Source organism: Macrosteles quadrilineatus, unplaced genomic scaffold (assembly GCF_028750875.1).
Source record: "Macrosteles quadrilineatus isolate MER2022 unplaced genomic scaffold, UCM_ALF_1.0 Scaffold_1__1_contigs__length_201487025, whole genome shotgun sequence".
Taxonomy (NCBI): Eukaryota; Metazoa; Arthropoda; class Insecta; order Hemiptera; family Cicadellidae; genus Macrosteles; species Macrosteles quadrilineatus.
Window position 1 is genome coordinate 28,625,227 of NW_026542594.1, and position 144,179 is coordinate 28,769,405.

Consider the following 144,179-nt stretch of genomic DNA (forward strand, 5'->3'; position numbering starts at 1 on the left):
AACGGTGGAATTATTCAATATGTAAATATTTGTGGTTTGGTTGTTAGAAGAATCAATTGTTTGGTTTTTGACGAACGTGTCTAGCACACGGTGGTTATGGCTTCGACCACCGAATCCACCAAACATTCCAAGAGGTATCGGTATGGGAATGGGAATGGGAATGGGGAGCCCACCCCACCGACTCTTTTTGTGTTGACCCATAAAGCCATTGTTTCCTCCATAAGACGATGACCCAAAGAATCCAGGATTATTACTGTATCCAAAGTTATTAGGACTGTAATGAGGATTTCCTCCAAATCCCGAATAGCCTCCGTATTGTGACTGTCCACCAAAGGGACTTCCTCCGTAAGGATTTGAGTGTCCAAAAGGTGATCCTCCGTACGGATTCCCACCGAATCCTCCTGAGTGAGACTGTCCTGATTGCCAATTATTATAACCGCTATTTGGATACGAACCATAAGCTCCAGATCCTAATCCTTGGTTCGAATATCCACCAAAAGAGCCGCCAGCATTAGGATATCCAGGGTAGCTTTGCTGCCCTGGATAGTTTTGCTGCCCCGGATAGTTTTGCTGACCTGGGTAGTTTGATTGACTCGGATAGCCTTGTTGCCCAGGATAGTTCTGCTGCCCCGGATAGTTTTGCTGACCTGGGTAGTTTGATTGACTCGGATAGCTTTGCTGTCCAGGATAGTTCTGCTGAGCCGGGTAGCCAGGCCGTTGTCCATTGTTAGGATTGGTGGCGGAGTAGACGGGTGGTGCGTTGACAGGACGTCCAGGGTATGCTGGAGGTGACTCAAACCCTCCATGTGAGCCAGTGTTGCCACCAAGGCCGGGGTAGGCAGGAGGAGGGCCGTTAGGAGCACTAGCTGGGGCTGACGCTTTACCAGGATACGCCGGAGCAATAGGAACATTAGAACTAGGTGATTTATGTTGCACTTCAGAGTTAACTTTATCAAAACCCAGGGGCTTCGGGTTACCTTGATTCACCTTATCAAAGCCGATGGGACCGTTTGTCTGTGGCACTGTTTGTTTCGGAGGTTTACTGTCGAACGGACTGCCACGGTAGTGTGTGTTAGTTATAGCAGGAGATCCATGTGATGTTCCGTGTGATGAGCCTGCTCTCTCAGCTGCCAAAAACGAGTCCACCTTCTGGGGAGTGACAGGAGGTGGAGGCTGCTTGTGTTTGAAGTTGGTCGAACCACCTCTTCGATTATTTCCTGTTTTTCTTCTAGTCGAAAACGTCTTTCGTCCTACTACTACACAACTGGTCAACACTATCGCGATCAGCAACGCGCGCACGCATGTTCCAACTCGCATCACTAGGAACTGTTTTGATACGCGACGAGAGACACAACTGTTAACAACACAGTAGACAGGCACAAACTAAACGATCGTGATCAGAACTGGATCTCCCCTCCCTACGGGCAACTCAATGGACCGTTCAACGTAATTGACCCTGAATGAATCAGTTCTAGAAACCGCCTACGTCACGCCACTTCACTTTCCTTGTTACAAAACTCTCACTTTACACAATGCGTCAGTGACCGGTAGTAGCGTTATATCAGTCTGTTTATGACTTAGCACTGTTGTGGTTTGATACAAATAATGAATATACGTCCGCTGAACGTTTAACAAAAATGATGCAATTTGTAAACAATGTTATTTATAGGAACCAGGCTGGGATAGTAAAATTTATCAGCTGGTTTCAGTAAGGATAGTTGATAAGCTAGAAATATCACATGTTAAGTATGAGTACGAAAGTATTCAAAAGGTTAAATCTACTCTGAGGTTAAATTAATGAAATTTATCCATACACCCTTGAAAAATCCATAAAAAACCTTATTGCTATATGATTTAGGGAAAACAAACCTTTACCGCTCATACTGGAGGCAAGTTGAAGATGACGGGTTCTAATACATTTTAAGTAGATGGTTGATATTCCCATACATCCAAAGCTTTGTGTTGTTGGTTACACCAAATTTGGACCGTTACCTTATATAAAAAAAATGCATGGATTAAAAAACAATATCAAAAATAGTTGTAACGCATTGTTTGTTGTTATACTAAGTTGAAACATTATAACCAGCTATTGATAGAGGTAAGGAATTGAAATTAGTATTTTAGTGTCTTCTGTTTAAATTCCAACAAAAATCAATTCTGGACCCACATGCTGTTTGCCAATGGACTATCAATTAAAGATGCTATCCAACAATTTTACGTAGCAATATCAGTATATGAACAGTTCCCTTAAAAAATGCGGGAAAATTTCTAAAATAGGTACAGGTATTCCTAATAGGTATAACATATGCAGTAGAATGCATATAAAAATGCGTTTCCACTATTCTATTGCCATATCAAATAATTTTTATGGACATCCCTGCTTAGGGTTAGTTTTTAGGGAATTTCCCATCCATAAGTAATAAGCTATCACCGTAGGTCTCATGGTAATCTATGGACATGGGAGTTATTCGTTTTGATGTCGCCAGAGGCCAAAAGCACATCCATTCTCATACATATTTTGGGGGTTACAAAATTGGGAAAATCCAATTTTTACCCTTAAAACTTCCTATAAACCCCCGTTTCCATAGTCTAACAATGATGGTTTGCGAACTCGTTCGAATAAGTTTTATAAAAGGTTTACTCGTTTGTACCTAATTCCATCAAAATCTGATGATCTTTACATTAGTGATTGTGCTACTCACACACACCAGCTATTTTTTATATTAGTAAACATGAATCCGAATTGATATTATTTTTGTCCTCTGGAGTCATAAACAAAAGTAATTTGGTCCTGGGTCTAGATCTTACCTTGAGAACTACGGTAATTTCCCTACATGGAATCGAATAAGCATAACATTTCATAGTCATAGTTGTCTTATAGTATATTAACATTCAATTAAATCCAATTATTTAAGACAGTGACGCACCACTTGGTGAGTATTTAAAGCTTAAGAATGAAAGGTGAGCGTGGAATAGTGCGATATGATCAGTACCTTTGTTAGTGACTAAGTTCGGACATTTCTTAGCCACGTTATTGGAGCTCAAGGGTTCAATTTAGAACCAACAAAACAATTCTAAATTTTTAAGGATAATTTAAACTAATAATCCCGATTAGGGTATGGTACGGGGATACCTGTCATAGGTTTTAATTAAATGGAAACAGTTTGTCACATTTTCTGGAATGTTTACAAGCAAATTAAATTAGTTATATCACACAACAGTGCAGGAAACAATTTGAAATGGATTTTTTTGAAATTGTTGCTTATTCATGTGGTTTGAAAAAGCACTTATTTTTTCATGATTTATTAGCAGATATAGTCAAATCAGTATTATGATTTCTTTTGCTCTCCGCATATAATGACCCTGGATATAATGTGACACACAGGTCCAATTGTCCTCACCCTCCGTCATAATCGGTATGACCGTGTCCACCGACAGCAGTCCTATTAACAGTAGCTATTTACAATTTATGACCTAGTCAAGATTGTAAACAGCAATTTTTTTTTTTTTAGGGAGAGGAGGGAAAATGCTTTTACGCACACAGGTAGCCAGCCTGTAGTGTGAGACTCCTGAAAATTGTCAGACTACTCACTAAAAAACCCCCTCTACTCTGTTGGACACAGACCTGGAATTGTTTGTCACATTACTTCAAGTCAGGCCAACATGTGACCTAAGCCCTCAGGGCTCGCACCGTTTCTGGCATTTCGATTCTTAATTACCTACAACCGCATCCCGGTCAAGGTCGATCTTCTTGGCGCGGAGAATACCCTGGATATAATGTGAGACACAGGTCCAATTGTCCTCACCCTCCGTCATAATCGGTATGACCGTGTCCACCGACAGCAGTCCTATTAACTGTTGAGCATCCAGGCGGGGCGTTTCCCAGCGCTGGCAGTGGAAAAATGTATGTTCCACGTCATCGAGAATGCCTGGGCAGTATATGCAGTTGGGTGACACGGCTTTGCCCATCCTGAACAGGTACGACCGGTCCAGAGTCCCCGTGTCTCCTGTTCCCAGCCCTCCCGCCACAGCTGGTAGGTGCGGGTGCGTTCCTCTGTTCGTGCCTCGTCCTCCCCACGGACGAAATTGCCTTTCTCTCCGCCGCCAAAAGTTTGACGGGGATGACTCCAGCAATCACCAGGACGGCGGGCTCGGACACTGTTCGGTAGGCAGATGCTACCCTCAGTGCTGCCTGACGCTGCACTCGGGCGAGCCGCATCTTGTATGCCTCCTTATTTAGTGCGTCTGCCCACACCTCCGCACCGTACAAGAGTACGGACTGGACCGAAGACATTAACAGCCTTCTACGACTGGACCGAGGCCCTCCAACATTGACCATCAACCGGCTAAGAGAAGAAACCACCCTAGCGGCCTTGTCCGCTGTACGGAAGATCTGATCCCGCCAGCTAAGCTTGCTGTCTACCATGACCCCAAGATACTTGGCAGAACGAACAGTTTGAACCTCGACGGCTCCCACCCTCAACGGCACGATGGTGTCAATCCGTTTTTTGTCAAAATCACGATCTCGGTTTTGCTCAGAGCAAGCGAGAGACCGTGGTCTGCCATCCATGCGTTTATGGTACGCATCACTCGGTTTAGCTTTAGCTGAGCCAGCTCAACGCTAAGTGCAGCTATCAAAGCTGCAACGTCGTCTGCGTACCCAACCAAGACTGTTTCCTCAGGCATTTCAGACCTCAGAAGGCTGTCATAAGCGACGTTCCAGAGGTCTGGGCCGAGTATGGAACCTTGGGCAGCACCAGAAGTGACACTCATCGTCCGCGGGCCCTCCGCAGTGTCATACGTTAGGAGGCGAAACCGGAGATAATCCTCTATGATGCGCATGAGGTATGCCGGCACGTGGAAGGTGTTCTCCAGAGCATCCAGCATATCGCACCACCTCGCCGAATTAAATGCATTTCGCACATCGAGCGTTACGAGCAGCACAACCCTGCGAGAGTAGTGGGTAAAATCCTCAGCTCTCATCACGGCTTGCTTTACCTCCTCAATCGCATCAATCGTTGATCGCCCCATCCTGAATCCATACTGACGAGGGGAGAGGTCCCCCGCAGCGACAACGGCTGAATTTAGCCGGGAACGGATCAATTTCTCGAGGACTTTGCCAGCCGTATCCAACATACACAGAGGTCTGTAAGAGGATGGCAGATCTGGGTCTCCCTTGCCCTTCCCAACAAGCACAAGCCTAGCTGTCTTCCAGCACAAGGGGAAAACCCCTTCAACCAGGCAGGCGTTATACATGCTCAAAAGGATCAAGGGGTTGGTAGTCAAAACCTTCTTGAGGACTTCACCGGGCACCCCATCGGGACCAGGAGCCTTGTTGTTCTTCAGGGATATGACGGCCGCCACCAGCTCTTCAGGGCTGAAAAGTGGGACGTCGTCCACCCTTCCATAATCCCGCAGTGGGCGCAACGCGTGAGCCGGGAAAAGGGACTCGACTATCCTCTCCATAGTGACCCTGTCCATGACGGAAGGTGGAGAGCGGGTTCCAAGTTTCTTGGTTACAAGTTTGTAACCCAGGCCCCACGGGTTGGAATCAACATCGTCCCTTAATTTATCCCAGCAACTGCGTTTACTCCGATTGATGGCTCGACGAAGATACCTCCTAGCCACCCTATAAGCATCCGACTTACGCCGTCTGTCTAGGGGTTCTCTAGCCCTGGTAGCAAGTCTTCTGGCCCTCAATGCCGCTCGACGCAATTCCGCAATCTCGGCAGTCCACCAGTACACAGGACGCTTATTGCACCGGTATCTCCTGCGAGGCATAGACTCATCGCAGGCCGAGACAATCAGTTTCACCGTGGATGCAACTAACGCCTCTGCGTGAGGCACGCCAGTTGCAGGATGAACCACCGGCGTTCTTCGTAGGATGGCTCCATTGAATTTTGCCACGTCCAGTTTTTTAATGTTCCATCGAACGGGCACTTGACGAAACGCTGCCACTTGTCTCGGGTGACCATCCAGGACGTCAAAAATTATGTACTGGTGGTCACTGGCCGTGTAATCCTCCAGGACTCTCCAGGCTCTGATCCTTGGCAAAAGAGACTCAGATGCAAGGGTAATATCTGGGATCGTTCCCCGCATCCCAGGGCGCCGGAAAGTTGGCGTGTTGCCCTCGTTGGCGACAACGAGTCCGGCTCTGGCAGCAAAGTCCAGAATGTACTTGCCCCGGGAATTTGTGAGGGTCATTCCCCACTCGACAGCCCTAGCATTAAAATCCCCACCCACGACGACGTGTCCTGTGGTATTGCGCACGCTCTCTTCCAGGCGGTCTATCTTCTCACGAAAGTCACGGATGGCCTCATTGGGAGTGAGGTAGACACTAAAGTAAGTGACATCCCGGCACCGAACCCAAACGAAACCTCGGCCCTTCGCGTGACCCCGTACTTGTACTGTAGCTGCATTACGCGCCCAGATTGCAGCAGTACCAAGACTATCAGGGAACCAAAAAGCTGGATCCCTATCACAGGTACAGGTACTGTTCGCTGACTAAAAGCGCGTCGACATCGTGTTCTAGGGCAAGCTGACATAGAAGTGCGTCAGCCGTCCTGGATCGCTCAAGATTGCATTGAAGGATTCTTATCTTCGTGTGAGGGCTTTCGCTTGTTGTAGTGCAGATTTAAATGCACTGCACTGTCCAGACCCAGCTATATGCTTCAAGTGTTTTTCAGCGAGCCCATTTTCTTTGCAAAGAAAACAGGACTCGACTTGGCAGTCCTTACGGATGTGACCGACCTCCCCGCACCGAAGGCAGTTCTTGCTTCGGTCGGGTCCCTTGCAGTTTCGTGAGGAATGGCCGATACAGAGGCATTTAAAACACCTCTTTACTTCCACTCTCCGTCTGAGCCTGCAGTTGACCCAGCCGACTCTCAGATGTTGGAGTGCCAGCACCTTATTGGCATGTGCGTCTGCCATTTCGGCGACCGCCATCCACTGCTGGCTCCTATTCGGTTTTGTGAGCCACACCTTCAGAAAAGCCGTTTGCCCACCAAGCTCGGGGATAGCTTTCTTCAGGGCTTCCACAACATCAGCCTCCGTCGACACACAATCAATGTCTCGAACCTCGACTGATGTCTTTGGCTCAAGAGAACGGACGGTGCCCTGGCCTTCGACAGCTGCCTTCAGTTCGGCAGTAAAGGCTGCTTTGTCTTTCGACCTACCCAGTTCAAGGAGAACGTCCCCGCCCCGGGTTTGTCTAATCGACCGTACAACCGTATCGGTCTGATCTGGCTTAGCATTGGCCTTGATTGCACCCAAGACCTCGGCAAAAGATCTCCCCCCTGAGGGTTTGACAATGATTGCCTCCATCCTGGGCTTTTTTGGCCGCAACCTTTTAGGTGCAGGCACCGAACCGGGCCCAGTTTGGGCCGCGCCAGTCGGCTGTGCCTTCACTGCCTCATTTTTCATGGAGGCGACCTCCGCCCGCCTTAATTGCCTCTTCTCCTTTTTGGAAAGGCGTTTTTCCCAAACAGCCCCAGGTGTCTCCACCACTGACCCCTTTCGGGAACTTCCCTGAAGAGGGGTCGTGGGTTGCTGTGCCAGTTGGCGCCTCGCTCGAGATGCAGCTACGTCTGAAAAGGGTCTGGGCACAGCAGACGAGAGGTCCGTCTGAGTCGCCTTGGCCTTTACCGTGGTCTTTTTGGTCTGGACACCTTCTTCTCTTTTTGGAGGACTCTCCAATGTGGAAGGCCTCCGACGTTTCTTAGAAGGCAGCGCTCTTTCATCGGGCAGGGACACCACCTTTTCGGCAATCTTTTCCATGGTCGCCTTGCTTACCAGACGGCAGGCAAAGACGAAGCCAAGGTCATCCTCTAGTTTTGCCATTCCATTTTTACCACTTGGTTTACGGCTCTCTGGGTCCGGAAGGTGTCCAGCATAGCCTTAATCGTCTTTTCCATGTCACGGAGCCGGGTTTCAATGTTACTATCTGCGTCAAGATATTCCTGACGCAGAAGCACAATCTTAGAGCTTTCCGACCGCGACGTCGCTGTGAAGGTTTCCTTCGGCATCCCTACAACAGTTCCCGGCAATGCCAGTTCGACATCTACATCGCCAACATTTTCTGGACCGTTTCCATCTCCACTTGCCGAAAGGGATCCTAACGGGGGGAACGTAGAGCACTTGAAAGGTGCAGGTGGCGGAGATGTCCTTACGTTTTTCGGTGGTGGTGACCTCTTAAGCTTGGAGCTTCGATCAAAGGGGTTCTGCTCCACTTCAGACGCTTCATTTTGCTCATTTGAGCTCCTATTCAATGATGTGTTTGTAGGATTTTTATTAAAACTCATCGTGTTTTCTCCAGCACATCGTGCGGCAAGGAGCGGCCCGGAATCAGTCAGGAACGGGTATACCCTCGGGGACAAAAAACCCCTACCCCGGTTCCCCGGGGCCCAACCTCCGTTTGCCCAGCACCGGATACCTGACATGCCGGGGGTCGCCCGTCGCAATGCAGAGCCCGACCTCTGCATCCATGCCGCACTCCCTGACCAAGGACCGAAGTGGCTGGTTTCTCACGACCCACTGATAAACCCATCGGCAGTGCAGAGCACACATCAACCCCTGCAACACAACAGGGGCACTCCCAGGGACTCCCAGTGAGTTCGTCGGTCACCCTTTTAGTCGCCTCTTACGACAAGCCCGAGAAGGCTGCGGTGCTATTCTAATCCGGTACCGCACGGGGAACAGCAATACCTTTAATTAATTTCCAGCATATATACCGAGTTATTGTCTTCACATTGTACAGGACTTTTTCCCCAGAAGCATTCTACTAGTATCATTCTTTCCAAGCTTATTACCTGTTTACTATACAGGGTGTATATAAAGTCCCGCACGGGCTTAATATTTTCTAAACGACAACAGATAAATCAATAAGATTTGGTACATCAACACCACACCTAAAAACCTACTTTTTCAAGGAACTATGAATTTTCTGTCATATCATGGGGACGGCCCACAAGGAGTCGGAAGAAAATATTAAATATGCACATCAAATGAAAGGTCTTCTTTAGTAGAATACAATGCCGCAAACAGCACTTCAAAAGGTTGATCCTGCGCAAAATGGCAGCCGCTCAAAGATTTCTTGAATGTGCCATTTTTAATCTTTGAACGACTGCCATATTTTACTCAAGCGTTCTTTTGAGCTTGAGTTTACGGAATTGTAATCTACTAGTGAAGACCTTTAATTTGATGTGCATATTGACCTATGCCTACGTTAAAAATTTTCTTCCGATTCCTAGGGCTGTGCCCCCTGAGGAGTAAGCGTATAATAGCATATAAAATTAAATGAATCTTTGAACAACTGTCATTCTTGGCTCCGGTTGTCCGTTTGAGTTCAAATTTGCGGCTTTATATTCTGCTAGTAAAGACCTTTTATTTGATGTACATGTCAACCTATGCTTTTATTTAAGATTTCCTTCTGACTCCTTGCGGTACGTCCCCATGATATGACAGAAAATTCATAGCTCCTTGAAAAAGTTGATTTTTAGGTGTGGTGTTGATGTACCAAATCTTATTGATTTATCTGTTGTCGTTTAGAAAATATTAAGCCCGTGGGGGGCTTTATATACACCCTGTATATTGGAATACAATGTGTTAATATGTATGTTTCAATGTCAGTTCAATGTCGCATGGAAGTATTATACAACTAATTAATTGTACGATGGACGAATTCAAACCAACAACGTCCCACTATATTATATTACTTGCATTGCTTTGTCGTAAGAGACTTATCTGTTTGTAGTAGGCCTAGACATTTACGTACGAGATAAAATTTACACACCCTTTTCCTTTAACCAACAATGATACAATGTTCATTGACTATTTGTGATCTGAGTAAAGCCAAACTGATGAAAGTTGAAACGAACTATGAATTTTCTGTCATATCATGGGGACGGCCCACAAGGAGTCGGAAGAAAATATTAAATATGCACATCAAATGAAAGGTCTTCTTTAGTAGGATACAATGCCGCAAACAGCACTTCAAAAGGCACTTAACCTTAAAATATATTATGATACGTGGAAGTGTTGTTATAATAGGCTAATTACTGTCTTTATGTAATCGGTGATGAACCAGTCTTATTCCAGAGTCTTAAAATGGCATAATGCATTATACATAAACATATAACATATCATTTATTAACTTAAGATTTCTTAAGACTGGCACAGTTAACATTCAGTTACCCACAATGCCCTGAAAAAAAAACAAATTTTCTCCAAAAAATCAAATTTAATGACCAAACGTAAATTATAGGCCTAAAATTATATGTCTAAATTCTAAACTATAGCCCTAAATTATGGGCCTCAATTATAGGTAAATTACAGTAAAGATTTTGAACTTCTTTCTGTAACAGTGTTCAAAACAATTTTTTTTTCAGATTCTCGACCAAAAGTTAAGTAGAGTAATGCGAGTTGAATATGTTTTTGTTGTCTGAAAACAATAAGGTTAAATAAATGGATTAGTGAAAAATGTTATGTTATTAGAGAAAACCGTTAAAATAATAAGGCCAGTTGTTTCGCTTTATATATTTTCATACGGTAACGTTGTGTATTTTTACCTACGACCGTTTTTCAACTAGCCGTTTTAGTATAGTTCCTAGAATTGAAAAGACTCATATAAAACCATAGCACGAGTAACCGACCAATGAGGTTCAAAGATTGAGAGAAAGAAGAAAATTTTTAATGCTTCAAACTTAACACGAATCAGCTGTACCTTTCTTATTGTTGAGTGGTGCAATTAGTGGTTGGTACAACGAGTCTTTGAAACACTGTCAGTGGCAATGAGAGGTTATGAACGAAAACAATACCCCTCTTATAAGTAGTCATTGTTAGTAATTAAAAAACTGTTGTAGGTAAAGTAGTATACGCAACTTGCGTAAATAGTCTTAACGACACTCGTAGACGTGTTTAAGCCACTCGTGAAGGCCCGTACCTTAAATTTTCACCCGTTTCGTTTTAACACTATCATTAAGCGATCGTTGTGTAAACTATTATTACATAATTATTGTTCATCTTTACGTACCTGTATGTCATTTGTGATTCCACTTGCTATCGAATTAGCTTGCATCTATTTCACGTCTCCACACTACATTTAACAACATATCACCCACTTATAATTACTAGTTAGCACTTCAAGAATACATAAACTATATCAATCTATTCGTTATTATGGAGGAAACATAAAGCCACGCCTACCCACACATATTCCTCTTCCTTTACTTTACACTTCGGGCATAACAGAAGGAAACCAATGACAGTTGTTTTTAAACATTTTATTCTAAATATCTTCATCTGCTGGGAAAAGTCACTCTCACATGCGGCAACAAAACTGTAGGTGTTTCCGCTCTTATCTATCATAAAGATAAGGTTTCTTATCATTATTCTTTCCGTTGACAGCTAGGCTACAGAAGACAGTTACGTAATGCACCCCAACACACCAACAATAAGATTCTAAAACAGCAACAATCCTTACTATTTCGTCCGCTTCCTGATTTTATCGGGCATTTTATTTATAAAGTTATTTTACAGGTTGACATTCCATAGTCGGAGACATTCTTTGAGGTCAGACTAAGGAAACAGTAGCGAGATCAGGGCTTCGTTGTCAAACTAAAACGATGTGTATTATTTTTGTTTATGGCATTTAACAAGTTAGAATTAATTTTATGTTCATACGGCCTATTTCCTGCTGATTATTATTCAATTAAAATAATAGTCTTACGTTTAGTTCATTTGCCATCCGGGGTGAGGATAAGTAGAGGTGAAATCAATGTAAAATGTTAATAAATAAACTACTGTTTTGCAAACTAATGATGGTGAAGAAAATGCCACTTTGTATGTAAACTGAAGACAAACGTGCTTTCATAATTTATCTTATCCAAAAATCTATTGCTTGAAAAAAGGCAACATATAAACATCCTCTTGTTATTCCGTTACTATGATTTATATTTAGTGAATTTCGCAAAATGGGGAATATGCTATTACAAGTCATGGTAAGACCTATATCTGGGACCGATTTTATTTTTCGTTTAGAGGTCCTCAGTGGAAAAAACACCATCCGTTCAAATTCATATAGGCCTACATTATAAAGCTGATCTTAGTCAGTAACAGAGGTACCCAAATCATCTGACTCCATTATGCACTAATCTTTCACTCAAATTTGGGTTAAACTATACACCTAGGATGCGTCTACATCTCAATTGATTATCATAATAATAAAACACATAATAATAATATACATGTGTGTGTGTGGGTGTCTTTTAGTGCGATAACTTGAGCAAAGATTAAGTTTGGTACTTCGTTTTACGAGCAAGTTCACAAACCAGCATGAACGAACTATAGGGACGAGGGTCACGTTATACACCTACCAGAGAGTTTTAAAACACCATTTACATTATCTGTTGGGTGGCTTTATAAGGTAAATGTTTGGGTTTTCTATTTTTTATTCTAGAAACATAGTATGTTTGAATTCCATTCTAAGCCATTTTGTAGAGCTTTAAAAAGAAATAACTTAGTTTATTGAAGCGTTGTTGTATGCCTAACGGTTTCAGAAAAAATTAAAAAAGTGCATAATAAAAATTCCCATTTATTCTTACGGAGAACAAATAAACTGTTGTACTTTTTTTGGATAAATTTTAATCAAATTTGGCAGTTCTTTGTTTCATATTAAGCTACAAACATTTCAATAATACACACCTAATAACCTTCCTTTCAGCAGAAAACCTAAGTACTTGTTTAAATTAATGTTATTTAAATAGGAAATAAATTTGAAAATTTGTAGAAAATATTTTATTAGAGAACTATCCAGGTAAATGAAAATTCGCTGACTCTGCAGGTTTGCTGTGGCAAGGGTATTTTATCTTTGTAATGTTCCTAACAGTTTATACTAAAACCAGAATAACCTTACATAAGCACCGGTTATTTCTTTTGTAATTTTATTGTTCACGTCATATCTCTTCTAAGGTAATCCATGCAAAAGCTTAAGAAATATTTCATAATAAGTGGTAAAATCTAAGAATAGATCATTTAATTTTTTGAGACACGTAAAAATTATATAAAAAACTGACCAGCTATGTTAAACAGATTAGTATTTTAGTTAGAACTAGCTTACTTATACAATATTGATACACAATACACATATACAATATTGATACGTACAGTTGTTGTTAACAATCGGTGGTTGCTGAGATATGCCTTGTTTGTGTTGCAGGTTAATCTCATGGCTGATGTTTACGTGAGATGATCAACACTCTAATTACCATTTGTCTAATTAATAACTACAAACACTGATTGTATAATTACCAACATAACGTAGTACACAAATACAAATCGTAATCAGGTTGTGCATATTGTACCGTGAAAAATGAAGCTCAACAAATACCATGGTTATTTATTTTATTTCAGTCTTTCAGATTTTCGGGTTTTCTTATAATAAGGGTACTTTATTCTAACCAAGTTTTCAGGTGGAGAGGAATCACCCAAGTTTAGGGAAAAGAGATTCAAATAAGCAAACTATTAGTAAAATAGAATAATACCATTTTAAAAATCAACACTTTTAAGAAGAGACGTGATCACAATCACACATTCTATAGCCTAGAGTAATATAAAATCCGAAGACGAAGTCAGATTCCAAATCCCAAAACGATCGAAAAATCATATTTTACCTTCAACTATCTATGGTAAAAATTCAATAATTTTAGTAATAAGGGATACAAATTGGTACAAGGCTAAATTTACCCCTATACAAAGTACAGTTTTATTTTATAGTTCTTAAAGCTTTTAATCCTTTAACCTAAACCGTATGACGTAGGAACGAAGGGGTTCCTATGGAATATAGTACCCTGAAACGGTGGATGTAAAAATTTTACATTTGTTAACAAGATAATGTAATTACATTAATGAGATACATAGTGTATGATTCATAGATTGCTTACGTCATGCATGCAGTAAGTGTTCCAGATATTTCTAGTTCAGATAGCCTCTGTGTGCGGCAAGGTCGAAGTCCGAAACACGAGAAGCAAAAATGAGTTTTACTTACGTCTGCATCTGACTGCTTGACTCATACCCTACTTTGTAGTCATGCACCACGAATCTTGCAAATTTAAATACTTTCAACAAATACATAACAGAACTATTGTTAATTTTGTAACATTATCGAATAAATATAGGCTCAAATAAAATTTTAAAGCTATTTAAAAACGATTAAACAATATATGCTCATATTTTCGTAAGTGTCAAAGTAGTAGAGTTAAGAGTGAGGTGGAGTTTTGTGACGACCTGGTATTTTATATTTTCGTTTCAATAAAAACAAGTTGGACTAAACTGCATTACCAGCACTCGAAGTTTAATTATTATTGTGTTTTAATTACAATTAAAGTAATAAATATATTAATACGGCGATTAGTACGGTTTGCATGTTGTGATAACTGAGTAAAAAACATCAAAATATAACTTAAGTAAACCAATAAACTATTTATCTTAGATTACTTAAGTCATATCTAAACTTGAGCTTAATTATACTCCCCACTCAGCATTCGTTCTTGAACGAATCTCAGGATCGATGAAGATTAACGAAGGTGATAGATATCAACATACATTATTGTCAGTATAGTGTGAAAAATCGATCAGTCATCCTGTAGGTAGAGTGTAGGACATCCAACAGGATATCATACAACGCCTGCAATAGCTTGGTTATGTTAGTTCCTTGTGTCGTGGTTTATGGTATTTCTTGGATGTACACTGTAGCGTCTTGTCACTAAGAATACAAAGTAATTTAGTATTTACTGACTTTATTTTTTAATTATATATCATACATCGCTTCAGTAATTGGGATTTACCTAAAGTTAATAGTTACATAGTCATAAAACTATTGAGCATTGGTTTACTTTGCTTACGGTAATAATTGGTTGTAACTCCCGTAGTGTCTGTGTTACTTTACGAATCCACTAAGTAAAATAAATACATTTTAAGCATGATAGGGATGGAATTGATTTAATAAAATTGTTTAATAGTCCCCCTATAAAAAAGTAATTTCTGGCCATATATGGCCATATCAAAATTCCATATATGGTTTCATAAAGCCATATATGGTTTTTTATGGACATATATGGAAGCAGATATGGCCAGATGCGGTTGTATCCATATATGGTGGTGTCCATATATGGTCATATATGTAGTCTATATATGGAATTATTGGCCATATATGGCCATACATGTTTTCTATATATGAAATGATTGTCCATATATGGCCATACATGTTTTCTATATATGAAATTATTGCCCATATATGGCCATAAATATCCTCCATATATGGAATCATGGTCTTTATATGGCCATATATGACTCCCAGGTATGGAATTAAATTACTCATATACGGAATAATAATTTTCCATTTATGCTCATGTATAAATGAGTTTTTGACAATAACTGGAATTATTATAAGGAATAGTTGCCACATTTGGATTTTGTAACTGGACTCCCAAACACTTCTTATAATATATATAATACTATAAATCTTAAAGTTTGTGAGTTTGTGTATTTTCTTGTTGCTCTCGGAAGCACAAACTACTGAACTGATTGAGTTGAAATGTGGTACAGTGGGGGGCAGATAATATAGGCATTTCTCATTTAAAGTAATTAGTAGTAAAGTAATAAAGTATCCAGATTTGAACCCAGATGACAAAATCCTGTACATACATCTATTGTACAATTTTATTATAACGCAACAAAATCTTAAAACTGACGTATAATTTTAAAATTGTAAGTGTAGTAGGCCTAAATAAAGAGAATATTATATTAATAATTAATTTATTGTACCTTTGCTATCAAACAGCTGCAAAGATCTATGTCACGTAGTTAGGCTATATTAATAATAAAATTCTTCAAATGACATAAAATGTCTAAGAAAATCTTGTTTTACGAGACCAAATACAGCTTCTCTTATTCGTAATGGGTTTTGTAAAGACATCTGATATGAAGCGGTTGTGGTGTAGTGGTCAAAGGGGTAGACTCCCACGCTGGAGTCCCGGGTTCGAATCCCAGTCGGCTACTTGAAAATTTTGTTTTGAAATTTTCAAATTAAAAATTTTTATTATGGTTTTAATGCATAGTTTATAAGATTTAATGTGAAAATATGTTTAATTGTAATTTTTTTATTTATTTATATATTTTTTATTAAAAAATTTCCATATATGGGGGATTCCATATATGATCATATCTGGTTATATTTGGTCCAAAACCAAATATAACCAGATAAAAAAAATGTTATATGGCCATATATAAACTTTTTCATAAGGGTCTCTTTTGAAATTTATTATGAAAATTAATTGGATAGAAAGTACAGAAATTAGCAGACAATAGTAGTTTGAAGCATTAATTAATCTGACGCCCATGGTGCAGAGCCTGGTGAAGGATATAGAATCTCCGAGTCTATTGTTGATGTGCTCCTATGGTCTTTAACACAATTGTAGGCAATATGCAGTAATTGATTACAGAGCTCAATGTCATAGCACAACTATTTTTCGTACTGCTAAACAACAGGGTAAAATATGACCGTTCCCCCTTTTAAACCTTTGTGATTACTAAACTTAAAATGTAAAAAAAACTTAGCGTAGAAAAAAAAACTTTATCTAAAACACACTATAACATAATGCACAAATATATTAATAATTCGAAATAACCAAACTGCCAAAAATGTTTTTAAAACTTGTTTAAACTTGGAACATGAGTTAAAAAAAATAAATATATCCTTGTTAACAGCATACTGATGATAATTCCTACTAGTCAATTTACCTTTATCAAATAAAGGTACTATAGTTGCTATTTATAAATTATCTTAAAAATATATCATTCCCAAGTGTGTAAAACATAAAACAAAATAGCCAAATAAGAAACTGAGTCTACTCGATTACTGACCAAACCCACAGTCACCATTGCCTCTTCTTAAGGTCTAAAAATATGTATTTATCTTTACAGTAGACTAAGAAGTGTTAATGTTTGTTGTGACACTACAATCGTGATACTGTAATCATATATGCAATGAAGCCAATGTATGTACACTCTGATTATGCACATGCAGAAGCCCATATAATAGTGTACATTTATATGATATTGTAGTGCTCTCTATAACTTTTAATAATAAAGATTGATTTGATGTTTGGAGCAGTTAATACCGCTGCAATTAAATAGATAAATCTCAACCATGACAAGTCTGGAATGTATGGGAAGCAAGCTGGACTAGTGGCGCGGGGCTCCGGTTACTGAGGTCTCCGGTACTAATCCCTCCGACCACCAATGGTATTTCGGGATAGAGAAGTTCTATCCCTAGGAGTTGGTACCCCTAGGATGAGAAATTGGGACTCATAAAACCCTGGAGGGTAAAAAAATACATTGATTGCAAGTTATAACATCTCTATTAAGTCAGAAGGAATGTCTCCCAGCAAGTATAACATTCACATTATGTCCGAACCCAAGACTCTGTAGGAATGACAGCAAAAGAAACAGTGACATACCACCTCCGACGCTCATTCCACGACAGCCTCCTCGAGCTGGTCAATGTTGAGGATGTAGAGGGTGATGAGAACTATGAGGCCTGTGGTGAACATGACCATCCACAGCAACATCCTGCATGTACCGGGGTCTGGGAGTGTGTCTGGTCGTCTCTCTCTCATAACAGTCACTGAGAGTCTGATGAAGATCACTAGGCTGACCAAGACGATGACAGTGACGTAGACATCAGCCCACCAGGAACGGTCCACAGGACACAGGGAAGACACAGGCGGAGGAGGCTTGTAGTCGAGGGCTGCGTGGAAATCTTGGTAAACAGCCATTTCAAGCAACTAAATGTTTTGCAATCACAAAGAGGAGAACACAAGAAATATCTCCAAACTTGCTACCTACTGCAATTGAACTAAAGTAGCAGGGTAATGATGCTGGGTTCAACTGTTATTCCAAACAGTACAAAAGAAGAAATAAATGAACATGAAGTATAGGGTGACTCACTACCTGGCAGCCAAACACAGATTACAGATCGCTTACGATTGGGTTTTGTTTACTTATCTAACTAGAAACATTTAAGTAGGTCGACAGTAGACCCCTGCCTCATAGAAAAGTGTATGTGTCACAATCGAGACGCTAGTCATTCAAAATATATGCACATAAATTTTATGTTTTGGATTTTGTGACTCCTTATTACTGCCTACAATAATTTAAAATAATTAGACTTTTCGAACCAACAATTAAGTTTCAAAAGTAAAATAAGTTCAAATGAGTTTCCATTGATTATTTGTACTTGTGCGATCTAAAATACCTGCTGACCTTTCAGTTGTTGTTTTGACGTGATGAGTTTGTAGTTCTTCCATGCAATATTATGAGCGTACTGGTTATATTCAAACTGAGCAGCCTAGTGTACTTATTATTGAATAACGTCCATACAAAAATGTTTGGTTAGATCAACGACAAAATATTTACATGCGTATTAGGTAATGCCCACGATCTTGATTAACTAATTAATGTACCATGTCGGTTTTTTGTCATATTGCTTAGCCATACCAGTAAAAATAACCAATTATGTAAACGAAAAAGACAATATAAAATGTGGCGTAGATCAAGGAACCACGTTCCAAGTATTTTAAAGGATTAGACTAAACATAGTTTGATGATTAGCTTATGAAAATTATAAAGCTCTGAAGTATTACAAAGCATTTAACGAAGTTAGTTTACAATATTAATTTTTAAATTTAACTTAAGATTTTCCTGTAATTTTGTAAGGGTCTTTCTTAATTAGTTTGACAATAATTTTGACCAAGGAAACAAATAAGAGTTCAAGTTAGATTCTGTTAATAAAATATTTTATTTTCAAAAAAATATTTTAATGAAATTTAAAAGCAGAAGTAGGGGTTCAGAGAGCACAGCGTTGTTGCTGTGGACAATAGTTTCGAAATACAACGGAGTTCACTTAAGAAATTCCATTCAACCGACATTTGAAAGCTTACATAGAATAAATGGAACACAAATTGGCCTTTTGTTAAGAGGTTATCCAATACGCAATGGTAGCAACCATTAAAATACAGCAGTTAGAATACACAACCTAATAATTCTTAACATAATACCCCTAAAAAATAACTCCTATATCCAAAAGATGTGTCTAGATACATATGTAATGATTTTAGAAAGAGGGATGAGCAATTAGTTCCTTGATTTCTTCTCTAGCACTAATATTGTACAGAATACCTTTGGAGGAAATCTCTCCTATAATAATTATTTGTGTCATTTCTGGTTGGAAAATGAAATACAAAATAAATAATACCGGCTGTAACATCTGTGATATTTAACCATACGTATCAGGATGATAGCAAAGTCTACTAATATTGATGATAGCGAATGGAAAATGTTATTGAACGATGCAATCAAAAGTTTCATAAAATTGAAGGCCTAAACAGTAAGTCTAGATTAAAACGGGATCAGCGTGCAAATTAATTAGACCAATGTCGACAATAATGAATTTATCCCCCGCGGGACGCCATTATATTGCTATCTTTCATTTCATCTCTGAACATTGTTTGGAAAATGCTCTTGCAAAGCCAATGGAAATCTCGATAACAAACAGGAAACACAAATATTAATAAATACTTTAACACAAATTACTTTATTCCTCACTATATTTTTGTAAGTTACTGTGATTTTCCAGCGAATTGAATCGCGTATCTACCAATAATTTGTGTCAGATTAACACTTGTTTCTACTTGTTCTAGGAATAAACATTTATTTAAATAAATAAAATCCTACCAAAAAGTGTAAATTAAGTACACTGTCAAATTAGAAGCATTAGATTGATCAGATTAAGCGTAATTAAACAGTGTGATTGAAAAGTCCCGGAACGGTTAATTTTTTTTTCTGTTATAGGTAAAGTAATGAGACTTAATAAAATCTATAAATGTCTACACTTTAAAGCTATTATTTTTTTATCCTTTCAGGGAGACGGCCCACAAGGATCAGACAAAATTCTCAAATACAATCATCGGTAGAGTCTGGTATTGAGTTAAAGGTAGTAAAACACATTCCGCAAACCCGAACTAAAACGGACAACCGAGTAAAGAATGGCAGCTGTTCAAAAACTTATTGAATCTGCCATTTTGAGTTTTTGAACTATATGCTGCTATTTTTTAACTCATTTGTTCTTTTGTGATCAAATGTGCGACATTGTATTCTTCTTATAAAGACCTTTAACTTTACGCACATATTTGACCTATGCTTATATTTATGATCTTCTTTGCAAATTCAATGAATTTTTGTACAGCTGCCATTTTTGACTTGGTTGTCCGTTTGAGTTCGGTTTTGTGGCAATGTGTTCTACTAACTAAGATCTTTAATGTGATACCAAATTTGACCTATGCTTCTATTTAGGAATTTTATGGGACTCCTCGTGGGCCGCTCTCCTTAAGGGGTGAAAACCGGATAATAGCTTAACACAATAGGAATTTATGGATATTATTGATATACCAAGTCTCATTACTTTATCTATAATAGTAAACAAAATATTGCACCGTTCCGGGACTTACCAATCACACTGTATACAGAGTGAGGTAGACCTCCCGTAATGTCAGAATATTGCGGCCAAACTCATCGAGATAGATCTTTCAAGAACTTATACTCCCATTATTTTTCCCTTTTAATTTGGAGGAAAAAACTTTTAAATCTTTCAAACCCACCGAAAGAAGATTTTTTTGGGGCCCTTATTTTTATTTTTTTTTTTAGGCTGAGGTAGTTTTTGGAAAATTTTTAAATTAAAGGTAGGTTAAGTAATAGGCCTACGTGATTTTTAAGGTATTCGTTCACTGATCATTTTTATTAAGGAATGTTCTCTTCTTGATGTGTACAGGGTGTTTAAAAAGTCTAACGTGCAGGGCCTTACGTTATTCTTTGTATTGCAACCACCAACATTAATGTAAGGGAGCACTATTTTTATCCCAGATTAATGAAAATACGACCTTTTAAAAAATACCCTGGTACAGTACAATTACTCTAATGTTTGCTAGATCTAAAAATACAAGAAACTTTGGAAAATGTAAGAGCGTACAAGTGAATAAACTCAAACAGTACTCAGAACATACATTTTCTACATTCTACGTTGTTTGGTTTTATCTGGGTTTTGAAACTAAACTGAAAAACGTATTCTTTTAAGACTTGTCTTGTTTTTTTTTACGTTGGCAGCAATGTTTACCTTGAATTGTCCACTCACATAGGCCAACTGTGAGAGGGTGTTATGAATAAAAGCAAGAGGTAAGCCGGTACAGGGAAAGATGAAAAATAATTACTTCCTCCTGTGGCCGTCTTTCGAACGCACTACTCCACTGCGATGGTATTAAAAGCCGGAGCGGTAAACAACTACCCCACCGACTCATCTTAGTAATCCTTATTTATTAATTTAGTGGAAGTGCAAAGCACGTGTAAGGCTACAAGTACCAGGTATATGTGCAAGTAAACCCCCTTGATTTACCTTATAACTTATAACACTAACGCTCAGGTGAGACCCATGTGGATGGAAAGATTCTAGGTAAAAATATGGCCAACATTAAAAAGAAACCAAGAAAATTTATTTAAAATACATTATTTAGACTAGTTTCGAAACCCTTGGAGAAACCTTTATGGTATAAAATGTTTGTTATTTAAAGACCTGTTTAATAATGTTCTACACAACCTATGTTGCTACTTCATTTAGTTTATTCACTTTTGAGCTCTTACATTTTCCAAAATGCCTTGTACTTTGAAAATGAGTAAACTTTAGCGTACCGTAGTGGTACTGTTGAGGGTATTTTTTAAGGGCGTATTTATATTGATCTGGGATAAAAATTGTGTTCCCATACATTGATGTAGGCGGCTGCAATAAATAACATTAACAGCAAGACCCTCAATCTTAGACAAGTTTGAACACCCTGTATATAAGAATCAAGATAAGTTTAAAACACGTTTCTTTTAGTTCAATGAATTATATAAGTCTAAACTCCTCTTCTAACTCAGTAACAACGTCAATTTCCCTTAATCCTAAAAAGTATTGTGTAAAACAGCCTTAAAATCAGCCTGGTGTAAGCTTAGCATGTTAAGTTTATAAATAAGTGACATGTTAGGGAATCCGTTTGGTACACCATTTTGAAACCAGAACCGTTTCTATTTCTATGGAATGTTCAAATAAAGAACTCAAAATAATTTATTTCAATCTTAATTAGCCACACAATTACCATAACAGCTGTTTTGTTTATAGAGTTAATTACCATTCATACTGTAATTACTGCTCTTAATCATCCTATCGTATCATTTATAATCAATTATCACCATGGCACCAATCACGCATTGTTTATCATATTGCATTATTTGAAATTACCTAAGACTAGCAATAGTACTTAATTAACTTCTTTGTACTTAAAGAAATTAATCCTTATACTCACGCCACTAGTACCACGCTTTACCATTGTTTATTTTGAAATTATAAAACATCCCAGAGCATTCCAGATCATTTCGAAAACTCTGAAATAGTGCAGAAGGATTTTGAACATATTAATGCAGTTTGTATTTATTAAAGGCTAAGATAATTACAACTAATATCAGAATGAACTTCGTGTTCTTATAAAAAATGTTCTTGCATATTTTTGCTATTCAGCACTATCTCAAACAACCACAAACTTTCTTCAATGCAACAAATCAGTATTGTTGTTTGAATGACATAGTGTATTAATGCTAATATGACATCAGTAAACAAACATATGTGGACAGTTGGATCATTCCGATATAATAATATAGTATTAGGTAACTCTATCTTTGAGTGCAACTTTAGCCCTTCCTTGATTCATGTAATTTACATTTACACTCTTTGATTATAAAAACAAAGGGAAAAACTATTAAACACTTACGATTAACTACAATAACAAAATCAGTGGTACATTAAACATTGTTTTAGAAAACAAAACACAATAACTCACAACTTAAGATTTTAAAACTGTATTCCTTTCGGCTCTCTAGCGAAACAGTACTAGAAAATGCTTTGAATAGCGAATTGGTTACCCAAACATGACTAAAAATAAAACAAGTCTACTTATAGTATCCAAAGTCAATATAGACGAAAAGATTTGTAGTAGCAAGCTACCTCTATATAAAGCCCCTCAAATTAACTTACTTTTAGAAATTGTATTATAAAGTAAGTGGATTGTAAAAATTAGTTATCTCCAATTGTCAAAAACTTCATAAATTATCTTACATTTGTAAAAAAAAAACACCTTTATCTTTAGGTCCATAAAATTATAAACAAAAAGGTATAATTACACAGGTTACTCCGTACACTTGTTATTGGTAATCAATATTGGAAACCAAATGAAAAAAAAAATAAAAATGTTAATCATACGGTACCTATAAAAAGCTATCTTTTAAATAACGCTCATATGCTTAATTAACTTTGAAAACTTGGTAGCAGAGTGTACTTTAATACGGCAATCAATAGTCATACAGTCTATACATAATACAATAAGGGGTTTCTCCATTATATCCCTTTTTCAGCTGTTCTATAGTTGATTTTTATGACTGTTTTGCTTGGGCATAGTATTATTATTTTACTTTACCTTGGAATAAAGTTTTAACCACTAATAAAATACGCAACTTGCGCATGGGTCCCCTCGTCTTATTTTTTCCCCATAATAAAGTTCACCTACTTATCCTATGATAAATAACATACCCCCTTGTTGAAAAAAATTTTAAATTTTAAATTTGCTAAAATCAGCTGTGTGGAGCTTAGAAATCTGTATGGTCATTATTCTGTTTCTCAACTCGAATGTATATATTGTGAGTATCCTCATAGTTGTCTTAAAAACTAATGAATATTAACTTTGAAAAACCTCACCTCAGATTTTTGAAAGCCCATGGGGCAAAGCCCTAGGTCAATATCGAGGTGGAAATAGTCTTACTATGGAGTGCACCCATAGTAGTAGCAATCTACTAAAGTACTACAACCATTAGTGCGTAGAAGTGGGAGATTGTGGGAAAAAAACAGGACGTACAAACACACCCCAATTAAATTAATATTAACCAAGCATATTATATGTTTGACATAATTTTGATCATCTATGTTAGCAAATGTTTGGGCAAATATTAGCATAAATTCAATACAAAATATTAAATTCCCACTAGATCTGCTGGTCAAACAAAATAACTCTAATTAATTGATACTATCCAAATCAGAGTTATTGACAAACAGTAATAAACAATATTGAGCTGCGCTGCATAGTTCAAACATATGGTCATGAGTTTGTTTATTTTACTCAGCGTTCTAAAAACAAAACGTGGCTAAAATAAACAACTAAAAAATAATGGCGAAACTTTAAAAGTGAGTGCATATGACATTTATAAAATAAACTAGAATCATATAACAACAATATCCATTATCTAAATTAAGATTGTGCTTTAGAATATAGCAATAGCTTCATTATAAGTCAAATAAGACAAATCAAAACAAACCATATTGACTATATGTTGCCTCTGTTCCTAGAATCTTTGACTTTCAATTTTTTAATTAAAAAATAATTTAACAGATTGACATTTTGAGAAGTATTACTTTTCAAGTCTTAAGTGTAAAGAGATTTTTTGCGAGAATATCTGACAAAGTGATCAATTAATGATTCTTTCTAACAATAAATTCAGACCGTTCCTTTAAAAATGCCATTGGCGTGGAGGCCAATTTCTTTTTTTAAATTAAAAAAGGTTTTAATTTCAATACCGTGATTCTAAATCCCATTCGTGGAACTTATTAGAATGTTTATGTTTTCAACTGGTTTAACCTCATTACACATTCAGCCCGGACTACACAAAACAGGATCCTGAATCCCCATCCCAAATCAAGGCTTCACGCTCTGGCCGTAATCCGGACTTTTTCCAAATCGGAGGAGAAAACATGAAAACATCACGGTGTTTTTTACTCTTATTTTTTGTGGGTTCCTCTTTTAGCTTGTTAGTTATGTCTATTTTAATTCCGATGCATATTTTATACTCTTCGGTTTAATAGCCTAAATTTGCGTTATATCAGAATACTTTCCGATGTTTAGGCTTGAAACATGGAACATATACATAAGAGTGCATAGAAAGTTTGCATCACCAATCGAAAATTTAAACCCTTAACTCTGATAAACAACTGAATTTAAAGGAAGGTTACTAGAGTACTTCGTTCTAGCATGACAAACACAGCTTTTCAGTAAAATAATTTCTGTCATATAATAATGTCTGGCACTTTTCCAGCAATACACAATCAGTCTACACTATTAACGAAAAATGTTACAACCGTGCAATTTGCTTATTAAGAAAAACTTATTACGAATTAAACTACTTGATTATGCGAATCGTTTACGAATTATTGACTATATCAATGCGAATAGCCTACGCCCTACAGAATATTAGTGAATAGATTTCGTAATGTATAGACCTACGTCCTGTCAGAAAAAATAGTAGATAATCGTTCTATGATACTCAAGTTCATAACTTTGATAAGATAAAGATAAACAACTTTTATTTTTTCCGTATCACATCCTAAATAAGGATTTTAGGGTAAGAAAGTTGATGTAATTTGATGAATTTAGGTCGAGTCAGTTTCAGCGGTTTTTGAGATTTCGCTATTTGAACATGTGCCCAAGGATTTATGTCATGTTCTACCACTGAGCCTACTTTGGTGGGTGGGGTGAGGAGGGAGGGCAGGATGTGTGGGGTCTTATCACTACCAGTGTAGCCCACACATATTCCACTCAGTTCTCTATCCACATCTGTGCTTACTCGATACTTCAATTATCTCTTGTGAACATGTTGGCCAAGTTTTCTCTAGAGCTGAACGTTGCGCTAGAGCCCGACTCGGAGCCACGTAGAGTTCTCGTCGTCATCACCCTAGACATGGAGACATTGGAGGTCCGTCGTGACGTATACTCCTTGTCCGAGGACGGCCTTGTGGAGGGGACGGAGGGGATCATCCCTACATTGGTCATCCCACCGGGACTACAGGATGTGGAGTCGCGGGTGCGTCTGTCGCGGCGCAAGTCTTAGCGGTAGGCTCCACCCTCTCACCTACAACAGTAAGGGTTTTATACATATATACGTGCTTTTGATTAAATTTATTTCGTATAATTTAGATACTAAAAAATATAAATCAATAATCATTTAAAACAATTTAAAGTATTACCTATCTTTTAGGTATTTTTAGAACAGTGAAAAGACTGATCTATTCCAGACTTGGCTACGCCACGGTCATTAAACCAGGAGCATGACGAAAAGACATATATGGCCATGCTAATGAAATATTCTATGGCCGGATATAGATTCTTCAAATAGAGATACTTTACCAATTTTAAGAATAACTGAAGAAGTTAAGCGTATATAACCACGTTTGACGTTAACAGTGAAAATTTTGATCTAATCAGAGCTTTTAAAAAAATATGGAGTTTCTGACCTTTGACTGACGAATATTCTTCAAATATCTTTACCTTTAGGGCTACCCCTCGTCAAACAATTAAACAATAAGGCTCTGTATGGATGTAACCAAACCCGAGTTTTTGCTTATCAAACAGTTAACCTGGTAACAGTTAATGTAGACATATAATGGAAAGATTTATTTAAAAAGGAACGGGTTTAAGGTTAGCCATAAAACAAATACAAGTTAATTTACACTACTAATATTTACTAATATTTACTAATATTTATTTACAAATATAAGTATAGACTATGCATATGGATGGTTATCTAGCATAATTTTTGTGTGTTAACAAAAATAATTTGATATGCAGTTACTGTAGTTGTAATATTGGCTTACCACAAAATCTATGCCAATTTAGAAACAAGTTTAGTAATATTGAAAAGCATCTAATTTTTCGTAAATTTTTTATAAAAATACAAAAATACTATGTTACTTGTCAATACACGTTTTATGCACTAAGCTTTATTATTAAAAAGAAACTAATTGTATTATCAATGACCAAACTATTTTCATTGCTCGTTTGTGCTTGAAAATCATTAATAATCTTTTTACCTAAAATCAATTGAATATCTCTATCCATTCTACAATTGGTCTGAATAAATGTACCTACATCTATTTACTAGCCAACTAGCCATACCTAAATAGTTAGTAATTGTATTGATTTCTTTCAACATATTTTTATTACAACAACCTCAAATGTGTTGGTAAAAAATGGCAACTTAACAAAATAAAATGTCGCATTGCTTTTATCAGAGGGAGTTTTCCCATACAGCTCCAGGTTACCTCCGGATCACTGGTCTCATAGTCACCGGTCAAAGGTCATTGGTGATTAGCGGTATTTGAACTTGAAACTCCCCTCTGCTTCTGTACTCCAGCTAAGGGACGAAAACAAATTGAACTATCGACAATATTGTTCCGTGTCTTGATAGGATATATTTTAATAATAAACTTAATAAAGTGCCTATGAAATATATTGAAACTACGTACTATTCAAAATTCCGACATGATTTTATCGTTCAGCTGCCATAAGCATTATGTAAAAAATTACTAAAATTGAAAACACGATGATTAATAATACATTTTAAAGCGCATGATTTTATTCGCAAAACAATTATAATCGTAACCACAGATTGTAGAGCTTTCATTGAATATTCACATGCTAAAATGTCTTTAAATATAAATTTTCTTATCTTACACTAAAGTAACATTACATCGCCTATAGAAATTATGTCAATCTACACATTAGTTGTAATATTTTGTATCTTGTTTGAGTGGATACTTTCATAATGATAAGGATGTCCTGTAGATAAGATTGCCTTGTTTCCGTCAAGAAGTAAAGAAGCGTGTGTTGATATTCCGCTACACGTTGGGTAAACGTTTAATATGAATAACAAAATGGTATGGACGTAATTCGAGAGATAAAAGGGTATTCGGAATGCCAAAAGTGGTATAATTTATTTTAGCGAATTTCCCTTATAGGGATTAAGCTATTACTGTACCTAGGTCTCATTGTAAGACCTGGACCTGGTTTTATTAATAAAGTATGTCAATAAGTATGTTAATACATCGATCAAAAATCATCCGATTTTATGACACTTTGCACAAACGTGTAAACATATTCGACCAAGTTTGCGAACCAGCATGATCGGGGTTTTATGCGGCAAAAGTTTTTGTTCTAATTTTTGACCCTCAAAACATAATATTTCTGAGTTTCTCTCCAAGACATTTTCAACAGCTTAAAAACAAATAATCTAGTATTTTAAAGTATTTTTCCTACAGTTACAATGTACATGTTCTCTCACTGATTTGAGAAAGCAAAGTGGCCAATTCGCTCATCAGTGAGACAATGTTAACATTGTCTCACTCACTCCAGATTTGCAACGTGAAGGCACGAAATAGTGAGCGCATAACATGCAGACAAGGTCTTATGCGCGTGAAATACGTTGGCAGCCCTGGTTGTAAATCAGCCCAGCTGGTCAGCTGGTTGTACTGTTGTATCATTAAATGTAATATTAAAAGTTCACTTCTGTGTAAAAAATTTGTCACGTTTATTTACTAATTTATTTGTTTTATGGTAACTGTAGGAAAAATATAATATGCAACTCGAGTGCAAAGTGCAATTGCCTCACTCGAGAATTTATTCGTGAGTAAGTATTTCTCTCGAGTGAGTCAATTGCTCCCTTTGCTCACTAGTTGCACAAATAACTATTGCACGCTTACTGGTTTATAAAAAAATTAAAAAAAAATGGTAAATTTAAAATTTCCACGTAATTCTTATGGAGAATAAGTAAATTGTCGTAGTTTGCTTGATTACATATTTCGATCAAACTTGGCAAATATATTTTTATATACTAAGCTATTAATATTTTGATAAATATCATGTTTAGCCTATCTGTAGCAGCAAACCTGGGTACTCGTTAAATCTAATGTTATGTAACTAGATTTAAAGTGAATAGCCAATCAGTGACATGTGTATTAGCTAGTCTGAACGTTTGCTGAGGCGGAGGTATTTCCAATTTATGATTTACGTCAACAGTAATCCTAGGTTTTCTTATCAAATTACTTAAACATTTAAAGCCTTATTAGACGTTTTATAAAGTTACCTTTTTCTTAAAAAGAGCTTTAAATAAAATGACAAATGAGTGATCAGTAATGCAAAAATGTATTCAGAGTAAGCTTCCTCCACAGACGGTTCGCTCTTGCTATGAGTTGTCGTCCTTGATAAAGTTATCAACAATATCTCTATACAATTTAAAAATACGGAACCAAAATTACCGTCAATAACAATTCAAAACTAAACTAATTAATTAAGGAGATCCACCACCACCAAACCTAATTTTCTTATTTAAGCAAATATTTTCATTTTTCTTTTATTTTAGCGAATTTCCCTATAGGGAAGTAGCTATTACCGTAGGTGGCACGGTAAGACCTAGACCCGGGACCGATTTACTTTTTCATTTTGATGTCACCAGAGGCCAAAAACACCATTCATTCAAATTTATATATATATATATATACATATATATACTTAAATATACGTCCGTGAACGCGATAACTTGAGTAATTTTTGTCCGATTTTGATGTAATTTGGTTTAAAGGTGTAAAGCGGGATAAACTTGAATGAGTTCGTGAAGCAGCATGATCGGACCATGGGAAAGGGGCTTTACGGGGGGTTTTATGGGGTAAAAATTGGTTTTTCTCACTTTTGACCCTCAAAACACAAAATTTCCCAATTTCTCTTTAGACCTTTTTAAAGAGCTTAAAAAAACAATTAATTTAGTATATAAAAAAAGTATTTTTGTTCGGTTAATAGTAACGGAGAAAATTAAAAAAATTGTAAATTTAAAATTCCCATGTTATTCTTATGGAGAATATTGTCAAATGTTGTAGTTTGCTTGTTTATGGATATATTTTGTATTTTGATCAAATTTATTTATTTTGTACTAAGCTATCAATATTTTACAAAAAAACACACTTTATTACTTTCCTTGTAGCAGCAAACCTAGGTACTCGTTAAACCTATTGTTATTAAAATATATTTAATTGAAAATCAATTAAGACAAATGGAAATTCGCTTAGTCGGCAGGTTTGCTGTGGCGGGGTATTTAGTTATTTAGCGTTTATATTATAGAAATATGACAAAAAAAATTTATATATACCTAAATATATATTACTAGCTGTACCCGCGGGCTTTGCCCCGCTTAACTTCATAAGTATTCGCATGGCTCAATCACATCCTGGTTGAAGTTCGTTCGCTACGCTTATTCACCTTCAGGTTGGAAATCGATCGCTGCGCTCACTTGTTTTCAGGTTAGCTCGTTCGCTACGCTTACTCGCCTCCAGTTTGATGTTCGTTCGCTACGCTCACTCACCTTTTGGTTGCAAATTAGCTGTTGTCATACATTTAAAAAAGTCATCAATTTTATTGTTTATAATACAGTACTTTTATAAAGGTTTTTATGTTTTAATATTTAACATTGGAGAATTTAAACGTTGTTAAATGCACAGGTGTGCTGCGATTGGGGTTTAATACATTTGGACTTATTCAAAAGTAAAATAGTTTTCTGTGCTGCAATCTGTAGAAACACTGTGGCACTATTTCAAATCATGACTAATGCTAATACAGAATGTTGTAGTTATTCAAACGTACAAAACAGTTGGTGAAAGTAAACATCTGCTTTTAAATTATATTTATTTGTAAACATTCTAGATCAAAAAGTCTGACATTGGCTCACTTAAAACCCTCTGGGGCAGAGCCCTTTTGACGGATCTGCACCAAACTTCACTCGAACCATCCTTGAAAGATGCTTAATAATGCCTGAACGTTTCATTACAATCTGTCGAGCGGTTTTGGAGTCCATAACGTATATATATACATACATAGTTCCTCTTTTATAGATATAGATAGATACAAGCTGCTATACCCGTGCTTTGCAACGGGAAGAAAATATGACTTAAGAGAGCTATTAAAGTGGTGTTGATGTGTGTTTTAAAATACAGCAACTCTATGATTTAGTTTGAAAATATAAACTGATTTAAAAGTGTAAACCTACTTACTTTCAAACCCCTACCTTTACTTTTAATGTTAATATATCCAAAAGAACATGAAAACACATACCTTAGTATGTTAATTGCTTCATAATGATGCTTCATGAATGACATGTTTTACCATAATTCTTCAATTTTAGTCAATGATCTTTACATGTAGGTTATTACTATATAAATTACAAAATGAAACTTCGATCAATACTTTACAAAACGTATATAACCTTTCTTTAAAACCAAACATAACCCTCCTCAATCTACATAAAGCGTCACAAATATCTTTTTCGAGTAAACAAACAAACACCAGTTCATTGTACTGACCAGCTGATTCATTAATTCAATTAAAACATTTAAACTTTGGAAGCATGCCAGGTGTAACGCTTGGAAATCAGCCTGTGGGGCAGGGCCCTTAGGAAATTCGTCCATATCAATACTTTTCGGCAAATCTACACACTCTAAGCTTCATTTTGATGTGCCATATGCCTATATTTTTATTTGGTAAATGGCCTTAACCGTTTACATAAAATTTGATTGTATCACTTTAATAATATAATAGATATACATATATAATGTTTGGAGTGGGGGGGGGGGGGGAGAAAAGCTTAAATAACTTTTTTATTTATTAATATATTTGAAAAAAATAAGTATTTTCATGTTCCTTACAACCTACTATAACTTTAATGATATAATATCCATCGTAACACTATAGTTACAAAAATTACAGCAATTTTCATAAAGTGTAAAAAATGTTATTTAACATTTTTACCTAAAATATTAAAAAATATATTTGTTTTTGATTGTACAAGGCTGATTATACCATTAAATATAGTTCTAGGAGTGATTTGGTAAACAATTAATTAGACTAGCTCAAATACTTTTGATTTTATTTAACAAAATGTAATAAAAAAACGACTTTTGGATAATCGCATCCAAAGTCCGTGAACAGCTGGTTTGCCCAAACCTGTTTACACATTATCATAGATTAAACATACTAAGGGAGTATGTTTAATCTATGCTTTTATATTTATACAGGGTGTTTTTTTTTTAACTTGCATCTTTATTTATGTAAAAACCGCAATAGATAGAAGTATGCAGTTGGCGGTAATCATCTATTGACGTAGGGGGCACAATTTTTCTGAATTCAACGTTACATTCACATTCCCCCCTTTCCCCCCTGCCCCCAACTTATTATTTTTAAATAGCAAGGTACCCCTTGTGACATATCAAATAAAAGAGCATGAAAAAAGAAAATGTTTGTTGAAAAAAAATTGAAAATCGGTTCATAAATTTGTGAGATATTCCCCCCTCCCCCCCCCGGAACTTAATTGTTTTTAATAGCAAGGTACCCCTTGTGACATATCAAATGAAAGAGCATGAAAAAAGAAAATTTTTGGTGAAAAGAAATTTAAAATCGGCTCATGAATTTGTGAGATAATCCCCCCCTTTTCCCCTACCCATAACTTGTTTTTTAATAGCAAGGTACCCGCCCTTGTGACATATCAAATGAAAAATAAATTTCACCGAACGTTTTCTTTTTTCATGCTCTTTCATTTGATATGTCACAAGGGATACCTTGCTATTAAAAACAATTAAGTTCCGGGGGGGGGGGGATATCTCGCAAATTTATGAACCAATTTTCAAATTTTTTTCATCAAAAATTTTTCTTTTTTATGCTCTTTTATTTGATATGTCACAAGGGGTACCTTGCTATTTAAAAAAAATAAGTTGGGGGCAGGGGGAAATGGGGGGAATGTGAATGTAACTTAGAATTCAAAACAATTGGGCCCCCTACGTCAATAGATGATTCCCGCAAACTGCATATTTCTATCTATTGCGGTTTTTACATAAATAAAGATGCAAGTTAAAAAAAAAACACCCTGTATAGCTTAGGTGCATTATAGCATAAACAATTTATTTTACGTGTTTATAATGTATGTGATTAATATTTCATTTATATAAATACAAATTATTCTTTTCTATATTATATAGAATATATAGATGATAAAAAAAACAACTAAAAATCTGGACATTTATTACTTTTGGTTTGTGGCCAATGTATCAATAGTATATATGGTCAAATATGCATGACACTTCACATGGATATTGTCTAAAGCATAAACATTAAGAAAATGTCATTTTCGAAAAATTAAAAAAAAACACCTATTTTAGTGGTGGCGGATTCCCTAATACGTATTATAACACAGGCCATTCATGCTTAGTAAAGGTCACCAGCCACAATTTTACACTTTTATCATCATCATTCCTTGTATGATTGGGCGTCCATACAGATGATGACGAGATAATATACACAACAATATACAGGGTGTCCCACGTAATGTGTTACAAACTGATTACGAAAAAAACACTTATGAGGATAAAATAAAATTATTTCCCGCTAAATCGACCCCAAGGAATAACGTAATAACATTTTACACACACCCTTTTTTCCGATACAGGGTGTGCCAAAACCTGAGGGTCACTAATTCGAATCTCGGAGTATTCAAACGTAAACATGTTTGTCAAACGCCAAAATGTTTGTCCATTAAATGCCTTTAAATTTATGTATAACATGACATATAATCAACAACATTTGAAAATTCAGAGATTGGAACTATTGACCCTCAGTTTTTGGCTCATATTCTTACGTTATTCCTTTGGTTCGATTTAGTGGGAAATAATTATATTTCGTCCTTAAACGTTAAGCCGTTTTTCTGTAATCAATTAGAGACACCTTACGTGGGGCACCCTGTATACTTTGTTAAACTCCATTCACTTGTTCAGGCAATTTACACTTACAGTGGATAGTGCATTGTGTTCTGAAATATAGCAGAAATTATTATACGCTATGTTTCCGCTACTATGTGCGAGTTATTACTATTATGTGTGACCTAGTGTTATAAAGTTTGTATTGTTTGTTGCAGACCGAAAGTGCAAAGTCACACACGAGACGGTGTTTACCTGCCCAGCCTTCTACACCAACCTCGCCTAGCCGCCCAGCATTATAGCTTAGGAATATATTTCTACACATAATCTCATAAAATTATTAACATAGGCTAATAATGTTTGTTATTTCATTTTTTGCCAGTACAGTAGATAATGTTAATGTAAACAGTATTCACGGAGGGAAATAAATTTATATTTGCCATAATATAAGGCTTATACATAAAAATTATGGTAGTTAGATAACTTTTTAATAAAAAATATACATGTAATAGTATAAATTTAATTTAATAAAAAAACAATAACTAATCTAATTGATGTTTTTAAAAAAATCCCAACATTTAGTTTTTATGTTGTACAACGATGATATTGTCGTATTAAAAATACAGTGTGGTGACCTTAACGGAAGCGTTTCATAAAGTCCAAATTTCAGAAAGTCCAACGGTTAAAATATTAAATAAACAGAGCGTTTCACAAGGTCCAAATTTCATAAAGTCCAAAAATATAACATTCAAATAATCACCATTTCACAATGTCCAAATTTCACAAAGTCCAATGTTAAAAAATCAAATAAACAGAGCGTTTCACAAGGTCCAAATTTCATAAAGTCTAACACTATAACATACAAATAATCACCGTTTCATAATGTCAAAATTTCACAAAGTCCAACGTTAAAATATCAAATAAACAGAGCGTTTCACAGGGTCCAAATTCCACAAGGTCCAACGGTACAGTTTGGGCCAGAAGTCTCTACAGTGGTTGCCACGGTAAGATAGCAGGCACCGTCCGCCGGCGCTCAACTAACTTACTGATTACTGATTACTCCCTGTTGCAGCAAACCTAAGTACGGTACTTGTTAAACTAATGCTATTTAAATCGGGAATAAATGCGATCATTTTAAGGAGATATTCTAGTGTAAATCAAATAAGGGAAATGGAAATTCTATGAGTCTGCAGGTTTGCTGCGGAGGGGGTAAATACCACTACTTTTACATCATATCTACGGACCCACAATGATGTTTCGTGACGCGCGGCAACAACACTAGATCGTGTAGTGCCTAAACACCGAACCACGGCAACCTCTGCAGCGACTTCTGGCCGAGACTGTACCGTTGGACCTTGTGAAATTTGGACCTTGTGAAACGCTCTGTTTATTTTATATTTTAACATTGGACTTTGTAAAATTTGGACATTGTGAAACGGTGATTATTTGAATGTCATAGTTTTGGACCTTATGAAATTTGGACCTTGTGAAACGCTCTGTTCATTTGATATTTTAACGTTGGACTTTGTGAAATTTGGACCTTGTGAAACGCTCTGTTCATTTGATATTTTAACGTTGGACTTTGTGAAATTTGGACCTTGTGAAACGCTCTGTTTATTAATATTTTAAACGTTGGACCTTGTGAAATTTGGACCTTGTGAAACGCTCTGTTTATTAATATTGTAACCATTGGACTTTGTGAAATTTGGACCTTATGAACCTCACCCACCTTAACGTGCCAATGGACTACGTAGAAGGTGTAATGACTGTAACAGCTCTGACGTATGTGATAGTTCATTTTTAACGTATCATGTAAAGTTTGGGAAAGCATATGTAAGTCATGCTGCCTTTTTGCCGGAGGCTACTTACCGTTCTACACAAATACTAACAAATGAACAAAGATACTAGATCTACCATAAACATATTCTGCCAAACAATGTTTAGGTTGTCAAAAGTTGTTACATGACTCAGTACAAGGATTGGGCTAAATAATCGTAAAACATGATTTTGTTCCGTGTTGTAAAACTAATTAAATGAATGAAAGCATCCATAGGGTGATAAATTATTACCGCACCATATTGACTAATTAAATACCATAGAAATTACGAAATGTCAGTTAGGTAATAGATTGATAAAATGATAATTTCGAACAATTGATTTAAAAAATCTGTAATTGTTTGGTATTTATTTACTAACCAAACAAGAATGTTTGAATAATCACGTAAAACATAATAGTAGGTGCATAATTATGATATTACTTCTTGACGTGGTATGCTTCATTGCCTAAGTATCTATTGGATTATATAAGGTTGGTTGTTATTTTCATACTACTGCGAAATGTATACATTCTATTCCTTGTTGTGGTAGTAGGTAACATTTTTGTACAGTGATAAACAGTTTATGTAAGATTGCATATAATTTATTTTACCTTTCGATCTTTTGATTAAGTGATCAAAAGGTTGTGACATTGCAATGAATAACTTATGTAACTATACAAACTAACAATTGACTAATCGCGGAATTACTATAACAGGTTTTTGGTTGTAGACCAAGTAGCTCAATCGTGTAAAATATAGTTTGGCATTGATGTGGAATATTGGAAAATAAAATAAGGTTTTGCACATCAGTTGAAAGCACTGTTGTAAGTGTTAACAGAATGTTTGGTCCGTCTGTAATTAATCTGCATATAGAACGGCTATGTTATCTTGTCTACGGCCAAGTGACGTTGACTACGACTGCGAGTTGAGATAACTGAGCCACTCTGATAAACGCTTTGTTGAACCATGATAACTTGTTGTTTCTTTTTACACTCTCGGTTTGCATTTATTTACGAGACAGTTAGCCAGTTAGTGAACCATTAAAACCATTATAAAGCTTTTTATCTTACAAGGTAAATCAGCTAAGGAAAAACAAACTGGTTGAATTATAAATATTATCAGGTACACGTTTATAACAATGTTCGAAAATAATTAATCGAACAATTGTTCGTATAACCTAACACTACCTAACTGTTAACTACAATTATATATGTACAATTATACAAATATTATGAATGCCCGCCCCTTAAACTTCTTATTCTGTACATAAAAACAATAAAGAGTCAAAAGCTGTTTTTCTAAGTCTTACAATTAATTGATGTTATCTTTTACAAATCTCTCATGGTTTTCATTAGATAAAAAAATTAAAATTTATGTACCGGTACTTCTATAAATTTATTATTTTTTACCTGACGCCAATGGAGTTTATATTATACTTTTCCCCAAAATGGTGTTGCTATCTTCCGTTATTTAAAAACATGCTATAACATTTTAACTTAACTTATAACAAACTCAAATTATCATATCATTTTAATCAAAGTACTTAAGTTATCATTATCTTAGAATTTACTTATTTGGAATTGATAAGTATTTTGGATGGTTTTATTTGATTGGGTTTTAAAATTTCAAAAGCAGAAATAAAAATCTGCAATTTTAATAACAAGAAGCCAGCTTAAACCGTTCACCATAATTTTTCCATCCTATTCTTCTTTTCTTGCTATGTAGGTATTGGATTTGCATCTCTTTGACTTCAGTTACCGAGCCCAGGAGGTTTTGGATTCCCTTTGAAACAAAGTAAAGTTTTGATCCACTTTCATCATCTCTAGGGAAGGTTTGTTTTATAAACTCAAACGTATTCAAACTATATTATCTCCATATCAGTTCATATGGAAGATAGTATTTGCGAAAAATTATTATATTAGTTTGACAAGTTTGGGGCGTCTTATTATTTATACGCGAATTCACGAATATTTACTATATTTCATACATTGATCTTTTTCCTATTCGTTTGGGTACCCAAGAGTAAGTACAAGCCAAACATCAGGGCATTGGTAATGATCACCTGCCATTTGTTGACAACTCTCATACCTAGACAATACAGGAAATTAGATTGTCCTTCTCTTTGTTTAGTTTACTCTTTGTTGTCGAATGTTTCGCTAAGTTATGAATGAATAAGGTGAGGGTGTCACAAATGTGCCAGACCTTTCAGAAATAGATTTTATTTACTAAAATCAGTCGGAAATGCCTCGTAACTGTTTTGAATGGTTAGTTCCGTCCAATTTTGTAATTTGAAACCAGAGTCTGTAACATGCAGCTCTTAAATGTTAATCTAGAAAAACGAGTTTGAGTGGAACATGACTAACATTTTTGAATAGAAGCCTATTTGAAGTTTTGATTAATAAAAATTACCAAAACTTGTTAATAGTTAACACATTTTTACAATGAGAGTGTCATTCAAGTTGGATTTACATGATCTTTTAGTCTGATCTGAGTATAACATTTTTTAGTTAGTAGTTTTAATGAGATTCTACAAAAAAAATAAATAAATAAAAGGCTACCATATTTAAATAAATTTATAAAGTTTCATCATATTTTCAAAAAACCTAAAAACTACCCTAAAGTTCATACCGAGTTTCATACAAATATCACCAAGGGGGTAAGGTGTTCAATCGTTCTAAAAATTATAACATGGTGGATTTTGGCTAAACTATGCCGAAATCTCAAAGCATTTAATAACGTTCTTAGATTTATTTTTATTTGTAGAGTGGGGTTCTGCAAAGCCCGCTACGCATTTTGTGACACCCTGCTTATCATTCAAGATATAAGAATCAGTGTTAACTGTAAATCCATCTAAATAATAATATTCGCACACAAAGGCATTTTGAGGATATGCCAGTCTTCATTGAATGAAAAGAAAAATGGAAAACAATTTATTTGAAATTACTTTTACTCAGTTACGACAACGAATAGTTAAAGTAAATGTTAGGACTAAAAACTAGATTGTTTCGGTAACCTCACTGTGTAAACAGGTATTGTCTATTTATAATTTATAAATTATTACACACGAAGTACAACCATTACAATTCCAACATGAACAATTGTTTAATAATAAAAGTTATCTTAATTTCTCTTACAGTTACAGAACAAGATATTAATTCATTCCACAAGCTGAATAATATAATATAAGATATTGAATTAAAATACAATGTATTGGCTATGATTATTATTAATTAATTGCATAAACTATTATTTTGTTAGTTTCGGGTTGGAACATTTTTTTACATTTATAACGGTTTACCACAGTTCCTGTGATTAATATACGTTAATGATGAGCCGCGCTACAATGTGGATGCATTGAAATCCTACAGGCGTTGGTGGCTATTTTCAGCCACTAGCCATTGCCTTGGTAACCAAGTTATCGTGCTCGCCTTCATATCTAAAGGTCGATGGTTCGATACCAATCGAGGTTGTTTCTAGACCCACATGCCATATATCATTGGGTTAGCCATGATGCTATCTTAAAGATATTTGACGTGTGTTGGTAAGAATAACGGTCCGGTTGGTGTGAACCATTTCCTTATATACCTTGTATAGAGGATAAACAAAATATTGTTGCAGTTTAAAAAGAAATATATCTTACGATTGTGTTTTACGATACTTTTTAAATGATTGATCTTTTACCGCAAGGAGATTCCATTAAACTCGCCTTTTTACTTATGATGAATGTACATGAAGTAAGTATTTCAAAAGCGTGGACACAAAGAAAAAATGAAAGATTATTTCTGAGACCCGGGAGCGTAAGTAAAATTACCATTTCTTTTCCTAAGAAACCCCGGTTTCCTCTCCAAGTCCGGCCTCCGTCAAAATATTTACATCTCTTACAAAAAAAGTGCTTAAAAGTTACAGGGTTAAAACTCTTTTTACGTAGCAAAATAACGTTAAAATGACCAAAACATCAGTTATGGGTTCTCTCTATCGATGTAAAAAAAATATGGCTAGAACTAAAATTTGATATTTAAAAAAATACTATTTCAGTTTCACTGTTTTTTATTTGTATTGTCTAAATTATTTTATCACATTATTTTATCAATAATGATATTTGTAGGCACGTACTAGAATTCTTTCATACTAAAATATCTTTGAACTGATGAGTAACTAACTATTGAACTGTAATCGTAGATCATAACGGAGTCTGTATGGCAGTAGTCTCATAGCCAATCATTGTGATGGCTAATGAAGCAATACAGTTTAAGAATGCTTATGAGTAAAAATCATTCTATTGAAATAATATAACGCTATGTTTGTTAATGAGGAAGGTACCTGCACTAAGTATTGGCGAAAGTTACAAGAAAGAAATCCACTTTTGATCCCTAAACTAAAATTTTAAAATGGACTCTATACCGTTTACATTTAGGTGAAAAAGTTTGACTTATCAAATAGTGGTTTTGAAGAAATGGAGTATGTGAATACATGCAAGTACTCGAGTAAATAAAATAAAAACATAGTTAAATCAACATAAAATTGGTAACGTGAAAAACGAGATTTTTAGAATTGTGGGTTAATAAATTTGGTAAATATATTTAAGAGCATGAATTTCCAACCAATCTACTTCCGTTATTAAATGTACACCGTTAAAATCGAATTCAGATATTGATTCCAAAGTTTGGATACATTAACTATCACATGATCCTCATGAAATAAATTCCACCTTTGTCAGGAGCAGTTATTTGTTACATTTATATTATAAATGTCTCAAATGAACTATACGGTAAGCTGCTGACACATTTACCACCATAGGTCGATGCAATAAAATAAGCAGGATGTGCTTCGATGTTTACTCTTACTTGTTGATGAGGTGTTAGGTTACTGCATAATAAGTAAACACATCCCAGGTGGGAGGAGACAGAATGAGGTTTATTTTGTTTAAAATGCCTGTTTCCGCAATGTAATCGTTTTAGTATACCTTAGCATTAACTTACTCCATCGTTAGTAAACCATCGTTGGTATTTTGTAAGACAAGTCTCACAATAACGTACTGCAGAAAAAAACTGGTAAAAATTTAACATTGAAATCTGATATTTCTTACACTTGACTTAAAACGTATTCACAATTCGAAGAAGTCTTTCCCTTAAGCAATATCTGGAATCAGCCAAAATAATGAAGTCAAATCTCAAGTTGATCGTTAACACCCTTTTGTTTTGCTGATTGGCTCAACTTGAAGAAAACACGAAATGTTTTGGATGCTTAAGGAACCATCGTTGCTCAATTGGTAATTGTCGATCCATGCATTTCTCGCAGATGAATAATAAATATATCATTTAATGAAATACAATGAAACAAACTATATAAGCATAAAAAGCATCACAATTGAAAGAAACTTAAAAACGTTAGGAATTTATAGGTACTTAGTTACTTACCTTTTTACTGATATTTACATTACTTTGTAGTTTACAAATTGATCTCTATTACTTGTTATGTATTATAGAAATTGCATTAATGGTCTTAGTTCTGCTGTAGTAACTTTTTATCCTAAGGAGCGACCATGGTTAAGAGTTTATAAATCACTATTATAATCAGGCATTAAGGGGTAAGGCGATGAAGATGGGGACGTATAGGTAGGAAGTTGTAGTAGACTATAAGTGTGACATTCCTATCCAAGATCCATACATTGTGGTTGGTTTGGCTCTGTTCTTTATCTGGCGGGATTGTGGTAAATATTTGCGCGAATGTTAACGCGGTCATATCTGACATCGACCGCGAGTAAGCAAACAAAATAACACTAATTAATACGAACCAAATCAGTATTGACAAACAGCAATGAGCTATATTGGGCGATACCACCCATTCTCGCTGTGGTGTACTACTGCACAACGGGTCTTCCATGTGCAATATATGACTTTTAAGTTTGTTTCAGTAATAATAATAACCTGCAAATAATAACTCGACTATTGGAAAGGAAATTATAATGCCATGAGAGTTATTAACTGTTTTAGGTTACAAAACTTAATTTAATGAACACAGGTATATTTTTAGCAAGTAATTTTTAAACAAATGAACCTCCGTGTTTTGATTTTCAGTTATCTCAAAGAAACATTCACAGTTTCAAGTTGCCAGTTACTTGGATTTGTATGTCTTATTAGAGAATCCGAAATGTCAATTTCCGTCTTCTTTGATGGGTAGAAAGTACATTAACAAAGTGGCCGTCCTACGCATTACGACGTAGTAAATAACATCGTTAAACTTACAATTTTTAAGGCATAAAAATTCAAACAATCGTTTGATGATTCCTTGGTTTGTTAAAAGATTCAGATTCATAAAAACGTTATCTTAGCCTTTATTTATAAGGGTTTGTTAAGTATCTTTTGTATTGTCTTTTTCTAGATACTGACTTAGTATTTAACGTTTTAAATTCGTAATAAAATTATTTTCACATTGATAGAAACTTATCTTCAAATCAGCAGAGTAATTAATTTCTTCTGGGCTTAAATTTTACAAAAATATAGCTACCATACCAAGAACCATTATAGGACTATTCACATTTCGATTCTGGCCGTAGGCTTGGCCCCTTTGGCTTTAAAGGTTCTGAGATGAACATTTTAAAAGTAAATATTGATTGGTCTCTATGGCTGTGATGAGAACACTTACAATGTTTGTTTACATTTGCTTTGACATTTAAATGTAAACAAGAAGAATGCTAAACTGCATATTTCACAATTTCAGACAGCTGATACAAAGAAATTAAATACAGTATAATATTTTCTATAACTATGAGGTAGGTTTATTTTAATCTAACCTTTTATCATGGATTATTTATTCTAAAACTATGCCAATGATTAAAGAAAAAAAGATTCTATAACCGTTGCTGTATCAACTCTGGCTCTGCTTTGGATTGTTTTAAGCGTCTAAGTTATGCAAATAATGTTGTTATTGATATGTTTTCATGGAAACAGTATGAAAATTACAATGTATAGATGTTTTGTATGAATTTGGAGGCTACTTTAAATAAATTCTAACTGTTTAACATGTGTTACATTAATTTAACATAACTTGTACATCACATTGTTTTTATATGTATATTTAGTTAAATTAATTTATTGTGTTTTGCTAAAACTATGCTTAAATTAAACTAAAGAATATCATCAATGACTTTAATTTTAGTTTTCTAAAATCTGTTGTATACGTGTAACTATATTTAATTATCAAATTGTAATACAAAATACTTTTATTTTATCTAAACATAGCTTTCAGTTCACATTTACTTAATTTAATACATTTATACATTTAGACCAACAAGTTATATCGATGAAGTTTTGCGCTAAGAATTTCACAATACAATGGAAACTCTCACCAATCTTGGCATTTTATGATTACTTAACTTTGTCTTATAATTTAGAGACAGACCACAGATTTAGAGACAGACTTAGAGAGTTGACATTGTCTTATAATTTAGATATTCACTATTTGAGAAACATTAGATTACTAGAAACAGAGCATGTTGTTGTTAAATACAACGGTCTTTAGGAAAATAACGGTTATGAAATTAGCATATACCAGTATACTCATAAAAAGTTATTTGTACAGATTCAGCACATAACTTTAGAAACACACATAGCATATGGAACATAATTTAAACACAAATACACATTGTGAACAACAACATGGAAACAAAGAAAAATCCATGAAATAACAATGCAACAAACAGCTGTTAAACAATTAACACATGTTTCATATGATCAAATAATGCATACCGGCAAACGTATTACTGCCGTAAATCCTACAAAAACTTTTATAATTAATTATTTGCAAGTCTACATTAATGCAGCTTTCCATTGCCGATTAATGAATGAAATCGGCAGAGTAGAACTGTAGATTTAGTTGTACAAAGATTTTTAATACTGAATTATTATACAGGGTGATTGGTACTCAGTATGACAAAAGTTTTTGGTGTAAGTACAAAGTAAATGAAGTGTGATGATGCATATCAAATGTTCCAAGTCTAAAAATTAGCTTCAGAAAAAAATATTTTATGTTTTTCAAAAATAACCATGCTTTTAAACTTAATACAGCGATTTTTTAATTACCTGTATATAGATTTGAGTAGGTAATGTCATATTCGTGTTCTACATTACATTTTGAACAAGAATAATAGAAAATGACGGAGGATTAATTGTAAAAACTCCATTGTAAATAGATTCAAAGATAAAAATTAAGATGTTTGATAAAAGTTTAAAAAAACAATGGTCTATTGCATTTTTCACACCCTGTATACAAGAAAGTGTCGGAATATGTCAAAAACAGCGCCATTTTATAAGCTTTCCAACCATATGCTACACCAATGAGCTTTATGTCTGCTTATGTACGTTTTAGTGATTTGAAGACTACAAAGCATGGTGTCTTTAACACTTAAAACATAGAAATACGGCATGTATTAAGCAAAAGTTGTATTTTTGTTTCTGCTTGAACAGTAAAATCAGTAAAAAAGTTCCCTGTTTTCTGGTATTCAAACCAATAAAACAAACAAAAAAACATCTAAACCTCAATAGTGTAGCATATGGTTCGAAAGCTTATTAAATGGCGCTGTTTTAAACAAATTATAACACTTTCTTGTATACAGGGTGTGAAAAATGCAATAGACCATTGTTTTTTTTAAATTTTTATCAAACAACTTAATTTTTATCTTTGAATCTATTTACAATGGAGTTTTTACAACTGATCCTCCATCATTTTCTATTATTCTTGTTCAAAATTTAATGTAGAACACAAAAATGACATTATCTACTCAAATCCATATACAGGCAAATGAGAAATCGCTGTATTGAGTTTAAAAGCATGGTTATTTAAAAAAAAAAAACATAAAATAATTTTTTGGGAAGATAATTTTTAGACTTAGAACATTTTACATGCATCATCACACTTCATTTACATTGTACTTACACCAAAAAATTTTTGTCACACTGTGTACCAATCACCCTGTATAAGTAGGTATCAGTAGTGTAACAAAAAATAACACGTTAATCTATGTCTTGTTTGACATCACTCAGCTCCAATACTGAACAAAATCCAAAATGGAAAAATAAATATCTTTGGGACGCCTTCAAATAAGTAGTGCAACTATCCGTCATACACTGTGGGTTGGCAGCAAACGGTTGTTAGGAGCAAAGTAGTTGATCGATCTTCCAGCATAATAATGGTGATATAATGCAGTATAGTCAAAACAAGGCCATCAGTTAAAATATACTGTTATAAGTACATCATATGATTTTTTTATTGTTTGTGGATGTGTTTGTGGATATGTTTTTGTGTTTGTGTTTGCACTGGATCAAACTAAAGTACACAGTTTTTAGTACATATTATTATTTATAGTGTTTTATTTTTCAGTATATTATTTTGAATATTTATGATTATACCAATGTAAATACTGTTAAGAGTAGGAGTATTATTATTCGGGACTTTACTTAAAAAAAAAACAGCAAAACTCTTACTTTTTAAATGTATACCAGTTAAAATGAAATTGTATCGAAACAGCAACACCGTAGAATGTTTTGTTAAGATTTTTACATAAAATTTCATCTGGGTGCGTTACTTTAGAAGGCTGTAAAAATCAAGCTGCAAGACTTTGCAAAGGAGCACTTATTCACTTAGAAGCGACATTTATGAGAAATAACTGCTGGAAAATGAGAAATAAAAGGGAAGAGAAACAAATTACCCTCAGGGGCGCTGGTACCCTAACATCTCACTATCAGTTAGCCGTGTGATTACCTTATGCATAACAAGATCACTTTCACTTTGTTAGCCAATGATCTTATTTGAAAAATAAGAACATAACGTATTTAATATCCTAGGGTTTCAGGTAAAATTCCGCTGAGAACCTACGATATATTATCGAATTGCATATTAGTTTATTTCATATATAATATCGGGTAAAGTTTTCACGCTTATAATATCGATTGTATTTATTCTATATTAACACTTAATTATAAGTGTGTTTACAAGAAGACTCACACAGTTCTGCGGGGGTTAGGTTGGCTCAGTTTGACTTAGTTTAGTTGATGATAATAGCTAATAAGGTAACATGTATACATAAAAAGGTCGAAATTTGATGTAATTTGTTTAGGAGAAATATTTGTATTCGTGTCCTGTTTTTCCGCCAGTTTAGAAAAAGGTTTTTTTTTTAAATGGTACCTTGTTTCTATAATGGTAAACTAAACTGAACTAAGCTATCCCAACCTAAACACCACGGCACGCTGTAAAAGAGTGGTGGGCGGTTCTCCTTGAAAAGACAGAACACAATACAGACAAACAATAAGTATTGAATGTTATATTAAATATAAGTAAATAATAAATCTATCAAACGAAAATATCCATTCCAAATCCATTCAAATATCCTAATAAGAGAGGTTGTTAGAATTACGCTGCTAGCAGACGTAAAAAAGTTAAACATGTAATAAAACTTTCTTATAGTGTTGTACATAAAAAATAAACTATAGCATATTTTTAAATACGGAGTGTACTGATAATCTTCTTACTTAGGTAGCCCAGACCAGTCTTAAAACTCACTATTTAAATGTCATCAGGCTTGTGGTAAAATTCCAAACATTTTTCTAATTGAAGAGGTTTAAATAAGTGACCCTCGTTCCATGTACAGTATAGGAGTCTGCAGGTAAAGTATAGGGTCCATGTTTGCCTAGTCGTGGAGTAACGCTCGCCATGGCGTGTAAACTGAGCTCAGAATGGCCTCTGTCGTCGATATCTTGCCTGATACATGTAACTCCGCCGCTTCTCGCACCTTCACACAACTTACTGATATTTGCCCACACCAAGCACGAACTACGATCCCTTTAAACCTACTCTAGAGTCTCAAAATATATTGATCAGCAACAATCTCCCTTAAGCAGTGCACGGACTGAACAGGGGACATAATGGCGTCCGTATATTTTTGCTGATACATTATAGCGAATTTTCCATATAAGGAATAAGCTAGTACTGTTGACTACTTTTTTTGAACGAGTTCGCGAACCAGTATGATCGGATTATGGGAACAGGGGTTTATGGTGATTTTTTCGGGTAAAAATTGGGGTTTCCCTTTTTTACCCTAATAACAAAAATCTTTAAATTTAAAACATTTGTGTAAAGTTTAAATAAACCAATATTTTTTATATTCAAGCATTGTTATGCGCTTATTGACTATAGACAAATTTCAGAACATGGAAAATTTAAATTTCGTACGTTATTCTTATGGAGAATAAGTAAACTATTGTAGTTTTTTTTTATGAACATATTCAATTTTGTAAAATTACCTATCCCATATCTATGAACCAATGAAAATTTAATAAAATAATTACGAAAAACACTTTATTACCTTACCTATAGCAGTAGACCTAAGTACTTGTTAAACTATGTAATTTTAATAGGTAATACATGAACATTTTAAGGAGATATTTAAGTGAAAATCTACTCAGGCAAATTAATGGAAATACGAAGGTGCGTATTTTAACCCGAATTTGAGTGTTGGATGAGTGTAGAAAGAAGTGAGATGCCTTGTGTAGCTTTGTTACTGTGTAAGATAATTTGTTTTACTAGCCCAATGACCAAAGGAAAACTGGATTCATTTTCGAACCATCAAAAAGCTACAAACTCTTCAACAAAACAAAAAGGACCAACCCCGACCCCGACCCGCTTGGGTTTGGGGACCCGGTGACCAAGCGAGCAATATAACCACAATCAATGTATACGCTTGTAACGATCGTATACGTTTACTGATACGATATGATGATAACAATTGTGTTTATTTGTTGATATGGTGTACCTATAATAATAAATTATATACAGTAACCTATTAATAGTGTAGCTTTTAAGTTTGTTGATTGCTAAATGTACCTAAACATATTGATGTAAGCACATGATATGCAGTTCGAATTACCTTTCTTACTACTGTGTCTATTTATGGAAACTGGACCCACATGGACAAGTTTCATGTAAAAAGTAATTGAATGGTAGAAATACAACATCGTCTATGATTAAAGCTTAAAATATTTAATCTTGTTGAAGTATAAAATGATTTAGATAAATTGCATTCGTTTTAACCGTGTAAACTGATTTGGTTTCATATCTAAACAAAGATTATTTGGAATAAAACGATTGATTACATGCATACGATACATTTAACCCTGATTGGGTATTGTAACGGAGCTAAACCTGTATAGTGTGTTGTAAGTCGTCGTTACTCATACCAACACTACTGATAATTTTTTCCGTATTACAGCAAATTCAGAACATTTTTAAACGTCAATGGGGGTACAATGGGGAATATACTAAGAGGATTGCTTAGCCTACTTCCCTGGTTCCAAACGACGCAACAAAACAGTAAGTAGGATCCGTAAAATGTAAATAAATAATATTTGGAATAAGTCAGAGACAAAGTCCAGTTTGCTAGTTATTACAGTCAAACAAATTAGGGCAATTTATTCTAGTTGCCAAAAGGCATTTTTCACCCAAACCTGAAAGTAAGGTCCACCCAATGTTTTTTAGTGTTTTCTGTTTCTTTAAGACCTACATAATTAAAATCTGCAGGGTGCCACTTTGTCACCCTTGAGCAAATTGAAATATTCAAAATGGCGGCCAAGATGGCTTAAAAACTGTATATTTGCTGTATCTTTCCCTAAAGAAGAGACAGGATAATAATTTTTGTGTCTAATTTTATGTTTTAAGGGTCAGAGAACACCAATAATTGATTATCTAAGTAATAAAATACCCCCGCCGCAGCAAACCTGCCAACTAAGCGAATTTCCAGTTGCCTGAATTGATTTTCAATTAAATGTATTTAATTAACATGAATTTTTATGAGTATATAGGCTTGCTGCTACAGGGAGGGTAAAAAAGTGTGTTTTTTAGTGAAATATTAATAACTTAGTATAAAATAAATAAATTTACCAAGTTTGATCAAAATATATCCATAAACAAGCAGACTACAACATTTTACAATATTCCCCATAAGAATAACATGGGAATTTAAAAATAATTATTATTTTAATTTTCTCCGTAACTAATAATGGTACAAAAACACTTTCATATAATAAATTATTTTTTTAAAGCTCTTTAAGAAGGTCTGAAGAGAAATTGGAAAATTTTGCGTTTAGAGGGTCAAAAATTAGAAAAAACAACTTTTACCCCATAAAACCCCGCGTAAACCCCGTTCCCATGGTCTGATCATGCTGGATCGCAAACTCATTCAAGTTTATCCCGCCTTACACCTTCAAACCAAATTTCATCAAAATTGTATAAAAATTACTCAAGTTATCGTGTTCACGGACACATATACAGTGTGATAGAAAAGTCCCGGAACGGTTAAATATTAAAAAAAATAATGCAGATAGAGCTAAAATACTTGGTACAAAGTCACAGGGCATAAAACTCTATTTTAACACATATTCAGTGATCCATTAATTCTTCAGGGGGACGGCCCACAAGGAGTCGGAAGAAAATCTTAAATGGAAGCATAGGTCAATATGCACATCAAATTAAAGGTCTTTTTTAGTAGAATACAATGCCGCAATTTGCACTTGAAAAGGTTGATCCTGCGCAAAATGGCAGATGTTAAAATAGAGTTTTATGCCCTGTAACTTTGTACCAAGTATTTTAGCTCTATTTGCATTATTTTTAAAAATATTTAACCGTTCCGGGACTTTTCTATTACACTGTATGTAATTGTCTATTATGAAAAATTGAATTTTGGTATGTTTCAAAACCCCTACTTTTTCAGTGTTCTCATGCTCGGATTTTGTCAGATTTTTTTTATAAATTGCCCTATATGTATCAATGTATGATTCCAAAATATGTCTTAAATGTTCTCAAAGAAATTTTTCCCACCTCAAAGTGTATTTTAACCGGACTAGATGTAGTGGTGCAGCACGGCTAGCTTTCCAAGTTGAAGACTAATAACAATATATCCCATAATATATCTTCAAAGCAATATACAAACTGATATGAGGTTGATAATTGTTCAAAGTTTTATGCAGATTCTTTTAAGAGCCACAAAATATGAATGTTCTTATCACCTGAGTTTGTATTTGCAAACATTTAAAGGTTTTACAAAAAACGAATCTTCGAAATTTGGTATTGTTTCTATTTAAAGCTGTCTCTTTTAAATGGGAGACGGACAGCGTCCCAGATCTTTGTTTAGGTTAATCACCTGATTTATGGCCTGAGGGTAGTGGTCACCAGTAGAGGGGTGGGGAATCGAGAATTCTGAATCCCACCGGAGGCGTTAACTTTTTGTCAAAGATTTCGCTTAGAATGCGATTACTTCTTAACTGTACATCTTTTGTTATAATTTATAACTTTATGACCAAAACTATTTTCAATTATTAACCAATATTAGATTTTTTTTATCATCAACAAGTTTGGTTGGTTTGGTTAGGTTATGATAGTTTATTTTATAATTAAAAAAAATTATAAAATTAAATGTTAGGCATTTGTAATTTTATTTCATGAACAGAACTATTTTTTTATTATTAAACCTTCATTCGATTTTTCATTATCAGCAAGTTTGGTTAGTTTGGTTAGGTTATGACAGTTAAATTAAACTTAAATCTAACCTATAAACGATACGTTTTGACAGCGACGGTGATAGAGTTAACAATTTGCCGCGAACAGTTCGGCTATGCACGGTATGATGCGGAAGCGTTCGACACCAACCTAAAACTGACAGGTCAACCGACCGTGATTAAGAGGATTACAGCCTCGGTCATGTGCCTACACCCCTTTTAAATAAATCAATATTTAAATGGTATAAAGTTATTATTATCTCAAAGTAAACTTGATGAGGAAGCTATTAAGACAAACCGCAGATTGTTAAGACGATTAGTTGTCAAATTATTGATGTTTTACTAAAAGCTTACATAAATCCAATATGGCGGAAGTTTTTAAAAAAATGGCGGCTTTCCACCACTTGGATTTTTCTTGATTTTAGCGAATTTCCCTATAGGGAAGTAGCTATTACCGTAGGTGGCACGGTAAGACTTAGGCCCGGGACCGATTTACTTTTTCATTTTGATGACCCTAGAAGCCAAAAACACCATTCGTTCAAATTTTTATATATGTATATATATATATATATATATTTACATATATATATGTATATATATATATATATACGTCCGTGAACGCGATAACTTGAGTAATTTTTGTCCGATTTTGATGAAATTTGGTTTAAAGGTGTAAGGCGGGATAAACTTGAATGAGTTCGCGAACCAGCATGATCGGACCATGGGAACGGGGTTTTACGGGAGGTTTTATGGGGTAAAAATGGTTTTTCTCTTTTTTGAACCTCAAAACACAAAATTACCCAATTTCTTTCTAGACCTTTTTAAAGAGCTAAAAAAAAACAAATAATTTAGTATATCAATGTGTTTTTGTACGATTATTGGTAACGGAGAAAATCCAAAAATTGTAAATTTAAAATTCCAATGTTATTCTTATGGAGAATATTGTAAACTGTTGTATTTTGCTTTTTTATGGATATATTTTGATCAAACTTGGCAAATTTATTTATTTTACACTAAGCTATTAATATTTTACAAAAAATACACTTTATTAGTTTCGTTGTAGCAGCAAACCTAGGTACTCATTAAAACTAATGTTATTTAAATAAATTTAATTGTAAATCAATTCAGACAAATGGAAATTCGCTTAGTCGCCAGGTTTGCTGGGGCGGGGGTATTTAGTATAATATTTTTGACACCTTTGTCGACAAAATCCCATATATTTTGGAATATGTGGGGAAGAATATGGGGAAGAAATATATTTTATTTCTTTTACCTTAAGTTTGATGTTGGACCGTATTTTGACTAGCCTAAAGAACAGTGTTGTTTTCTTAATTCAAGAAAACTATAATTTAAAAAGCAGTTGATAAAGTTACATTTTTTACACAGTTCCTGAAGAAGGATAATGCACTGTCCACAGTACAGCACAAGCATCAATTAGGAGAACTGCTTGTAAGTTAACTGATTTGATTACTGTGTTCTGTTTGAATGTTGCACTTATCCTCAGAAACCATAGATTTATAATGTTTTGAGTCAAGTAAATACTTGATAACATTGTTGATAAGGTAACTTGGCAACAAATTAATGTGGAAATTATTAAAAACTTATATTGATTTATTATTTTGGGTAATTTTCCAATTAAAACATCAAACTAGGCACAAAATGGTTATCCTGTCTCTTCTATAGGGAAAGATACAGCAGATATACAGGGTGAGTAAAAAGTGTGGAGACCCCCTGTTATTTTTTTAATGGCCCATACTAGAAAAACTAAACTCGGCACACCTTTATGACATGCTATGAAGTACTTTTTGGGCATAACCGTCACTTGGTGTACATCACCAAAATGGGGGATTTTGGGGGAAACTCAAAAATTTCAAAGCTATAAAAAAATGGAAGCTGATTGAACTCTTTAGAAATCGGAAATAACTTGAAATTTTATATTCAATTGGCTGCCATATTTTACTGTGCTAAGATAGAGACCTATAGTTTGCGTTGTTAGTTTTCTTTTATTATGACCTTCAAAATGAGGGGTCACTCGATGGGGCTTATCATGTAAAATTTTTGAGTTTCCCCCAAAATCCCCCATTTTGGGTTTGGGAACTTATGAGAATTTCAATTGGCTGCCATTTTTTACTGAACTGAGATAGAGACCTCTAATTTGTGTTGTTGGTTTTCTTTTACCAGGACCTTTAAAATGAGGGGTCACTCGATGTGTCTTTGTGTTTGAAATGTTTGAGTTTCCCCCAAAATCCCCCATTTTGGGGATGAACACCAAGTGGCGGTTATGCCCAAAAAGTACTTCATAACATGCCATAATGGTGTGCCGAGTTTAGTTTTTTTAGTATGGGCCGTTAAATAAATAACAGCGGGTCTCCACACTTTTTACTAACACTGTATAGTTTTTAAGTCATCTTGGCCGCCATCTTGAATATCTCAATTTGCTCAAGGGTGACAAAGTGGCACCCTGCCTTTTTTAATTATGTAGGTCTTGAAGAAACAGAAACCACTAAAAAACATCGGGTGGACCTTACTTCCAGGTTTTTTGACCTGCAACCAGACTAAATCCGTGATCCCGCGTTGTTTTTGAAGTAGATGCACTCAACTTTAATGTCCTACGAGAGGACTCATGCATAGTTGTTATGATAGTTTATCTATTAAAATATACGTTACTTGATCAAAATCGTTTGTGACAAACCCATGTTTTGTAAAGGAGACAATGGACAATAATATATAAAGCTATTTATTGTGTTATTGTGCTATAGTTTGTATTTTGCCAGTTTAAAATATATTTAAATATTTACGTACGTATTTAAGTATTACGTAAATAAAGAAAATGTTAAAATTATGGATTTAAAGCTGAATATGTTTAAAACAAAAAAAGGTTTACTAAAATCCTTATCTTCACTATGTAAAATATAATATGAGATATGTTGACTTCAAATAACATCGATGATACTTTAATGATTTGGAAAAGATTAATCATCACAACTTAAACCACACTAGAATAAGCTGGTTTGCTGACTGGTACGTGTAACTACATAGTGTTAAAGTATGAAGATTTACAATAAATATTATTCTAAGTAAAAAAAAAAACTTAAATTGTAATGAGATAGAAAAAAATATTCCTTGTGAAAATTATCAAAACTAAAAAAAAGAATGAACTAAAAGCTTCTTATTATTAAATAATATTGAAATAAAACTAAATTGGAATCTAAGTAAATGACAATCCGAACCCACTATAAACATTAGAAAAGAAACAATATATAGTTTTCATTAATTTATCTTATCTAATTTTGTTTCAGAGACAACCTACAATATTAAAAAAGAGAAAGTACAACGAAAAGCTGACAATACTAAAACTAATAAAATATCAAGTAAGTTTTGCAATGAATCAAAACCTAATAAAATGCATCCTAAGGATACCAGCATACAAAGAAGGAAAAGTCTTAAAGATATCGATGGTATAAAAATAACTAATAAACCAAAACCCTGTAGGCAAGATCGAAGCAAATTAAGAAAAAAAGCAAAGATAAAAAAAGAAAAAGAAATTCTAGTCAAAGAGGAAAAAACAAGAAGAGCAAGAGCAAAAACTCAAATCCAAACTCCAGCGGAGAAGAACTCATCTTTTGGTAAACAAAATATGGAAACACAGAGCATTTCTAATCCTCAGAAATCAAATAACTCTGTTAAAAACATCAATATAAATATAACCTTTCTAAATCCAATTGTTTCTCTAAATGTGCCCATAGAACATTTAGTTGCGTTGGGCGAACATGGAAACTTAAATAAAGCTGGGCCAATCGAGATTCCTAAAATTGACTCTAACCTCGATAAAACGAAATCAAGTAAAGGTAACTGTCAAAAGAATGATAATGGCATGCACGTAAACAAATCATCTAAATCGTTTACTTTACCACTTAGAAATAAAATAGCTGTAGAACAGGTCGTTTCCGATACTAAATTAGTTGGAAACATCGATGACCGTTGTCCCAATGGCCCCCTTAATGATAGTGACTGATACGAGTAGAAAATTATAAATATCATAAACAAATTCAACTTCTAACACTGAAGATGTTGTTGGTGATGACGGCCTCCTCGTTTTTAACCCTGAATAAGCGCTTTTTACTGTTACTATTCACTATTGGAATATTAATAAACGGTATCAGCAATCTGGCACATTACTTTCTCCCATTAGCTTGTCAACAACCTTTATCATAGGAAAGCGATGAGAGTAACTATGATTAATATGTAAAACTCACAAAAGTCGCATGTACTTTTGAACCGTAGTTTTTACAAGAACGGAGAGGGGGGGGGAGTGGGAGGGGGAGGTATTTTGTTTGGAATTATTAGGACCATAACAGAAGAACTTCAATCAGAACAGTTTTTTTCGAAAAATCTATTTTTTGTTACTATCACTTTTGAACCGTCATTTGTACAGCAAATGGGGGGTTGCATTATGTTGTTAAGAATAATTAGGAATTTTACATACAAATTTAAATCGCACTCGGATTTTTGAACAATAAATGTTTTTTTTCTTATTTTATGGTTTTATTTATGGGAAAATGACATAAGTTAAAATAACTTTTGAACCGTCATTTTTACAGGAATGGGAGTTCTACCATTTTGTTCAGAATTTAAAGGGCTACGTAATACTAAATTGTTATCAAAATAGTGTTGGCCATTATCGAGAAAACTATATTTTCCCGTTATTTTATGGGGTTTTATTGGGGCGAAAATTTTGACGAAAACAATTCTTTCTCCATTCTGCGCTTTGAAATTTTTTACCATTGATTAGGTCCACTTGGTTTTTGAGGCACTGAAACCAATTAACAAATCATCAACAGATAAGTAAGTGTATGCATATCTTAAACGTGTTTCTGTAACCATCACGATAAGCGATAATCGTTAGTATATTTGAGAAGTGTGAAAATGTTTTTAGGTTAATACTTCGTGTTAAAAAAAGAAAATTGTGGATAAAATTGCCGGTTACTGTGTTTGCAGCATTGATGTTGTATCCGGATATTGACATAAGTATCAGACAAACCTTACTTAAAATTCAGTATGTAAAATATACAGGGTTGAAGTCATGGATAGATTAGAATCTATACTTTGTTAAAACATGGGTAATGAGATTGAATCTGCCAGAACACGTTTAGAAGGTATGGTGCATTTTAGCATCTTGTTATTTCTTTCTTAATATTTTGTAATAGTTCCATAAAAAAATTAAATACATTTTGAGATTACATTCAAAGTTCAATTCTCACTTTATTTAATCTGATAAATATATAATTAGAAAAAAATCTTAAAAGTCAATAATTACATTTTAAATGGAAGATATAGTTGCCGAGTACGTAAAGCCACGACATTTTTTGTATTAATTTTACTGTTGTCGAGTCTTGGTATGTAATGGTAGATCAAATAAATACAAATTTATAGATTTAGATAATTTATTTTAAAATGTATAAATAATGTTTAGTAAGATATTCCTTAATTTGTTAATCACCATCAATAGAATGGGATACATGGCATTTTGATTTAGTCAGCCGTCCAGTCACATTGAACGGTTTTTAAGGCCCTTCTTTTATATTTGCAATAATCTTGATTTACGTTGACACACATTCAAGATGAAAGCTTCAACCTACTTTAATGTGGATACATAATTAATTACATATGGTAGTCTCGTATGGATATGTGTTTAAGATTGTGAAACTGTTACATTCGTCCTCTCTCTGGGCTATGTGGCCCTAACTTTGCCTGTATAAATAAACCATTTCATTTCGTTTACTCTCATACTGCTTGACCGATCAAGATTACCATTTAAAATTAACTTTGTAATTATGAATGGTACAATAGTAGTCCATGGATGTGTATTCAATGTTATTACATGTCTTTGTGCTTAAATCCTTTATAAAAATAACATCTATTTCCATTATATCTATTATCTATTATATCATTATCCAAAACTACTTAAAAACAATCTCTGGTTTTAAAACATCTTTGTACTTTCAGATAAAGAGTTTGAATCCTACTTAAATCTGTTACAAGGAGCTACTGAAAAATTGTTGATGAAGCGAAAGGTTGATATAATAACATCAAAAGTCTCTCAAGATAAAACGACAACACCTGAGATGCATATTTACAAAAGTGGAAACATTCTAGGAAGAATACGGTTTCGAGGTCATCCTGAATTTTGGGAATCAAATAACATAAATCCAGGTCCAGATGAATACAAGTCTGATGTCGATGTTGAAAAATCATTACTTGGTTCCAATCCTAAAGACTGGAATACAGGGCAGATTATATCAGCTCAAAAACTGATAGAAGAGTTTAGAGCTAAGTATTTTAAAGAAAAGTCAGATCCTGGAACTCTAGCCAAATTGACTAGAAAAAATTGGAAAGACGCTTGGTCTAAGTTTATGTTTAGTGTAGTTAACGTAGACAACAATATAGAAAAACATCTCAACCCTGTTAGCATAATTGATGAACGATTAAAAGTATTTAAAGAGAAAGGTGGGAATTTTATTTTAGGAAAAATGTATCCCATACCTCCTAAGGGTGAGTGTGAGGATAAGGTTTTATCAAACATAACTTACAGAAATAATAAAGCTGAAGTGACTGGTAAAACAAAGAGTGACACGTCGAAACTGGAAAACAAAGACCCCAGCTCAAATATAGCAACGAAAAAGACTGGCGAAGATTGTCTTAGAGAAACCCCCGTAGAGACAGCTAGCGTTTGTTCTGCCGTACTCGAAGTTGGTAAGGACAAGGGTTCTAACGAATAAAAACTCAAGGCTACATACATCCTAAGAAAAGTTAAATATGATGATAAGTTTCGAACATCGAATTGTGTATTTATACTCAGGAAATATATGGAACAGTTAACTAGTAAGTATTCGAGGAACACTAAAATCTAAGTAGGCATAAATTATACCATTACGTCCCACGACAATGGGGATATTACTGTTTTTATCAGTAGCAGTTTAGATAAGGGCTATCTATTATAATCTTATAATGTTGCAGACATGTCGGAGGGTGAATTAATAAAAGAAAACAATATTATCTTCCATTTAGCACAAGAGAATTCTATCGAACACATTTTAACAATAATACCAGTTGTGAAGTCTTATAAGTTTTTAGGTAGCAAGAGGTGTGGTTTATTCAGTTACAGTAATGGGGAACGATTTAGCCCAGTTTCAAACGAGAATGACAGGTAAACATTGTGAGGTTTGTGAACAACACTTTATGTACAGCTGTGACTAGGCTGCGTCACCAATCTATGAAGCAACTCTTGTTAAGACAAGAAATGATGGGGTTTATAGATTATATGAGATATGCTTCTGTCACGTAAATGTTAGACGCTAAAATAATTCGTAATTTAGATTCTGTTTCTCTATTAATTTAAAGTAGTATTTGATGTCTTAGAAAAATTGTCGTAAACAAATGTGAAAGATAAATATTTTTATTTAAACCCTCTACAAGATATACATAATATGCAAGACTCTATTAACATTTTTATCCCGAACGATTTAATTGTGGTGGTTTCTAGTATGGAAATGACAGAGCTTGGATAAATTACCTGGGACAAAAATCACTCATTTTAAACGATGATCAGGCTTTGTTGTTTTTGGAATTTAATTTTTTACCATCGAAATGACGCAACATTAGGTAACTGGTTTGTTTAGTTATTTTTCTATGGTTGAACCAATTTAATTTATAAAACCCATTGGTGCAATTTAATAGTATGTTTCTAGATACTGCATTAAAAACTAACTTTTACATTAAATTTACGACTTTTGGCTAATGATGTTCACAAATACACATTTGATTTTAGCGGAGAACTGGGAGTTTCTGTTAACCATGCTTCAAAAATCAGCCGACAAGTTGTTGATAAAAAGGAAAATTGACACTTTATTAAAAGACGCAAAGGTAGAAAAACAGCCGAGAATAGAAGTTTTCGATCAATCCTCAGCACCGGGACACGTGGTCCTAGGTCGCATCAGGCCGCTCGACAGGAAACCTCCACGAAACAAGAAGACGTACAGCAACATGGCCTTCAACTTTGGCAGCGGGAGGACCGAGAAGGGCATAGTATCTCCAGCTGTGTTGGAAACCCTCCCCGAGGCTTGGACTGAAGAGTCCATCAAAGCAGCCCAGGAAAATCTTGCCAAGCTAGAGACTGAAGCAAAACAGAAACAACCCTCAACGACACAGCTAGACAAAAAGACTGAAATTATACCTCCAAAGCCAGACATCGGAAAGGCTTGGACCAGCTTAAACCACTGGACTATCTTTGGTTACATTCCCAACATATGCACGGAGGAATCACCTAGTGCCATTGAGGAACTGACAAAGGGGTTTGTGAAAACACAGATCGAAGAAAGAGCATTTGTAATAAAAAAACATATGGGAATAGTGGGTACGGTTATACCCGATGATGCAAGAAGAAGATCATTTTTGTCCTTACTGAAGAAGAAGGAATATGATGAAAACGCACCTTCAACTCCCTCAGAGCCAGATACTACAGTTTCATCGACTCCCGACGCCAAAGTCGACGGAGAAGAGGATAATGTGAAGAAAAAGAAGAAGCGAAAATACAAGAAAAGAACTCCTTAAATGAAACCTGATACAACCTGGGAGGTTCTAATCAAAGCTGCCCTATTGTAAGATTTACTTTAAATAAGTTTTGTGATACTAATGTTAGCAAAATCAAAGTTTTTAGTTATAACTTAAGCTAAGGGCATTACATAATATATTGCAAATAAAATGTAATTATAATATTTAGTTCATTAACAGTAAAAATTAGTTGAAGGGTCTCAAAACCATTGTATAACTGCAGTGTCTGAAACTAAAATCCAGCCAGATTGGTATCTTTGTGAATATTATGGGAATGGTTGCAGTTTTATAAATAGTACGTTTTTAACTAGTAACGTAGTGACATTTTCCGGTGCACACTCAAGTTTCATGCGTCCAGCCGAAAACAAGAACTCGAAATTTCACGTTCAAGGCGAAGCTGAGCATGCAAGAGGTATTTTCACCTACAAGGCGAAGGCGAGGATGGGAATAATTAGAGCAAGTGACGGAAATCGCCATCAGTTTATGAACGATACTTTTTATTATGTCGCAAAAATAGTCACTAAGATAACGAAATGCCTAGGTAAAACTAAAACAATTACATTATTTTAATATACAAGTAGCGGCAAAATGGTTTTAGACAACTAAGAAATAACATCATAAGTATTATAAGTACAGTAAACACGGACTTCAAGCTAAAAACATAGCTTATGCACGATTCTAAACAAGGGAATTGTTATTTGTATAATAAGAGTGCAACATAAATCATTGCCACTCGAGAACTGTAGTGTAGATAGCCTAGCTACACAGCTTTAGCTGAGTGTGGCCATACATATCCAGAGTGGCAATGGCTGTTTTTGCTACAGTTTTGCTACTGTACACACTGTTGCCAGTTTTGCTACTGTTTTGTGCTTCAAGTGTGGGCATACGTACTCAATAAGGAGGTGTATAGGATGCGTCCTTAGAGAGTGCAGCGTCAGGGTAGCATCCGCCTACCTAACAGTGTCTGAACCTTCCATCTTGGTGGTTGCTGGAGTAATCCCCGTCAAACGTGGCGGAGAGGAAAGTGATTTATCAGTGGCGTGGAGAGGACCATGCAAAAACGGAGGAGCGCAACCGCACCTACCAGCTCTGACAGGAGAGCTGGGAATAGGAGTTGCGGGGACGCTGGACCAGGAGACTGATTCAGCAATTCCAACCATGGGTTGACTGACGGTATGGTGAGGTGGACTATTACCTTACCCAGTATCTGACAGGTCACGGGTTTTTCGGTCGTACCTGTTCAGGATGGGCAAAGCCGTGTCACCCGATTGCACCCACTGCCCAGGCACTCCCGACGACGCGGAGCACACCTTCTTCCGATGCCAGCGATGGGAAGGTTCCCGCCTGGAGGCTGAACAACATGTAGGGCTGTTGTTTAGGGTGAGGACAATTAGACCTGTATGTCACATTTCGTCCAGGGTATTCTCCGCACAAAGAAGCTAGAGCTTGACCGAGATGCAGTCTAGGTCATAAAGAAATTGAATGCCAGAAACGGCGCGAGCCCTTAGGGCTTAGGTCACACGTTGACCTGACCTGAAGTAATGTGACAAACAATTCCAGGTCTGTGTCCAACAGAGTAGAGGAGTTTTTTTAGTGAGTAGTCTGACAAGCTCAGGAGTCTCACACTACAGGCTGGCTCCTTGTGTGCGTAAAAGCATTTTTACTTCCTCTCCCTTAAAAAAAAAAATATTAGCGATAAATTGGTTTCTGAATTAGTATATATATCTTGTGGGGTTTTGAGAACAGAACCATGTGTTTTAATGTTTACATGGTAATACATACAGCTTTGTAAATGATAGTCTTAGTTGGTATTTTTATGTGATTGGCCAACTTGAGAAAACAGATTTTTTTTATATTAGCTTTTATAATTAGTTTGAATGAAAACCGTACACGTTAAAAAAAAGTTCACGTATCATCCATACGCTGGTTTTCTTGAATGATTGTGGATTTTATTATGTGTTGGAAATGCCGCTACGTAGCAAATAGTTCGAACTTGTCAAGACTAACAAGGACAGGAAGCACAACAGTTTTAACCAAAACTTGACGGTTTATTCTTTGTCTCCGATCACCTTCAGATTGATGGCAGAGAATCCGAAACTGTAAAGGGTTGATTTCTAAGGTTATAAGTAGCTAGAGCTGTACCACCCTGTTTTACGATAAACTTAAAATGTAAACAAAGGTCTCCGAAAAGGCCTAAGATTACATCCCTGTGTTTTTTACTTCCCTTTATTACGAAACAACGTATAACTTACACAAATATTTATCCTCACATAAATGTTGTCGTCACTTAAAAATGTGTAGGTAAAAACAATCATGAAGCCCGATGGTGAAGGTCAATAACAATATATATAATATGGAACCCTGATGACTCCCCCGCTCAATTTTGTGGATGCCTCTGCACACGCCACCTAGTAAATATGACATTTTCATAGTTAGTTAGTATGATTGGAAATTTACAATGTTGTAATATTGTGCAAAGTAAAACTTGTCTAGAGGGAAAAACATGAAAATCGCTGACAATGTGCTTTCTAATTTTAACTCGCTAATTTAATTGAAAATTTAGTACTATGTATGAGTTTTATAAATGTTTGTTTTATTTATTAATTTTATAATTTTTACTTTTTCCCCCTATACCCATAGTATATGGAGAAAGTATTATTTTCGTCAAAATTTTCCAGTTTGAGTTTTGAGTGGATATACAGTATTCGTTTTGTGTCCCCCTGGACCCAAAAAAGTGATTTTCGAAGTGATGTCTGTGTGTGTGTGCGTGTGTTTGTGTCTGTGTGTACAGGGACTACACCTGTGGTCTGATTTAGATGAAATTTGGTATGTAGGCTCTAATCCATGGTATCTCCAGGTTTTTTTGAATTTTTTTTAAATATTTAATTTAATGGGGATTTTCCCATAAAAACCCATAAAAAATCGGATAAATTTGATTTTCTCAAAAATGGCCCGAACGATTTTGATAAAATTTAGTATGTTGTAGCCCTTTCAATTCTGAAAAAAATGGTCTAAACCCCAAAAAATGGTCTATCTCTGTAAAAATTACGGCTCAAAAGTTATTGTAAATTATGTTATTTTCCCATAAAAACCTCATAAAATAACAAAAAATAGGATTTTAGAAAAAATCCGGTTTTGATTTCACATAGTATGTTATGATCCTTAAAAGTTTGATAGTTTTTACATTTTTTTAGAAATTTTGATTTTTAATTGGGATTTTCCCATAAAACCCCATAAAATAACGGAAAAATAGGATTTTTTCAAAAATGGCCCGTACGATTTTGATAAAAATGTAGTATGTTATAGTCCTTTATATTCTGAACAAAATGGTACAAATCCCATTTCTGTAAAAATTACGGTTCAAAAGTTATTGTAAATTATGTTATTTTCCCATAAAATAACGGAAAGATCGCATTTTCCCAAAAATGGCCTGAACGATTTTGATAAACATTTTATGTTATAGTCCATTAAATTCTGAAAAAAATATACAAATCCCATTTCCGTATATTTACTCTCACCACTTACACATGATAAAGGTTGTTGACAAACTTATGGGAGAAAGTATGTGTCAGAATGCTGATACAGTTTATTAATTGTTTTGTGTCATGAGTCAGATGGTATAAAATAACTTCCCCTGTGAAGAATATAGGTTGGATAATTAATTAATGACACTCAATGTAGCCTACTAATTATTATGTTTAAACATGATTTACATGCTTAGTGAAGATTCAACAATATTAAAATATTAGGCTATGTTTATTTAATGAACTATTTAGGTGTTGAAAAGTGAATTTATATAAATGTGTTACGTATTGAATTTTCAGATTTGTCCTAACCTTAATAATAGCATTATTTATTTTAATGAGTACGTAAGCTAACCTATAATTACCTACCTTCAGGGAAGGTAATTAATTATAAGGAGTGTTTTTCTTTAGCATTGTGATAGGTTAGTATAAAATAAAAAAACCAAAATATACAAAAAAAAACATAAAAATAAAAAATTTTAATTATTAAATATGCTATATGAATAATATGTAAATTTTAAATTTATAGTTTTGTATGTTGTCCGTAACCGTTAAGCATTAAAAAATGCTCCATTATCTCAAATTATTTTGTTAAGCTCTACAAAAGGGTTTAGAAAGAAGTTGCTAAACTTTATGCTTTAGGGGGAATATTTACCCCTTAAAACCCCCAAAAAGCCCATTCCCATTGTACAATCATGCTGGCTCACGAAATCGTTCTTTAAACGTACTTTACACGTTTATATACAATTTTATAAACATAGGATGATGAGTTTTTGGCTAACGTAGACACAAATTACATTAATTTGAACTGATGGTGTTTTTGGCCTCTGAGAACTTTAAAACGAAAAAGCTAATTGATCCTGGGTTTAGGTCTTACCATGAGAAATACAGCAATAGACTAAAAGCTAAAAAACTACAAAATCTTCAACTTAATCTCCCTCTCCCAATCCCAATTCAAAACGGTGTAGCTTTATTATAGACTGCATAGTACAGTTTGGATTCCAAAACCAGCTTCCACTATGGTTGTTAAAGTTAAGTTTTAATTTTACTTATAGCTAAACATTTATCATAAATCGCCATTTTTTTCTATTGCTTATTATTTTTTTTAACGTAGCTGTAAAGAACGGTGAAATCGGTTTTAACACATCTTTAGCTGTCTTTGATATTCAACTTTATTTGCAATACATTTGTTTTGTTTCCTTCAGCAACGTGTCTGTGTATAGTAAATATTTACTAATAAAATTTACTCCAATTATTTCAATTATAAGGAAAAGTAATATTGTACAAACTAACAACACTATTGAGTGAAAATCTACTTAGCTTAAAACAGTGACCATTTTGTGACTCGATTCTGATTTTAGTAATAGCTTGTAGTTAAATTATTCTTACAGACATATCACATTATCAACAAAGATTAATTTATCATTCATTTCACTTAGTCCTTGCTTTATGATTTCTTACAAAAAATGTTCATAGACTATGAATGGATGGATGGGCGTTCACTCTGATTCACTTGATGCACTTGTATCTTCTTCAGTAGCTGGTACTATAGAGAATTCTTTCATTTCATCGTCACTTAAGTCGATCTTTTTCTTTTTAAACACAAAATCGTAACCCTTTTTGGCATTTTTTCGTTCCTTCTTTTCCACTTGATACTTGGCTTTAAGTTTTCTTTCCAAGCGTTTTTCAGATCTTGATTTAGACTTCCCGGATCTACCTTCTAATACGACGTTTTGCCCCAAAAGATCACTGATTTCCTTTAAAAATTTATCTTGCTGTTGATCGTCTATTGGCATACCTTCGTCTAACAACAAACAAGATAAAATAAATTTTCCTAAAGAAAATTTACACAAAGTGTAATAAAAAAATCGTGTTCTAAGAATTATTGAATACACCATATAAATGTTTATGTAAAAAATTCAAATTCCATAATAAACCAAACATGAGAAAAACTGAAATTAACTAAATTAATCGAAAGTCTGGCAACCTCTGTCTTTTGTTTAGTGGTATACACATTATGAATTGGAATCGCTTTATCTGTGACTTCAGTCATGAAATAGAGCATTTATTTTGTTTCTTTTAAAAAAGAGGTTGGCGGCCTGGCCTCTAGGTTTACTATTATAAGATTTTCAAGTAAACGCTTTCATAAAAAAGTGTTCATTTTAAGTCCAGCCTGGATTTGTTTCCGTCCAAACCTCTTAAGAAAACATGGACAACCTTATGAGCCAATAAAAACTAAAGCTCTATTAATAGAATAGAAAGCATTACTCTCCACTAGGTAGGTTATCAGAAAAAATACAATTATTCGTGTTTTTGAGATGATAGTCGTTGAAGTGTCTCATTGTAAATCCGTTAAATGAGCACTGTTGGTAACAAGATGTTGTGGACTTTTATAACATTTAGGAGACATTATACTCATTGAATTATAAAAAAAAATATTTCATAACCCTTAACATTGCAGTTAATTTCATGAACAAGACTGGGACTGTAATAATGTTTTCTACCAAAAGAGCTGTCCACTCCGAATGTAAATAAAGGTATGTACCACAGTATATGTATGCTAATTCACAAAAATTAATAGATTAATTATTTCTCTCCCAAACTTAAAACTGGAACTTTAAGCTGCTAGCTTCTTTCGTCAAGCAAATCGAATATATGACATACAGGGTAACAATTAAGTCTAGAACCCCTTTTATTTTTAAACCACAATATAAAAATACCAAAGCTCACACGAGCTTGTGATAGTAACGCACTCGTCCGCCCAACTACCAACCGGGTTACCCCTTTGGGGGACGGTCCACAAGAAGTCAGACAAAATTCTTAAATACCAGCATAGGTCGAGTTCGGTATCAAATTAAAGGTCTCCGTTAGTAAAATACAATGCCACAAGCCCGAACTCAAACGGAAAATGGATCCAAAATGACAGCTGTTCAAATATTCCTTGAATTTGCAATGCTTATTACACTGTAAGGTGCCCACTAAAAATCGGATGAAAATCATAAACGTAAGCATAGACCAATATGAACATCACATTAAATGTAGAGGGTAAGTTTTTATTGTCCCCCCCCCCAACTTTTTTCTACATTTTTTCAAATATCAATCCCAGACCACTTCCAAACATTGTTGGGTAGTAAGTACTTCATTTTGACAAGGTGTTCATTTCCCGCCGCCATCTTGGATCCGCCATATTGGATGCAAAATATTTTTTTTCAGATGTAAAGGTGGGGTTGTGACACATTATTTCGAACTAGATTTTTACCTTGATTACAATGCCGCAAACCGTTTTTAAAAATCTTGATTCATTCTAAAGTTATGAGGCCTTTTTAAAACTTTATTTTTAGCCCATTTTAACATTGTGCTTGTACAAACTAAGACCATAATCTCAAAATAGTGCTAGATAAAGATAAGTATACACTACCAGTCATTGTTGACCTACTTCCACTTGGTTATGAATGATGTATTTTTTTCGGCCGCCATCTTGGATCCGCCATTTTGAAATGTGATAAATTATTTTAAATATAAAAGGGGTGTTGTGACCCATAATTTCGGATTAGTTTTTTTAAGCTGAACTCAATCCCATGGTCCATTTTTCATTTTCATATTTTGATTTTGAAATATTAAAATTTTTTTCAAAATTATTGCAATGTTTCATAAATAATACTTGATAACAAAAAATGAATTACGGCATTGAGTTTAGCCTAAAAAAGTAGTTCAAAATGATTGGTCACAACACACCCTTCATATTGAAAATAATTTATCCCATTTCAAAATGGCGGATCCAAGATGGCGGCCGAAAAAAATACATCATTCATAACCAAGTGGAAATAGGTCAACAATGACTGGTAGTGTATACTTATCTTTATCTAGCACTATTTTGAGATTATGGTCTTAGTTTGTACAAGCACAATGTTAAAATGGGCTAAAAATAAAGTTTTAAAAAGGCCTCATAACTTAAGAATGAATCAGGATTTTTAGAAACGGTTTGCGACATTGTAATCAGGGTAAACATCTAGTTTGAAATAATGGGTCACAACCCCACCTTTACATTTGAAAAAAATATTTTGCATCCAATATGGCGGATCCAAGATGGCGGGCGGAAATTACCATCTTGTCAAAATGAAGTACTTACTACCCAACAATGTTTGGAAGTGGTCTGGGATTGATATTTGAAAAAAATGTAGAAAAAAATCGGGGGGGGGACAATTAAAACTCACCCTGTATTAGTAGAATACAATGCCGCAAGTTTGAGCTCAAAATATCAGCTAAACAAAAATTGGCTGCCGTTCAAATATTCAAAATGGTAGATTAAGGAAATATTTGAACGGCTCCCATTTTTGACTTGGTTGTCCGTTTGAGTTCGGATTTGTGGCGATGTCATTTTACTAACGGAGACCTTCAATTGTATACCAAATTCGACTGCTTTGCTGCTATTTAAGAATTTTGTCAGACTCCTTGAGGACCGTTTCCTAAAGGGGTTATCCGGTCGGTAATTGGGTAAGCACGTGTGAACTTTTTTTTTGTTCCACGTGTGTATTTTTTTCCATTTTTATATTGAGGTTTCAGACTTAATTTTTACCCTATCAATGTAATTCTTACCTTCGGAAGTTTTTTGTCGTGGCTTGTAGTTTTTGTTTTGTATACTTTGGGGATTTCTCAAGTTATCTTTATATTCCTTAAGTGTGTTTTCACTGGAAGATAGGATCTTACTCATTCTCTCTGCAGTATTTCGATAGAATCCCTTATGCGTTGAATACTTGACTTCTTGGTCGTCAAGATCTTCAATGGGTTCTGATTTAAAAGGAAACTTTGGTCGTTTAGTTTCAGTTGGAGGTTTTTCAGCTTCGTTTGGTAGTTTTTCAGTTTCATTTATTGGGGTTTCAGATTCAGTTGTTTCAGTTTTAAGAATAGATGTTTTTGGTGGAGCTACGAATAAATCTGGGTCAGGGGAACCCCACTCCTGGAACCTTTTTGTTCTCCACGGTCGAATTGGTTTCGCTGTGTTATTGGAGGAGTAACTATTGTGTTTAGTGCTGTTTTCTAGCCACTGGGGCTTGCTGTCTGTTTGCAACCGAGCGAGATTTAAACCAGAAGGGCGGGATTGTGGAGGGGTTTTATTATAGAGTGTAAATCCCTTCCGCGATGTCCACCTGTGGATTTCTCTCCAGTAATCACGTTGCTTAATCATATCTCGGACCTTAACTGTGTCGATATCTATGTTTCCTTCCGGGTTCTCATAATATTTTAACATTTTGTTTAGCTTGTTTACCATTTTGGATGCTAGGTTTTGTTGCCATGCTAACCAACGTTGGTGTAAGTATTCAATCTTATTATCCACTGTAGTATCTTTGGTAAAATCCGTATCGACTTGTTCACCTTTCGATACTGGTTGATCGACGTTCTTGGACACATTTGTTGTAGATTGTTCTCGGCTTAATTTCGAAATATCAGGCGGAGCTTTTGGAAAAGATTCTGGGCGTGAGGTTGGAGATTTGTAAAGTAGCTTTTGTATTCCCTTCTTTAAAAGCCATGCTGTATAATGATTCCAATGATCACCGTGAGGTTTTGAATATATAGGAGGATAAACCTTACTGCTGAATCCTGTAGGTTGAGATGAATTCGAACCAAACGGTTGTGGTTTATGATTATATTCCAAGCTCTGTAGTTTTCGTTCTTGTGGGACATCCTTTGCGCCTCTAGTTACATATGTTTGGTAATGCTTCCAGTGATGTAAAGTACGATTTGGATCCATTGGTTCTTTTTTGGTTACGGGGAAAACAGGTTCGATAACAGGGGAAAAGGCACTGGCTTCCAAGGTATTATTATTTGGTAGTGGGTTTATGTCGTTATTTTCATCTGAAGAATTAAATTTTTGGTGGTTAATGTTCATAACATCTAAATCACCACAGCCTTTTGATGTTTCTTCTCTATGTTTGTCCAAAGCTTCATCTGTGATAGAATCATGATTTGAAACTGCATTAATATCAGTATTAGACTTTATGACTGCTGATTCAAAAGTATCAGATATAGCCCCTGTTACAATGTTATCGAGAGGCTCATTTCTAATTGAAGAATAAATATTTTCTTGAGAGCTTTGAAAAGTGTTTCCATCTGTTTCAATAAGAGTTTCATGAGTATTTGAACCCGTTGCTTGTTCAAACTCACCAGGATTGAGGACTGGTTTAGAACGACGAGTGTACTTTCGTTTTTTCTTTACTTGACTATTGTTAGAATCATTTGTGGTGGCTGTTTCCGGAATGCAATTGATAACCCTCTGGTTTCTTCTGGTATATTTTCGTTTTGGTTTATTTGTATCTGAAGGAACTGCTTTCTCGTCAATTTTTAATACGTCACTTCCGTTTTCATTAACATTGGATTTACACATTTCAGCGTTAGAAAAATCATTAGTATTTTCTGACCCATTCAAAGATGCCATTGACATCATACTGACCTTTTCATTCTCAGGTACTTGAAGGATAATAGCAAACTTTTCAAGTGACCTGGATACGTTAGTTGAGGATTGTCCATTATTTTCTTGTTGATTCATTATATTTAAGTTTATTGGATCATTAATGTTAAGTACATGAAACAGGGAGTCCGCGGGATTAGTTTGATCAAAATGTTGTATTTGCTTTGTCTTTGTCTTTGTTCTAACTTGTGTAGTTATCATTTTTGGAGTTAGAGACTTATAAAAACCAGTAATTTTGTTCTTGTTTTTAATCGGGGGTAAATTGTTCTTGTTAAAATTGACTTCAAAAATATCGTCAGCTTTGCAATTTCGTTGATCAATAGCGAAACTACTTAATTTAACTTTGTTTCCAAAGTCTAAATGACTATCCCATATATCACTAGTTGGATTTCCTTGTCCTGAGAATGGCAGTTTATGAGGTATTGAGGGAGAAGATGAATCAAGTAAATCACTCTGAGGATTTCGCCACGGATTCCAATTGTTTATTGGATTGGCCTCTCGATTAAAAACAGTATTTCCTATGGGAGACTTTGACCTGACAAAGCCATTGATTCCTTTGGTGATTTCACCACTGTAGTTTGCGGGGTTGGACGTATTTTGATTTAAAGCTTCATTTTTATTGATCTTCATTGAGTTTTCATCTTTTCGTGACCGGTTGTCATTACCAACATCTTCTGGTGGTTTTGAAAACACAAAGCTATCATCAGGTTTGAAGCGAGGTTTGGGTGGATTATTTTTATTTTTTTGCTTCCATGTTTGATAGTGTTGCCACATATTTTCTGATGGCTTGTGTTTTGTCTCTGACCATTTATCGTCTACATAAGCCTCCTCGTAGCGCTTATGAGTAGTTTTTTGTACTTCAAGAGGTTTACCATTATTCGCTCTTTTAGTTAAATCACTACTTTCATCACGTTTAATATCCGCTTGTTTTGTTAACCAGGTTTGATAGTGTGGACGTGGTTGAAAACTTTCCTCTCGTTTTTCTGTCACTCTCTTTCCAGCAAACCTCCCTTCAGACATTGATTCTATTGGTTTCGACAAGTTAGTTTTTGTGTTTGTACTTTCTTGTGTAGTTTTCGGGGCAGTTTTAGTACCCTGTCTCAAAAGCCAATCTCTATAATGCTGCCATTGGTCATTTTTCTTAGGAATCCTCTGATTCTGTGTAGGATCTTCAGGTAAATCTTTTAGAGCTGTGTTCATGCTTTCACTGCCAGGTCTTCTACTGTCATCCTCAGGACGGCTCCGCCATGATTTCCAAGTTCTATTTGGACCTTTATATGGATCCATCGGTCTCCAAGATCTTCCGTCAACACCACCGTCGTCATCATCATCCACATAACCTTCACCACCACCATCATCATCATCATCATCGTCCTCAAGGTTCATTTCTGTAAAATAACAGTTTTACTGTAAAGTAATTAATTATTAGTTGACTAATCAGGAATAGTATTAACTTGGAATTACAGTATATAATTTTCCGGTAGATTTTTGAAGCTTCTTTAAAACACACAATATTATTTATCAATATTCAAACAAAGAATGATATAGAAACCCATTGTTTTTTTTATGGGTTTTCCAACTAACAAAGGATTGAGCAAAAACATCAAATTGTTGTTATAATTAAATACAAAATAAACAATTCTATTTTAGTGTTTTTTCTATCAGTCTAAAAGCCTTTAACATCAAACATTATGTAGGACATGTATCATAACATAGACAAAAAAATCTAACATTTACTGTCAGCCGTGCTGCAGTTACCATGGTTACCATAGGTTCTGGCACACACCACTGGGTGTACCGTGTAGTTACGTAGCGCGTACGCTGTAACTGCATGGCGCTTCAAGTGGTGTGTGCCAGAACCTATGGTAACCATGGTAACCGCAGCACGGCTGTCTGTCTATATTTAATTCTTTTTGTCTATGATCATAATCAGAGAAAGCTGGGTCCATCAAAACGCTACTGACTTTTCTCAGGTTCAATCCGGCGACCTTTTAATTGCTAGGCGATTACTATAACTGCTCAGCTACCTAGCTCGTGGAAGAACGTCACGTGTCTTGCTGTTAAATAGATTGCGAATATTAATAGTACCGGTTGTACATAAAAGAAGTAAACAACTTTGTACATTAATTTAACACAATCTATGAGTCCGGCATCGCTGCGGTTGGTACACTGGGTTGGAAAACTCGTCAATTTTTCCCCACACAGCTGACTGTTGTTAACAACGCCAATAATGTGGTAAAATTTTTATTTAGGCTATTGATTTGGTTAAAATGGTCGATACATTTAAGAAAAGTCTTCTTGTGTTGTAATAACTCGATCTTATACCATTGTTTAACATCGTTTTTGGACCAGTTATCATAGAGACCCTACAAATAGGAAGTCAATCTACGTCTACGACCGGCATCGAAACTTCAAGGCCACAGATTACTTAGGAAAAGGAAAGAGCTCCGGGAGACCAGCAATGTCTAATGATCAGGTTGATTTCAAACACTTCGAGGATATCAACGTGGAGGGTGGGTAGGGATCTTCGTCTTTACGGGAGTATGCTTTGCTTGTGGGGTTTTTGTACAGAGTTTTTTACCTTCTTTGCCGTTGAATCTCTTCAACGCTTAAGCATCGCATTACTGCTGCAGGTCAAAGTGTTGATGAGGCCATTCTTTAAAACATTTGGTCAGAATTTGATTTATAATAAATGTCTACAAAGCTCAAGAGTGGTTCACATGTTGAATACTCTTGTAGTATATCGGAAAACACTTGAGGTTTATATTTTTCTGATGGTGTATGTTACTCTTTCTAAGTCAGTAAAACTTCGCAGTAATTTTTAAACAAAGTTGTTTACTTCTTTTGTGTACACTCGGTATATGAACGATTTTACAAATTTTGATTTCACTAAGAAACTGTATGCAGATAGCGTTGAATTGTAAAATAGTCTGAGTAAAATTTTCCATGAAAACCCCTGGGGCCCTCCGTTGATATTTAGATAAATAACTCATAGATCCAAAAACCAACAACTTCCATTATGTAGTACGGTAAACAGTGACTTTTGCTGTTATGTTTTGATAGCTACGGGATCACTCTTTAGTCAATACATTGTTCACCCCTTGCTTTTCTAATTTGATTCTATGCACAGGCCTGAGGCTCATTTGTGATTTGGCCTATTTTTGGTGTAAGTCGCAATCATAACATGACAATGATTACTATATTGCAGTATTGAAATTATAAGGTATAGCTTTATGCTGATTTTAAGCTTAAAGTTGATAGTCCTTATGTTAAATGTTTTAAACTTACTGTGCATAGTTTCAGGATCTGGTTTCATGAAGCCATAAAAGAAGTCATCTGGAACTTTAGCCCCTTTTGGTACCAGGTCGAATGTGTCGTCCAGCCATAATGGTGTAGGAGGGGGATTTATTTTGAAAGGGTTATAAGGTCCAGTTTGATGATCGTACTGGTCAGCGAGCTTGGCCCTTATGTTCATCAGAGCTACAAATTACAAGTTATGATAATTATTCACGGATTCAAAATAATTCTCTCTGCCTTTGTAACAAGCACATAAAGGTGTATATGGAAATATTAAAATTGTAACATTAAGCCAATTGAATTGGAATGTTCAATTCAATTAACTCTCAGAAGTGCATATTTCAATCTGAATATAAATGCGTAATGAGGGTTTCTTTAGCCAGGGTCAAACCAATGGCCTATGACCTTAGGCAAGGACAATAACCCCTCAAATACCTACCTATATAATCGTTATGTTACACATAAATAAATAAAATAAATAAATAAATAAATAAATAAATAAATAAATAAGGGCTTTATTCATGAGCGAATTTCAGTTACAAAACTGTTTTACAAATTGACTCAAGTCAGGACTTGTACATAAGTGAGAAAACGTTGGAACTTCGCTAAATAATCATCAATGGATAATATAAACACTTTTTGAATGTCACAAACCACATATTTAATACTTAATGAGCGGTGGTTATTTGAATAATCTATGAAGTGAGCGAGGATACAGTTTATCACAAAATAAGTTTGTATGGAATTGACCATTTGCTTTAAATTACATATTTTGAATTTAATAAATTCAATTAAAGTTTTATAGGGTGATTTAGTGATTCCTTTGGGAATCTTAAGATACACACTGACTTTTTCTTTGCGTAAAAAAAAATAATATAAACTAAAGTACTAATTTTTGGGTTTTGCCCCTGAAGGTTCTTCAGCTGGCTTTTGCGACGGTACAATTAAATAACTATTGTTCGTCACAGTCCCGTGTTCTGTCCACGAGAACCATTTGTCTATTTTATTGTAACAATGTACTTGTGTATGTTTAATGTTTATGTTTGTGTATGTGTTAAGACTGACGACATGTAAGCGACCGACAACGACTAGATACTTCTCGACTTGCTTGCTAACTAAATTACCATCATCGTCAAAACCATGGTCGTAGATAACTGGGACGAATGTGAAGGTAAATAAACCACCATATAAACTAATGGTAATTATCATGGACGGATCGTCCTGATGGTTTAGCACGGATCGAAAAAAGATCTTATGTATATGGTACATTTAAAAACTACGATGGTTACTTAATGAAAGATATGTCTTACAATCATCTTCTGCCGGATGCTTGATAAAGTACCAGTATGGAAGCTCCTTTCCTGGCTCCCCCCTGTCATAGGCTGCCTCCTCGGCGTCGCCGGGGTGTTTGTAGGGGAAATCAACCCACTTTGCATTCTCCAACGAGTCTATTAAATACAGAACAACGGGTTTTAATCTGCACAGTCTCTTATTATAATTATAATGAATATAAGGGATAAAGAGAGAATATTTACAATGTATGATGATTTTACTCATCAGATTAGATCAATTAAATACAAGCTGCTGAAAGTTACACAACACAAGTTCGCTATAATTTGTTTGTATATAAGATGTACTGATACTCCTTAACGTTTCGGTCTCATGAACGCTCATGCAAATGTTGTAATATGTACCTCACAACCCTGTTTATTCAATTTCAATTAGGCGATCAAGTTGACTGTGATTAAAAAAGGTTATTTATTAGTTTTCGCCTAGTATAAAATTCACACACATTTAAAAAACTCGAAGATCCAAGGAATAAAAAGAGGGATTCTGATGACTCAGAAAACACATTTAATGTACGAAAGAAATATGTTCTAATGTGAAATTAAAACAGATTCAGTTGTTTTATAGAGCAATCAAGAAAAAACACTACAAAATGGTCCTTTATAAATTGCAGTACCAGGGAACCGAGCGTTGCTCGTTGGTGTAACATGTATTTGGAATGTAACAAATATAATATATGCCCATGTATTATTTTAACATAATTTTGTTTTCTTCACTAATAATAACATTATAAAATACTTGCTAAAACATGTAATACTATACTAAATAGACCGTCTGAAAGTAAACTTGTTGGCAATAAACTAAACAAGTGCACTTGTTTTCCTCCATTTCCATAGTATTTTAGTATTGCAGATACATTAATCTAACTGCCACAGACGGTTCCCACAATCCACACTGCTCTCCTTTTTCACTTCCATTACCACTACCTACGTCGTGGACCTGTTTTCCTCCCTTCTCATAGCATTTAATGATTGCAGATACAGTTAACTAACTACTACAAACGGTTCCTACACTTTGCACTGCTCATTATTACTACTTCCTTCACTTCCTACTTACTACTTACCACTTACCACTACTTACCACTTACCACTACTTACCACTTACCACTACTTACCACTTACAACTTACTTACTACTTACTACTTTCTACGTCGTGGTCCCGTTTCCCCCCTTCCCATAGCATTTCAGAATTGCATATACATCTAACTGCCATAAACGGTTCCCACACTCCACGCTGTTCGCCAATACTACTTCAATTACCACTTCCTACGTGGACGTGTTTCCCTCCCTACCCATAGCATTTAGGTATTACAGATACAGATATCTTACTGCCACAAATGGTTCCTACACTCCGCACTGCTCGCCTTTACTACTTCCTTTACCACTTCCTACGTTGTGGACCTGTTTCCCTCCCTTCCCATAGCATTTTAGTATTGGAGATACGTTATTCTAACTAACTGCCACAAACGGTTCCCACACTTCGCCCTTCTCGCTTTTACTACTTCCTTCACCACTTCCTACGACCGCGACTGGATCTGTAGTACTCCCTTTCGATAGCATTTTAGTAATGCACGTTAATCTGACTGCCTCAAAAGATTTTGCCTTTTTTAAACTGTGGTAATTATCCCTTTGCTGAGAAATAAACCCCAAGTGTAGTGTATTATATAATCAATGCTCAATAGTATTCGTAGGAATTTCCTTTCCTTTAGTACTGTATTTAGTAATTTGCTTCTGTACTGTAGTTTATTTGTTACAAGCATATGCAATCGATCTCTATTATTACTTCGATGGCATATGCTACGGTTCATTTTACTATAACTGGCATGTCCAATTGACAGTCATAAGGCTAATGTTAAAAATAATAAAATTTAATTTTGAGTTTTTAACGAACAACCAATTTCTCCAGAACAGTGGCTATTTCAAATAATTGTGCACAAACTTAACTCATATTAGAGTATAGATAGAACAGATTAAATATTTAATTTAAAACAAATAGGATATGTAGCTATCTTCAAGTCTACAGATTGAAAAATAAAACCATAAAGAACCATAAAGAGTCCTATCGTACGTATCATAGCTTCGGAAAATAATAACCTCAAACCTCCTTTGTTAAGGAGGAAAGGCCATTAAACGCTTTTGAAATTATATTTATTATAAAATTTAACGGCTTGCTTTACATACGTTGACGTTGATCACCGTAAAAAAATGGTTAAAGAATAGTCCAAAATTAATATAACCGTATGTATAAGAAGTGGCAAATTAATTTGTTAAAGATGTATTACAATCGTGCCTTAACATACAACATTCCATATCCAATCAATAAATTATACTACAAGTATAATAATTACTTTGGACGATTTATGCAGTTGTATGGTGATATTATTATGGTTTAATAGCCTAGTATATAAAAGGAGGTATCTGAAACAAACCTTACAGTTATAAATGTTATCTTTCGTCCCACCTAAACATTTATGTTTTTTTCTCAATTGTGAAAATGTAGCTCCAAACCTAAGTTTATAACAATCCAACAAGTCGATCAAACTAAGGATAATTTGCGAGTGACTCTTACAAAAATATTATATAAAAACAATATGTATAATAATAGAATGTTAAACACAATACGATTACTTACAAGGAAAGTCGTCAAATGTATCTCCTTGAAGCTCTAACTCATTCAAAAGCTCTGTGGGATTATAGTTTTGGACAATCTCATCGTCAGTTGTAATAGGAGATCCAAAATCACCATAATCAGAGGGGACGTTTGGATCATAGTCAGACTCAGATTCATCATACGTGTCGTCGTCGTCGTCGTCATCGTCGTCGTCGTCTGTTCCTTCCCCATCACTAAAACTTCCGTAACCATCCTGTATATCTATATTATCATCACTATCCTCGTCATCCAGACCAACGGTGAAGTCATTGCCGCCGTCATAACCACCACCGTTGTTGGCATCGTTTTCATCATAATCTGATCCCTTTCTTGTGTCAAAGAAGTTAGGATCAATATAATCAGGATCTGCATCAACAGATCTAAGCTGTTCCAATGGATCTTTTTGTCCAAAATACTTTTCATACTGTGCATCTACTTCATCTTCTGTATCCAATGGTTTTTTGTCTGCATCTTCTGTATCAGGACAGGAATCTTCTACATTTAATTGTTGAATTCCGTCATTGTATTCTTCTTCTCTCACATTATCTTCATAGTCATCTTTTTCGCTGTCGTATGTCTCTGATTCATCACTAGGATCGACGTCTTCTTCACTGTCGTAACTGATTATTTTCTTTTCAAGCTTTGGATTCACGTTTATATTTTTTACTAGTTTTACTTTTTTTAAATTATCGTCATAATCTTCTTCTATCTCGTCATCTTCATAATTACTTTCTCCATCTTCTAAGATTAGAGCAAAATCTACATTTTCTTGCGAATCATAATTTCCGTCATTGTTCTTAGGCTGTAGTCTCGGAAGACCGTGGGTTCCCATTTCACTTTTTTCTTCCTTCAGGTATATATCTCTTTCTTTAATCAACTTATTTGCATTCGCAACACCATCGTCATACTCGTCAGGGCTTTCGATTTCATTACCAATATCATCATCGTAGTCGTCATCGTCAATCTGTTCAACAATTTCTTCATTTTCACCAGTTTTAGGTCTGCTAGTTATTGGTGGCTGTTCACTACTTGTATTTTTGAATTCAAAACAATGCATTGGTTCGTCATCTTTACTGGGATTTTCAAACCGAAATGCTTTCACAACGTCTCCTAAATATTTTAAATCCTTTTTCTCCGTTGGTCTAAACTCTAACGTCTGGTTTTCGTCTGTAAAACATCGGCTGGTTTAGTATTTTAATAAAAAAAAATCAAACAGAACTTAAAATGTTGAATTGAAGAAAGTGTAATTTTTTACCGTACTATAAAAAAACAGGAACCATTTTGGTGGAGAATTATATCTCAAAATCTCTAATTCTTTAGGTAAATCTAAAAGGCAAAATTGTTTTGAATCAAACCCTCTTTTAACGTAATAATTGGCTTATTCACTTAATTGTACGATAATATAGTTCATATGCGCAATACATTGTTGCTAAAGCTGGGTTTTCCTAGACGAGGAGTCGGCCAGCGGAGAGCGGACAACGGAGAGCGGAATTGAAATTAACATGGCATTGCGCTCCGCTGCTAGGAAAACAGTAACATTAAATTACCTAAGACAAGCTGAGTCCGCTCTCCGTGTTCCTCTCTCGGCTGGCCGACTCCGCGCCTAGGAAAACCCGGCTTTAGTGTATTATTTAAAATCATTTGACAGTTATTTACGAAAGTCGAGGCATTTAAGGACATCCTTTAAGACAATTATTCAAACGCAAATTGTCTTACCAGCATCTGATAAATATCCCTCTTCTTCCAATTCTTTCGTGTAAGGTTTAAAGTTTGTTGGGATTCCATAAACACGATTATCTTCCTCTTCAGCTTTATCAAAATCTTCCGCTATACAAAAATACTAGAGTTAATTTTAATATATTCTTACACATGATCTAAATCTAATATATAAACACTTTATATAAAAAGTGATAATTATTTTATACAGGTCTTAAATCAAAATCGTAAGCGAAATGTCACTTTAAACACCTAGGGTGGCTACAATTTATGATATGAATATTGAAATGGACATTTCAAGAGTTTGCGGCGTCCTTAGTTTAAAACAGCGATTTAGCATTTGCAACACAAGCGAATTATATTCGGGAAAATCTAATTTTTTGCAAGAACAATTGCTAATACAGAAAGTAGTCACTTAGACTATAAAAATAAAAAAATAAAATGTAAAATAAACATTTTATAAAAAACTTAAATAAACCATAAATTCATGTTTTGGTAGGTACGAATAAGGCGTTGTTGTACGGTTAAAGGTTCCTTACAAATTAAAAGAGATATAGACCTCATTTAAATTTCCCATGCCATTCTTATGAAGGGAAATGTTAAACATTGTGATTTGTTTATTTATGGATATACCTTGATCAACATTTTTAAAGGTAGGCTATTTACTTCATACTATGATATAACAATTTTACAAAACTTTTATACTTTCCTGTAGCTGAAACCCTTCGTAAACTCTAAATCTAGCGTTATTTTAATTTAAAACAAATCTGGCATGTTTTTAGGAGACATTTAAATCTAACCTCAATCATACTTATGTAAGTTCGGTTAGTCTAGAGGTTTATGGTGGCAGGTATGTGTTTTAGCTGTTTACTTACCTGAAACGTCATAATCATCCGACCCATCACTTCTGTATAGTGCAGAGTCTGTACTCTCGTCATCGTCGGAACTGGATTCTGGAGGGTTATTAAGTAATCTTTCTTCTCTTTCCTTCTCCTCTTTGAGGTAATTATCGATTTCCTCTTCATCCATTGATTCACGTAATACATTACCTACAATATCAACAATTGCTTAAACTGGAAAAAACGTATGAACGTCTGTACATTGTACAACATCTTTACGTTCCTTGCTGAACCTACATCAAGTAACATTTCTCATGCATGAGAACCAACACTCTGACCAACAACTGACTAACATTCTGACCAACACTCTGACCAACACTCTGACCAACAGTCTGACCAACATTCTGACGAACAACTGACCAACAACTGGCCAACACTCTAACCAACAACTGACCAACACTCTGACTAACACTCTGACAAACAATCTGACCAACATTCTGACGAACAACTGACCAACAGTCTGACCAACACTCTGACCAACATCTGACCTACATTCTGTCCAACATTCTGACCAACATTCTGACCAACAACTAACCAAAATTCTGACCAACACTCTGACCAACACTCTGACCAAAATTCTGGCCATCAACTGACCAACATTCTGACCAACACACTGATCGTTACTCTGCAATAATATTCGTGTATCTGTCACACATTCGAAATGAAGGAAGCTGACATTTGCTAAGCTGAATAGAAGCCTAGCTCTCACCGGGTGATAGGTGATCTTACCAGAGCAATAGTCAACGATATTACGCGACGAACACAGAATAATTCTGTTAAATTAAAGAAGAGTTCTGTATATTATGAAGTTGAAAAGGTCATCAATAAATCACGAGTAATACAGTATTTTGAGTTTAACTGATTCAAACGACTAATAGCTCAAATTAAAGTCTCTACTGATTATTTTGAGTCTAACATATAAAGTAACATAAACAATACTGGAGCTATTGATTTTTAATCCTATAAAACCCTTATAAAAATAACCCTTATAACCATATAACCCTTGTAATGATGTTTATGTTGGTTGTTCGCCTAAGAAATACATGGGGAGCACACTTACGTATTAGCCGAGTGGTACTGTAGATTAATATATGCTTATGCTTGATGTGAAATCTATGCGTGCATACCTTCAATGTGAGACCTCAATCATGAAAATCGGTCAGGTAGAGGAGCCAAACGAACTCGGAAAAGAAAAACCAAATTTAAGTCCCATAAGAAATACATAGAGAGCACATTTTGTTTATGTATGCCCATAAGCCGAGTGGGGAAGTAGATCAATATATGCCGATGCTTGATGTGAAATCAATGTGTGCATACCTTAAATTTGAGACCTTATTCATGAAAATCGGTCGGGTAGAAGAGCCAACTCGGAAAAGAAAAACCAAATTGTTTGAATATATAAGATTGCAAGTGTAGTACAATAATTTATAATAGCAGCAGGTTGACCATTGATTAAATACGTATCATTTTATTAATACACACATAGTAATGTGTATATTTAATACACAACTAGATATATGAAACCATATTTTAAAGATTGTAAAACCCAAAGGTACACATAATATTGCTATTCAAGTAATTGATCAAAGCATTTCTTTCCATACTTTTTCAACAATATTTTAAACTCTTGATGATATTTTCATAGTTAAAGATTTAAGTTGTGATCAATTGAAAGAAAGCCTTCGGATTAAACATGAAATACTTTTACGTTTTAGTTTTGAAATAACATGAATAGATAGTTAGTTATAAAATACGACGTAGTTTACTTACCTAAATTGGTTTGAGTGAACTTTTCGTAGACGGTATCCGGTTTAGTGTAGGTGATAGTGCCATCTTCGGAAACTACCTGCTTGTTGCCATATGGAACCCAAGGCACAACAACGGTCTCTGGCGGAGGTTCCACTACTCGTGGCGTTCCCCAATCGTCTTCCCCATCACCGGGGTCAATAATATCGAAATCAGGCCGATGAGATTTATTTGTGTCGCGTTGATCAGTTGATTTACTAAGACCCATTTTTCGTTTTGCCATGAAGGTTTCGAAGCGTCCAAACGAACCTTTACCCCTCTGAGGTTCGTAGATGCCGTCTGTTCTTTGCCATTGAGCCTTCTTCTTCGAACCAGGTTTGTACATTTGTGCAGTTCTTGGCACTTCTTTTTCATCCCGAAAGTTTAAAGGTGTTTCAAAAGAGTCAGAGTCACTATCCTCTTCAATATTTGTTGTTTCCTTATCCTTCTTTTTGGTAGGTTCCTTTTTCTCTTCCGTTTCATCTGAGCTAGAGCCGCTACCTAGGTACGTTTTCATAAAATCGTCATATGGTACTTCCCAGTCCGAACAGTCATACTTATCTATGTCTTTTGGATCAATATAGGGATCTTCGTCTTTACCTCTCTTTATAACAGTAGCGGCTAGTTCTGCCGCTTCCCTTTTTCTTTTTGCCGCTTTAGTTTCTTTAGATCTTCCTTTCATTGCCATTTTGGGGCCGTTTTGGAAGAATGTACTTACATTATGCTCCAACTCTGTATTTTCCTTTTTTTCAAAAATCCGAGTTGATGTATTAGGTGGCTGATCAATATCCCGTTTGAAAGGAGATAGGTCAATTTCATAGATTCTATTATCGGGTTCAATTTCTTTTGTACTTATATGTCTGGAATGATAATCATAACTTGTATACTTATCTTTATCCGTACCTTTTGAATAGGTTTTTGGATTAACATTTATTTCTAGATTTATTTTATCAGGGGTTTCTGGAGGTTTGAATTGTGGTTGCGTGAAATCTAAAATATGAGGATCAGGACATTTTAGTAATTTGTTTTCAAGCACCTTAATATCAGTGTTCAATGTAGGACTGTTAAGATTATTTTCACAGGTGTTAGGATAAACCGGTAAAAGGCTATTTGAAGGAAAACAGTTGAGTGACCTTATTACTGCCAGCCGGTGGCTATACCTAACTGGTATAACATTGTTTACGTTTGCCTCAGAATAGTATGAGGGATTATTTCCCCCAAATTGTTGGGTAAATAGGTTGTTTTTCTTTGCATCATCATACCGCCCGACAGGTCCTGAAATGTAAAACGTCAAATATAACACAACGTACATTTATATTTTCAGTCATGCTGTACTCATAGCAGTATTTATAACATAACGAGTACACATATATACAAATTTGAACGAGTGGTGTTTTTGGTCACGGGGATCTCAAAACGAAAAAGTAAATCAGTCCCGAATCCAGGCCTTACTATGAGACCTACGGTAATAGCTTTCCCCTATATGGGAAATTCGCTCAAAATATTTCAAGGTGGAACTAAATAAATATATATGCACCGTGGATGTACCTGATAATCAAATAAACGTACGCAAAAAAAGAAGCAATGATGTCAACCGGATCCAAGCAAGGTTTTAGCAGATGTATAGGGAACTGTTTAAGATAATCGTAAGAAGTATTATGTTATACTTAAAATGCACTATATGCAATGGCAGCACATCTTGTGCCAACAAGTAAAATACAAGTTACAAGAAATGTGTCTCCGTTTTAAGGTTGCAGTTATAGCGAACAAACAGTATTTCAATGTCTGTGTATTTGCAAGGGACATTTGAAAGAATTTTCAATTTAGGGAATAAGCTATTACCGTAGAACTCGTGGTAAGACCTGGTACCGGGGCCGATTTACTTTTTTGTTTTGAGGTCACTAGAGGCCAAAAACACAAAGCGTTCAAATTCATATATGTATATGTATGTGTGTCCGTTAGCACGATAAATTGAGCAAAACTGATCCGATTTTGATGAAATTTGGTATAAACGTGTTAACCTACGTTTTTTCGAAGAAGTTCACGAACCAGCATGATCGGATAATGGGAACGAGGGTTTATGGGGTTTTATAGGGTAAAAATTGGGTTTTCCCTTTTTTGACACTGAAAACATAAAATTTTGCAATTTATTTCCAAACTATTTTGTAGAGCTTAAAAATAAATAATTTAGTATATTGAAGCGTTATCATGCGCCTAATGGTTACGGGGAAAATTCCAAAATTTGTAAATAAAAAGTACCAATTTTATTCTTATGGATCAACATCCGTGGATTAAGTAAACGGTTGCAATTTTCTTGTTTATGTACATATTTTGAAAATTTTTGGAAAATTGATTTATTTCATACTAAAATATTAAAATTTTACAAAAAAACACTTTTTTACACTCCCTGTTGCATCAAACCTAATTACTCGTTAATCCGATGCTATTTAAACAGGGAATAAGACAATAGTTATATTTTTAAGGAGATATTTTAGAATAAATCCAATCATGCAAATGGAAATTCGCTTAGTCTGCAGGTTTGCTGCGGTGGGGGTATTTTATAATTTTTGCTTTTTGGTAATTTGGTGTTAACCTACATTTTTCTAAAATGTTATTTACTCGTACAATAAACAAAATATAATTTAAAACACACATTCTACTGTATTTAATTTTACCAAGTGATTGTGAATGTCATGTAGATTTTTGTGTATGCGGCAGTTTATACAGGCTATTCGGTGTTTGCGCAAACTAGAAACATCCACAACCCTACGTGGGCAATCACTTTTGCTCACATCGCGTGTGGGCATTTCGGATTTGCTCAATTGCCGAATAAAATTTTGACTTCGGTATTTGAGTAAATCAGTTTGTACCCACATCGCGGTCTGGGCATTTCGCATTGGCCAATGTCCGAATAAAATGCTCACTCCGCGACGTGGGTTTTCAAACTTTCCATATTACGAAGTGGGTAAACATTTAGGACATTGTCCGAATACGGAGTTTGAGTGTAACACCGAAATAACTGTAACTTTTATGGCATGAGAAAAAAATTGTATTCTTAATGTTATAATATATCTTGAAAACAATTGATTCACTTCAAATAGGCCAACAATAACAGAGGCAATATTCAGAGGCAATTTAATAACCTTAATAATAATATATATATATATGAAGCAAAATAATGAATCTAATCGAAGTGGTTAACTCACCTTTGGACAATGGGTTTCCCATGGTGATACACCCCGCGTTACACCCTATTGCATTGTTGAGTTGTTTTCACACACACAAATACTCCCATTTAACTGTCTCATTGTAGTTTGCACTGCGATTACAAATTAAAATGTAAACAAAACATATCTATGTAATAAAAGTAACAGAGGTCTACACAAGCGAAACAATAGAAGAATAATAAGGAGTGTGGTACATTTGAGCAAGAATTAACTTTGAATTATCGTATGAACATTCCTTAGAGATAGCAAACTGGTTATCTAAATGAAACTTTAAAAATTAATATTTATCAGCCTATATGCTAGAGATTAGCTAACGCATTTATGATTAGTATATACCATATATTAAAAAATTATGCCTACGATGGTTTAGCTATGACGAGTTATTATAGCTATTATATTGCTAAGGTAAAATAATTTTGTGATTGATTCAGTTCCATTCAATAGTATAAGTCAGTTACTTGAGAAACATTGTGCAACTTGAAAAACTTGGCATTTTTAACGTTTTGAAAGGGAAGTTGATCTTTAGTGTCCAGTAGACTTAGTTGAAAAACATGTGATTGGCAAAAGCACACACATTGAGGATTTAGCCTATGTGGAAGGCCCCCACCACAGCAAACCTGCGGACTAGGTGAATTTCCATTTGAATGATTAGATTTTTACTTGAAAAAACGTCATATCCATTCTCAATTTAAATAACGTGGGGTCTAACGAGTTAGGTTTGCTGGTACAGGGAAGGTTATAAGGTGTGTTTGAATTGAGGCGTCAAAAGCTGGATTATGAATACAATTTATTCGACTAATTTATTAATATACATCCATAAACAAGCAAAATACAACAAAATCACTTATTCTCCATAAAAATAACATGCTAATTTTGGGTTTACAGGTTTTTTTTAATTCTATTAATAGCCGTTATAAACGTACATTTGCGCTTCGATGTACAAAATTATAAGTTCCACAAATGGTTTGTCGAAAAATTGCAGTTTTAAGTTTTTAGGGTCAACTATGGGATAAAACAATTTTCACCTCATAAATCCTACAATACACTTCCCCATTCTCATAGTCCGGTCATCTTGGTTTGCAACTATTTCGAATTGGTCGCATTTGCCACTCACCTAAATAACAATTTAGAAAGCCCGGCGTTATGTCGTCCAACTTTGTATGAAATCACATATGATATGGACGAAATCATCAGTCCTCAAAGAACCCTGGCGTAAACTATGAACATCCATAATTATTGGGTAATTGATAAATCTTGACTGAAGTTTTTCTAATCGGTCTATCAAGTCATTAGTCTATCCTCTCGTTTGAGTTTAGTTATGTAGAAGTAGTCTAAATGTTTTACCTGAGTGCAAATATGTCTATTTCTATAATAAACTCCAGTAAATACGTAGGTAATACCTTACATCTGGTTGAGCTGATTTCGTAAAACTAGACACGAAATGTTTAACGTAATTACAATAAAGAACATTGTTTCAATTTTTGGGTTGGCTCATGGGCTAAATGTGTAGTTAAGTGGGCCAGTGTAGCCTGATGGGGCCCCGGAGGAGAGTGCATCACAACATCTAGGGCATCAGGAGAAAGACATCTTCCGTCCTGGCTGCCTTTGAACTCTAGCCACCTATCCGCTCTGCTTCATCGCCCCACCTTAACATCCAGGCCGTGGCCTTCGAAGTGGCAACGTCGCAAGTGGGGTTGTAACAGAGCTGTTTAGTTTGGCAGCAGCTAATGGTATTTGTGTATTTACGAAAGATTGATTACTGGACTATGACAATATTGACTCCGCTTAAAATGTACGGATATAGATATATATAAGTAATAATTTTAAACAGTTTTATCTTTTATGATTATAGTTATATACAAAAAATTCCAAAGCAAATCAATAACGGTCTCACAGACCGAAGACACTAAATTTGTGATAAAAATCAAGACACCATTATAGGGTTAAGAGATGTGAGCTGGTTGGACCGTTAAGAGCAAAAGAAAAATACCCCCGCCGCAGCAATCCTGCATACTAAGCGAATTTCAACTTGTCTGATTACATTTTTACTAAAATATTTCCATAAATAATACATATTAATTCCCTATTTAAATAACATTAGATTTAACGAGTCCTTGGGTTTGCTGCTACGGGGAAGGTAAAAAGTGTTTTTTGACCATACGTCAATAGTATAGGATGAAATGAATAAATTTGCCAAATTTTATCAATATACATCCATAAACAAGTAAACTACAACAACTTTCATTTTCTCCATAAGAGTACCATAGGAATTATAAATTACACTATTTTTGAATTTTCTCCGTGACCGTTAGGCATACAACAGCACTTCAATATACTAAATTATTGTATTATTGTTGATGGTTGATTTGTGTTTAATTACAGCCGTTCCTCTCAAACAACTAACCCGGTTGTTTTCAACCTTTCCACCACGATTTTCCTGTTGTTTAGGTAATGGGTAGGACTGTGAGCCACCCCTCGCCTCTCTACACATGGGAACACGTTTCCAATTTCTTTCGCTTGGGTGCAGGAGCAGGGCGTGGTTCAGCAGGTGCATAAAAGGGGCCTGATACGTCATTTATCAATCATCAATCATCTGTTTAATGAATACGTCATCCTTGAATTACAGTAACTAGCAGTTGTATGGATAAATATTCTGTCTTTTAACTGTCACTGATATAATACAATTTTCTTCATACTGCCTTGAAATCAGCTGTTTCTAGTTCTCTAAATTGTCCGAAAAATCATCATTTTCGGGTAACTTTAAATAGGAAACAGCAAAAAATATGGAAAATTCATCGGTTCGCTAACCTCAAAATAAGTTTTTGGCGCATTATACATGTAGTAAACTATTTGAAACGCATACATTAAAAAGATTAAAGAACATGGAGGAAGGTGTTCCTAACTTTGTCTTGAAAAATTCAAGGAAGTTGATGGAAGGATTGCAAAAAATAACAAATGTTTTGTTAATTAAAATCAATAAAAAACTAATTAAAGCAAGAATTACTGCGTAATTTTACTTGCACCTTTTGCAAACGATACTAATCACACGACATTTATTGGTTACGTTTGTAACCGATAGAAATGTAAACATTGATGACGACTTTGTATAACCTTAACTTATGTGGTTTAAATTTGTAACGATTTTTAACTGTTTTAACAGTGTTTGAGGTAAGGACATATCCACGGTAAGAAAAAAAAATTGATTTTCCTCACACAAAGCAAAATTGTCTTTTTGATACTTAAACGTATTTCCCAAGCTCGGCTGCGCCTCGCTTAATCTAAGTTGCGTATACTAAAAAGAACAAATTTCGCTCGATGGAACTTACTGTTAAAGTTGTTTACAAACAGTGTTATTTTTAGATAACTTTTTGTAAGTAAATCCAAGGTGAAATGAATAACCAAATGATTTATTATGGATTTAATTGACCACAGGTATTTTACTATAGTTTGAAATTCAGGCAAATCCCAAACTGAAGCGCGATAAATATTTAAATTGTTTGCAAGGGCTGTGTTTGTATTTAATTTTTTCGAGGGAGAGTCGGGAAAATGCGTTTACCCACGCTTTGGTTGTACTAACTGTGAAGTAAGTAAAACTACTAAGTCAGTTTGTAGGTCACGAGTGATCGGTAAATGTACTGCCTTTTTTTATCCAGGGAAAACTCCGTGAATTGTATGGGACTAAGTAATTTAAGAATGAAAATATAAAGACTAAGTAATGGAAGAAGTCTCCAGACTGGGGTTCAAATTAAAATAGACAGGTGATAGAAGAGAATGGAGAATGGAATCTGGAATTACAATTGGTGTAGCCAATAACCTTTAAGGATTCAGTGGACACGGTGGTAGAGAAAGGTTAAGTGTATGCAAAGGGGGGTGATATGTCGCTACGTATAACCACTGTGAAAATAAACCCCCTAAACTCACGTCAATGATTTTCACATCGATGAAGATGCTATTTTAAAGTATTTCGATTAATAACTAATCAATAATACACACAAAAATATTTACGACATGGTTTTCTAATAGATTGGATCTATAAGAATTCGCCTTTATGCAGGTTTGAAATTTATTTCAATATGATATTGTTTTGCCTGGAGCCCTAGGAAAATTCTAGCTTAATTAAACATTTAAAATCTCTAAACCAGTTGATCTGTATTTTACAAACAGTTTTAAATGGGTACTTTGGGCGCAGGATGGGCCCACAGCTAGCTTAGAAATACTAGCATTCCAATTTATTCTTGTATAAAAAAGTAAAGTAAAGAGGTTGGGGGTTTCAATTAAATTAATAACAACAAATAAAAAGCAAACTTTTGTTTCTTCAGTTAGAGCAATTTGAATGTGGCCTGAATAAAAATTAATAAATATGCTTCATACACCTCTTGACCAAGTTGTAGGGAATATCTCTAATTACAATTTTAAAAAATAACAACAATAACTGTTTTTGATAAAATATTTACTTGTCCTTTATAAATCATCATTACCTGCAGATGAAAATAAACTGCAAAAAAATACTAGAAAAATATTAATATGAGTAATATTATTTCTCAAATAATATTTAGATTTTTCATTGTTAGCTAACCCAATGATTAATGTAACTCTTCAATTTTAATAATACGAGTACATACAGAAACACATAATTATTCAGAGAAAATATATATTTATGAGGTAAGGTATTATGGCAGTAGAATTAGGTACTAAAAGTGGTTATAAAATGTAAAATCGTAAACATACCTACTTCTCAGGCCATTGTGAGTTAAATTGTGGATTGATATTCCCATAGAAATTTGAAATAGAATTGCTTTCTTGAGGATAATGAGGCACCTCATGGTACCAAGACTGGCCAGGGCCTGGATTTGTAGAGGGCCTTGCTCCTGGGTAAGATGGAAATTCATAGTTCGGTCTTGACCTTGCTCTTTCTTGCTCATTTATAAGAAAATCATATTGGTGATTTTGACTATTCCCTCTCTGATTTCCATTAGGTACTGGATAAGAGGGCGGCGGAACATGTGATTTCGTCCAGTTTCGTGCAGTTGAGTAGTCACCATGGCTAGATATCAACGGCGCATTACCGTAGGTGGGAGAAGGTGGATTTAGTCTTGAGTTATGTGCATCAGGTAGGTGACTTGATCTCACATAAGGCTGGGAATATTGTGAAGGTTGTTTTTCATAATTGGGATTTTGCATTCTATTATATGGCTCAGGTTCTGTTATTCTTTGATCGTTCTTGAAAGGCTGACCGAGAACTTTATTTTCACGATGTCTTGAACTAGATTGAAGATAACTCTGACCATAATGGTCGTAAAACGTATTGCCAGTTTCAGGTTTGGAAAATTGAGAATGCGTCGTTTTATTTTCTTTTTTCATATAGTTAATGTTGGTTTTATTCGTTTCACCTCGTTTCACCGGAAATGAACCTGAGTTAGTTGTTCTTTGTCCTGGATCAAAATCGGCTGGACTGTTAGTCACCCCCTGGGCAGTGGTTGTATACGGACTTCCTGATAAATTAGGGTTCATGTTGGGCTGATATATGCTAGGAGGACCGAGATAAGGATTAGAAGCCACGTTCTGGCTGAGAACTGGTTGATAGTAATGAGATTGAAAAGGTACATTTTGCCATGGATAACTGTAGGGAAACATGTTAAATTGACTTATTGGTGGTTTGGCCATCCAATAGTTGAATGGAAGAGCAGGAGGTGGAAAGGCATAAAACGGACCTGGTTGTGACATCATTGGCGCTCCTCCGAAAGGAGAAAACGCGTACTGATTTACAAGGGGTTTAAAAGTTTCATTCATATTGGTCTTTATAGTTTGCTGTTTTTGAGATTTCCTGTTTGATTTTCGAATTATTCTAGGTTCTTTTTCGAAGTGATATATCTTTTGACTTTTTGTCCGTATATTAGATGTTCTTGGATGATTTCCTTCAATTGTAGAGAGTGACCTAACGTTTCGTAGGGGAGATATCAAAGCGTTTTCTGTAGATTTTAGGAAATTAATTTCGTCATATTCATTAGAAGGCATCTCAGTATTTTTGGCACCGTTTTTTAAATTCAGTAGTTTTTCATCTTGTATTTGTACTTCCTCCGCATCATTAGCAATCTGTTCTTCATCTTCGATCGGTAAATACGAATCGTCGTTGATCACAATTTCATCAGACTCTGAGTTTGTTTCATTATGGAGATGAAGTTCTTCTGTTTCTTCCTCTGAGTCCGGTTCCAACGTATTTAGAGGAATGTTTTCATCTAGGATTGGGGATGTGACAGTTTTATGCTGAACAATGTTTTCAGGATCCATACTAGATTCCTGTAATGGATAAGCATTTTCAGCCCCGTCGACTGTCATAGACGCTAAATGATTTTCATTGTTGGTAACTGGCTCATAAATTCTAGAGTCTTCACTTGACGAACTCTGATCATATTCACTGGCCAGACCATGTTTCCCTGTAAAAAGATAGGTATTATTTATTAAACATGTCAATAAAGTGAACAATACAAGTTATTTTAATTTTATGAGATATACCAAGAATTTTAGAGGTTTTTTGAGTATAAATTTGACTTATAGGCTACTTGTAAAACAATCATTAGGCCATGGACTTTCTAGGAAGTAGGGAATATATAATCAGATGTACATTTTCTGAATCCCTTAGATTTGTTAAAGTTTACGTTATAATATTCGTAAAGAACGTAAATATATGTTCTGAATTTATGAATGCTGAATTTTAACAGCAAGAGGATTGAATAGTTCGTTTTTCTGTCCAAGCAAGTTGCATTAACCAAACTCCAAATGCATTGAACCAGTTTGTATAAAAATATTAAATTATTGATTTTAATAGTGTTAAATGAAAACTTCTAATAAACAGATGAAACGCGTGAACAAGAAAATTAGATTTAAATTGGTTTATAAGAATATGGAAAAGTATTTATAAACCTTTCTGAATGTATTTCCTTTTTATATTAGAAGTGTTTAATACTGCCCTCAGTGATGCATAACTTCAGTTCCAAACCACTAATTGATCCCACCCTAGGATATAAACAGCACGGGTAAAGAAAGGTTCATACGTATTTGATCCCGTTCCTGTTCTCAGTGAATATAAACAGTAGTTCTCAGGGTAACCTTAATTTAATTTGCTAGCATATGCTGGAAAGGTCTTATATCATATATGTTTACTACGAGGTACAAAGAAAGACTGGCATAACTTAAGTATCTTTTGTCTTAAAAAGTTAATGTAGGTGTAACACCGGTAAATAACTGGATACTAGTGTATGAGATATTTGAGTAGACACATTTGTTGGAAATGCAAAACTATACTGGTAGTTTTAATTTTGTATGTATTTGATTTACGTCTGCGTTGTAGGAGTATTTCATTTGGCCCAAAATCGTTTGGTCCAACAGTTGTAAAACAGTTCGTTTGGTCCAAAATCGTTTTATCCTCCAGTTGGGGAGTATTTCATTTGGTCCAAAATCGTTTGATCCAACACTCTAATACGAGTTCGTTTGGTCCAACAGTGTGAACTATTGCGTCCCTCACATTGAAGGCGTTCAAATAATCGCCGTCACGTCGTCAACCCAACCGCCTGCCTTCCGAGGCCTATTTGTTGTTTTGTGTTATGTTTCTAGATAATTTATAGTTTGCATTTATATACGCGTACATATTCATATATTTATCTATTCTATATATAATTCAGTTTTAAAAATCTTTGTACAACTAAATCTAGAGTTCTACTGGACCGATTTTATTAATTAATGGGTTGTTGGAAAGCTCAAGTCGAGTAGATTTGCAAATAATTATGAAAGTTTGTTTTTGTTGTGATTTATGGTGATAAATTAAAGAAAACGTGTTTTCCATAAGAAATACATTGAAATTTGGGCGCGACTTTTAGCTGCTATTTTTGAATATTTCCAAGAAGTGCATGGTATCAATATGTAGGAAATTTTATTCTCTTTCAGAATATCACCTTCCACTTTGGTCGATTTTCTCACCATTTAAAAGTTATTTGCAAAAAAGCTAAGCAGCCTCCGAATTTATAGTAATGAGGAAATATTGAGCTTGGGATATTTTTGTTAAACTTTGTACAACTAAATCTAGACTTCTACTGGACCGATTTAGTTAATTAATGAGTCATTAGAAAGCCTTACCCATGTAGATTTGCAAATAATTATAAAATTGTGATTTTATTAAATATTTGTTGTAAAAAATAAAAAATAACAAAAATACATTAAAAACTGGGGTTTTCAAGTTTCTGTTTTCAAGATTCTATTTGTAGCCAGCTTTTGGCTGCCTTTATTAAGTATTTTCAAGAATTGCATAGTTATTTATAGTAAATTTTATTCTCTTTCAGAATATCACATTCACTTTGGTCGATTTCCCCTCCATTCAAAAGATATTGGCAATAATCTAAGTGATCTCCAAATTTATTGTGGTGAGAAAATACTGAATTAGATTTATTTTTGTTAAACTTTGTACAACTAAATCTAGACTTCTACCGGACTGATTTTGTTACTTAATGGGTCGTTGGAAAGCCTAATTTGTGTAGATTTGCAAATAATTATGAAAGTTTGATTTTATTAGATATTTAAGGTAAAAACATAAAAAATAAAAAATAATACATTTAAAACTCATTTTTTCCAGGTTTATATTTTCAATTTTATATTTGTAGCCAACTTTAGGCTGCCTTTATTGAGTACTAGCTGTACCCGCGGGCTTTGCCCCGTTTAACTTATTAATTTTCAAGATGAGCTCGTTCGCATGGCTCAATCACGAAGTTCGTTCGTCGTGGTTGAAGTTCGTTCGCTACGCTCACTCACCTTTAGATTGGAGCTCGTTCGCTGCGCTCACTTGCCTTCAGGTTAGCTCGTTCGCTACGCTAACTCGCCTCCAGGTTGAAGTTCGTTCGCTACGCTCACTCACCTTTTGGTTGCAAATTAGCTGTTGTCATAAATTAAAAAAAAAAAAAAAATAGTGCTGCACCCTGTTGGTAATCCTTGTAACTTTAATGCTATTGCACATCATAGAACAGAACCAACTTGCTTAATTGAAACAGCTGTTAAGATTCATTTATTCCATTTAAATATGAGTACTCATAAGGTTAACATGGGAAACTCCAGAGCCACTGGGGCGGAGCCCGAGAGTCCGATCAGAATAAAAACAACTTAGTTTTCCTATTTAATGCCTAAAGAATCAGTGTACCGAATTTCAGCCTCCTAAGTAAATGGGAAGTGGGAGAATTAGTGATGAGTGAGTGAGTCAGTCAGTCAGTGAGGGCTTTGCCTTTTATATATATAGATATTCAAGAAATTCATAATAGTAATTTGTAGGAAATTTTATTCTCTTTCAGAATATTACTATCCACTTTGGTAGATTTCCTCACCGTTTCAAAGTTATTTGCAAAAACGTTAAGCAACCTCCAGGTTTATAGTAGTGAGAAAATACTGAATTAAAGATGTTGTTGTTAAACTTAGTACAATTAAATCTACAGTTCTACTGAACCGATTTTATTAATTAATAGGTCATTGGATAGCCTAATTTGTGAAGATTTGCAAATAACTATGAAATTACTGTTGAGGTTGCAAGCAAGATCGTTTGGCTATAAATCGATGATAAATAACTCCATTTTTTGAACAATTTGTGTTGGTCGTGATTTAGCTGCGTGCTGTAATGAAATGGAAGCTGATATTTCATTAGGTCAAAATAAATAGAATAACGTAATCAGAATGAAGTAATTGTATCTAAAACTAAATTCCATATCCAAGATATAATCAAATTTATATTTTCTGATTGAGCGATACGATAAAAATAGAGTTACGTATCATTGATTGCAGATAGGTACTAAAACGATTGTATTTATTGTTGTTTCGTGATTCAGCAGTGTGCTTTAGGTAGTCCGATCTTAATAATCAATAGCTCAAATGAGAGCTGGTATTTCACTTAAGGTTTTTAGACCAAAATGTATAATGTAATTAGAACTGCTGGAATACATCTTTAATTGAAGAGAAAAAAAAAATATTTCGTCGAGTAATACATTAGATAAATTAATGATAATGCTTGATGACAAATATGTGCTTGCATAGCTTTATTTTAAGACCAAAATTATGAAATTCGGGCAGGTAGAAGAGCCCTCCTGTAAACCATCGCCGCCTGCGAAACATTGAACTCGAAAAAAACTAAATTTAACTCGCATAAGAAATATACAGGGAGGCAGTTTGTGCATAACTCAAAATATACGTCAAAATGAATGCCGATGCTTGATGGCAAATCTGCGGTACGTCCATACCTTTAGTTTAAGGCCAAAATTATGAAAATCAGTCGGGTAAAAGAGCTAACCCGACTCGGAAAAGAAAAACCAATTATTTTTATAGATGGCAATAATTGGTTTACCCGTATGCATAATCTAATCATACGAAACATGTGTTAATAATTCAACAGCTTATTGTTATATTGTTATCTAATTAATTTTTCTTAGATTAAATGTTGTTGTTAACAATTTGCATTTATGTTTAAAGTGTGTTCCTTATGTTAAATGTGTGATTATAATGTTATGTGCTTAAACTGTACCATTAATATTAGTGAGTAAAGTGGTGTATGGATTTCATAACCATTATTTTACTAGAGACCGTTGTATTTAACCACAACGGGCACTGTTGCTAGTTTATATATAGTGTGATTGTGTCCTGTTTACTTTTTATCCCCAGTCAATCTCAAAACAACGCGTTTTAATTCCCTAGATTTGTGGATAAACATTGACTTTGCTTTGAGTTTGCATTTAATGTTAAACAGATGGTTTATTTAATTTATCTATACATTAAATTCAATCTATGTTTGTTGTGTGTTTGTCATGGTATTTGTAACAATCATGTAGTTAATAATACCTTTGACTATTAATACAACAACGTCAATGATAATACAAATATATAAAGTGAATTTCTCAGTGAAGATAGCCTATATCCTATTTGTAAAACTTCCCAAAATGTTATGTTTACTCCCCATGAGAACCAAGGGTAAATTATTTAAAAGAAAAGAATTTATAGTTGTTGTGGCTTATTGTCAATGGTATTATCTTAACCATTAACTCTATCTATATATATAATAGAGGAGATATGTATTTTTATAGCAGTGTATTAATATAGTGTATTAATAGTGATTAATAAGTGAAAAAAACGTAGAAATTCGGCATGTTTAAAGCAAAAATTTTACTGTATTAATATTATTATTGTATACGACGGCGGATATTTGAATGCCTTCAATGTGAGGGACGCAATAGTTTATACCGTTGGACCAAATGAAGTCGTATTAAAGTGTTGGATAAAATGATTTTGGACCAAACGAACGAGTGTTTAACTGTTGGACCAAACGATTTTGGACCAAACGAACGGCAATATAAACGTTGGACCAAACGATTTTGGACCATTTGAAGACGATCCTGCGTTGTATGGTTAACAATCTGCATTAGTACGTTTAATGGCTGATGTCAAAATACTCACTTAACAAAAAGTCCGGAGTAGGAGGGTCAGAAGCAAAAGGATTCTTTTCGCCAAGGTGTTCAAATCGTTTTCGATATTTTTCCCATGTTTCTGTAATATCTATAATACGGTTATTTAAATAGTCATACAGCTAAAATTCATTTAGTATTAGCATGATATTCGATACACGTTTAAATAAACAATGGATTTACGTGTTATGTTTGTTATAAATATACTGACAAAAAATAATTACGTAAATATATATAACTATGCTAAATAGCGTATTGATGAGAGGTACAATTCAAGTTGTGTCTTTTACATTATTGCTGAAGCTTTCTAACTCATGGTTATGCATTAGCATAACCATGAGTTAGAAAGCTTCAGCAATAATGCCTCTAAGATCTAAGGCATCTACTTTGAATGTTCACCGACAATATAATAGCAAAAGATCTGTACAACTAAAGGAATGATAGCCTACATAAAATATTATAATTTCAACCAACATAACTTTAAGAAAATTAGATTCATTTAACATAATATGTTTGGTTAACACGTTGGGTGCGGGCCGGTCACCGAGGACCGGCCACCGGACGTGCGCTTAGGTCGGCCCGGTAACATGTAGCCGCCAAGATCCTAGTGTGGCGTCTGGCGAACCTTGTTGAAAGCACCGGAGTTATTGCGAGTGTGTTGCTAGCGTTATATAAACCACGGTCGACTACGGCCTTTTTAACATGTTAAAATACACGTAATATAATGAGACGCCGCGCACTATCACACTGGTCCGGCTCCTCGTGCCCTGTACGGAGCAATTCGGCATCGAATCGTCTCCCTCCAGCAGACGTTGTCCGCACGTAGTGTTGTTTGTTTTGGCGTCTTCTATCTTGTTTCTTTTGACATTTGTAATCAAACCAAGCCCAGGTGTTTTGATGAGAAGTTGGGAGAGGTAGTGTGGACGTATGAACATTTGTACAACCATTTCGAAAAAATATCATTATCATAAATTATCATAAAATTATTATAATTATGTACAGCAGACCGTGTACATATAGCGTATACTGAAAGCAACGCTAGGCTGGTGAACATGAGGTTGTGACGTATCATGGTCGGTGTCGAACGGAGAAGGCCGGTGCAGTGTGCGGGTAAAACGTCGGAGCCAGGGAAGTAAGGCTGAGCAGTAGTCGACCATCCGAGTAAGGAAATCGAGTATGGATAAGCATCCATTTTTCAAGTTGCTTTGAAAGGTTTGTAGGTTTCGCCCGCAATTCCCGCTTGTACAATTTATTGACTTTGGACATTTATTGACGGATTTCTTTTGTGTTTTTGCTTTATATAAGACACAATTATATATTTCATTGTTTTTAAATTTATTTTATGTGACTTTTAATAAAAATCCACTCCCAAATACCACATTGTTATCAGCAGTAGTTTCATGATTCACTGTGATTGAAATAAACAATGGTTGGGAAGGAAAAGGGACATAAATAATTGTAAATATTAGTTATAGTGCTATTTAACATTTTTAGTGTAAAAAAAGTGTTTGTGGGAACGTTCATAAACTTCATTACGCGGGCCGGCCAGTTTACCAGTGACCTGCGATTTCGGACGCCATTTTGTAAAAAAAGGGTAAAACACTATTTCCGTCCTGTATCCTGACTTCTGGAGACGAAAGATAAGATTTCATCTAAAAAAATTCAGGCCTTTGGAAGGACCCACTGATATTTTTACCGCACTCACTATAATATGGCACATTGATGCAGAATAGGGTGTTCGTTTTCTCATTGTCATCATTCAAAATAGTTCCAGAACTTTTATTAAATATTTTGTTTTATCTACGCTTTAAACAATGTGTGCTATAAACATTGCATTTCATTTAATTTAATTTTTCAACAAACCGGTGAATTGTTCAAGTTTATACCACAAATGGATCTTTGATTATTTAAGTTAACAAAAAATAATATACCAAAGAACAGATAGATAAATACGTTTTTCCCCTACGTTTATAATGCGAAATACGATTGTATAGATGCAAGGGACAGATCTGCGTAGGAAACCAGGGAGAACATGTTAAATTCATATAGTAAATTGCTTACGTAATCCCGTCACAGCTCAACAAAATTTGTCAAATTAGGACATGTTTCTGTGATAAAACACCATCGTCACCTTCAGGCACTTGTAGAGTTGATCAGTTGTAAAAATCGTCAAAGGGTAAACACAATACGGCACGAACAAAATTACGAAAAGTACAAAAAAAAGTATTTGGTACCTATGCTGTTGGTCAACTTTGGTTAGAGTTGGCCTGTTTTCAATTGTGTCAATGTTTCTTTTTGTACTTTTCGTAATTTTGTTTGTGTCATATTGTGTTTACCTTAGGTACATAGGTCTACTCGGCCGGTAAACACCTAACTTCCGGACTAGTAACGTAATATTTAATTATTATACATTAAATTTAATTAACTGTAAAGCCAACTTCTGTTTACGGTCTTTTCTAGAATTTAGGATATGATAGAAATTAGGATATACCTTTTTAGTTCATTAGTGTGAAAGCAATACTTTCACCCAGTCAGTGATTTGTCCAAATACGCGTGATTACTTGTGCAAGCCTTATCTAACTCTAATTTACTACAAAAGCACATGTGAAAATTCCACAAACATTTACAAGTTTTAGACAAACCATTAAAGTACTGAAATTGTATTTGATGTGTATTACAAATGAATACAAACAACTATATACCACAATACAAACCTTTTGGCCCACAAGGTTTCGCTTCTTATAGTGGTTCGTAATCATCGGTATTACACTATCCATTTTACACTAATCCTTGAAACTTTAAATGTTATAATTGAAAACCTGTTTTATCAGTTAGTTTTAAACTAAAAATATTTCTAAATTGAACGCGTTGATGTGTTTAGATTATTATTATTATTATTATTATTATTATTTATACTTACATTCCTCCAATCGTTGTTCTGTGTTTTTTGCCTCTCTCTCTGTTTGAACTTCAGCACTGTCGATTAAATTTAATTCGTTAGGCATGTTTTCTTTCATGTATTTGTGATCCGTATTGTTTTTGGGTTTCCCTAAACAAATTGAAAATATATGAAAGTGTACAATGGCAAGACGCTATACTTAGTTCAATGTTTTCTATATCTGTAATCTCGAATTCTTACTTCAGTGTTGAAGTACAGTAGTTGTACAAACTTTATATCAACAATTCGGTATACCACAAATTATAATATATATTTTCTAGACTTGAAATGATTGTTAAGTCATGTGTATTTTTTATAAAATCAGACTTGTCATGAAATTTTGGTCATAATTTACTAGATGGGCTAGATTGGACCAAGACTTTTTTTCAAAAACTCTCTTGCCTTCAAAGTAGTTAGAAAGTTTAAGAAAAATTAAAGTTTCAGAATACTCTTGCACAAACTTTAATCATAAAATGTCTAAATTCTGAGGATATGAAACTAGTTTGTCATCAATAAAACCTAAAACAAAAAAAAAATGTTCTCTATAATCTTATAGATAGACAATTTATTCAACCTTCAAAAGTGGAATAGGTCATAGACAAGTTGCTCTCCATCCGACCTTATGACAAACTAAGATGAATTTGACACAAACAAATATATTTAGAATTTCAGTTCCTTGTCCAGATACGTAGTTACCCTGGTGTAGTAAGATTAGTTTTATTTTTTAAGAATATCGTTAAGGGGGTTTGGTTAAACGTTTTAGTTGACATCAGAAACAAATGTGAAATCATAACGAATCATTTTTAAACAAGCATAATGAGTAGTTTCTTGATATGCTTGGATCTTTATTAGGTGCTAAGGAAACCATCGTTAGTTCTCTAGGGAAGGATTGCTTACATGATATGGTGTCCACTGCGTGAAGCGTCGTTCTGAAACATAATGGGTTTTCTTTGAGAGAGGCTATAGTATTCCATTACTGTATTGAGTTACCATAACACGGAGCTATTTTCTTGTGTTCAACTTTTAAATTATGATAAAGTGCACTACAGGGCGTATGAATGTTCCTTAGCAGATATTTATTTTGGTTTATATAGAAATACCATTTTAATGCTTAACACTTACTCCTTTTCAGTCTTTTTCATCGAGGGGAGGCTTTCCTTGGTTTCTCTTGAACTGTTGTCCGACGGTTCTGTATAAAACAAAAACTTAAATCTGTATCTGGTCATCTTAGCGTATACACATTTTATGAAATAGTTGTGCCTGAAAAATTTTTACATTCAAAATCGCTTAAAACCCTTTAGTACAAATTAATTAACATTAAATAATAGAAAACAAATTTTAAGCTTGGATTTTGTTGATCAACACCTATTATTACAAGGTTTCGTTGCTTCATGCATACAGTAAACCATGCGATATTTAATGTCATTGAGGTTGGTTTAACAATCAATCAATATTGTCAACAACCAACTTTGTCAACTAGCTATACTTCAAAGTAAAATAACTAGGTGGCGTTCGCAGAGGCATCCACAAAATTGAGCGGAGTCATCAAGGGTTTATATTATATTGTTTTGGTCATACTGCAGTAATACCAGTCGTTTGTAATGCATGCGTTGCGGGTCTAAAGTAGCATTTTTACTCTTTAGGAAGTGGAGTAAAAATCAGCTGTTGTCAACTCAGTTGTAAATTACTATTATAAACGATTGCATGTATCAAAATATGTATCGATTCGTGCTTCGTAACTATTTTAACCTACAGTCTACAGTCTCTTCCCATAGTTTTTTAGCATTGCAGATAAATTAATCCATTCCCACACTCAACACGCTCACCTTTACTACTTCCTCACCACCCCCTACGTCGTGGACCTATTTCCCTCTCTTCCCATAGCATTTTAGGATTGCAGATACATTAATGTAATTGCCAAAGACAGTTCCCACACTCTGCACTGCAAGCCTTACTATTTCCTTCAGCATTTCCTACGTCATAGACTTGTTTCCTTCCCTTCTCATAGCATTTTTGGATTAAATATGCATCAATCTAACTGCCATAGACGGTTTTCACACTATGCTCATACTTTACTACTTTCTAAGCCATTTCCTACATCGTGGACCTGTTTTCATCACTTTCCATAGCAATTTAGTATTTTAGATATATTAATCTAGTTGTCACAAACATTCCCCACACTCCGCACTGCTAGCCTTTACTACTTCTTTCACCATTTTCTATGTCGTGGGGATGCTTCCATCCCTTCTCATAGCATTTCAGCATTGCAGATACATTAATCTAACCGCTACAAACGGTTTCCAGTTCCCACACTCCACACTGCTCACCTTACTACTTCCTTCACCTCTTCTTACGTCACGGACCGGTTTACCTCCCTTCCCATAGCATTTTAGGATTGCATATACCTTGACCTAATCGTCATAAACAGTTCCCACACTCCGGACAGCTTGCCCTGACTACTTCCTTTTCCACTTCCTACGTCGTGGACCTGTTTTCCTCCCTTCCCATAGCATCATAGGATTGCAAATACCTTAAAATAATAATCATAAACAGTTCCCACACTCCGGACTGCTCGCATTTACTACTTCCTTCACCACTTCCTACGTCACGGACCTGTTTACCTCCCTTTCCATAGCATTTTATGATTGCAGATACCTTTATCTAATCGTCATAAACAGTCCCCACACTCCGGACAGCTCGCCTTGACTACTTCCTTCATCACTTCCTACGTCACGGACCTTTTTTCTCCCTTCCCATAGCATTTTAAAATTGCAGATTCCATAATCTAATCGTCATCAACAGTTCCCACACTCCAGACTGCTCGCATTTACTACTTTCTTTGCCACTTCCTACGTCACAGACCTGTGACCTCCCTTCCCATAGCATATTAGGATTGCAGATACCTTTATCTAATCGTCATAAACAGTTCCCACACTCCGGACAGCTCGCCTTGACCACTTCCTTCATTACTTCCTACGTCGCGGACCCGTTTTCCTCCTTTCCCATAGCATTTTAAAATTGCAGATTCCATAATCTAATCGTCATCAACAGTTCCCACACTCCAGACTGCTCGCATTTACTACTTTCTTTGCCACTTCCTACGTCACAGACCTGTGACCTCCCTTCCCATAGCATATTAGGATTGCAGATACCTTGATCTAATCGTCATAAACAGTTCCCACACTCCGGACAGCTCGCCTTGACCACTTCCTTCATTACTTCCTACGTCGCGGACCCGTTTTCCTCCCTTCCCATAGCATTTTATAATTGCAGATACCTTAATATCGTCATAAACAGTTCCCACACTTCGGACAGCTCGCTTTGACTACTTCCTTCATCACTTCCTACGTCGCGGACCCGTTTTCCTTCCTTCCCATAGCATTTTATGTTTGTTGATACCTTGACCTAATTGTCATGAACAGTTCCCACATTCCAGACTGCTCGCCTTTACTACTTCCTTCACCACTTCCTACGCCACGGACCTGTTTCCCTCCCTTTCCATAGCATTTTATGATTGCAGATACCTTAATCTAATCGTCATAAACAGTTCCCACACTCCGGACAGCTCGCCTTGACTACATCCTTCATCATTCCTACGTCACGGACCCTTTTTCCTCCCTTCCCATAGCATTTTATGTTTGTTGATATCTTAATCTAATCGTCATGAACAGTTCCCACACTCAAGACTGCTCACCTATACTACTTTCTATACTACTTTCTTTTTTACCTATACTTTCTCTACCACTTCCTACGTCACGGACCTGTTTACCTCCCTTCCCATAGCATTTTAGGATTGCAGTTACCTTGACCTAATTGTCATAAACAGTTCCCACACTTCGGACAGCTTGCCTTGACTACTTCCTTCATCACTTCCTACGTCCCGGACCCGTTTTCCTCCCTTCCCATAGCATCATAGGATTGCAAATACCTTAATATAATGGTCATAAACAGTTCCCACACTCCGGACTGCTCGCATTTACTACTTCCTTCACCACTTCCTACGTCACGGACCTGTTTACCTCCCTTTCCATAGCATTTTATGATTGCAGATACCTTAATCTAATCGTCATAAACAGTTCCCACACTCCGGACAGCTAGCCTTGACTACTTCCTTCATCACTTCCTACGTCGCGGACCCGTTATCCTCCCTTCCCATATCATATTATGAATGCAGATACCTTAATCTAATCGTCATAAACAGTTCCCACCCTCCGGACTGCTCGTCTTTACTACTTCCTTCACCACTTCCTAAGTCACGGTCCTGGTTTCCTCCCTTCCCATAGCATCATAGGATTGCAAATACCTTAATATAATGGTCATAAGCAGATCCCACATTCCGGACAGCTCGCCTTGACTACTTCCTTCATCACTTCCTACGTCGCGGGCCCGTTTTCCTCCCTTCCCATAGCATCATAGGATTGCAAATACCTTAATATAATGGTCATAAACAGTTCCCACACTCCGGACTGCTCGCATTTACTACTTCCTTCACCACTTCCTACGTCACGGACCTGTTTACCTCCCTTTCCATAGCATTTTATGTTTGTTGATATCTTAATCTAATCGTCATGAACAGTTCCCACATTCCAGACTGCTCACCTATACTACTTTCTCTACCACTTCCTACGTCACGGACCTGTTTACCTCCCTTCCCATAGCATTTTAGGATTGCAGATACCTTGCCCTAATCGTCATAAACAGTTCCCACACTTCGGACAGCTCGCCTTGACTACTTCCTTCATCACTTCCTACGTCCCGGACCCGTTTTCCTCCCTTCCCATAGCATCTTAGGATTGCAAATACCTTAATATAATGGTCATAAACAGTTCCCACACTCCGGACTGCTCGCATTTACTACTTCCTTCACCACTTCCTACGTCACGGACCTGTTTACCTCCCTTTCCATAGCATTTTATGATTGCAGATACCTTAATCTAATCGTCATAAACAGTTCCCACACTCCGGACAGCTAGCCTTGACTACTTCCTTCATCACTTCCTACGTCGCGGACCCGTTATCCTCCCTTCCCATAGCATATTATGATTGCAGATACCTTAATCTAATCGTCATATACAGTTCCCACACTCCGGACTGCTCGTCTTTACTACTTCCTTCACCACTTCCTAAGTCACGGTCCTGGTTTCCTCCCTTCCCATAGCATCATAGGATTGCAAATACCTTAATATAATGGTCATAAGCAGATCCCACACTCCGGACAGCTCGTCTTGACTACTTCCTTCATCACTTCCTACGTCGCGGGCCCGTTTTCCTCCCTTGCCTTATAGTTTTTGGAATGCAGATACCTAAATCTAATCGTCATAAACAGTTTCCACACTCCAGACTGCTCACCTTTAGTACTAACTAGTGTCGTCATTTTATTATATTTATGATCCATACCGTTTCTGTTCTAATATCTGTAGAATAATGTTATCAGCTATTTATTTATCTACTGCATTCAAAAGTCAACAGCTGATCACATGTCTTGGTTTATGTGTCAAATACTGCTTCCATAAGGATTACATTGAAACTTTGAGACCCAGTGGGGTGGATTCCTGAGAGAATTGTTTAACGCCAAATGGATGTTGGCACTCACCGATACGGTCTTTATCACCATGCAAAATTTGAAAACGATTGATTCAGCCGTCTAGGAGGAGTTTGCGTATTACGAAATGCATAAGAGTCGACGTATAAGAGCTTCGCTCGCTTCGCTCACTCCGCTCAATGATATTATTAATTTCAAGTTTTGAAATATAAATAAATTAAAATATTCTTTTGACAAAAGAAAATTGAAAGTTGACCCAGCAATTAAACAAATCACATTTAAATTAGATTAATCAGAAGAATAGTTCTGTAAAATTATAATTTCCTTACCCGACTTTTGGTTGGATGATCCTAAATTCTTCATTCCTTCAGTCCTAGGCACATTGAAATTATGACTTGCAGTTTTTAGGCTACATATTCAAGAACAAGATTAGGTTTTTGGATTAAAATAAAATAATTATAAGTACGAAATTAAAACATAATAAAAATGAAATCCGCATTGAGAAATACAATTTGTGAGATATGTAGTTTTAATTTATAAGGGTTTTACAAGTTTTTAACTGCTAAATAAGCTTAGATTTATAACATCTTAAACTTTTTACCCTTATCAGGATATTTAAATGTGACAGTATTGCAAATGACAGCCAAACCTGCTTGGTAAGTTTATAGTGAAGACCAGTTATGCTTTTTTACCGATTTAAGAATGAATAAAATATTTGCCTCTTTTGTTAATTTATGACTGGTTAACCTAAGATTGTTGGTAAGCTGACAATACCAACATCAATGATTTTAGGCAGTTGCCACGTGATAAAAATATATACATGGTCAAGAATAGACATAATATGTCAGTTTGAGGATTCATAAACGTTAGCAAAATCAAGTATAAAATACTTATTTGTGACGTTATTCATGCGATTACTCGGCCATAACAAATTTCATGTTGAAGTCGTGGCTTATACAGCAATATGTATTAAATATTTGGAGCAACTGTTTCGATTTTAAAGCATGTAGAAGCTTGATAATAATCATTGTATGCTTATAATTAACATAAAATATTTAATAATAACCTTAACCAATAGCGTTCACTTTTTGTTGTTTAAACTTTTTCCTCAGAGTTTGCAATTAAGAATGGATAGCTAATAGCTACGAGAAGCCAAAATAATTGAGTCTAAATAATAATATTCATACAATATATTTTTTAACTGGACATGTAAGTGTTTTACGTTTTTATTGTTTTTTATTTTAGCGTTGTATTAGTAAAATTAATTATTATGGTAAAAATAGAAAACAACCTAGTGTTAACTAACAAATTAACTATAATGTCTAAGTACCTGGTAATTACTTACCCATGTTTAAAATCATAGGTTAACATTGTATCAATAAAATGAGTCAGCTTCTTAGTTCCCCAACGGTTCTTTTTCTTATAAATTGAATCTTTGCTTATGTGATTTGCTATCCATGACTTTCCAAAGTTCAAGCTTTTGCTTCGGTCAGTGGATTGATGATTGCTGTTTTGAGACAAACCTACTGCATTTGATGGGTAGTAGTTAGTTATATTCCCTGAATAATCGTCATTCAGATCGATGTATTCTTGTTCTAACATTTTAGAGTTCTAGCACTTCTTAACCAAATGTTCATGACGGGCTGACCGATGCAACTGATCTAATCTATTTGGCGTTATCATTCGTTGGTTAGTGGAATTCTTATCAAAAGCTCTCAAGTATTTTAGTAGTTTGTACATTACAGTGCCTAGCGGTGTAGGCATTTAAAAGACATTACAAGTTTTTATTTTAAATAATTGTTTGCCATAACCAAAGCAACTTAACTGTAAATAAATTTTAAAAATCAGTTTGATTACATCCACACTATATTTATATTCCTAAGGTAGACGTTAACAACGGGAACTATTTAAGTCGAGGTTATGGTGAATTACAAAAGCGGTTATTAAAGTTAATCTGATGTTTTTATTCATTTATCGGCAATAATTCACAGTATTACGTGGTAAAACATCATTATACTTGAGTAAATAGGTTGATTAATTTAAACATTCCCAAGCACTAATAATCGGACGAACTATAAACAAAAGGTTAGAATAAACACATGCAATATATTTATGTGGAATTCAAATCTGTTGGATGAAAACGGATTTGGTCCTTTGTTAAGACTTTATAATTTTAATTATATGCTAGTCCGTTCAATAATTACTCTACACTTAACGAGCGAGATTATTATTGAATAGAGTAGGAAATACATTCAACTGCTGATGTAAGCAAATAGTTCAAGTTCAAAAGAAACTGATCTTTTTAATTTCGGTTGATTATTTTATAAGTTCCCATTAGCTCGAAATGCATTGGTCATATAACTTTTACTTATTATGGCTGATAAGATTTTGGATTTTGTGTTTTCCCTATACGGCACAATGCATCTAAGACCTTATCTCTACCATCCGGTGTTTTCAACATGTTGTATATTTCATGTTTACCATCTAATGTGGATAAAATAGCGTCAATATTATTGTAGTTTGTCTGAGATTGCGTCGGTTTTGGCATTGGGTCTGAGTCGGGTAGTTCCTCGTTCTGGGGATTCAAAATGTAACTTAATTTTAACATGTCCAAAACGTGTTGCTGTTTCTCTGGATTATTTTCAATGTCATTAGGATCGTATTGATTTTCCTCGTCCATTTCCATCTCCTCCGGGCCCAATTGATATGGAACATCGTCTGGATATGGAGGGGTTTGAATTACAATTTTCCTCTTTTCTTTTTTCTTTTTATCACCATATTGTAGTTTGTTCTCTTTTTTTGTTTCACTAAACGATTTACGACCAGCATAAACATCTTCATCTTCGTCGTAACTTTCATACAACTCTGGATACTTCTCACTTCCTACACGACATAGTGCTTCGTAAACAGTTTCCTTTCCTACGGGAGTTTTCATCATGTCGTATATTGCCTTTTTTTCTTTTATATTATCTCCCATGAGAATTTCAAAAATATTTTCTAAGTCTGGTTCTTGGGAATCATTAGCGTTTAATTCCCCACCTTTTTCTGTATAAGGCTGCTTACTAGGAACAGGTGTTGGTTTCGCTAACTCTTCCAATATCTTCATTTGGTTCTGTGGAGTCAAAAGGGACTCCATTACTTGTGCTGTTCCTTGATTAGTTGATAGCAAGTTGTATATCTCAGTTTGTCGTTCTTTCGGAATTATATTCAATTTTTTATCACGTTTTGGACTTATTTCAAGGTTTTCTTCTCCTTTGGTACTATCTTTTTTAAATTGATTTTTAAAAGTTGTTGGCGGTTGTGGTTTTGGTTTACTCGAAGATTTGATTTTTTGGTTCATTCGCTTATTTACAGGTTCAAAATTCACATAATAATCACTTTCAACCTTTTTTTCCGATGTGGCGTTTTTTTTTTTCTGTTCCGGTTTTACAGTGGATAAATAGTCTTTCGCCCAATCTGCTAACGCATAACTAGGCCTAGAGCTTCTAAGGGAGTATTCGTTTCCTAAAATCCACGTTTAAAATTAATAATTAAGTATTTAGGTATAAATAAATTATTCTAGGTCTCAGAAGGCATTTTCTGTAACTTATATACAGTCAATTTACTAATAAAGTTATCAATATTCTACATTGTTAAGTGTTAAGCATGTTAAGTCTTTAAATACAGATATAGTTTAATAAATAAAAAAACTTATAAAAAATGTTTTGTGATTTTAGTGCTATGCTTTGGATTACATTTCAAATATTTGGAAAACGTCTTTGTGCTCAATTCAGAAGCCTTTGTAAGTTTACAAATTTAAAACAGTTGGTTAACATTTAAAATTAAATTATATTACATATATTACCAAAAATCATAATTGTTATTATTTCTTACTGTAATACCGACATTAGGTTTCTTAACAGAAATTGCCATTTAACGTATTTACATTTTAACGAATGTCATAACTCTGTATTTTCAAAATTTTGTTTGACTTGATTGTTTTTGATAACTAAGGATCCTAGTGGACACACAATATTGATTCAAAGGAAATTAATTTGTGTTTAAGAAGTAATGATAAGGGCGGTGATTAAACCCATTATAATTGTTTACTTCATTATAGTTCACTGTAATTGCAAATACCGAATGTGAACATTTCCGGGGTTCTGCTTTGTCCCACACATGAACACCAAATGTCAATCGTCGGTGAAGCCGACCACGTGAAAGTAATTATTTCTTTGGGAGTAAATGGAACAAGTATCGGAAATTTTGTTTAGACAATGAAACGATAAGGGGCCCATACACGGTTAATATTTATTGAGCAATAAATTTTGCAATCTTATTGAAGAGCAACCATGCAGTTCAATAATATTGTGCGACCTACCTTAGACCTAGATAGCCGTGGCACTATCATAATATCACTTGAATGAATTCTAAAAGGGGTATTGGCGGGATTTGAACCCGTGAGCACACACTATAGAATATTCTATAGTCTGTGCCATGAGCTTGGTGGTCTATGTCCTGCATTCTACCACTTGGCCAGCCGCTCCCAAAGGCATTGTTTATTTATTTATACTACTGTATTAGTAATTAAAACAAACATTTGAATATACAGTATTACAAAATAACACGTTACATTCAAAGTTTGTGTATTTTGGGCTGGTTGAGTATAATATTTTCCTTTAGTATATTGTATCTGTCCTGAGTATAATATAGTATAATATAATAATATAATATAGTATTATATATTATAATATATAATATATAATACTATAGGAATGGTATAATATATTCCTTGAGTATAATATTTTTGTACTGAATAAATACACATAGTATTCGTTGAATTATTAAATTATTAGTGCCTTTGTTTAAATTAATAATTATACTCTTTTCTTAAGGCTTAAGCTTTAAATATACGAATATCCTACCTTGTTCGTCGTAGTATTTGGTATTATACTTTCCACTGCGCTCTAAGATTCTCAAAATAGTTTCCTTCAGCCAGCAAGCGTTGAAGGTTTCAGGATCCTTCCCTAAATTCGGCGTGTCGTCGATAGTTTCAAGGATCTTTAGGTATATCTTTTCTTCTTCGGGGTTTATATTAATTTTATAATCGTCAAGGTTAAATTTTTCTGTAACATTCAACCAGCTTGTGACATAAGACCACTTTGACTGAGTTACTGCCTTGATTAGTAAAATATAGTAATAATTGTCTATAAATTCCTTATAGTTATTAGAATTATTACATAGCAAGAAAAAACAGTAGCCTATGTTGTAGAAATTCTTGTATGTTGCAATTCAAAAAATTAATAACTTTTGGAGATGGTCATCTCCTAAAACAGAAACAGACATCCTTCAAGAAAATTTATATTGTGTTTCAATTTTATTTGCCTGATTTGATTTTCAATTAAATCTAATTAAATACTATTAGGTTTACACGCACTTAGGTTTGCTGCTCCGGGAGGGTAATAAAGTGTGCCTTTAGTAAAATATTAATAGATTAGTGTAAAATAAATAAAATTTTCAAGTTTGGTCAAAATATATCCATAAACAAGCAAACTATAACAGTTTACTTACTCTCCGAAAGAATAACATGGACATTTTAAATTTACAATTTATCGATTTTTTTCCTTAACCAATTATTGTAGAATAACACTTCAATATACTACATTATTTGGGGTTTTAAGGTCTTTAAAAATATTTAAAGAGAAATTTGAAAGTACAGTATTATGTTTTAAAGTTCCAAAATGAGAAAATCCAATTTTTACCACATAAAACCCCCCATAACACCCCGTTCCCATAGTCCGGTGGCTGGTGCGCGAACTTATTCAATTTATCCCACCCAACAACTTTAAGCCAAATTAAAAAAAAACATCCGACAAATATTACTCCACGGACATACATATATAACAACACGGATATATCTATATATATATATATATGATACACGGATATATATATATAACACGGACTGTAAATAACAATTTGAACGAATTGTGTTTTTGGCATCTAGGGACATTCAAATGAAAAAGTATATGGTTCCCGGGTCTAGATTTTACCATGCTTAAAAGCTACTTCCCTATATGGAAATTCGCTAAAACGAAGTAATGATATAGTGAAACTCACCCCAAGCCACCTTTTTTGTTGGGGGTTCGTTGGAAATATCATCGGAGAAAATCTATTACTGATCAATTGTTTTACTTAGTAAACTAATACAATAATATTAAGGTAGTACAATTCTAACCACTGTAGTCTAATACAACTGAAGTGTTTTGTATACAAAAATACTAGGGGGGAGGGGACATTTGGAGGATGGGTGAAAATGTTATACACTTATCGTTTAAAATGAAGACTAGTAACTGTAAAATATTTGAAGTCTTTACCACTATGACAGACAGTGGTTCATGAACTGTCGCGGGGGTTTAATTATTTGTTTGGGGGTTATATATTTAAAATATGATATGTAGGGGGGGGGGGGTTTATTATATAGGTAAAGAATCTGATTTAACCTCGTAAAAGTGGGGAAATATACCAAATCCCGACATTAAACTTAAATTTTATGGATCAAGGAGTAATGTTACGAAAAACATTTACCGAGTTGAATTTTAAGGTCAAACTAAGGAGAGTACAAAGCATTAATAACATTTGCAAAATATATTACCTAGGTAGAACAAAATTGCAAAAACCAGTAAACATAAAAGCGAATTTTTGAAAGTAGGGCGTTTTTGGGAGGTGAAGGGGTGTGATTTTCTGAAAACGTTTTGTAGAATATTTAATTCCTGACTATGAAAATGCTTTCAAATCGTTTCTAGCTCTTACTGTTTTCAAGCTATAGCCTTTTAAAAATACCCCCGCCGCAGCAAACCAACAGATTAAGCGAATTTCCATTTGTCTGATTGTATGTACTCTAAAATGTCTCCTTAAAAATATCACATCTATTCCCTATTTAAATGGAATTAATTTAACGAGTTTACTTATTCTTCATAAGAATAACATGGGAATTTTAAATTTAAAACTTTTTGGAATTTTCTCTATAACCATTAGGCAAAAAATAAAGCTTTAATATACTCAATTATTTGTTTTTTAAGCTCTACAAAAATGGTTTGGAAAGAAATTGCTAAATTTCTAATGTATTTTGGGTCAAAAATGAGAAAAACATATTTTTACACCATAAAACTATTTATAAACCCCCGTTCCCATAGTCCGATCATGCTGGTTTGCCAACTCGTTCGAATAAATGAAGATTTGCACGTTTATACCAAATTTCATCAAAATCGGATCATTTTTGCTCGATTATGAATTTGAACAGAAGGTGTTTTTGGCCTCTAGGGACCTCAAAAAAAAATTAAATCGGTCCCAGGTCCAGGTCTTACCACGAGTACTACGGTAATAGCTTATTCCCTAAATGGGAAATTCGCTAAAATCGTGTATTGTCGTTTTCATATTTCCGCCATTTTTTTTCGGGGGGAGGGGGTAAAATATAAGAATGGGACTTTAGATAAAATGGGACCAAGACCTACAATCGTGCAAAATTTCAGATCTCTAGGTATCCTGGAAGTGGGTAAACATTTGTATCCCCATTGATTGAGTGAGTCAGTTACACATCGGGCTGTATAGTTTAATATGAGATTGGTTCAGGAAATATGATTAAAACTTAGGCCTATTAAACTAGCACACCTTTAAAGAAATTTAAACATTTACTTTCATATGCTATCATATTAAAAAAACAATTCTAGTCAAACTTACTTACTTACTTATAAGTAGTGTGATTAAGAAATCCTCTCTTAGCTTTTAACAAAAATCATTATTGAACAGCTCTTGACAAAATGAACTAATATTGAATATAGAATTATACCCTCATAGACCCACACATTTTTAAGTCGGAATTTACTTTGTAAGTTTTTTTTATTATCTATAGTCTTCCTTCGACATGTGTTTATCGAGGGAAAAATAAATAATATTTTACTATTTATGATCAAAAGCTCTATTATATATTTATAAAAGTTGACCAAAAAAGCATTGTACTTACTTCTTCTATCATTGAAGTCTCCTGTTATTGGGTCATTTTCAAAATATTTGTTATATTTATAGTCTATGTCAAGCCAGTCAGCGGCTGGTACAAAGTCGTTGTCGCCAAAGGTAGGTTTCATCTCTACTTGTCCTGAGGACCAATCCTGGGGACCCGAAAGGGCCGAAAGATCCTCTACTTCATATTCAGTAGTTTGCATCATCTTATCTTCGTGACTGTATGGAGGCAACGTTTCTCCGTCCTCCGTAGGGCTGGCATAAGCCGGAGCAATATAAAATGAGCTACTAGGCCGAGTCTTGGAATAAGAAATTAAATTCTGTTTTTTCCCGATTGGCACTATTCTTTCTACCAAAACAGAACCTACCTCTTCAGAGGGTGGGGGAGCTTTTAGTAAAGTTTTCTTCATATTTTTCTGAACAAAACTGTCTCTCAATTCAACATTCATTTTTAAATCTAAATCATAACTACCTTCGTAACCTACATTCAAATTTGAACTAGATTCATTGATTTTAGACTCAATTTCCTCTTTCCTTTCTTCCACATCTTCGCTTAAGTTTATAGTTCGGGATATAGACGGAACAGCAACTGGTTCAGTTTGTAGTTCATCGATACATTGATTTGTTGTCATTTCATTATTGACTTTGACTGTACCTTCTTTGTCTTTACTGTTACATTTGGATGTTGCATGTTGAAATGATTCAGCTATATTATCATTCATGTTTAAAGAAGCTTCGGTAGGATTATTATTATCTTCCTTGTAATGATTATTTCTTTCAGTTCTAAGACTTGTATCTGTACTATTGGCGACAATTGATTTCGTATAGCCACACAGATATGTTTCTGGGTCGTTAGCTGTAGAGAAGTTAGGATTAAGTTTTACTTCTTCGATTGCATTATTATTTTGACTAAGTTGGCTTGTTAAGTGATTGGATTTACAAGTGCTTTGAGCCTTTTTAGTTCTATTGATAAAACTTTCTTCACTTTTAGTCTTAATACTTTGGTTTTGCTCAACGCTACGACTACCTCCATTTTCGCTCTTGTTTGATACATCACCTAAGAAAAAAATCATTTCTGAATCACGGTTACCAAACTTGTTAGTAAAGTAATCCTTTAATGCTTACAATATACCCAGTTATATTACTCCTAGAAACTTGTAAGTCCAATTGATAACTAAGAGCGTTATTAAAACATACTATTCTATAAAGTTAAAAAGCAAATGTAGATTATTTATATTTAAAAAAAACGAATGAAATCGAATAGAACATAAGTATCCATAGTGTTAAACAATGACATTGACATTTCCCATTAGATTTATACGTGTTTAAGTTAATTTTTTTATACGACCGAGTAACATAGTTTATGATAACCACTCTTACCTTTTGAAAAAATACCTCCCATTAATTGGTTGTAGCACGCAGTTGGATGTTACCATTTACTGATGAGCAGAAACATAATTTTCACGTTTTTCAATACCAATAATTTAATTTGTCTTAGAGTGTAAATGGTTCTATATGTTATTTTTTTCACAAGACGAATACACTTTTGAACTATAAGAAAAACCTGTCATCACTATTAATACAGTAGATAGTTCCCGACCTAGTTTCCAACTAAAACCTATTATTGAGAGTACTAAACAAACAACTAAGCTACTATTTTACTTCTTCGTAGATATCTCCTCAAATCTTTGCTAACCATTTAATAGAATTCATTTCCGTATCATTTATTCTAAGATGACAGTAATGATTGTTGTTATTCCAAACATTCACGGTGTTTATCTGTTTGTGATACAGAAATAAAATAAACCCGTGTACAAACGATAAAGTACAGAATAACAATATGTATAATCATATAAAGAGATAAAGAATTATGCGAATATACTTAATTTCTCAATGGAGAATGTGTTGTTTCAGGAATCCAAATACACAATTGGGTTTTACAATTGCTATCTATTTTTAGTGGCCAAATATAAAAATACCCAAACTAAACTTTCAAGTGTTTGAGTAATTTTCATCATAAATTAATTATATTTATTTGTGTCATTCAATTAGTTTTAAATAGTTATTTGTGTAAAAAGTGAGTAATGCACATTATCAAACGAGGGGAAAATGTTGACATGCTTCAATTTTGTTGGATTAAAAAGACACTTTGATCTCGAACCACAAATTATATTTTCCTACAGTTACCTAACAATGTACATGTTCTCTCACTGATTTGAGAAAGCAAAGTGGCCAATTCGCTCACCAGTGAGACAATGTTAACATTGTCTCACTCTAATTACTTTGTCTCACTCCAGATTTGCAACGTGAAGGCACGAAATATTGAGCGCGTAACATGCAGGCAACGTCGTATGCGCGCGAAGTACGTTGGCAGCACTGGCTGTAAATCAGCTGGTCAGCTGTTGTACTGTTGTATTTGTCACTTCACATTAAATGTTATATTAAAAGTTCACTTCTGTGTAATAATAGGTTATGTTTCTTCACCAATTTATTTGTTTTATGGTAACTGTAGGAAAAGTATAATGTGCAACTCGAGTTCAAAGTACAATTGCCTCACTCGAGAAACCATTCCTCACTCGCCTACGGCTCGTGAGTAAGGATTTCTCTCGAGTGAGTCAATTGCTTACTTTTCTCACTAGTTGCACAAATAACTATTATCTTCAGTTTTTCCACATGACACCTAAAAAATCATGCACTCGTCAAATGAACTTACAACTTTGAGGTAAGCATTGTCGTTGCAACGCTACATTAATATTGTGAATGGTTAAACTATGGCATTTTTAACCTTGACATTCCATTTTAAAGATTTAAAATCTTTTTTTAAATAATTGTCTCTTTATAATAACCACAACTTTTAAACTTTAAACTTAACTTTTTTTGTCATTTTTATTTATATGAATTAAAATATAAGATTTATTAATCTGCATATAGCCTTTTTCCTGTTAATTTAATTTAATTTAAATAAACGAAGCCTAATTATTTTTACTGAACACAACAGAATTAATTGCTTGGACAGTGAACATATTCAGATGAATGAGTCGGATTTAAAACTAATAAATACATAATAGTTATTTTAATTATGTGTAATAAAACTAATTCAATAAAATGGTTAACTAGTTAACAAAATACCACTTTCCATGACAGTTTTAGTCAAAAGTTATTTGGTAACTGTTCAGTCGAGTTGATCATGCATTCATTCGTTACGAATAACCTCTCACAAGAATACGTACTCAAATGTTCTCTTAAGTGAACCGCCTCTTTACTATCAATTTTATCGATCTATTCCTTTTTTATATTAACTGCACCGCACATTATAACTTTAAAAGTGTACGTAATTGTGTTAGGTAGTCCACATTCACTCATATTGGCCTCTGGTTTTTAAAGTTCTGCGGAACAACTTTAGGTAGTGAATGTTGCCTTTTCTCCACGGAAACATGTCCAATAACCGTAGCTCTATCGAAGAACTATGTGTTATCTATTTTGCTGTTAGAGAATCAATAAAACTACTGGTTTTGTATAACTGAGTAGGTTTTCCCCCTCCAGCTAGTAGTAATGTTCTACAATCAGTGACGGTACTGTGGTCATATGACGGTGAAGAGCACTAAAAGCTACTAGTAGTTTAATAAAACCATGTTATTTTAATTTTGATATGTAGATTATAATTGCGATACTATTTACAACCAAAGTGTCCAATCTTTAGTAACACTGTTAAATCACTAAAAATAGTTGGCAGTGATCATTGTAATCATTTATAAAAAAAACAATAACCTTGATATTACAATAAAAGGGGCTGCATACCTTACAAATTATTTTAAAGAGGTTAAACAACCACTCACTCATTTAATATGAAGAAACAAAAGTACTGATATTCTTGTTTTGATATATATAAAAAAAAAAAAAACGCATGAACGCGTCAGTGTAAAAAAACCCAAAACAAGAATGTCATTCATTACTTATGTTTCATCATAATAAATGAGTGAGTGGTTGTCTAACCTCTTAAACATAATTTCTTTACCTGCTTTAGTTATTTGTACTTGCTTATTACTGCCTTTTTCTCGCGTACTGACCGAGGATTGAATGGGGTTAATAAGTTTCGCACTGAATGAAAAAAAAAACAATTGCAATGACTGTCACTGAATTGTTTAAACTATATCTTAAAATTAACACATCCAGCACACATCTGCCACATGTCCCATATGAAATATTATCTCGTCTAAAAATAATATTGTATCCCCGTTTTTGTATGTGACACCTAAAACAATAATCTTGAACTCAACAAATGTACTTAAATAATTGAGATCAAGATTATCATGTCTACGATGCATTAATATTTTGTTTTGACTAATTAAAATAAACAATAAAAATGTATTTTAAAAGGAGGTCATAACGAAAAAATACCCCCGCCACAGCAAACCTGCAGACTAAGCGAATTTCCGTTTGCCTAGTTGAATTTTCTGTTAAATCTATTTAAATAAACATTTATTTAAACACTAGATTTAACCAGTACCTAGGTTTGCTTCTACAGAGAGGGTAATAAAGTTTGATCAAAATACATCCATAAACAAGCAAACTACAACCATAGATGAAGTGCTAGCATAGATGAAGTAATATAATACTTCATATATGCTACAACTGTTGAATTATTCTCCATATTAATAACATGGGAATCTTAAATTGACATTTTTTACGGAGAAAGTACCGTTTTCGGAAAAAGTTTCCAGTTTGAGTGGATATATCCGTTTTGGGTCCTCCTGGGCCCAAAAAAGTGGTTTTCGAAGTGATGTCTGTGTGTGTGGATATGTACAGAGCTATAGACCACAACTGAGGTCTGATTTTGATGAAATTTGGTATGTAGGTTCTAATTCATTGCATCTCCAGGTGCTTTTTTCACTTTTTTTTTAAATTTAAATTTATAATGGTTATTTTCCATAAAAAGCCTTAAAAACGGAAAAATCTGATTTTCTCTAAAACGGCCAGAACGATTTTGATACAACTTTAGTATATTATAGCCCTTTAGATTCTGAACAAAATGGTATAACTCCCATTGCTGTAAAAATTATTGTTCAAAGGTTATTGTAACTTATATTATTTGCCAATTAAAACCCCATAAAATAACAAAAAATCTAATTTTAGAAAAAGTGACAGTTTTGATTAAAATTAGTATGTTAAGGTCATTATAGTTCTAAACAGTATAGTGCAAAATAACCATTGCTGTTAAATTTACGGGTTAAAAGTTATTGCGACTTTTGTGATTGTTCCTATAAACTATCATAGGTAACGCCTACCCATGTTAAAGGTTGATGACATGACAAGCTATTGGGAGAAAAAATGAGCAGATTGCTGATACCATTTAATAATTTTTTTTCCGTAACCTATAACCCTAAGAAAACACTTCCATATACTAAATTATTTGATTTCTTAACCTCTTTTAAATGGTTCAAAGAGAAATAGAAAAAGTTTTCGTTTTGGGGGTACAAAATTAGAAAACCCAATTTTTACCCCAAAATCCCCTATGAAACTCCCTCCCTACGGTTCCTTTCTGTGGTCCGATCATGCTGGTTCACGAACTCTTCAAAGTTAATCTGCCTGACATCTTTAAGCCAAATTTCATCAAAATCGGACAAAATTTACTCAAGTTATCGCGTTCACGGACGATATATATATATATTTATATATCCATGTATACGAATTGAGCGAATAGTGTTTTTCGCCTCTAGAGACATGAAATAGTATATCGGCCCCGGCTCTAGGTCTTACCGTGTTACTTACGGTAATGGCTACTTAGGGAAATTTGCTAATACCTAAATCCATACTTTGTGATAAATGTTTTTTTTTATGTACCTAATATGAAAAAAATCTTACATATAGAGTTTTTGGAATTATAGAAGGTTCAGCGACACGGATTCGTTGATCTTTACTTACACAAATTGCTAAAATGGTTGTTCGACTTGACATACTCGTAAACTTTAAGCACTTATCATATGCTCAGGTCTTTCTTATTGGTTGTAATACGCATCTCACGTCTAATTATAACACACAATTTTAATTACCTAAATAAAAGTTTGGAATGAAACAATACACAATAGTTTTAATTTCAGTCACATATAAGCGTGAACTAAAAAAAACAGCTCTGTAAAGGCCTCATACCTTTATAATAACACATAGTGACATTAATTTCTCAATGAATTTATGTTTTATTGGTTGACCCTGCTACGAAAATCAAACACGAGAATCACAATTAAATATAATTTAAAAATCCTCTTCACTTGTAGGATCAACTGATGAATTTTCTGCGGGCAGCTCAACATGGAAGTTCGGCTGACTAGATTCTACATGTTCAGATTTTCTTTCAAAGGGTCCTGTTGGCCAGGACGAGTCGGTCTTGGGAACACCGCTATAATCAGCATATGATGGTTTATCTGTTACAAATGAGTTTTCTTGTTGATTGCTGGGACCAGTAGGAATAGATGGTCCCGATTGAAGTCCAGATGAAGCTAATGGCCTCGTACCACTCTGCCAACTCCTAATTGATCTATTGTTAGGATCCGCAGGTGCTCTCGGAAAAGGCTGATTACTGAACGTATCACCTCGGTAGTTAAGATTTGGATTACGAAAATTTGACCTATTGTAATTTCTATCGCTGTGGTCTCCTGGTTGGCCGGTGAAGTCCCTCGGAATGTAAGTTTGCTGGCCACCCATATCAGGCATGAAATATTTCCTATTGTGAAACTTATCACTGTGGTCCCCAGGCCAACCGACCCGTGAGCGGTTAGCAGTATACGGATCAGACTGGTTGTTAATGTATGCTGCACTTTCATCCATAGCACGAACAAAGTACGGGTTTTGGAATCCCATATCAGCGCCGTTGTACGCTCGGTTGATGGACACGTTTGGAGGCAGCGGTCTGCCATGCGGGTCGTATTGGTCACCCCGTTGACTCGCAAATTGCATGTATTGATTCATGCCCTGTAGGCCTCTGGGCTGCGGCTGATGTTCGTAGCCAGGTCTTTGCGCTTGGTTGACTGGGGGCCCGTAGTATGGGTCTTGTCGTCGAGGTGGTGGTCTAGAAGCCGGATCTGTGTAAGGTTGAGTATATGGGTACTGCTCTCGGTAGTGTTGTTGAGGATAGTTTTCCCAGGTAGTTGAAGCTGCGTTGTTGTAGCTAGCGGTGTTCTGGTAAGGAGGCCAGTCGCCATACCCACCCTCAGAAGGAGGTGGTTGTCCTGTATTGAAAAGATTTACTTTTATAATCTTCCGAAGTTGTATTAATTTGTGTTTGGATACAGGGAGCTGGAAAATGATTTGACAGTTCTTTGCCACCCTGTCGAGCAAGTTAATGGCAGAGGGTGGTAGGAACAGGGGCGTTTTAAAGCCTACGTGCGGAAAGTTATAGTAGCCATAGACCTGTGGACAGCTGATCACCATGCATTTGTAGTGGAAGCTTTTTTTAAAAGTGACAATTTAGTCCGCCAGAATTGACCCAAACCTGGTTTTGTTATATAAAGGTTTTTTTTTTATATGTGATATCTAAGGGAAGGAGACCCTAAAACCACCGGGTACCTTTTTGCACCCTTGGGCAACAGACGCCATCTTGGAAAATGGCGTGAATTACAGTGTAAGCTATTACTTAAACGATGTATTAAAAAAAAAACATTTAAGCTATAGCAATGCGAGTTATTTTCAAATGTATATGTTTAAATGCCGTACTCAGAAATACCATATACATTAAATATATATAATTTGTTTAAAGGTCAGTATTACTTTTCAAAGTTTAAAAATTATAAAAAAATTATGACATATTTCTTTTTTTCAATTTTACGCCTTAATTACTCAAAATATGACCACAATGTATATAATAAAAGTTGTAGGCCTTTAGATTTGGCTATAAATACATCTATTGGATGCTTTGCTCAATTAAGGGTACTGCCAAAACAAAGCGTTAGAAAATACATATTTTATTGGTTTTCAAAGAAAAAAAGGATATTTTATATTTTTAATAAAATTGTGACATCTTTCCTGAGACCATCCAATACCATCGCTGGCTGTTTTTGTTATTAAAATGTTTGAAAAGTTACCGAATTTCATTTGAAGTTTTAACTAATTACATTTTGGGACTTAAACACCGAGTTATTCATCTCCACACTAAAGAAACATTTTTTTTCCAAAAAGAAAAGATTATTGAATTATTGGATAAGAAAAGATTTTTTTCAATCCATTGAGTTATTATTATTATATGTTGTATGCATTGAAATAAGAACACTCGGTTATCAACTGGCTTTCATTTGACATGTAGATCAATGAAATTGAACGAGTCAGAAGCGAACTACAAGATTTCAACCAACAAAGATTTTAATTTTTGTATAATATTTTGAATAAAAGATTTTTACGTCAAGTACTGATAGTGGGATGTTATATCTTTCGATAATAAAATACTCAGCGAACTACTGGCTTTCATTTGAGGTATTGGTCATTCAAATCTATAGAGTTTGAGGGGATTTATAGAATTTTAACTGACATTTCAGTTTTCCCAAGATTTGTCTTTAATTAAAGATATTATCTCCTGTTATAATATACGTTATATTAAATTCTATATACTAGAAACTCGGCGAGTTACTGACTTCAATTTAAAGCATAGAGTATAAAAATTGGTTGAGTTGAATATGAGTTGTGGGCGTCCAAAAAAAAAAAAATATTTTTTAAATTATTTATCTTTAGTTAACGATTGTGTTTCGAGTTATTTTTACGCGATATCGTATATTTTGATATGAGAATACTCAGTGAGTTTTAAACATTTATTTATTTGAAACCCGATGTGTTTGAGGCGAGTTATAAGCTTAAAAGTAAAACAAAATTTGTTTTTTCTTAACATTCTTCTGTAATTAAAGACATATTTCTAAGCTGCTAAGTATACCGGTCTAAAAACACTACGTCAACTCAGAACTATTATTTGAGAAAATTTTTTTAAATATAAAGAATCTAAGGTGAGTTGTAGAGTAGACCTCCACTAACATTAGTTTTTTCAATTTTTTACGGATTGTCTTTGATTAAGATCTATATCTCAAGTTATAAATAAGATGTGTTATTCATTTTGGTGAAGAAAACCGCAGTAAAATATAGGTAAACTCAGGTATGAACCTACCTGGGTTTATTATTATTAAGTTTTTTTTTATTGTTGCGTTTGGTATAGACCAGTGAACAGAATTTAAAAAGATGGTTGCGTTAAATCAAGCTTACCTTGCAAAGGACTTTGCTATCGTGGAAATAACACCTGTTCAAATAGAAATGGACAAACTCAAGACGCCGGTGAAGACTACTACAACGTAGAATAATCAGTTAATAGTTACTAAGTTACTGACATTTTATTAAACATGTTTCTAAAATAAGTTGAATAGCTAGCTATTCGTGCGATTTTACATGTATAATGTAAATTACAATTTTACATGAATAACATATTTATGTTATAATTCAAAATAACAAAACCCAACTATGTTGAAATCAGTTTTATTTTTATTTTTAACACGTCTTTTTTTAATGTAAGGCAAATACTAAAAAGTCATAAAACATCGTGCCGAGCGATCCACAGCTCCATGGATACTAAAAATGGCCGCACGTTGGCTTTGTAACATCCCTATTTTCACCACTCACTTGCTTGACAGGGCGGTAAAGAAACCCGTCAGATAATTTTGCTACTCCCTGTATTTTAATTATACGTTTTATTATATTTTTATAGTTATACATAATTGATCTGATGTTGACAAAACTACTACTGTGGTTGTTTACCAAGACCAACACTATGCGAATAGTTGCATTCGCATCCACAGCAAGTATAAATTTAATCCACAGTAAAAAATGCACATAATTTAAAAAAAATATGTACTATATGTATAGGATTGAAATATTTGAAAAAAAAAACTATATTTGGATGGCCAACTTGTTCAGTTAATTATTCAGCTATAACAGTACGATCTGATTTTCCCTATTATACACATCTCTACACATTTAAATATTATTACAAGTTACGAGTACCAACAAGTTTTTTTTTTCTTACCAGGAAACGTTGGTTGTGACTGAGCTGCAGAATGATTTTTTGATGTTGGGTCCATTCTCAGAGCTTCAATACGTTGGATAAATTTTCTCCAGCCTACAGAAGGTATATCTGAAACTAAAAGTGTTATAGTATTACTCAGTAGTTGTGAGACTAAAGTTTACCATACAACATTTATACAAAACTACAACAGATTTATACAAATTAAACCAAGAGAACAACTTAACTGTTCCAGCTACAACGAGTAAAATCGGTTTTTATACTTGTAAGATGTCGTAAAAATACACTTACCCATATGAAATATACCGAAATTGATTAAACAAGTTGAAGATCAGTGATTGTATCATAAGAGCATTGTGTTAATTATTCAGCTAACTTTTTATGAGATTCTGTTTTAATTACATATTTAGCAATAATCGTAGTTTTATTACTGAATCCATTCTTAGGCTGAACTGTATTAATCTGATAATTGCTCGGGGATTTTCTTTTAAATAAATTAAATGCAATTTTAATTTAACCTAGTGATAGCTTATCTCGAGGAACATATTGATACAGCAATCGAAATGTACAGTATATTGATAACAAAGGAATGCTATGTATATTGCGATTTGTGCTCGTATTCATGGTTTTTACGAGGTCAAAGAGGAACGCAGGGGGATTTGCCCCTTGTCTTATGTAATGGTTGTTTAGAATTATATTTTAGTATTTTTTGTATGGAAATTTTGAAATGTGATATTTTAGTTCTATGTGATCATAATACAAATACATTTGTAATCCCTTAACCCGTTAAATGTTTGGGAGTTAGTTTGAGTCGTGGTTAAGATTGTAATTGAGATATGTAGTAGTGATAGAGTTGTGGGTTTGAGATTTAAAATCCAAAACATAGACTCTTTCAGGTAAAAAAGAGAATTGAAACACCATTCTATGCGTTTTGAGAGTCTTAAGCAATTTGGTTTGTGGTGACAAATTTTAAATGTTAGCAAATTTAAACTGGTTGCGTTATGACACATTTTAAAACCTAAAATAATTTATTTCACAACTAACTTGATTGTATAATATTAACACAATATACAGAGTGTCCAATAAGTCCCGGGTAGGTTATTGTAGTTTACGCGACGATCGCGTAAAGATAGTGTTAACAAACCTAGTATAAGCCTTGGCGAGTGCCTTAAAAACTTCTACGAGTGTCGTTACCACTTTTTACGCGAGTTGCATACTTTACCTACGACCAGTTTTTAATTAATAATACTACTCAAAACTTCTAAGAGAGGTTATGTTTTCGTTTATAACCTCTCATCGCCACTGATATTGATGCAACGACTCATTGTACCAACCACGAATTGCACTAATAGTTAACAATTAAATTGGTATACAGCTGATTAGTCAAAGTTTGAAGCATTGCAATTTTACTTGTTCTCTCTCAATCCTTAAACCTCATTAGTCCATGGTGGAAGGAAAAAACATAGGTGTGCTATTCCCACATATTCTGACGTCACTCGGATTGCAAACAAAAGATCACCTGATTGTAACTGTCAAATTAGTATATGTATTTGTTTTGATTTGGTTGTTATTGTTTTTATTATTATAAAAACAATAACAATCAAATCAAAAGAAATACATACTAATTTGGCAGTTACAATCAGGTGATGCAGTCAAATTAGTATATGTATTTGTTTTGATTTGGTTGTTATTGTTTTTATTATTATAAAAACAATAACAATCAAATCAAAAGAAATACATACTAATTTGGCAGTTACAATCAGGTGATCTTTTGTTTGCAATCCGAGTGACGTCAGAATATGTGGGAATAGCACACCTATGTTTTTTTCCTTCCACCATGTCATTAGTCCGTTACCCATGTTGTTAGGTAAAACTATGCTGTTACGTAAATAAACAATGAAGTTATGTGAATCTTTCCAATTCTAAGAGCTGAACTGAAACGGCTACTTTAAGAAATGGTCGTAGCTAAAAAATATTATTCGAAATATTTTAAATAGAGCTACACAATTTTTTACAAAGTTACTGGTCATAAAAATATATCTTATCACATATTCAGTGATCCACTACTTCCTCAGGGGGACAGCCCGCCAGGAGTCAGAATAAAATCTTAAACTAAGCATAGGTTGATATGCATAAAACAACCGGACTCCCGAGTCAAAAATATGTCATCCGTTCAAAGATTTCTCGAATCTGCCATTTTGAATCTTTGAACGACTGCCATTTATTACTCTGTTGTTATTTTAAACTAAAATTTGCAGCATTGTATTCTAATAATAAAAGCCCTTTCATTTTATGTTGCTTATCGACCTATGAATACGGTTTTGATTTTCTTCCAACTTCTAGCAGGCTTCCAACTTCCCCCTGAGGAATCTCTAAGAACATATTGATACATCAACCAAAATGTACACTATAGTATATTGATAATACAGGAATGCCATATATAATGGGTATAACCAGGTATAACATAATTGCAAATTTAATGCAACTTTAAATAGCTGTCATTTTGGTTTTCGGTTGTCTGTTTGAGTTCGGGTTTGCGGCATTGTATTCTACTAATAGATATCTTTTACTTTATATGCATATCAACCTATGCTTACATTTAAGATGTTCTTCTTACTTCTAGCGGGCGCCCCCCGAGGAGGTAGCGGATCACTGAATATGTAAAACAAAAATATATTTATAATTTCGAATAATATTTAACCGACCCGGGTCTTTTGGGCACTCTGTATACTGAGTACATGAGGATCCCAGACCATGTAAGATGTACTCACTGCTTTCCTGGCCCGACCTCGACTGTGCCTCGACCTGTTTACTGGGAGCGGACTCTGGCATCCTATAACAAACCGAGTGTGAACAAGCATACTAAACACTTTATTTACTTGATTATATGCGCCATACAATGATTCAGTTTTTGTTCATTTTTACAATAAGCGATGATTGATTTTTAACTAAGTGTAGGCAGGAAACATTATACGATCATTTCAAATTAAAAATGTTTTTAGTAAGAATAAACAAAAGTATTTCTTACTGTGAGTTGAAAAAACCAATGTTTCGGAAATTGGGATAGGTATATTTACGTGCGTGTGTCGCTTTTTTCCGCGGTTGAAGTCTAATTTCATCACACCACTTTTATTTCGGGTAGATATTGGGGCCAGCCGAACCATCGACTTTGTTCCGATGACATCTCTCTTGTTCCAAGAAAGAGGGGCCAACACTCCCCCTCCTTCAATTCCTTTCTTTCGCTCTCCTCCTAATTCTTTCTTTCACAAGTTAGGTTAGGTTAGGTTAAATTATTTACACTTTTGATATTTTTGTTAAGGAAAAAAATTTTATTTAACGAGTTGTAAAGCACGCATGAAAGAAAGAAGGACAAAAAAGAGGATTTGGGGGAGGGAAAGTACAGCCCCCTCTCTCGTGGAACAAGAGAGATGTCCCAGGAACAAAAGCGATGTTTCGGCCGGACCCGAAATCTACCTACTGACCCCCGGAACAAAAGTGATTCTAAGAAATTAGCCTTCAACAATGGAACAAAAGTGATACAGCCATTTACGTTGTTTCTAAAGTTCTAAAATCATATTAAAGGTTGAGACTTAGCCTAAGCTAAATAAAAGGTTATCACATACCTAGACCAAAAGTGGATATGTTTTACTACAAATCATTAAAAGTTATGTTTTAAAAAACTATATTGGTTGTCCAGCTTAATAATATTTGGCGGCAAATATTGTTCACACACATTTAGTTTTTTACTTCAAAGGATCTCTAAAGCACAGTTATCCCTTAACTAACTCAAAGTTAGTTTTTAGAATCAAGCGGTGATTTTTGTCCTACCAATGGATCATTTTTTTACTGTAACACCTCAGAAAACAAACAAAGACGCATTACAAAATGAAATAACTAAGTATGTTTTTAATTCGCCACTATACGTGATTCAATTACTTTGATATCACGGACGATTACTTAATGTTAAACATTAGAAATGACAAAATAAATGTTAACAAAAACCATCTTCTTTATTTCATTCATTAAAATAATACACACTAAATTATTATCTGTTTTTAACCAAAACAATAGGAAAACACATATGACTGTTTATTTATATTAATCAGGAAACAGTCTTTTGGCAAAATTACATGGAAATATCTATTAAGGGGTTTTCTTTATATATGATTAATCATCGTACGTCAGTTTATTATAATGAATACTTATACCATCTGAATTAGCTATTTAAACAAATGAAATGTTTTGAAAAGTTTGGGAATACCAATAATGTTCAGTAAAATGGGTTACATATATTATCTTTGTTTCATAAAATCGTTTGTAAGGCGTTAGTATTTAGGTATACTGTAGTTATGATTGGAATAACAAACTATTTTTTTTTAAACACGATACTAACTTTATCGGCGAGTCTCCTGATAAAAACGCTGCGTACTGCAACCACCGAGCCTTCGCTTCACCTTCAGTAAACGTCTTGCTCGATGGACTCAAAGAAGTGAACCTAACAACACACAATATGTAAGTGTATCCACCCTATACATATATATATATAATGATATTCTGTTTCAATTCAAATTCGTAGTTCGTGGAGCTATTGAAAAGGGATTATCGGACTTGAAAAAAGAGAAACCAGTCACGCTGTGGAATGTTTGAGCGAAAACCAAAATAAGCGAACAAATTAGATTGTCAAGGATTTTCTAACGTCGTCCTTAATGCTTAACTAGAGCTAAAAAAATTTTGTAAATTTAATAAAAACCATTAATCCTCACGATGTATGGCTTGTTACCCCATTTTCTGAATCTGAAGCTTTTGTCTTCAACATCTCACAAACGTTACGTAAAAATAAGTTATTAATCGCCACGATGTAAGTGGTGTGTGATTTTAGTGCTAGATAAAGGAGATAAAGTTTTTGGCTTCCATATTATGGTCTTATCTTTAAAGATATATCGAGATATCTGGAGCCCGTATGTCTACAATAATTTTTGTTACAAATGAAAAACATGACAATCAATTTCAATTGGGTCCTCCAAATTTAAGTATATGTATATATTTTAACACGAAATTCGGTTGTTATTTTTTCAACTTACTTTTCGATATTTTTTTCATGCCGCTCTTTCATCAAATGAAGAAAATACTGCCACATTTTCTGAGCCTGTTCTGCTTTGCTGAGTTGGCCTTTCCTGTCGTTAATTTCTAAAAAAAAAAAAAACATTACAGTTATGTTTGGTTCCAAAGTGGTAGTTGACATATTACTGATGAGAAAAATGAAACCTCAACAACCAAACAACAGTTGTGTGAAATACTTTACCATCAAAGTCTGTACCACTGTTCGTAAATTGTGAATTTCTAATATGTTTGATTAATTAATGTTGTTGTATTATTATATACATCCTAACATCAAAATTGCATCAAGTATAGCTAATGTACTATACTTTTAAATCCGACTTATATGTTCTGTGATCCCTCTTTGTGTATTTTGTATGGAATGTGATTTTTTCTCATGAAGTATTACGATACCTACCATCGTAGGATGTTGTAGTTCTGGCAACTGACTTTTCCAAATCTTGAAAGGATTGTTTAATGTTGTGCGATTGATTCATATGGAATGCTTCTATTGACTGGCTGTCTTTATTTACATCACTATTATGATTGTTTAAAGAATTATACTTCCCATTACTTTCATCCAAATACCCATCTTTGTTCTCATTAGTATTTGGTAACGAGTTTGAGTCTTCAAGGTCGGTTCCCATTTTTTTGGAGTAGGTTTTATAGTTAATTGGGTTTGTCGGGTCGTTTTTTATCCAGTCTGGCACGGTATCGTAGTGGGAAAATTCTTTATTTGGCAAGTTTATGAGCTCATCAAAAGTGTTTTGCATGTGGTCTATAGGAGGCACCTGATTAAAGGTGGGATCACCAGACTCTTCAGCTCTTTTTAGTGTGCTCACTAAATCTTTTCCTGCAACAAAAAAACGAAAAGAATGTTTAGAGGGACACCAGTTGTGACCGTCTTCTAACTATAAATAATATATTGATAACTGTTTAACCTAGAAAATTCATCAGACACAACCAAAGTTAAAGGAAAATCATATTTGGAACAATTTGAATTATTATAATTCATATGATGGCATATAGGTAGGTTTTTATTTCGTTGGCCATTGTGAGTGCATTTTCTTAACTTACGGTATAACGTAAATGACTCTGAGTTACCTTGTTTTCGTAACTCTCTTTCTCGAAGCTCCTCCTCTACTTCACCCTCTGAGTAAATCTCAGCAAGTTCTTCTTTACTTAATGAATCTTTATAGGCTTGATGATCGTACTCTTTTGTATTCATCATATCGAAGAGAAACCTGTAAGCTTTCAAGACAAAGATCAATGCATTGCATTAAAGCTTTTACCTAATTAAAGGTTAACAGGAATATGCACATACTACAGTGCATATACAGTACATATACAGTGGACTATATTGGCCAAAGCGAATAACAAGACGTGTGTATTCGTTTCGGTGTTTGGCTGTGCAAGATATTCAAGTATTAGAATGTAGGTTGTGACAGTGAATTTCCAATTTCTCGCCAGATAAGTAAATCTAAGGACGGTCCTGGAGTCAAGCAAGCGTCACCGTGATATCGCTACCCTCCCTCACCCCCACCACAAGTCAAAGGGACATGGACTTCTCTTAGAAGTGACCAAGACAGTCAGTGCCGTACCGTCTAGCTAGTGAGTTATACATTTTTCGAAGATTGTCTAAGTGAGGGTCGTGTCGCTGATTACCGAACGGGGTATATTTCCAAAGTGTCACTCCAAAAGTCGAAAGTTGTTAATTCTTTAACAATCTCAGATTTTCAAAGTTTGTCTCGATTTTATTTTTCAGTATTGAGTTCATAAAGTATCGAACGTTCTCCCTCTCGGTTAGAGGCAAATCTCTCTCACCTCGAGACGCTAAATCCATTTCTAAATTTTACACCATATAATCGAGCGGAGGCATATGCCTCTTCAGTTCCATTATAAAAGTCCCTCCTAATTTCAAGTAATAAATCATTTCGGATGAGTTTTTGTGAAGTGAAAAGTTAGTAGAATTTTATTTCGGAGTGTACCATTTTGTTGTTCTGTAGGTTAAGGGTGGATAAAGTATAATTTTATTTTCAGAGAGTGTTATTGTATCGTGTATTCCTCACTTTGAAGTTATGGCAAAACGTTTACAGAGAGTGTTATTCTTCAAGTTTATTCTTCAATTGAAAGTCCCTTTTTGAACTGTGATCTTATTATTGTATTTTAAAGTCCTACGAAGAGTGTAGATAAAGTGTTACGTTACGCGTAATATTCCGTGTGGGGTAAGTATCTCGCATAGTGATATCACCGTACGTTTGAGCATAACTGTCTTGACAAAATCATTTTAATAGGCATTCAGTCGTGAGTTCGAGCTAATTTTCCTCTGTATTTTGTTTTTTAAGTGCGGTGGTCTTTTAGGTAATTTTTTACTTGTTAAGCCACGTTACTTAACAAACACGTTAACATTAGTGGTGGGCTCATGTCTCGCACGTCGGTAAATACATCCATATAAGTTATACCCGCCTTCAGATTAATTCACGTATCAAGTCGTAAGGGGCATTTGTCTCGTGCGACGTAATTTGTAAATATCATTTTATAGGATATTGGGAGGGGCATCTGTCTCATTACCCACGATATACGGTTTATCGTTCATTCTGTAAGTGTGCCGATTCATTATGTATCTGATAACTTGAGATATCGCAATACATGTACGGTACTAAAGTGCTACGATTCTTCCATGAGGTGTGAAGTGCGTATGTGTAGATTTGGCGCGAGAAAGGAGCACGTTTCGATAAACTGTTAATCGCGGTGATTAAGACTCGTTAACCATATCGATGTATGTATCGCAATAGGTTTAGTACTTACACAATAAATATCGATTCATTATTAGATGTGGCTAATATTTTCAACACCTGATATATTTCCTTTTTACCAGGTAAAATTTAAGGTTACTATAAGGGTCGAACCTTCTCTGTGGTTTATCCGAGGCAGATATAACTTATTTTGTATTGTGAGAATAATTGACAAAATAATAACTTTTACTAACTCGTCATTTCCATTACAAGGTTAGTTAGTAATCAGGCGGTTTGGTAATTTTATTAAAAACATATTTGTTCCACTAAGTGAGAGAATACAATTTTTTCGGTAATCTTGTAAGCGTGAGTATTTGTTATTAGGATGTAATTTTTTTATTTATTATTTCTGTTGTAAGTTTGTAACGCGACTTCAGAGCGTACTCCTAGTCTATCTTGACTATCTTGTAGAATGGCATTCCTTGTGAAAGCTAGTAAATAAAGCTTTGTGAATTTCAATAAATGCATATTGGCATTAGAGAATACTAAGAATAAGGTGATGTAAGCTACGACCCAAATAATGTTGGTAGCTTACAATTTGACAATAAGATCACTTACTATCTTCAAGATCCGGACCATATTCGTACTGTGGAATCCCCTCAGTCTCGTATAGAAATCTATAAAAGAATACATGTTTAATTCCTCGTTTGACGAGTGTTTAAATTGGTCTTAGTAGGAAATTTGACATAATAACAAACTAATGTAGCCTAAACATTATTAGCCCTATTACGTAACGTATATCACCTTTGATCGATGATTGAAAAAAACGAGTTAAATAAGGATTTACTAAGGTATTTTCTTACAAGTGTTATCTATTTAATACAAGAGTATTATACTTGTTTTATAACAATAACATCACCTCAATTTTTAACTACAGTAGTAGAAAATATTGCTATTTGCATCTTGCATGCAGTGCGGCTGAGCGGCAGACAATAGAACTAGACAGACAACAGGTCCAACTCCAATGCTGTCTAAACTCTAAATCAGGATCAGTCTCTGTCTGTATGTCAATAAGGTCAAGTGTCGCCAGTCGGAGTCAGCGTCTAGCCGTGACAACGGGAGTTTCTTCGCGCTGCGGGGTTTTTCACAATTTCAACTTAAGATGAACGTACGATTGTAAATCCCGCTAGTTTTGAGGTGTGATGAGTGATACGGTTTTTGTTGACAAAAACTTAAAACCATATAGTAATTTATCACCAAGTGTGTGAAGTTAAAAGAAACAACGTAATAAATGAAAGTTCTGTGGAAAATTATGCATTCAGTTTAAAAAATAGCCGATTTGAAGCTCATGAGTCATGACGAAGCAAAGGGCGGACGCCCGAGCATTGTGACCAAAGAAACTGGTCGCTAAAGTCGAAAAAAGGTTAGCAAAAACCACTGATTCCTCGGAGCTTTCGCTTTGTTGTGTGACAATTTCAAACAACAAAGTCCGCGAAACTTGAGGAGAAGTATCGGTTTTAAGTTTTTTGCCAACAAAAACTGTATCACTGACCGCACCTCATAACTAGCGGAATTTTCAATCGCAATTGTAAAAAAAAAAAAAAAAAAAAAACGGGCAGCGATAGAATGCTCTTGTTGTTATAGCTGGACGCCGACTGAGTTGCCGATTGCCGAATGCACACGTGAGTTGCCAAAATGTACGAGATCGGCGTCAGAACGAAACTTTCTTTACTTTATGGATAGCCGTAATAGGTAGAGTTATTCTAATTTTGAATTTATAGAGTTGGATTAAAATTTTGCTTTAAACAATAAAATGCCTTTAGACTGTATCACTTACTCACTGAATCCTTTTTGATTTCTGAGGGCATTGTCGCGTTCTGTTTTCTCCCATTCTCGCTGTACCTTCCTGCGTTTTCTTTCATAATCGTCTAAGCCTAATGCAAACAGAAATACTTTTTATGACAGTTCAAGTAGATTTTAAAAGGATTTATTATTATTTTATCGAGTTCAGTTATCAATTTTATATTTAAAATTTAGTGTTGCTTGTGTTAAATTGTAAATGTTTTGAATCTTAGACCATTAATCTATGGTGGTCTGCCTAGATTAGAGTGCACCACTGTGACCTTTATTTGGTGTTGCCACAGTACCGGTGATTACTTTGCTTTCCTGTGTCACTACCAATAAACAAATTCTTATTGTTTCCTTACTTCATTCTTCTTTATTTTTTTATTTATTAGTAAAAAAATTAACTTACTGAAATAGTCCAAGAAAACAGTGTTTTAATATATTTTTTTATATTAATAATACATATATAATAATATTATAGCAAAGATAATATACAAATAAATATGTATAATTTCTTTTACCATATAATAATAAAAATTTCAAAATTTTTTACAAAGGAAAAAATTGCAACAAAAACTTTCTCAATGGCTTTTTATATCCAAAACCAGACAAAATCCGATAATGGGAACACCCAAAAAACACATATAAAAATTGCGGACACAATATTTTCAAAATTGAGAAAATATTTATTGACTTAAGCTGTGTATGGATATAAAATACTTATTTACAACTTAAAATATTATAATTGACCTTTAAATAGTACATAATGTTAATATCTACTATTTCTCTAGAATCACAAGATACTTTATAGGTTGATTTAACTGTTCAACTGATTGATCAAAAACAACTCTCATGAGTCGTATTCATCACTTTCATCACTATCATATTTTGAAGGGTGATAGCTGTTCTGACATCCATTCATTTGACAATCCCCACATGCTGTTTAACATGGTAATCCATTGCGCTTGCAACAGCAATGTAAATATACGCAGTTTGTTTTGTAGGAACATCGGATCATATTTTAATAGATAGTCTGGAGCTGGTAGTTAGTCGCAGAGTATTGAATGGTAAACGCTATTTTCTTTATGCCAACCACAATCTTCTGGAAGCTGTAACTATCGGTATAATCTCACGCATAGCATACAAATGCAGACCCCAGGAGTTAGTTGTGTCGTCTTCTATCATATTCCATCCATGATATTCCAACCACAGTTAGGAATTCAATTCAATGCATTTTAAACTGTTAGTTCATTAGGAGATGGGTACTTATCGACTCATTCTTGTATGTTTTATGTACCAATGATTGGTAAGGGTTTTGACGTCAATTTTTATTATTCTTGCAGCATCTTCTATTTACTGAATTTTCTGCAACTCAATATCATGAGCATGTGATGCATTTTTAAGGTAACTTCGAATAATACCACTAGTTGTATCACGTAACGTTACTATGTCTGATTTCCCTACACTACCAGATATTATTATGTTTTCTCCATAGCATTCCAAAACCCTTATCTTCATGTACTTACGATCATAAGCACGGCTCTGTCCACCCTGAAGATATTCTCCAATTTTAGAAATTAGGTCCCCAAAAACCAATTGCTCTTCGTCATTTTCGTCAAAAGATTCACAAGTACGAAGGAACGCATGATACTGTTCTTCATTAGCCAGCCGCCCTTTTTCTGAAGAGTTCTTGTTAGTGCAGTATTCTTGAGGAATATTTCTCCAACTACGAAAATTGTTACTGCATGATTGATTATAGACACAACCTGCAGACACAAGTTCTTCTGGGCTTATGCCAACCTTTGGTTCTTACTTTCACACTTTCAGTCATTGGCTTATGATTTGATAAGAAGTCCACCAGTTTTCCACAAAACAAACAGCGAGTAGTAATTGAAACTGGGCCATCAATCAAGTGCACACATTTCCTATTTCTTCAAATCTACCCTTTGGTTTCAAAATGCCAATTTTCTTTTTCTCGGTAAATGTTTTTCGACACAATACATGAACACTTTCACCGGAAGGCTACATATCACATACATCAACAATATTATGGTTATGGAGGCCAGGTATGGGGATATTTAGAGAGCGAAAAGATAGAATCTGTACAAAAGTTATTTATTAGGAAACTGTTTCAGTTGCCTAATAACACGCCAAATTACTCACTGTACTTTGAAACGGGTCTAGATAAATTACACATTTATTCTCTCTCAATGAATCTTAATTATATAATAAATATATTGGGGCTACCACCTGAGCGTTTACCAAGATTATTAGCAGCTGAAGTTTTAAGAAAAAATGTAGATTGGTGTCGAGCGTGGAGAGCATTAGGAATCAAATATGGCGTGCAAATAGACCTGAATATACATACGATGGAGGAGGCGGGGAGTGGTAGGTTAAAGTCTCAATTAGTTAGTGTCGTAAATGCAGCAAGAGATAGCTGGAGAGCTGAGTGTCTAGGCAGAGCGCGTACTTCAGCTTATCATTCTCAATACCTCGTCGTTGACTTTGACCTTGGCAACAATAGCTTCTTGGAAACTGGTTTAGACAACCGAACCATTTCTTGGATAATAAAATGTAGAGGAGAACTTATAGATCTCAACTATAAACCATGGATTGTCGATAAAAACCATACATGTTCCTTGTGTAATTTAAACGAAAATGAATCTGCTTTACACTTTGTGGCTAGTTGCCCTGTGTTCAATGACTTGCGACTCTTGTATTTTGGTAAACAAAAAATACAATATGAGGAGTTTGTGGATTATTTGAATGGGAAGGATTGGCGGGGCCTTGGAAGTTTTTTAAAAATTGCATGGAAACGTAGATGGGAGCTAGTTAGGGAATTTAATTTTTAAAATGTTGTATTACAATATGTTTAGAGTATAGATATATGTGTATATATGCATACATGTGTATGTGTATATATCTATGTATTTGTGTGCATAAAGAAGTGTTATTTTATTTTGTTTTAGTGCTCAGTATATTGATTTATGTGGGACAATTTTATTTCATTAATATTGAATGGACATTAATGCCAACCCAGCAGACGGTCGTATGACCATTGTTGTATGTGCATGTATCGCACCCATTTCATGTAGCCTACTGTACATAGTATGTAGTCAATAAAGCACTTCTCTATTCTATTCTATTCTTCTATTCTACATCAACAATGTCATCATCAACTTCCATGATTATTTATCCTAAATATCAATAACATAACAAATTAGTTAATATTAAAAAAAGGAATCGCAACTGTATCTCACAAAGTTTTAAAATGTTTACATTAACAAATATTGAAATAGGGCTAAAAATAAACAAACGAATAACAACAATATAACAGCTGTTTTGCAAAAATAATACAAGCAGTATACTAAAACAGGATTTCCACCATAGTTTCTACAATTTTAAAAATATATAATGTTAAATAATATTGGAAACAAAATAAATGAATCTTAAAAATTATATGCTAAGTTAGATTTTGAGTTGAGGTCTTTTACACTTTTAAAAAGTGTCCACCATTTTAAAGGTGATTTCTTGGGGGTTTCCCGTGGTCGGATTTTGTCTGATTTTGGATATGGCATAGAACAGTAATTTATAAGTAAAAAACACACTTCTGTTGCAATTTTTCCACGGGAAATAGTTATTTGTGCAACTAGTGAGAAAAGTGAGCAATTGACTCACTCGAGAGAAATCCTTTAGGAATGGTTTCTCGAGTGAGGCAATTGTACTTTGAACTCCAGTTGCACATTATACTTTTCCTACAGTTACCATAAAACAAATAAATTGGTGAAGAAACATAACCTATTTTTACACAGAAGTGAACTTTTAATATAACATTGAATGTGAAGTGACAAATACAACAGTACAACAGCTGACCAGCTGATTTACAGCCAGTGCTGCCAACGTATTTCGCGTGCATACGACCTTGCCTGCATGTTACGCGCTCACTATTCCGTGCCTTCACGTTGCAAATCTGGAGTGAGACAAAGTAATTAGAGTGAGACAATGTTAACATTGTCTCACTGATGAGCGAATTGGCCACTTTGCTTTCTCAAATCAGTGAGAGAACATGTACATTGTTAGGTAACTGTAGGAAAAGATATATTAACTGTAGTTTTCCTGGACTAAAACTAGACCTTTAGATTGGTCAAAGTGTTGAAGAGTTATTGTAAAAATTCAAGTGTTTTCCTAGTAATATTGGACAAACAAGATGGATGTGGAAACAACTATTATTTGCATCCAAGTTCTAATGCTAGGAATTTCTCAAGATAACTATATATAATATTTGTTTGTACATTTGATAATATCGTTATACTTTTTTAACGAGTCTTACCAAGTCTTTGAAGTCTTACCTAAAATATCTACAAAAAATTATAATTGTTAGATCTTTAAGACTAAAACCCGCAACTAAGCATAGTTTGTTTCTAACATTCCTCTTATTATGAATTTAGTAAATCAATTTCACTTGCCTGGTTCTTCCCAAGGAGGTGAAGGGGCTTTTTTCCGCGTTAATATTTCTTGTTTCTTGGCCTTAAAAAGAGCAACACAGCTGTAAAAAAAGAAAATGTAATAGTCACTAGCTATCGGAGATTTTTAAGTAAAATTTGTTTATATCTGACACATAATTTTAAATAATGCCATTCACAAAAAACAATATTTAAAATATTACAGGATAAGTATTCTCTTGCTAAATACGGGTTTACTATTGTTTAAGTTCAACCATATATTAAAAGAAGTAGACAATACTCCTTTTTAATCTGTCTATAATCCATTTATCTATGGTTCAACCTAAGTCCTGTATTATTATTAATGCAACTTGTTAGATTAAGTTAACCAATGACAATTACCGTATGTAGGATATCGTAGAGAGGAAAACCAGCATAATTTATTAAACGAAGTGATACCTTGTGTTGCTCAAAAACAAGCTGAAACTGGCCTATATTCATAATTATCATGGTAATTCTAATCGATCCTTTAAGCTTGTCATTGTGTTAAGTAAATAATCTGAACTCCAATTAAAAACCACAGTTTTTATTAAATGAGCCACTGTTTTTTTCGTTGAGGGATTCAAATCAATGTACTAATTTTACCTGATAAATCACACCATACAGTATAGTACTTGCTTTCCAGCTAATATACTGCAAATAATGTTTCAAGTTTCAAGCATTAGAAACATCCATACCAATCATCAGTTGTATTTGCTAAATACTATTTTCAATGTTATTCAACTCCAGTTTGAAATCAGTGTATTCGGCTTTTGCTTAATAAATCCTTAACACCTTTGTCAACAAAGCCAAAATTGGTAAAGAATTATTAGGGTGACTAAAATAAATGAACACAGTTGGTTAACTCACTTATCATATGATCTCGTGTTATTGTTGTTCATCAAGGCAACGAACCTATACCATAAATCCCATCTGTCCTCTTCCAGATATTCGTTTATACCTTTCTTTAGCTTGACAGTAGTTTCTGAAAATAAGAACTAATAAAATCGATCATGTCGATCATATGATTAATCACCGTAGTTTGCATGGAAACGAATTAAGTGTAAAATAACCACATTAAACATTACACAAAATAGTTTATTCAATACCGATATACAGGGTGGCAGAAAAGTAACTCACACCCCACCGTTAACGTTTCAACCATTTGAGATATTTGAAATCTGTTTGCAACAACTTTCTTAGATATGAGGGGCTACATTAATTATGGTCAATTTTGAAAATTTTTCAGTTAGGGGTAGTGGGGGTAGGGGATATCTCTTAATTTACAAATATCAAGTATAGTCGAGCTTGGTATCATTTTACAGGTCTTAACGAAACATAACGTTTAACATAAAGAAATTTTAATCGGACCATTAATAACAAAATGGCAGCTAAAAATGATTAAGACAATAGGTTTTTAAAGTAATTTTGAACTGTCATTTTGGTTTTGATAGTCCGATTTCTAATTTCTTTATGTTAATCGTCAAGACCTGTAAAATGATACCAAATTCGACTATACTTGCTATTTGAAAATTTTGAGCTAACCCCAAACCCCGCTACCTCTAAGGGCAAAATCTTCAAAACTGACCTTAATTCTTGTAGCCCTTTATATCCAAACAATGGCTACAAACCGGTTTTAAATATCTCAAATAATTAAATGTTAAAGGGAGTGCAAGTTAATTTTCAGCCACCTTCGTGGTTAATTGTATTTGAAACGTTTTAGGGCGACATTTTTTTTATTATTGGGCCGATTTTGGTTTTCTTTATGTCGATCTTTATGTTTCGTCAAGACCTGTAAAAGTAATACCAAACTCGACTAAACTTGTTATTTGAAAATTTTGAGCTACCCCCTACCCCCATTACCCCTAAGGACAACACTTTCAAAATTGACCATAATTATTGTAGCCTTTTGTACCTAAGAAGGTTGCCACAAACAGATTTGAAATATCTCAAATGGTTGAAAAGTTAAGGGGGGTGTAAGTTACTTTTATGCCACCCTGTATTTTTAATACAGGTATTTACCATTAATGAATATTACAATTTACTTAACGTCACCCTAATAATCGATATTATTTCATTTTATAATCGAACATTATTTCTGAAAAACCATATAATTTATAAAACACTGTTTTATAAGAAAAAAAAAAAAAAAAATTGTAATTATTTGCCAGTTTGGGATGTATATTCCAGAATATGAGTTACTGCTGTATAAATAGTTTTAAAGGTCTTAAAATTACTTACCTACTAACCCATTTGAACTAACTGCGTCTCTACCTTGTACTACGCCAGTTTGTCCTTTATTGTCTGGCAACTCTTCCATTCTGGAACAAGTTTTGATAATTTATTATAAGTTGTATGTTGTTACGAATAAAAAAAGGACAACAATTCTTCCACAAAACAATTCTTCAACACAAATACAATTATTCCTCTAAAATAAAAATTATTAAAAATGATAACTATAATGAACAAGAGGCTACGTAAAAATGTCTTATTAACCTTTAACAGTTAGCAGTATTTCCTCATCTCACAAACTAAAAAAGTAACAGAAACATTAAAAAAAATTTCATAATAACGCCATAAAAGGTGAGATAACCTACAACGATACTTCTATGAGGTCTATTATAGTATCATTCGGGTAAACGCATTCCTCTTGCTTATTTCATCAGATAATTACGATTAGTTTGTTTTCATTCATAAATCTTTACGCTTGTCTGCACTTTAAGGAGAATATAACCAGATCACCCGTACGGCGAACAAGGCCGCTAAAATGGTTACTTCCCTTAGTCGGTTAATGGCCAATGTCGGAGGTCCGCGGTCCAGCCGCAGAAGGCTGTTGATGTCTGCGGTCCAGTCCGTGCTGGGTCCGAGCCCGCCAGGGGTATCTGGGGATCTATCGCTCTGGTTATCTCTGGTTTCCCAGCAATGGGTAAGGCCTCGATCGGGCAGCGGTGTAAATGGGAGGTTGGGGTTCCCCCCGTCAGCGTGCTGACGGTCCCCTTCCTCCTGGCTATCGATGGCGGGTTCTGCCTGTCAGGGATTAGATAGGTCCCGAGTGTTGCTTGCACTAAATGCGTCGGGGCGCTCTACCATGGACCTCTAGGTCTCGACCTAGTGGAACCCAGGTGGAGTGACGCTTAAACAAGCAGCCGGAATCCCTGGTTAGGATTGAGGGGCAACCCTCCTTCCGAAGGGTCTGCTTCGGCAGCCGGCGAGCCTGATGACCTTAAGTCATCCGCCCATGATGTGCTAAAGGTTGATGCGTAAGCTTCGGCCTACATCATGGGGCCCGGGTATGTCCTAAAGGATAGGTACCGGGTATGCAGTCAGGGGGCTTCGGCTCTCATGACAAAACGAAATGGAAATGGAAAAAAAATGGTCCAGTCCGTGCTCCTGTACGGTGCGGAAGTCTGGGCAGACGCTCTCAATAAGGAGATATATAGGATGCGGCTCGCCCGAGTGCAGCGTCAGGCAGCACTAAGGGTAGCATCAGCCTATCGAACAGTGTCCGAACCCGCCGTCCTGGTGGTTGCTGGAGTCATCCCTGTCAAACTTTTGGCGGCGGAGAGGAAGGCAATTTATCAGCGCCGTGGGGAGGACCAGGCAAGAATTGAGGAACGCACCCGGACCTTCCAGCTGTGGCAGGAGAGCTGGGAACAGGAGACAAGGGGGCTCTGGACCAGGCGACTGATACAACAGGTCCAACCTTGGGTTAATCGGCGGTGCGGAGAGGTGAACTTCTACCTCACTCAATTTCTGACGGGTCACGGCTTTTTCCGGCCGTACTTGTTCAGGATGGGCAAAGCCGTGTCACCCGATTGCATATACTGCCCAGGCATTCCCGATGACGTGGAACACACTTTCTTCCACTGTCAGCATTAGGAAAGGCCCCGCATAGAGGCTCAACAGTTCGTAGGACTGCTGTCGGTGGACACGGTCATACCGATGATGATGGAGGGTGAGGACAATTGGACCTGTGTGTCACTTTACATCCAGGGTGTTCTCCGCGCCAAGAAGCTTGACCTCGACCGGGATGCGGTGTAGGTCAAAAAAATAAATAATGCCAGAAACGGTGCGAGCCCTGTGGGCTTAGGTCACATGTTGGCCTGACTTGAAGTAATGTGACAAACAATTCCAGGTCTGTGTCCAACAGAGTAGAGGGGGTTTTTTAGTGAGTAGTCTGTGATAAACTCAGGAGTCAGGAGTCTCACACTACAGGCTGGCTACCTGTGTGCGTAAAAGCATTTTCCCTCCTCACCCAAAAAAAAAGGGAGAATACAAAATAATGTATTATGTACAAAAAATACATTTAACATATTTGAATGGATTGTGCATTGGACTCCAAGTTCATAGGTTCTATCGTGTTGCAAAACTAGGTCATAACACAATAAAAACTCTAAAATAAAATATTTTAAGTACAGGTTCATATTGGGTTAAAGGTCTCCTAATGATATAAAATTGGTTTAGTTTCACAACACGTACGGGGAAACTATACTACTTAGTGATTTGTTATCATAGTTAAACTAATAGAAAACAGTATCCAAACATGATACTTTAATAAAAATTCAATTTTTAACTTACTGCATGATATCTGGGGCAAGCGTCTCAATGTATGGTTACAACAAATATTTCTACAACCAATCAAAAAGAAAAAGAAAAACTTACACAGGTTCTCCAGTTGAAACGGGTTTACTGTCTTGTGTAAGTTTTTCTTCCTCTCTGTTTTCAGTTTCGAATGATTTTATGTTAGGGTTGTATCGGTTATCTTCTCCCTCTTCTTCTTCTTCTTCTTCTTCTTCTTCTTCTGCAGAGGAACCTGCAGTAGGCAGCTCACTTTCAATGTCAACGTTCGGAACACAATCCCTCATTGCCGTTACATAACTATCCCATTCTTTCTGAAAAGTTTCCATGGTCCTTTCTTCCTCTTCATTTGCTGGTTCTGCTTCCTCTTTTTCACCACTGCTTCCCAAACCGTTGGTTTTGTCTTGTATCTTAGATTCTTCCGCTTCAAGCGAAGTATTCTCGACTCTATCGTCAGACATTGTTAACGGGTCTGTAATATTAATTTCTGATTTTATTTGGGATCGATTCTCAATCTCAAAGGGGTGTAATACTTCAAGATTTAAACTATCTTCTTCCTTAGATACATTTGGTTCAGGATTTCCTATTTCATTACCATTCGATAATTCTGGCTCCAAAACATTTGTTTGATTAATTGTTGAATTTTCATCAACGTTAATAGTATCAAATTCATCTACAATGGTTGTGTTGACTTCTGAACGTTTCTTTTCACTTTTCTTTATTCTTTGTTTAGGCTCTTCATTTTCAGTCAACATTAATATATCGTCATCACATAGTTTTTTACCGTCCAAATGTTTGGTTTTCGATCTTTCATACTCTATATCAGTAAGAGTTTTTTCTCCTTGATATTCATTCGCATGAACTGAAACATAATTTCCGTAAAGTAAAAAAATTGATGCTAGCACAGCCTATTACCAAATTACTTTTTCCTACAGTCACCCGACAAAGTTGGCTTCCTTCTACTGTTTATAGTACAGAAAGCTGCTAATTGCTGCATATTTATATTTTGCCGTACGGTTTATACTTTGCCGCACATCAGGATTCCAACGAAACAACACAAAACAGCGTGGATCTATTATGCACGTAATCCGTGTACGCTTGGAAATAGGTTGGCAACGCTTAAAGATAATAACACTATGAGCAGCTGATTGACTATAACTACGATTTAACCTGTCATTTCGTGTTTATAGTTTCGGTATTTCTGAACTTTCTGGACTTTTCTTTTAAACGTTTTTAAAACATTCCTACGATCTTAATAAACAAGAAATACCTTTAAAGCATTTTTTTAGGCGCGGAAACCACTTCAAATTACAAAAACATACGGAATTATATTCTCAAAACACGGAGCACATTTCTTGCCGAGGAAAATAGCGGAGTGATACGGACCGCGGGTACTACTTTCTCTAGGGCACCATTTGTGTTGCCAGCTGAACCTAAACGTGTTGTATAGTGTTTAAAAGACTAATTATTTATATGCTTTATAGTGACTGTAGGAAAAATATAATGTGTAACACGAGTGAAAAAGGCCTTTGCTGCACTCGACATCATTCCGCACTCGCCTGCGGCTCGTGCGTTAACATTGCTCTCGTGTGCAGCAAAGTGCCACTTTCACCACAAGTTACACAAATAACTATTGTGTAACTAGTGGTGAAAGTGGCACTTTGCTGCACACGAGAGCAATGCTTACGCACGAGCCGCAGGCGAGTGCGGAATGATCTCGAGTGCAGCAAAGGCCTTTTTTACTCGTGTTACACATTATATTTTTCCTACAGTCACTATAAAGCATATAAATAATTAGTCTTTCAAACACTATACAACACGTTTTTAGGTTCAGCTGGCAACACAAATGGTGCCCTAGAGAAAGTAGTACCCGCGGTCCGTATCACTCCGCTATTTTTCCTGGGCAAGAAATGTGCTCCGCGTTTTGAGAATATAGTTCCGTATGTTTTTGTAATTTGAAGTGGTTTCCGCGCCTAAAAAAAGGCTTTAAAGGTATTTTCTTGTTTATTAAGATCGTAGGAATGTTTTAAAAACGTTTAAAAGAAAAAACCAGAAAGTTCAGAAATACTGAAACTATAAACATGAAATGACAGGTTAAATCGTAGTTATAATAGTCAATCAGCTGCTCATAGTATTATTATCTTTAAGTGTTGCCAACCTATTTCCAAGCGCACACGGATTACGTGCATAATAGAACCACGCTGTTTTGTGTTGTTTCGTTGGAATCCTGATGTGCGGCAAAGTATAAACCGTACAGCAAAGTATAAACCGTACGGCAAAGTATAAATATGCAGCAATTAGCAGCTTTCCGTACTATAAACAGTACAAGGAAGCCAACGTTGTCGGGTGACTGTAGGAAAATAACTATTTAAACATATTTCCGAATGGCCTGTAAAAGTAGTTGTGCTTGTAATATAAATCACTTATCAGCTGTTTGATATTGTGAACATTTTTATTTGTTTATCTTTGAATGATTTTTATTGATTCTTGTTGTCATAGAGAAAATAATATTTACTAGGGAGTTTTATTGTTCTGATGTGTAGTGAATGTTAGTTTGTTAAAGCATTAAATATCTTTTATTATTTGTCTTCAATTTGCATACTGAATTAATTACAAGCTATTTCAGCATTATGTCAGGTACTGGTGTTAAGTTCTCAGACTTGATTAAGCAGTATCATGGAAGTGGTGATTTTAGTGAGTGGTTAAAGAAACTAGAATCTATATATATAATTCCGTAAGTCAAATTTTTGTAAAGAAATTGTGAGTGACTGGATGGCCGTAGAAGGATGGGAGGGGTCTTAATTTAAAGGTCTTGACGTGAATTTTGAGGGAAAACTATTCATTTTTTTTATTTTTTTACCATAAATTCGCAACAGAATAAAACTTTTCCCATTAAAACAACATGGGGTTTAATTTGTTTACATCTTTTGAAATTAAAACAGCTGTGCCACATATTTGAAAACAGTGATCAATAGACACATTTGGTTTACTTTTAGCCAGTCAACTATGAAATGTATACTATAATAAAACTGAAATATTGAAGATTAGTCGGAAAAACGTCTGCATTCTTTGTTTATATTTAAATCATATACTCAAGTTTCATTTTTTCATGCTTTTACGTTATTGTCGTGTTAAAGGAATAAACGACATAGAATAAATATTCTGTATAAATAATCAAAGAGTCGAAATGAAATCTAACTTCTGTTTTGTTTTTATTTTTAAATCATATGTTCAAGTTTATTTTAAATGATGTCGTTTTCTTTATATTTCTACACATTTTAAGGTTAAGGTTGTGTAAGTATATACAACTAAAATAACCTATAAATGTTATTGGTTCTAAAATGGTGTATTTGCATTCCTTCGTAAGTAATTTTTTATAGTGCAGTGAATATACAACGTAGAGTAATCATATTCGATCATACTTTTATAAAATCACCAGGGATTCAAGATGTTTCGGTATGTAGGCTGCTGGATATATATTCTTTTCATTATAAGTAGGTACTGTAATTAATATGAACGCCAGGGGAATACCACAAAGGCGGGGAACTGTTCATAGGAATGACAGTGCGCGTAGGAGAGCAAGAGTAGATACTGACGAACTTAATCAAGATATGTTACAACCCCTTTTTAGCAGATCCATGGTAGACGAGAGAAATGTAAAGATCCATGATGCAGGATTATTGGACCAAGAGTGCATTCAATGTAGTGCTCTTCATTTTAGAGAAGAACTAACGAATAATCATTTTATGACATGTTGCCATAACGGACTTATTAACCTTCCTCAGTCAAAAACTAATGTAGAACTTAAAAGTTTGTTT

At 34.7% G+C, this 144,179-nt stretch overlaps 7 protein-coding genes and 1 long non-coding RNA gene across 10 annotated transcripts in view; 3 read left to right on the plus strand and 5 right to left on the minus strand.

Annotated features, from left to right (window-relative positions):
* LOC129005823 (uncharacterized) overlaps positions 1-1,399 on the minus strand; it is an 8,953-nt gene extending 7,554 nt beyond the window's left edge. The window contains exon 1 of the mRNA XM_054434837.1: positions 1-1,399. This exon is cut by the window's left edge and continues 992 nt beyond it. Within this exon, the coding sequence (XP_054290812.1) occupies positions 1-1,317 (1,317 nt within the window). The 5' untranslated portion in view covers positions 1,318-1,399.
* Positions 1,400-47,705: 46,306 nt separating this feature from the next.
* On the plus strand, positions 47,706-54,205 carry LOC128983518 (uncharacterized). The gene is made up of 3 exons (XR_008489858.1): positions 47,706-47,922; positions 51,489-51,551; positions 53,402-54,205. It is a non-coding gene; the product is annotated as an uncharacterized LOC128983518 (long non-coding RNA).
* A 922-nt stretch (positions 54,206-55,127) lies between these two features.
* LOC128983060 (uncharacterized) lies at positions 55,128-56,884 on the plus strand. The gene is made up of 2 exons (XM_054402194.1): positions 55,128-55,258; positions 56,109-56,884. The coding sequence occupies exons 1-2, from the start codon at positions 55,219-55,221 to the stop codon at positions 56,879-56,881; spliced, it is 813 nt and encodes a 270-aa protein (XP_054258169.1). The 5' UTR covers positions 55,128-55,218; the 3' UTR covers positions 56,882-56,884.
* LOC128983059 (uncharacterized) lies at positions 56,885-58,848 on the plus strand. 2 transcript variants are annotated; one of them, XM_054402193.1, is made up of 2 exons: positions 56,885-56,984; positions 57,931-58,848. In XM_054402193.1, exons 1-2 carry the CDS (start codon positions 56,969-56,971, stop codon positions 58,710-58,712), a joined length of 798 nt encoding a protein of 265 aa, XP_054258168.1. In that variant the 5' UTR covers positions 56,885-56,968; the 3' UTR covers positions 58,713-58,848. The 2 variants fall into 2 exon arrangements, with proteins under 2 accessions (XP_054258168.1, XP_054258167.1); XM_054402192.1 differs by lacking the exon at positions 56,885-56,984 and adding an exon at positions 57,152-57,309.
* A 4,492-nt stretch (positions 58,849-63,340) lies between these two features.
* LOC128983607 (uncharacterized) lies at positions 63,341-80,985 on the minus strand. The gene is made up of 8 exons (XM_054402967.1): positions 80,381-80,985; positions 78,587-78,760; positions 77,712-77,822; positions 75,978-77,162; positions 73,310-73,447; positions 71,991-72,182; positions 66,833-70,090; positions 63,341-64,040 (listed from the first exon to the last, which is right to left on the minus strand). Exons 1-8 carry the CDS (start codon positions 80,910-80,912, stop codon positions 63,736-63,738), a joined length of 5,895 nt encoding a protein of 1,964 aa, XP_054258942.1. The 5' UTR covers positions 80,913-80,985; the 3' UTR covers positions 63,341-63,735.
* A 7,115-nt stretch (positions 80,986-88,100) lies between these two features.
* LOC128982775 (uncharacterized) lies at positions 88,101-105,391 on the minus strand. Of its 2 annotated transcripts, XM_054401743.1 has the most exons (7): positions 104,928-105,391; positions 103,912-103,991; positions 99,163-99,229; positions 98,938-98,969; positions 98,023-98,151; positions 95,095-95,193; positions 88,101-90,056 (listed from the first exon to the last, which is right to left on the minus strand). In XM_054401743.1, the coding sequence occupies exons 1-7, from the start codon at positions 105,182-105,184 to the stop codon at positions 88,351-88,353; spliced, it is 2,370 nt and encodes a 789-aa protein (XP_054257718.1). In that variant the 5' UTR covers positions 105,185-105,391; the 3' UTR covers positions 88,101-88,350. The 2 variants fall into 2 exon arrangements, with proteins under 2 accessions (XP_054257718.1, XP_054257719.1); XM_054401744.1 differs by lacking the exon at positions 95,095-95,193.
* A 162-nt stretch (positions 105,392-105,553) lies between these two features.
* LOC128982607 (uncharacterized) lies at positions 105,554-113,175 on the minus strand. Its single transcript, XM_054401568.1, has 4 exons — positions 112,961-113,175; positions 111,585-112,637; positions 108,487-108,687; positions 105,554-107,086 (listed from the first exon to the last, which is right to left on the minus strand). Exons 1-4 carry the CDS (start codon positions 112,980-112,982, stop codon positions 105,954-105,956), a joined length of 2,409 nt encoding a protein of 802 aa, XP_054257543.1. The 5' UTR covers positions 112,983-113,175; the 3' UTR covers positions 105,554-105,953.
* A 4,429-nt stretch (positions 113,176-117,604) lies between these two features.
* Positions 117,605-144,179, minus strand: part of LOC128995593 (uncharacterized) — a 38,142-nt gene continuing 11,567 nt past the window's right edge. The window contains exons 4-16 of the mRNA XM_054420612.1: positions 140,446-141,223; positions 138,025-138,104; positions 136,654-136,768; positions 135,769-135,848; positions 131,295-131,391; positions 130,076-130,134; positions 127,827-127,973; positions 127,141-127,575; positions 126,707-126,812; positions 126,019-126,120; positions 124,397-124,458; positions 121,629-121,742; positions 117,605-118,803 (exon numbers count right to left, since the gene is read on the minus strand). Coding sequence (XP_054276587.1) covers positions 117,830-118,803; positions 121,629-121,742; positions 124,397-124,458; positions 126,019-126,120; positions 126,707-126,812; positions 127,141-127,575; positions 127,827-127,973; positions 130,076-130,134; positions 131,295-131,391; positions 135,769-135,848; positions 136,654-136,768; positions 138,025-138,104; positions 140,446-141,223 — 3,149 coding nt within the window. The 3' untranslated portion in view covers positions 117,605-117,829. The remainder of the gene's footprint in view (positions 118,804-121,628; positions 121,743-124,396; positions 124,459-126,018; positions 126,121-126,706; positions 126,813-127,140; positions 127,576-127,826; positions 127,974-130,075; positions 130,135-131,294; positions 131,392-135,768; positions 135,849-136,653; positions 136,769-138,024; positions 138,105-140,445; positions 141,224-144,179) is intronic.

Bases quoted from the DNA above. Each gene is read 5' to 3' on its own strand.
- LOC128983060 (XM_054402194.1), top strand. From the start codon at position 55,219: ATGGGTAATGAGATTGAATCTGCCAGAACACGTTTAGAAG. The intron at 55,259-56,108 runs GTATGGTGCATT...TTGTACTTTCAG, and splicing joins TGCCAGAACACGTTTAGAAG to ATAAAGAGTTTGAATCCTAC.
- LOC128983607 (XM_054402967.1), bottom strand. From the start codon at position 80,912: ATGAAAACGTACCTAGGTAGCGGCTCTAGCTCAGATGAAACGGAAGAG. The intron at 78,761-80,380 runs GTAAGTAAACTA...TTGATATTGTAG, and splicing joins GTTCACTCAAACCAATTTAG to GTAATGTATTACGTGAATCA. The intron at 73,448-75,977 runs GTAAGTAATCGT...TGTATTTAATAG, and splicing joins TACATTTGACGACTTTCCTT to ACTCGTTGGAGAATGCAAAG.
- LOC128982775 (XM_054401743.1), bottom strand. From the start codon at position 105,184: ATGTTAGAACAAGAATACATCGATCTGAATGACGATTATTCAGGGAAT. The intron at 103,992-104,927 runs GTAAGTAATTAC...TTGAATATGTAG, and splicing joins ACCTATGATTTTAAACATGG to CCTAAAAACTGCAAGTCATA. The intron at 98,152-98,937 runs GTAAGCAATCCT...CAATTTGTTTAG, and splicing joins CGCAGTGGACACCATATCAT to GGAAACCCAAAAACAATACG.
- LOC128983059 (XM_054402192.1), top strand. From the start codon at position 57,270: ATGGGGAACGATTTAGCCCAGTTTCAAACGAGAATGACAG. The intron at 57,310-57,930 runs GTAAACATTGTG...ATTTGATTTTAG, and splicing joins GTTTCAAACGAGAATGACAG to CGGAGAACTGGGAGTTTCTG.
- LOC128982607 (XM_054401568.1), bottom strand. From the start codon at position 112,982: ATGGGAGGTATTTTTTCAAAAG. The intron at 112,638-112,960 runs GTAAGAGTGGTT...TTTTTTTCTTAG, and splicing joins GGGAGGTATTTTTTCAAAAG to GTGATGTATCAAACAAGAGC. The intron at 108,688-111,584 runs GTAAGTACAATG...TGAATGTTACAG, and splicing joins AGACTTCAATGATAGAAGAA to AAAAATTTAACCTTGACGAT.